Source organism: Marmota monax, unplaced genomic scaffold (genome assembly GCF_021218885.2).
Source record: "Marmota monax isolate L192 unplaced genomic scaffold, Marmota_monax_Labrador192_F-V1.1 WCK01_AAM20220418_F8-fsc00114, whole genome shotgun sequence".
NCBI classification, from domain to species: domain Eukaryota; kingdom Metazoa; phylum Chordata; class Mammalia; order Rodentia; family Sciuridae; genus Marmota; species Marmota monax.
The window spans coordinates 2,724,143-2,853,827 of record NW_026694943.1 but is presented as its reverse complement, the minus strand read 5'-3'; the positions used below and the strand labels follow the sequence as shown (position 1 = coordinate 2,853,827).

The 129,685-nt window shown below is 39.0% G+C and overlaps 3 protein-coding genes across 6 annotated transcripts; 2 read left to right on the top strand and 1 right to left on the bottom strand.

The window, feature by feature from the left end:
• The first annotated feature begins 19,167 nt into the window (after positions 1-19,167).
• LOC124081210 (UL16-binding protein 3-like) lies at positions 19,168-20,190 on the top strand. The gene is made up of 2 exons (XM_046427415.2): positions 19,168-19,472; positions 19,733-20,190. The coding sequence occupies exons 1-2, from the start codon at positions 19,400-19,402 to the stop codon at positions 20,104-20,106; spliced, it is 447 nt and encodes a 148-aa protein (XP_046283371.2). The 5' UTR covers positions 19,168-19,399; the 3' UTR covers positions 20,107-20,190.
• A 13,702-nt stretch (positions 20,191-33,892) lies between these two features.
• Positions 33,893-80,736, top strand: Lrp11 (LDL receptor related protein 11). Of its 2 annotated transcripts, XM_046427446.2 has the most exons (7): positions 33,895-34,871; positions 40,787-40,944; positions 48,102-48,243; positions 52,514-52,639; positions 54,078-54,290; positions 72,914-73,009; positions 78,829-80,736. In XM_046427446.2, exons 1-7 carry the CDS (start codon positions 34,232-34,234, stop codon positions 78,981-78,983), a joined length of 1,530 nt encoding a protein of 509 aa, XP_046283402.1. In that variant the 5' UTR covers positions 33,895-34,231; the 3' UTR covers positions 78,984-80,736. The 2 variants fall into 2 exon arrangements, with proteins under 2 accessions (XP_046283404.1, XP_046283402.1); XM_046427448.2 differs by lacking the exon at positions 52,514-52,639 and having other exon boundaries at positions 33,893-34,871.
• A 4,843-nt stretch (positions 80,737-85,579) lies between these two features.
• Pcmt1 (protein-L-isoaspartate (D-aspartate) O-methyltransferase) lies at positions 85,580-129,313 on the bottom strand. Of its 3 annotated transcripts, XR_006847983.1 has the most exons (9): positions 129,070-129,313; positions 114,077-114,181; positions 112,164-112,195; positions 101,121-101,225; positions 98,427-98,547; positions 97,349-97,434; positions 93,032-93,201; positions 86,924-87,004; positions 85,580-86,420 (listed from the first exon to the last, which is right to left on the bottom strand). XR_006847983.1 is itself a non-coding variant. In XM_046427426.1 (8 exons), exons 1-7 carry the CDS (start codon positions 129,296-129,298, stop codon positions 93,022-93,024), a joined length of 858 nt encoding a protein of 285 aa, XP_046283382.1. In that variant the 5' UTR covers positions 129,299-129,313; the 3' UTR covers positions 85,580-86,420; positions 92,985-93,021. The 3 variants fall into 3 exon arrangements, 2 of the variants coding, with proteins under 2 accessions (XP_046283382.1, XP_046283381.1); XM_046427426.1 differs by lacking the exon at positions 86,924-87,004 and having other exon boundaries at positions 92,985-93,201; XM_046427425.1 differs by lacking the exon at positions 86,924-87,004.
• Between the last annotated feature and the right edge of the window lie 372 nt (positions 129,314-129,685).

Here is a 129,685-nt window from a genome sequence, read left to right as displayed (position 1 = left end):
TCTTTGGTTCAAACCGAATTATACCCCTTGCTTTCCTGATTCTCCTGCCTGCAGACAAACACTAAAATTTCTTGGCTCCATAACCCATAAGCCAATTTCTACAATAAGTCTCTTGGTTCTGATTCCCTGCAGAACTCTGACCAAAAAAATCTTGGTAAAGAATGAATGATATTTTATACTTCCTTCATATTATAGAGTAAACAAAACAAAACAAAAACCAGTGATTCTGCTAAATTGGTTCATATAAGTAGAATGTAAGGATCACTCTTAACAGGTAGTCTAGATTGCAATCTCAAACATTTTGCTGGCTCAAAACAAATGTTCTTGTGCTTAAGGTATGAAATTTTACCCCAGTGAACTTCACCCTTGATAGTGATTTTTTTGTTGTTGTAACGGCAACAACCTCAACCTGACCTCACTATCAATTAGTAGTCCTGCTGCTTCCACCCACACCCAGAGGTCCATTGCCAAGTTGCCTGCAGGTTTGATTGCACACAGCCATCTCCATCTTGAGACACTGGCCAGTGCCTGGAGGATGGGGGGCAGGATGCTTGCAGGTTTGCTGCCACCACCACCTCGTAGTGCAGCCAACTCTGTCTGAGGACACCAGCCAAGACCTGGAGGTTCTGTGCCAGGGTGCCTAGGGTTTGGCTGCCCTAAGGTCCTCCTGCTGGGAGTGCTGGTGGCCACCATCTTGCCACTTCTTTGCAGGGTCCCTCCTTTGAGCACATCCCTCATGGTCTTTCTGCAAGGTGAAATGGTGTTCAGATCCTGGGACTGCAACATGGTTGAGCCTGGGGTATCTTACATCCTTATCTGTCAGATAGTGACTGGGTCTGCATGGGTCATTCATGTCCAGGCAATCCTGTGAAACTTCACAGACTAGGGGCATTTTGCCTGGGGGAAGCATTGGTTGGAGATGCTGGAGAGAGCCAAGTTTCCCAGAACTACTAGTCCTGAAGTGTCCGGGGACAGATGGAGCTGGTCAGAAGGTTGTAAGAGGGTGCGAGGGCATCTTGCTATCAACTTGCCCAGCCAACCAGTCTGGCACCCACCGGACTGGAGCTATCATCAAACCCTAGATAATCCCACCTATCACAACTCTAAATGATCTCAAGTCTAGCCTATTTTGCAGCCATTCTAACATGTAGTAAGGTGGGATGCAGACTCTTATTTCAGGTAAGGTGGGGATCCTGACAAATAACACAATACAACATTACATCTGAAACATAAATTAAACAAAGACCAAGAGAGATTTTAACTTTCTTTTTGTGAAAAAAGCAGCAAAATGCTTCCTTGTTTTACAATTTCACCTTTAAACAGATCAGGCTCTCATTATTAGCTTCCAAAAATGCATTTAAATTCCAATTCCAGTGTGAAGATTAACACCAAATTGAATATATAACTTATTCAACATGTTACTTGATCCAGCTATAAAACCTCAAATGACATGAATAAATACCAACCAAATTTGTTATTTTTATACAAATCAGAGATTTTGCTACACATAATTTTAGTTTGGAGAACACCAACTTGACAAAGCTTTGCATTCAACTAAGTTTAACTTTAAAGTGCAATTTAGAATCCAGAGTGTATGGTAACAGTAATCACAGGTCTGCATGGATTAACAAAATCAATAGCCTTAAATTTCTTATACATTTAGGAAACAGGGTTAATGATAAGAAATTGACTTACTCAAAGCAAACATATATAAGACAGGTCTTCAATTGAGAGCATGGTCCTTCAATGTCAGAAACAATGTATAAAAGAGAGCACTTAGTGGTTATCTTGCCAGTAAACTTGCATATACTTTCATTTTATAAACTTTTAAAAAAATATTTATTTTTCAGTTGTAGTTAGACACAATACCTTTATTTTGTTTGTTTATTTATTTGTTTGTTTGTTTGTTTTTATGTGGTGCTCAGGAAAGAACCCAGGGTCTCTGCTCTACTGCTAAGCTACAACCCCAGCCCCTCATTTTATAAATTTTTACATAATACTTAGACAAGGCTTAGATAGCCATAGTTCTCAGTATATGTGACTAGGTATAATGAATACATTATACCTAGTCACATATACTTAGGGTGACATCTATATTGGTAGGTTTAAGTAACAGTTGTTTGATTAACCAGTTACAAAGTAATTATTTCAGACTTTCAAACAGATACAAACCCTAATTACTTTAAGACTTTGTTTCCACAAGCCCAACAAATAGAATAAATTTATCTTGATAGATAAATTATAGCCAAATTAAACAAACACACAAAATTTTTGAGATTTACCTTCCCCCAACTTTCTTCAACTTACTTAGACATTCACAACTTTAAATCCTTAGTTTTGTCATCTTTAATCCTGGATGTTAGCATAAGAATATTACTTTACTGGACAAAATATTTTCTCATTCAGAAACATTTCTCTTACCTTCTAATTTTCCATACTAAAATATATTTCTATACCTGTAATTTTCTTTTATCTTTACTAGTTTGGGAACCTTTTTAAAATTCATATTCTGAAACAATCCTTATGAATGTTGTCTGTGCATTTAATTTACACAACAAATTTCATCCCAGGAGAGGGTTGGGCAATCCAACATATACAAAAATTATGATTTAATCTTTTTTCTCCTATGTTGCTTTCAATGACATTTTTGAGCCTGACCTGTCTCCATGAACACTATCACAATGCCATCAACTTTAAGTGAGTTCCCCACTGTCACTTGTACCCAGAGGTTATTTTGGGCCTTTTCTTATATTAGGCAGACTGATATGCAATGCAAGAAGCCCTTTCCATTTTTCTCTTTAGGAGTTCTTGAAGATCCCTTTGCAGAGGCTGCCTATGAAACACAGGTTGTCCTTAGTTTCTGTCTTTTTCTTTTCTGGGTGCAGTTATTTGTCCTGCCAGACTCCCCAGGCTTTTAGTTTATGGGATAGTGTTGTAGCAAGAACCACTTGTCCCAGTGATGAATATCTCCTGGCCAAATGGGGTGTCCTGTCAGATCTTAACAGTGGAGACTTCCTGTCCCCAGGTCATAAACTGACAGAGCTGGGACCTACTATCACATCCTTTGTAGCCAGCCACCTCCACCCCCCCACACACACCAGAACAAAAGGGGCAGAAAGGCAGGACAGAGGCCAGGCTCTCTTTGGCTATTGTTCTAGAGCCCAGGCAGTTTTCTGTGATTTTCCCCCAGGTTTAGGGCTGGTGTCCGTGACCCACAGTGAGATGACCTGCAGCTGACAGGGGCCAGGACGAGGAACAGTGCTAGGAGTGCCAGCTCTGGGTTTAAAGACTGAAATCTTTTGACCCTTTCCTCTGGTGTCTTGCTATCCTTGCACACCAGCAGCAACGCCTTTGGCACCTTCTGCTTACTTCCTGATGGTTGAGAATCCTGATCTTGCAACTTCCTAAGTGCCCGTCCATACAGGATCCTTCATATACTTAAGCCCTGGCAGGCCTACTTCAACTTCCGAATTGTATAATAATCCAGCAAAACCATTCAAAGGTAAGATTGTGTTACAGTAAACTGTCTTTCTCTTAGACAGGTTTATACCTATTCATGGTGAAAGGAAAGTAATCACTACACTCGGAGCAGTCAAGGGATCTTGATTGCAGAGGTGTCTGATTGACTCGGAGAAAAAGAGGAGAGAGAGAGAAGGCCCAGCAGGAGAAGGTTTTTAATAGCCCTTTACTGTGCTAGCTGCCTTGTTGGTGTACAGTGATTGGGTCACACTGTAGTTGCTAAAGGTGTCATCTTCTGCCTTCAAGCAGATTGGGCATGGGGTAGGTGTGGGTTTCAAATTAAAAAACAACAAGAGGAAGTAAAGGGAAAAGGTGCCAAATAATCATCCCAAAAGGAAGGGCTAATGAAGGGTGGGAACCAGACAGGTGAGGGTCCAGTGTTCAGCCTGCCCCGCAGCTAATATTTGTTCAGCCTGCTCCGCAACTAACAGTACTTCCTTATATGTGGAAGGCACTGGGTTTGACACTTAGCACCACATAATACCAAATAAGATAAAGGTATTGTGTCCATCTACAACTATAAAAACTTATTTTAAAAAATGTAAAACCACAGACTGGGGCTGTAATTTGGTGGCAGAGCACTTGCCTAGCATGTGCAAGGCACCGGTTTTCAGACTTAGCATCACATAAAAATAAAATAATTTTAAAAAAGTAAAACTATGAAAGTGGTATTACCTAATATTTTCCATAAGATTAGTCCACTATTCAAGTTCGTCTGAAACATGAATACTGTTCAGTCTTACTGTGTGCACATTCATCATAGTCCAGGAATGGAACTTACTTGAAGGGGAAATTAGAACTCACTGAGAACACTGAGGACTGTCTTTATCCTGGCTCTCTGCCCCCACCCAGCACTCCCATTTTCCTGTTACCAGGTCTATTCTCTTCCTCTAAGTCCAAGATTCACTCCACTTGGCTGAACTCTAGAATTCTTGTCTCTATTAAAGTTAGGCAGAGGGCTGGGGATGTGGCTCAAGCGGTAGCGCGCTCGCCTGGCACGCGTGCGGCCCGGGTTCGATCCTCAGCACCACATACAAACAAAGATGTTGTGTCCGCCGAGAACTAATAAATAAATATTAAAAAATTCTCTCTCTCTCTCTCTCTCTCTCTCTCCCCCCCACTCTCTCTTTAAAAAAAAAAATGTTTACTGTTTCTTCCAAATGTTAGTCACTGTGTCCTTACTCTTTAAAAAAATAAATAAATAAATAAATAAATAAAGTTAAGCAGAAAATCATTCAGTGCTTGAAGCTGCCAAACATGAATGGCAATACAAGAGTGGCACCCAGTCTGAAGCAAGGGATGGTGATCAGAAAAACATGGAAAGGACCAGACATTGAAGGGAGGTTTATAACCAATTATTGTAATTTCTAACTGTAAAATTGATTCATACTGATCACACACCATTTGAAAAGTAAGAATACATAAATAACAAAATTAACTTACATGTACATTAACAACCCAAAGATAATTAGTGTGAGTGACATCAGGAAGATAGCCAGGTAGGAGTGCTTCAGCTTCATCCTGCTCCTCCCATACAAATTCACCCCACAAATATCCACAGACAAGAGTGACCAGAGACAAACATTTAAATCCAGAAAAGCAGGGTTCAAGTGGTAAGAGAGACCATTTTTTTTCCCCATGTTCTCCCTTCCCCAGCTGGAATGAAACCACACACAGCCCATCCCCCTACACACAAGGGTTTCTACAGTGGAAAACGTGAGGTGGAGGTGGACATTCAGCTTCACCACCATTCTGGAGCCCTTCACAAGAGGCAGGCCCCTGTCTCTCCCCACTAAAAACATTGAGAAACCTTTCAAAATTGGATCAACTGTAGCAACTATAAACAAAGATAGAAGAGAGCTCACAGCAAAAGATGTGCAGATCTTGGTGGTTGCCCTATGCTCTGGCCCAGGGAACACTGTAAAATTCTGACCTGGACTGGGCAGTTGTGGCAATCCTGGTCATATAATGGTAACTAGTGATCCAACAGGTTCTGCAGAGAGACCAATCCAGATAGTCTGATGGGACTTTCTGAATAGGATGCCTCTTGGAAAACCTCACAGGACAAAGTTAACTAGGAAGGATGGAGTAAGTATACATACTTCAAGCTTTATAGTGTACATGACAAATATACAAAAGATTATCTGTCCATTTTTTAAAATAATAAAAATTGAAGTTTCAGCCAATTAAAAATAAAAGAGAGCTGGGTATGGCTCATGCCTGTAGCACTCAGGAGGCTGAGGCAGGAAGATTGCAAGTTCAAGGCCAGCCTCACCAATTTAGTGAGGCCCTAAGTAAGCAACTTAGTGAGACCCTGTCTCTAAATAAAATATAAAAAGAGCTGGGGATGTGGCTCACTAGTTAAGTGCCCTGGGTTCAATCCCTGCTAGCCCCTAATATATATATATATATATATATATATATATATATATATATTTTTTTTTTTTTTTTTTTTCACATTTTGCAATCAATTAAAATATAGCCTATAGGGGCTGGAGTTGTAGCTCAGTGGTAGAGCACTTGCCTTGCAAGTGTGAGGCACTGGGTTCAATCCTAGGACCACATAAAAACAAATAAAGGCATTGTATCCATATACAACTAAAAAATTTTTTAAATACATATTTTTTAGCTCTAGGTAGACACAATATCTTTATTTTATTTTTATGTGATGCTGAGGCTCGAACCCAGTGCCTCACACATGCCAGATGAGAGCCTACCACTTGAGCCACATCCCCAGCCCCCCAAAATTTTTTTAATAGAGTAAAATATAGCCTATAGCCTACATAAAGTTCTCTCCCATGCAAACCTGCATCCTCTGGCATTAGCCACACACTCAAGATAAAAAATTTTATGGGATTATTTGTTATCCTCCCAGGGAGTCTTAACTCAATTTCAACACATGGGAATCTATTCTCCACTGGAAATTTTGTTACTTTTAGGCGCACTATGAATACTGTCACATTCTTGTTGAGAAAAATTGGACCACTTTGCATTCCTACCATAGTAACAATTTCACTTCCCTTGTCAAAGCTGGGTCTTAACAATTACAAGTTTTTACAAAAAAGTTGCCCTCAATGAAATGATGCACTTTTAAGTTGGATCAATTTGCACAGCATCTTATTCTAGGAAGTTGTATACAGGTTTATACACGTATGGTTATTGCAATGTTCTCTTTTTGCTAAAGTAACTAATGGGAGACCATCTTCATCTTCATCAAAGAGCTGGCTGCATATAAATCTGATGGACAGTGGATAGATTGTCATGCAGAGGGAAAAAGAAAAGTACTTATAAAATGAGCTAGTCTGGGAGGATCTTTAAGATGCAATATTTTAGGATATAAACTGAGAACAGCTGAACGTATATGGGGCTCCATATTTGCTTTGAAAATAAGCATTAATACTAGACACAGCTCTCCTTTCCCTAACGAGAAGTGTTCCCAAACTCATCCAAGTTTTCCTGTCTGATGTCGAAAAATAAATGTATTTGAAAAGCCACTAGTATTAGTTATCAACTCCCCTGATTCTGCAGTGTCCGACAATCAACCTAGTTTATTGTCAAATTAGAACAAGAACATGGTCCCACCTCAGAAGCTTAAAGGTGTCGCTGGCTTTGGTAGCAAAGACAAGCAGAGTGTGATGGACATGACTAAGCTGGGCCCACTTCTCTGCCCTAGCTTCCCTGGGCCAGGTTCCAGGATCTGAGTGGGTGCCTGCTCCTCACCCACCTCCCCACCAAGTACAGCAACAGCTGCCTGACAGGACTTTACCACTAGACAAAAAACTGCTGTGCTTTTTTAAACACACGTGTAAGAAAAAGAAAAAACAGCACAACTGGATTGGGAAGAAAAGACTTGCAAAACATGTTTTTGATAAAACCATTTTTAAATTTTTTTAGTTTATTTTTATTTTGTTAGATGTGACAGCAGAATGCATTACAATTCATACTACACATATAGAGCACTTTTCATATCTCTGGTTGTATGCAAAGTGGAGTCACACCATTCGTGTCTTCATACATGTACTTAGGGTGATGATGAAGAACAGGAAGATGTATGAGGGCACGAATGGTGTGATTCTACTTTGATAAAACCATTTTTATGCAAAAGAAAAGGGCAGAGACTAGAAACGATGATGGAGAAATCAAGGGAAAGCGGCCCTAGTCCCTTCAGTGAAAAGTCTAAAATTTGCAAGTAAAGTACTGAAGCGGAGGCCTAGAAAGTCTCCAGGATGCACCCCCACCACCGTGCCCAGCCCAGCCCACACCCCCGCGCCTCCCCCGCACCCAGAAATTCCCAGCACCCCCTGCCCGCCCTTACCAGCATGCACAAATTCCCTGCTCCCGGCTCCCCACTCCGCCCCGCTCCCCACTCCGCCCAGAATCCCGCTATCCCCTGCTCCCCGCTCAGATCCCTGAGCCCCACTCCAGGCCCAAGCTCCGCCCCCTGCCCCCAGCTCCGCCCCTGCCCCAGCCCCGCCCCCTGCCCCAGCTCCACCCCCTGCTCCCAGCTCCACCCCCTGCCCCCAGCTCCTGGGGACCATGCAGCACCCCTCTTCCCGCTGCGCCCACAGAAAGTCTGTGCTACCGGCCACCCGCCTAGCATCCAGCTTCCCGCCTCGTCCTGCCTCCTGCCTCCTGCCTTGAAACCGGTCTTAGCCCTATGTATAGTCTCCACGCCCAGCTCCGCTCTCTGCCCCGCGCCCGCGGATCTTTTAAAAAGCGGCCGGCACCCCCTCGCGCTCCAGTGTAATCCACACATGGCTCTGGATACCCTCACCTGGCTGCTCTTTTCTGTCACCCTAGCTCTGCTTCTACTGCCCGACTGTTTCTGGGCGGCGCGGACCGGTGAGTTCAACTGAAGAGGACGTGGACCAGGTGGGACTGAGCCTGCGGGGGCGGTGGAGGGGCCTGAGGAGGGGACCGAGGCTCAGTCCTGCTATCAGGTGCACATATGTGACGCCTGTCACATGACTTTCCGCCACCCCTTAAGTTGTATCTTGTCTGGTTCTCATCCTCAGGCCATTGAGAGGAGCTGGAAAGAAAAAAGTAAGGGCGGGAGGTGGGAGGGGCAAGAGGAAAAGAGAACACTAGCTGGCAATCTCTGGTGATGTCTCCCAGCCCCACCGCTGTCTCCCCAAAGCAGTGCCAGAGCCACAGCCACCAGGACCAGGTGCACAGGGGCGTGACCCCACAGGGTTAGGACAACATATATCCCTAGGCCTGACTCTGCTCTGTAGACTCTCATCCCAAGGCTGTTGACCCTTGAACTTTCCACCACACTTTGCCTGGGGATCTCAGCACATGCGCCCACAGAGCCTCAACTGCCACCAGCCACAATCACTTTTCTGTGATTCAGTGAGCCACCACTCAGCTCACCTCCCTTCACTACTTTTCTTATCTAGCCACGCCCCCATCCAGGGCTCCCTACCTTCCCATCCACCTAGGGGACCCTAACCTCCTCCACCACCACCTGGCACCATATACCCATGCCTGAGGACATACCCTGCAAACATCCCCACCTCACCCACAGATCCTAAGGCAAGAGGAGGTGGCCCCATTTTTCCAAGTACGACCTTGGTAATGGTATAGAGCTGGGGTCATCTAAGAAACAGATAGTGCAAAGACCTCCTCTTCAAACCCCAGTTCTTTTGATCAAGTCCTAAAGATTTCAGACATTTTGCCAGAATAACAAAAATGAGTTTATTGAAGAGATACGAAAAGGGAAAGGCAACACTCTCAAGGGAGAGAGTGGGTCCTCTCTGAGAGGAAAGAGACAACCTGCCTCTCCTGTGCTCCAGTTGTATTGGGGATCCCAGGAAAGTTTCCAGAGAGTCCTGCCCAGGCTCATCTCTTGGCTTTTTTTTTTAATATTTATTTATTTATTTTTAGGTGTAGTTGGACACAATACCTTTATTTTATTTATTTTTATGTGGTGCTGAGAATCGAACCCAGGGCCCTGCACATGCTAGGCGAGCGCTCTACCTCTGAGCCACAACCCCAGCCCACCTCTTGGCTTTTGACTGACATCAGGGTGACATCAGGTTTCAAGTTAGCATTGCCATGACAACTGTCTCTCCTTGGCCCATGCTGCCTGGTTCTAAATGGAATTTTAATCATTTTTATAGGGGTTTTATGGTTAGGAGGAATTATCTTTATATTCCAAAATCTGTTCTGTGAAACACCCTTCACATAGCTCTCCCTTCAAAGTAACTTGGGTTCCTCTTATCAACATTATTTCCTGCCTACATTTCTTGCATATAACAGGTAGTTTGCTGAGGAATGTGACATATCCTGTCCAGTAGAGTTAGATAAATTGCTTTTTAGCAAAGAAAGCATATGGGGGTCAGCACAGTGGGACATTTTATAATTATTATTCAATTATTCTCTTGACATCATGTTCCCACCATCCTCAACTGTCTAACAGCAAATGTGCCATCTGTACGTTTCTGTTGTGGGGGCATCTATAGACTCCTGACCTTGATCCTAAGCCTATGTAGTCTATCTCTTGGGGAGCCAACATCTTATAGTGGTATAAAGTAGGCACAAATTGCAGACAGTAAGCACTTTCAACTCTGCAGGACACACTATACCTGTCTCTATATCAAGTACTCAATTCTGCTTTACTGTGAGAGGAACTAAAGACAACATGAAAATGAATGGGGCACTGGATTTGCCCACTGTCCTAGTCATCTGACCCTAGATTAGAGTGTCTCCAATGTTGGTGCCCATCCCCAGGTTGTCTTCTCCAAATAGTTCTTCAGATGCATATTTCATAGGGAGACGCAGGTCCTATGTTCCTGTGGCTTCAGGTTGGACTGGTTTTTAGGAGGGGTTCCTGTAGATTGGGGCTGACTATCCCCCAAAACACAGCATTTGCTACCCAGTGGATTCCTTGGTTCATTAGGCAGTAGGGTACCTTCCTGAAGTCACAGGTGTGAGCTGAGGGGGGAGGTGTTGCACTAAGTAGAGGACAAATGTTTGTCCTCCAGGATGAGATACTATTTAAACAAACTGCCTGGACAAGGCATTGTCAGAAGATTGTACTTGGCCTTCACTACTGGGGGAAGCCCTGACCTCACAAGTGACTCACTAAGCCCATGGATGATTCATTTCAGTTACAAATTGAAGGAATTTGAAATGACCATTGAGTGGGTCTGTGGTCCCAGACCTCTGTGAGCAGGACCTGAGACAGGTCCATTCATTCCTGGCCCCACATGCACCTACCTTGTCAGTACCAGGAGACCATGTGATACTTCAGATGCCTGGGCATGAGGTCAGCTCACACTGCCTCCAGGATGAATGTCTGACTGTTTTCTCTATCTCTATGCACACAGACCCAACTGAATGGGTGGATGGCCCTGTGGGACAGGCTGAAAGGGAACACTGACTGGCTCTGTGGTTGAAGGGTCCCTCCTGATAGGACCCTGGCCTCTCCTCCTAGGAATGAGTTCAGGCTCTGAGACATGGCTTAGGTCTGGAAAATGAGCCAACAGCCAGACTTTGGCGGGCGTCAGCCATCCTTGGGTTTTGCTTCACTTCTTGAACTCAGACAGAATCTGGGTTGCCTGCCCAGATGCTTTGCCATGAGGTACCCTGTGATCTCTCAGCCCAGGCTGGCTTTCTGCTTCTAAGAATGTGCAGACTCTTTCCTTCCACCTGTTCATCACGTCCATTTGGGTTCTGTGTTACCAGAATTTTTCTTCTCCATTACTTGCTCAGAGCCCAGTTCTGGAATTCTGTCACCCAGCAAGCACCTAGGCCCTTAGCAGTCATCATCAGTGACCTCCTAGACAATGTTGGTGCCCTTGTTGCCAGGTTTTTTATTTTGTTTTATTTTTAATTGCTACATATAAACATAAAATTATATATATTAAAGGAGGTGCCATGTGAAGTTTTAATACTGTTAAATGTATTAAATGTATCTTTTGCTACAAGCATTTATCATCTTTATGGTGAAAACTTTCAAAATCCTTTCTTTTAGCTACTTGAGATAGCTAAAAGTAGTTGTTGTCTATAGTCACCCCACTGTGTCATAGCACACCAGAACTTCTTACTCCTACATAACTGTAACTGTAACTTAGGACCCATCCGTCAACCCTTTCCCCAACCCTCCTTTTTCATTTACCATATACAGCCTCTGGTAAACACCATTCAATTCTCAACTTTTGGGATTAACTTTTTTGGATTCTATCTCCAAGTGAGATCATATGGTACTAGTCTTCCTGTGCCTGACTTACTTCTTTAACATGATGATCTCCATTTCCATTAATTGTGTTGAAGATGACAAGATTTTGTCCATTTTATGGATGAATAGTATTCCAGTGTGTGTTATGTATCACATGGTCATTATCTGTTCATCAGTAGATTGTTTGTTCTTTGGCCTTTGTGAATAGTGCTACAATAAACATGGGAGTGCAGGTGTCTTCGATAGACTATATTTATTTCCTTTGGCTAATACCCAGTAGAGGAATTCCTGGATCATATCCTGGTGTTATTTTTTTAATTTTTTGAGGACACTCCATACTGCTTTTCCTAGTGGCTCTATGAATTGACATTCCCACCAATAGTATATAAGGGTTCCAAGCCAGCACTTATTATCTTTTGTGTATTTAATAATGACCATTCTTAGTGGAGGGAAATGATATCTCATTGTAGTTATGATCTGCATTTCAAAGACAATTTGTGGTACTGAGTACTTTTGCATATGCCTGTTGGCTATTTGTGTGTCTCTTCTGAGAAATGTCTGTTCAGATTTTTCTCCATTTTTTATCAGGTTGTTGGGTTGTTATTTTTTTTTAGTTCCTTATGTAGTCTGGATATTAACCTCTCATCACATGTGACATTTACACACATCTTCTTCCATTCAGTATAGTGTCTCTTCACACTGAAAATTGTTTCCTTTGCTGTGCAGAAGCTTTTTATCCTGGTCTAAGTCCAGGCCTTCTGGAATGGTATAGTGAGGATGCCTAAAAATCTGTTCCTCATAGAACTATTGAGAAAAGGTACAAATGTTTTCAACAATCAGCTTTGTCAGGCCTCTGAAAATTAACCAAAACATACACCAACGTGAGGAGCATTTATTCAAGAAAAATGGCCAAATTTCAGAAAGAACAGTGAGATTTATGGCATGTTAACATGACCCATTCCCATTCCCCACACCCATCTTGGAAGTGGCCTGGAAATGGAGCAAGTGCACAATCTTCTAGGAAAACTAGCATCCCAGCCCAGAAGGTGCACTCTGGCCTTGGTGCACTCTGGAGTTGCCCCATTCAGAGGTCTCATCATTATTTGACTACACAGAACTCATTCTTGGCAAAAGTGGGCAAGGGAATCCCTACAGCAACTTTGTCTTTTTATATATATATATATATATATATATATATATATATATATATATGTATGTATATATATATATATATATATGTATATATATATATATATATATTTTTTTTTTACTTGTAGATGGATATAATAACTTTAATTTAATTATTTATTTTTATGTGGTGCTGAGGATCAAACCCAGTGCTTCACATGTGCAAGGCAAGCATTTTACCACTGAGCCACAACCCCAACCCCTACCTTCTCGTTTAAAAGCAAACTAATTTTATTCTTAAGGGACTCCATCTTCATGGCCTAATGCTGCGATCTGCACTGCAGTTAATTCAGGAAACCAGACAAGGGGCAATAGGGGATTAGAAAAGACAAAAAGATGGTAGAGTGCTTGCATTGCATGCACAGGTCCTGGATTTCATACTAGCACCATAAAAAAAAAAAAAAAAAGACACAGAAGGAGAGAAAAAGCTGGGACCTGGTAGATATAACACTCTGGTGGAGTGCAGTGACCATGAGTCAGCTCAGCACATTTATTATATGTTTTATCATTAAAAGGGTTTTGTGAGAAAGTTTCTTTAAAGCAAGCAGAATCAAGATCATAGCTATGAGCAGCCCAATTATGATAATTAGCTTGCACCCATAACTTTCTACCCCTGAGCAGCTGGCATCTGAACCTCAAGGTCAAGAACTGGATAACTCCGTGGCTAACAACCTCCTATTGAACAGGGTGTCACCACAGCAACTGGGCTATCTCACTAGCACCTTCTCCCTGAGAGTTCCCAAGAGAGGCATCACCTCTGTCACAGGACAGTTCAAGACCCATACTTCAGTCACCACTCCCAACAACCTAATCACCAACCAATAACTTTGTCACAGGAGAAGAAGTTTCTGGAGAAGGGGTCTGAGGATTCCCAGAAGGAGGCTGACTCAGCTCAAGACTAGCTGGGTCCTTGGCATATGCATCAGAGAAGAATTTCAGCATGAGCCAGGCAAAGACATAGACTGGGCTTTATTTAGGAAGGTAGATACACATTCAAGGGAGAACGCAGCTGACTTGAGTGAGGAGCAGACCTGACTTGGGCTGGGGGCCCAGTATTTAGAGAAGAGCTGTACTAGAGGCTGGAGTGGAGGTGGATCCAGGGTGGGGCTGCAAAATTTCTCCCCAGTTTTTCTGTGCTTATGTATTTCCCTCATTTTACAAGGGCATGGGCCAAGGTTTGCAACTGTGTCTTCTGCATCTCGGTGGCATGATTCTGCACTTCAGTGGCTTGAGGGTGTTTCCCTTAAGATTCCATATTTCTCTCTCTTTATCCTAAATCCCTAATACACATTGTTGATTAAGTTTCAACATATAAATTTGAGGGCAACTCAAATATTCAGGCTATAATAATCCTTCTGCTGAATTGTCTCACCAAAGAGATGAGGAAACTTGAATAAGGCACATAGCCCTTGTATTTGTCACTTGAATATGATCAGAGTAAAAACCAAAGGCCTAGGTATCTCTATAGTCTGGCCAGCCATTCCCTACTCTGTCCTCTGCTCACGCAGTCCCTACCCCAGTGTTTACTTGCTGGTCTTCAGCATATTGCAGAATTCTCCAGCCTCAGAGCCTTTGCACTGCCATCCCTTCAGACTGGACTGTTCTTCCCTGAGGAATCTACCTGTGTCATTCTCACATCTAGTTCTCAGGTGACACACCCTTCCATGCCTCCCCCTTTTGAATCCTTTATTCATTTATTCTTTATTTAATTTTTAAAATTGTCATATAATAGAGATATATTTTTCCCCCTTTAACCATTTTGATTGTAAAGGTACCATTTAAAATTGTAATACCTCGACCTGCTGGAACAGTCCTGAACCTTCTCAACCTGAGTTTTTTCCCCCTCATTCAGTGACCTATTTAAACACACTGTGCCAGTTTTTGATTGCTACTGTAATAAATTACATATATATATTCTTTCATCGTTCTAGAGATGTAAACACCAAACTCTCACAGGGTTATAATCAATAATCATTTCTTTGTAAGGCTGTATTCCTTCAGAAAACTCCAGAAAGAATATATTTCCTGACCTTTTCCTGATTCTAATCTTTAAGTCTATTGATGTGATGAATTCCAAAAACCTAAACAGAACACTGGACATCTTTTTATTGTTTTAAGTTTAGTTTTAATTTACACTTCTCTAATTGCTAGAGATGTTGGACATTTTTTCATATAGTTTTTGACCATTTGGATTTCTTCTTCTGTGAAGTGCCTGTTCATTTCCTTTGCCCATTTATCGATTTCGTTTTTTTAGTTTTTTGAGTTCTTTGTATACCCTGGAATATAATGCTCTATCTGAGGTACAAATGGAAAATATTTTCTCCCATTCTATAAGCTCTCTCTTCATGTTCTTAATTGTTGCCTTTACTTAGAAAAGGCTTTTTAGTTTAATGCCATCCCATTTATTGATTCTTGATTTTACTTCTTGTGCTTTAGGAGTCTTTTTGAGGAATTTGCTTCCTAAGCTGACATGATGAGAGTTGGGCCTACAATTTTTTCTACTAGGCACAGAGTCTCTGCTCTACTATCAAGGTCCTTGATGCACTTTGAGTTGCGTTTTGTGCAAAGTGAGAGATAGGGGGTCAATTTCATTCTGCTATGTATGGATTTCTAGTTTTCCCAGCACCATTTGTTGAAGAGGCTGTCTTTTCTCTAATTTATGTTCATGGTGCCTCTGTCTAGTATGAGATAACTGTATATATGTGGGTTTGTCTCTGTGTCTTCTATTCTGTTCTATATATTCCCTTCAAACTGGACTGTTCTTCATAAATGTTTTTATGCCAATACCATGCTGTTTTCATTACTACAGCTTTGTAGTACAATTCAAGGTCTGGTATTGTGATGCCTCCTGCTTCACTTTTCTCACTAAGGATTGCTTTAGCTATTCTGGGCCTCTTATTTTTCCAACTGAACTTTATGACTGCTTCTTCTATATCTATGAAAAATATCACTGGAATTTTAATAGGACTTGCATTAAATCTGTATAGGACTTTTGGTAGCATGGCTGTTTTGACAATATTAATTCTGCCTATCCAAGAACATGGAAGATTTTTTTCCATTTTCTAAGGTCTTCTTCAGTTTATTTCTTTAGTATTCTATGGTTTTCATGTTGGAGGACTTTTACCTCTTAGTTAGATTGATTCCCAAGTTTTTGTTTGTTCTTTTTTTTTTTTTAGGTTATTGTGAATGGGATAGTTTTCCTAATTTCTCTTTCAGCTGATTCATCATTGGTGTGTAGGAATGCAATTGATTTATGGGTGTTAATGTTAAACCCTCTTACTTTGCTGAATTCATTTATGACTTTTAGATACTTTTTGGTGGAGTTTTGGGGTCTTCTAAATGTAGAATCATGTCTTGGCAAATAGGAATAGTTTGAGCTCTTCTTTTCCTATTTATGTTCCTTTAATTTCTTTCTTTTCTCTAATTGCTTTGGCTAGGGTTTCAAGAACTATGTTGAATAGGAGTAGGAAAAAGAGGGCATCCCTGTATTGTTTCAGTTTTTAGAGTGAATGATTTCATTTTTTCCCCATTTAGAATGATGTTGGCCTTGGGTTTAGCATGGATAGTTTTTACAATGGTAAAGTATATTCCAATTATCCCTATTTTTCTACTGTTTTGAGCACAAATGGATGCTGATTTTTGTCAAATGCTTTTTCTGCATGTACTCACAGAATCATATGATTCTAGTCTTTAGGTCTATTGAATTACATTTATTGATTTCCACATGTTGAAACAACCTTGCATCACTAGAATGAACCCCATTTGATCATGATGCAATATCTTTTTAATATGTTTTGATATGCTACTTGCAATTATTTTATTAAGAATTTTTGCATGTATGTTCATCAGGTATATTGATCTGAAATTTTCTTCCCTTGAAGTGTCTTTGTCTGGTTTTGGTATCAAGATGATATTAGAGTCATAGAATGAGTTTGGAAGGTCCCTCTTCTTTCTTACTTCATGAAATAATTTGGTGTAAGTTCTTCTTTGAAGTTTTGGTAGATCTTGGCTAAGAGGCCCTCTGGTCCTAGGCTTTTCTTTGTTGATAGCATTTTGATGGTGTCTTCAATATCATTGTTTGAAATTGGTACATTCAAATTTTCTATGCCCTCCTGATTCAATTTAGTAGATCATATGTATCTAGAGATTTAAGACAGAAACTTTTGACAAACTGGTAAACTGTTTTCTTAAAAAAACTTCCTCCAATACCAGAGATCTTGAATAGCCTCCAGATCAATCATCCAGAAACATCTCTCCACATAATTGAAGAACTTGGCTTCCATTTTGGGAAGAGAAGGACCCTTTTGTACTTTCTTTCATTCTTGTTTTTATGCTTTGGCATAAGTGGGTCTTTGGTTTTTCAGGAGTTTTTCCCTGTGTTCTGGAGGATTCTTGACCTCTTGATCTTGGTGTCAGTGGTTTTTCATCTTCCCTGTTCTTATGTCATTGTTGTGCATTTTTAGCTGGAGAGTCACAAAGAGGTTTCCTCACGAGTGCTTTTATTTAGTTTCTTCATCAACAAAGTCATCATCTTTAGCAGCAACAAGTTTTACTGCTTTCTGTTGAACCTTGCTACTGCTTCTAGGGTCCAACTGCTTTCCAGATTCCTGAAGAACTTGACATCCTTCTGTGCTTCTGACCTGGGATCTTCCTCCACAGTGTGCACAGACCAGGAAGCACACTTCATATCAAGACCATACATGGTATAATTTTCAAGTCCCCAAGGGAAATTATTTACTGCACAGACATTTTTCAAAACTGCCACCATTGCCTTACTGGGACTGCCTTCATAATCCATTGCCTCTTCTTCAGCAAGGTGCAGTTCATCCTTTGCACCACCCATCAAAAGACCATTCTTAAAAATTACTTGTGTTCATTTTCATCATTATCCACCTGAAAGTGATCATCTTTGTCAGCCTCTATTTCTCAACCAAAGAGGTAATTCTGGGGCTCTAGGGCTTGTGTCTGTATTGACTGAATCTCTAATTGTGGGGTATTGAATGCAAATGGATCTCAGTCATTAAGAGGAAGGGTTTGAAAGGTTAGAGGTAATGGGACAGAGGAGAGTGAGGTTGGGAGAAAATACAGACTTGGGAAGAAAGCAGATAGCAAAAGAGGCAGGGAAAAGAGGAGAAGCAGTATGTAGAAGGAAGGAACTCATATAACCTCCAGCAAGCTCTGCTTCCCCTACAGAGACTGGGTATTCACAGTGAATTTTGTTTTTTAACATCTGCATTTCTAATTTTTAGAATTCTATTAATAAGTAATTCTGTTTTGCATTACCTGCTAACCATGCCTTTGACAACCTTTTTCTACATTGAATTTCAATAGACTGGTCCTTAGTCCTCCAATGGTAGGTTTGGGGCATGCCCACACCCAGGGGAAGAGGCATACCTGCACATGCCTGGCTAATTTTGCCTGTTTCTCTGATATTTATTCTCAATAGAATGTCTCCAGTATATTCCACTAGCTATCTTCTTTTGCTACTTCTGCTGCTAGTAGAAGCTTGGAAGACTGTGAGTCATGAGTGTTAGCAAGAACTGGTTAGGGGTTGGGTTTGTAGCTCAGTGGTAGAGCACTTGCCTTGCATGTGTGAGGTACTGGGTTTGATCCTCAGCACCAAATAAATAAATAAAATAAAGGTTTTGTGTCCATCTAAACTAAAAATAAAATAAAAAATAAAAAAAATAACTGGTTGGAAACAGGGAGAATAGATTGGGGCTCCATGCTGGGCACAGATAAGTGGATACGTCTTCTAAAGAATGGGGAAAGGGTGTGGTTTGGCTAGAGAGGTTCCCCGGAATCTGATAATCAGCTCATAGGGCTCCAGCCTAGGACACCAGACTAGGTTCTGTGCTCCTGTGTGGCAGCTCCCCTCTGCTGCCATGTTCCTGTATCTACTCCATGATGACCTCCTGAACACCAAGACCCATGATGAATTTGGCCTGTGATCTCTGATGCCTCCTTTTTCTCTCTATTGGAAATACTGACTGTTCAGCTAGGTTTTAAGTTTCAGGAGGACAGATACCATCTTGTATTTTTTGTACCCAGAACTTGGTAGAGGTCACTGAAAGTGCATTCAGATTTTCTCCTGGTACAACTGTGCCTGTGAGGGGTCCCTGATAGCATGAGAGCATCCTACAACCTCAGTTAAAGGTGACACCAAAATAAGGATCTAGAAGGTTGACGGGGTCTAGGATGAAGACTCTTCCCTCTGCCAGCTTGGCCCTTCAGAGGGAGTCTGGGAGTCACAGAAGGATGGGGAACTAATGGTCCTCTTCTCCCTGTCCTGAACCTCACTTCCATGTTTCTCTCACAGGTACCCACTCTCTTTGCCTCGACTTCACTGTCAAATCTCAGTCCAGACCTGGGGAGTCCTGGTGTGAAGTGCAGGGCTCAGTGGATAAGACCGCTTTCCTTCAGTATGACTGTGAGAGCAACAAGATCAAACCTTTGGGTCACCTGGGAAGGGAGGTAAATGCCACCAAAACATGGACACAATTGACCGAAATGCTGAGAGAACTGGGGCAAGATCTCAGGATGACCCTGCTTGACATGGACTTGGAAAAAAATAAGACCACGGGTAAGCATGGAATGGGGTGAAGAGATAGAGCAGGAGAGAGGAAGGGGTGGAGTGCGCATGTGGAGGAGGCTCTGGATGTGTTTGTGTAAAAGAGCTGGACATTGGCCCAGCCTTAGAGGGATGTGGGGCTTAATGGGCAAGAAAGGGCAAATCTGGGAGAAAAGAATACAGGCCTCTAAATGTGCAGAGAAACGCTCAACCTATTGGGAGGTGACGGATCTATCAAGAGTGGGAGATGATGCTTTTGTTGTGTATTGCAGGTCATCTCACCCTGCAGGCCACGATGTCTTGTCAGCTTGAAGGAAAAAATCACATTGGTTCATTCTGGAATTTCAGCATTGATGGACAGCCATCTCTCTGCTTAAATGTGATGCACATGGAGTGGACAGTGATTAATCCTAGAGCCCGGGGGATCAAGGAGAAGTGGGGGAATGACAAAGAACTGACAGAACGTTTAAGGAAGGTCTCCATGGGAGATTGCAATCACTGGCTCACGGGATTCTTAAAGTACCAGAAGGAAATGCCAGGTAGGGAGCTGAGTTATCATGATATAACTCAGCAGAGTGGGAAAGATGTGGAAGTTCTTTTTAAAAGTCTGATGACTTTCCTGTGGGGTGTGAGCATGTACATGTAATGGGAAATTTGTTGGGCTGAATGAATGACTGATTTCTTGATGGGCTTCCTGTCTGGATGGTGATAGCCATATGGATTTATGATCAGCCTCTTTTCCCATCTCACTTACCAAGTTTTCTTCATTATGTACAAGCCCCCACTGTCCATTAAACATTTATACAGTCATTAATGGTCTGATAACTAGTTCCCAGGTCTATATACATTTCTGTAAACTTCCAGGCCTTCTCTTCTTCCTGTGTTATAATTACCCTTCAACCAGCTCCAGTGTTAACTTCTTACGAAGCCTTCCCTACCTCCCCCAGACAAAATTAAGCATCACCAGTTGTTTCAACCTCCAAAATGTTATAAGTATGGTAAATATGCCAAATTGGATGGACATTTGCTGTCCCCTTCAGTAGTAATGTGAGCTCCATAAGGCCATGGCACAACGTCTGTAATCTCTGTATGCCCAGGACCTGGTAGAATTGTTGTCCCATAATGAGTCAATGAATATATAGTCCCATGGGCTGTATGGGATAACAGTGCCAAAGAATGGATATTTTTAAGTTTGACAAACATTTTTCTCTTGTTTTGTTTTAGCAACAACATCAACAGTCCCAGTTACCAGTGAGACTCCAAATAGCCCATCTACTTTAGTGACCAACGTAGTGGCCATGATTGGCCTAATCTTCATTGTCATTGTTGTCGTCATCACTGCTGTTGCAGTTGTTGTGGTCTTTGTAGTCACCATCGTTGTCATCATCAGCAAGATCTTCACATTCTGTAGCAAATAACAGACACCATGAAAAGTGAGGAATAGGCTGTCCTCTGGCCTTTGGGTGGCGCTGTCTCAGTCTGGTAGGGCCTTGGGACAGGCGTTCCACCAGTTTCACCCAAGCCCCTGGCCACTGATATCTCTCCACAGAAATGATGCCCTTCCTTAGCCTTGAGCACTGTGCACTCCACAGTAGTGCTGGAATGACTGCTGCTGAGTAGAGGAGGCCACTGTAGGTAGCACAGCAGTGCAGTGAGTGGAGGGACACACAGGAGTCTCCTCCTGAGTGGGACAGTGCCTGAGATCTGGAGAATCTGGGAGGGTGTTGGCTCCAGATCTTTGGTTGAGGAGTTATTTGCTCTCTAGGATAATATAACATAGGCTAATAATTTTCCTTAATGTTGTAGAAGCTGTTCCATCATCTACTATGTCTTCTGTGGACCATGGGAAGGCAACATCATCAGACCAACCTTTGGTGGCAAGAAGTGTCCTTAGATGACAGTCTCTACTCTGCCACTCTTTCCAACAAACTTTTCTCCATTTGAGTGAAACTGGAAAGGCTGTGGACATGTTCCTTATTTGTAGAGGAAGATGAATTAAAAGGATATTTATCTTGGTTTAATGAGGTTCATTTATGTATTCACACTTTTTTATATAATTAAGATACTGATGGACAGAAACCACAGGTAAACTGTGCTAACTCACTAGATATTATGACTCAAACGATTAAGGCCACAGAGTGAAGTGACATATGAATATCTTAACATGTCCTATGAAACCTGGAACAATAGAAAGGATAAAGTGTGACATGTTTGTAGCTGTAACAGTTATCTTGTAAAAAACATGGATGATTCCCATAGATTGGATCTATGACTATCTTAGATCCAATTTTCATAGATAGGAGGAACACACCAGACACAAAAGAATCAATACTTTATGATTCAATTTATCTACATTTTTAAAACAGACAAAACTAATCCTTAGTAATAAAAGTCAAAATATTGGGATAGGTGGTGGTCAAGATAGCAGTTTAGAGGAAGGCTGCATTCCTAGTGTCTCCATGGCTTGGGATTCAAGCAGCAGGAATACTGCTTCTCTGAGTGGTGGGTAAAAGATGGATTTCACTAAAACTCAATATTGGACACTCACAGTGTCTTAGAGACTCAGAAGTTTGAGTATGTAAAACAAAGAAGAAAGACTACATTGGAGCCAAGCTGATGTTGCAGCAACAGTATCGGTACCAGTTTAGGACAAAGGGAGTGATATCACAGAGAAACACAATGGACAGATATAGTACAGAAAAATCTGAGATCAGAAAATGACCTGATGCAGAGGCTGCACTGTGCAATGGTATTTGAAGTGTCCTCTTTCTCAGCTGGCCATAGAGAGCTGAGGTGGACCCATCTTGAAGCAGCCATGCTTCAGCCAGTTCTTTAGGAGCCACGAGATCTGATCAAGTACTGTCACACTGTCCCAGCAAGCACTTAACCCTACATTCTAGGATGTACATAGCAGAGCAGGGGTGAAATAGGCATAGAGAAGATTGTACCTAGGGGAATTCAAGTCAGAAAAAAGAAAAGAATTCTCCTTTGAGTCTGGTGGTTCACATGACCAGCTGAAGCAAGTCGGGAATTTGAACAGGCAGGTGTGAGTACACTCAGGGACCAAGGCCAGGAAGTCTGTATTCATGGGCAGCAGACTAGAGGACTGGCTCCCTTTTCCCACGAGTAGAATTCATGGGAGGCTCCTGAGATCCAGACTTCCAGCAGAGATGGACATCTTCCAGGCCCTAGGGGTATGTTGTTCTAAACCTTCCAGAGGAGATACCTAAGCTCCACCCACAAGATGTCCCCTCATAGAATTCTGTCTCAACTGCACCCTGGGGATGCATTGATCTGGTCTATGCAGACAAAATTCCAACTGACAGCAATTTCAATCCTATCCTACCTCATCTTGGGGAGAAGAGAGGCTGAGAATTATTTGACCCAGCTTCAGTTTTAGTTCACTCCAACTGGCAGCTTGGTGAGCCATACAACAAGAGGAATAGGTTAACAACCCCTACTTCTTGCTCTGGCACTCAAGAAGAAATGGAAAGAAGGACAGTAGGGCACAGACAGTGACTGTCCATTCTCGTCAACTGTTTTGACCACTTCAGTAGAAAAACTCCCTTCATTTTTCATTAAGAACCTTTTTTATATTTTTCTTTCTTTTTTTATGTGTGTGTGTGCATATTGCTGTGCTGACTGGTTCATGGACATATATGCATATATATTTGTTTCTTTTTTCCATTTTTAGTACTTTTTTAAATACTAGTAGTATTGAAAACTACTAGTATTTTTAATACTATTTTAATATATTTAAATATATTTAATATATATTTAAAATATATTTAATATATTTTGGGGTTTCTTGTTTGTTTGTTTTTGTTTTGCACTAGGGATTGAACTCAGGGGCACTTGACCACTGAGCCACATTCCAGCCCTAATTTGTATTTTATTTAGATATAGGGTCTCCCTGAGTTCCTCAGCACCTCACTTTTGCTTAATCTGGCTTTAAACTCGCCATCCTCCTGTCTCAGCCTCCCAGTCCACTGGGATTACAGGCGTGTACCACTGTGCCCGACTATATTTTGGTTTTGGTTTATATTGTTTTATTTTTCTCTTGTTTCTCTTTTGAAGTTTAGGACTTGGAGTTTATATATTCTTGTTTCTCTTTCCCTTTTATCATGCTCACAGCCAAATTCTATTTTTCTTTTTTTTTTCACTCTCCCTTTACTTTGTTACCTCTACTTTTTATCCCTTTTCCTTATAATCATCACCTGCTGCATCTCTTCTGCATTCTTTCTGTTAGCTTTTTGAAATTATTAACTCTTTTCTACCTTCCCATCACATTGACATTTCTTTTAATTAACTTTATTCTTACCATCTTTTACAACAAATTGGTTTATATAGCTCCTGCCCCCACCATGATACAATTATTACTACTGTGGATAACATTGTTGATACCTGTTGTTTAATTTTTTAATTTGTTCTAATTAGTTATACATGAGAGTAGAAAATGCACTTTGATACATTATTTATAGATGGAGTATAATTTCTCATTCTTCTGGTTGTACAGAATGTAGAATCCCACTGGTCATAGAGTTATATATGTGCATAGGATAATAATGTCTGATTCATTCTACTATACTTCCTACCCCAGTGTTGTTTACTTTAATGCTACATCTAGTCATGATTACTTATTGTATTTGCTATTGGCAATTGCTGATTCCAACATTTCTGGGGATGGATTACGGCAATTAACATTGTAGATGTCATAGTAGAAAACAGGTGTTTATTTTAATTCTGTATATTTTTTATATCGGTTGTTGAAATTATTTGTTTCACACTATTCTGTGAAGTGCTGGGAACTTACAAGGTTGAGCTGCAAGCTCAAACTCTGTTGTTGAAATACACTCATCCAAAATACAGTGTACCTTGCTCCACATACAAATTAATGACGATCTTCAATATATATTTATACAAACTATAGAAGAGACAAACTCAAACTAAAAACCAGGCCCCAAGTATAAATGACTAGAGTGAGCCGCCAGGTCCCACCTATGAACATCCACTGCTACAAAAAAAAAAAAAAAAAGAATTAACAAACACTGTGGATACCACACTTATTCAGGGGTTCTCAATCTAGATCACTCTAGGACACTTCAGCAAGTAAAGACTGTGCCCTAAAAGGGCCCACATATATGAGCAAATGAGAAATCCTTTTCAACCAATGCATAAAATCCAACACAGGGATACAAGAAAACAAACTAACATGACATCTAAAGTTGATAATTCACCAGCCACTGACCCCCAAAATATTGAACTTAATGAAATAGCAGATAAAAATTTCAAAAAATATAGAAAAATTATAAATGAATGAATGGATAAAGAAAATGTGATACACACACACACAGTGGAATATTATTCCGCATTAAAAGAGATTAAAATCATGGCATTTGCAAGTAAATGGATGGAATTGGAAAACATAATGCTAAGTAAGCCAATCTCAAAAAAACAAAGGCTGAATGTTTTCTCTGATATAAGGATGCAGATTCATAATGGGGCTGGAGGGGGAGCATGGAGGAATAGACAAAGTTTAGATAGGGCAGAGGGAAGGGAGGGCATATGAGGGTAGTAAAGATGGTGGAATGAGATGGACATCATTACTCTAAGTACATGTATGATGTGTATGGTGTGATGCTACTTTCTGTACTACCAGAGACATGAAAAATTGTGCTCTATTTGTGTGATATGAATCAAATTGCATCATTCTGTCATATATTTAAAAAATTAGAATAAATTAAAAAAAAAGAAAAATAATCAACGAATTCTAAGAGAACACAGAAATACAAATGAATGAAATAAGAAAGTCAGTACAGGATATGAATGAGAAGTTGAATAAGGAGATAGAAATATTGAAAAGGAACCAAACAGAAATCTTGGAGAAAGACACAAAAAATCAATATGTTCAACTGAAAGTCTCTCTGATAGAGTAGACCATGCTAAAGAAAGAAACTCAGAGCTGAAAGACATAGTAGCCAGGCAGTATTTAAAAAAAAATAAAGTAAAAAGAAGGTGGAATGAGATGGATATCATTACCCAAGGTACATGTATGGTTGCACAAATGGTGTGACCCTACTTCATGTACAACCAGAAAAGTGAAAAATTGTGCTAGATTTGTGTACAATGAATTGAAGAACTGATTAGAACTGATAATTTTTTAAAAAAATTAAAAAGTAAAGAAAAGGGCTGGGGTTGTGGCTCAGTGATAGAGCACTTGCCTGGCATGTGTGAGGCACCTGGTTTTGATCCTCAGCACCACGTAAAAATAAATAAAATACAGTCCATCAACAACTAAAAATAATTTTTTTAAAAAGTAAAGAAAAATGTTACTGCTACTCAAAAAAGAAAGAAAGTAAGTAACATGATCAGATAAGAACTCTGGAATGACATTAAGAGACCAAATTTAAGAATCATTGGAATTGGGCTGGGGTTGTAGCTCAATGGTAGACTGCTTGCCTCGCACATGTGAGGCCCTGGGTTCCATTCTCAGCACCGCATAAAAATAAATAAATAAAGATATTGTGTCCATATACAACTAAAAAAAATTTTTTTTAAGAATCATTGGAATTGAGGAAGATTGTGAGATATAGGGTAATGGAATAGATAAGCTCTTCAGGGAAATAATAACATAAAAATTTCCAAACCTTCAGAATGAGATGGACATCCAGATACAGTAAACACTCAGAAACCTGAATATACAAGATCAAAAAAGAAGCATTCTATGACACATTATAATTAAAATGCCTATTATACAGAACAAAGATAGGATTTTTAAAGCCTCAAGAGAAAAATATTAGGTCACATTTAGAGGCAAGCCAATCAGAATCACTTCTGATTTCTCAAAACAAACTCTAAAAGCCAGTAGAGCTTGGAATGATGTGTTCCAAGTCCTGAAAGAAAATAACTGTCAACCAAAACTGCCATATCCAGCAAAGCTATTCTTCAAAATTGAAGAAATAATAAAATCCTTCCAAGATAAGGAGAAACTAAAAAAATTCATGGCTAAATTTGGTCTCTTAAGCTGGCATTGCAGAACTTACTTAAAGAATACTCCATACCAAAGAAATAAAAGCCAACTCCAGAACTCACAAAAGAACAAATCTCATTTGAAGAGTAGCTAAGCAAATGAGAAACAGGACCAAATAAATAAAAATGGTAGTAATCAATAAACATCTCTCTATAATGACATTGCATGTAAATGGTTTCAACTCTCCAATTAAAACATATAAACTGCCAGAATGAATTTAAAAACAAGTAGAACAACAGGCTGAAAGTAGAAGAATGGAAATTGATATAATATGCAAAATGGATCCCCAAAACAAGCAGGAGTCCACTCATATCTGACAAAGGAGACTTCAAATCAAACTTAATCAGAAAAGATAAAGAAAGTCACTTCATATTGTAAAGTGAAAAAATTCAACAACAAGATATAATAATAATAAATATTTATGCCTCAAACATGGGTGCTGCTAACTACATAAAAGAGGCACTACTCAAATTGAAGCCTCAGCTAGACCTCAGTATAATAATAATGGGTGATTTCAACACACGTCTTCCACTATTAAGCAGTGCCAGCTTAAGAGACCAAATTTAGCCATGAATTCTTTTAGTTTCTCCTTATCTTGGAAGGATTTTATTATTTCTTCAATTTTGAAGAATAGCTTTGCTGAATTATATAGGTCATCCAGACATAAACTAACTAAAGATTCTTTGGACATGATCAATATTAAAAATCAAATTGACTTAACAGACATTTCTAGAATAGTTTATCCAATAAGAGCTCCAGCTATTGTTCAAGCTGGTGAAAGACCTTGGTGTCATCCACATAGTACTGGTTCCGTAGGAATGAAGGATACTGGAGTTAGGGGGTGATGGAGACTTCCACCAAGACTTCAAAAAAGGTCTGTGAGGCCAGGCAAATGCAGCAGGGTTGGCTATTGCCAGAAGTCAGCACCATAAGGTTGGGTTTTCTAGCCCCTAGAATTATGAGCCAAAAAACCTTCTATTGTTTATAAATTTCCCAGTCTGTGATATTCTGTTATAGCAACAGAAAATAAACTAAGACATATTTTGATGTAGATATAAGTAGGGTTCCTCAGTTGCCCCTGCCTTCTGTGTGCTGAATAAAAATCACAGAATACCTTGATAGCTCGGTGATTTAGCCATAGCAATATGCTTAACTAGATGATATGCCTCAACTTCTGGAGTGAAATAATTGAAATTCTGGGTAAAATATTTGCAATCTTTTGAAATAGATAAATGAGAAGATACAAAGTTAAAAGCTCTGTGGAATAACATAATTTCAAACTCAGCTTTAAAGAACTCCCACAGATTCCAGAATATACAACAAAACACTATTAATGAGAACTATTAGAATTAGGCCTGCAAAAGTTTCAGATATTGGTGTCATTAGACATAAAATATAAGTATGTTTACTATGTTTTACTTGGAAAAGAGAATATTGATAGATGAGCAAGGAATAAGAACTATGAAAGGTCACTCACAGTTTTGGAAAAAAATAAGCTAAAAGTTAAAAATGTTAAAATTTAACAGATATGGGAAAGAACCTTTTGTTTGGAGCATTTGCAGAAGTAGAAGGCAAACTGGAGAGGCCAGGTGGCTGATTCTCCAGCCCCATACCCTACCCTAGGCACACCCCACCCTAGGCACACCCCACCCTCAGGAGGAAAGGCACTGCACTGCCACAAAAGACAACTGTTTGAGGGGACAGATATATTTGCCCAGACTTGAACATTACACAGTGTATACATGCATCTAAACCTCACATGGTGCTCCATAAGTAGGTACAGGTTTTAATGTGTCAATAAAAATTAATTAAAATCATGCTCCAGTTGTGTACAGTGTGTCAAAATGCATTCTATTGTCATGTTTATAACTAATTAGAACAAATTCAAAAATTTTAAAAATGAATTAAAAAGAAGCTGCAAACTTACAAAATACGCAGAAATATTTGACTCCTATTGTAACATACGTAACATATGAATCTACTGGCACTCTGGAAATACACCTTGAACTGGAGAACTTAACACTTTTTGACAGAAGAGGAAACTTGCACTTCATCAGATTTCTAACCCAGAGGATTTTGTTTAATGGTAAGAGAGAAAAACTCACCATTCAACAGGACTTGATGTTTGAAAAAGATTTTCAACCAATTGGAAGCTTCTACATGCACCAACTGGATGAATTTTACTGCCTTGTAAAGGGCTCATGGTATATTGATTCTGTTCATTTGTCAGTGTGCAGCATGGGCAGTCAGATTTCAGCTAAAGCAAGAGGTCCCTTTCTGCTGATAGATGTCATCCAAGAGAATCTACAACCTTAGGCATTATTACTGCATTATTTGTCACTGGGAAACAAAAAATAAAAGTGACACTGACTTTAAATGTCAGAATAGTAAGTTCCTGGATGTTGCCATGTTAAAAGAGAGAGCTGGTTAATATGAAGGATTTCTAATTGAGAGAATTCCCCTTCTGTACATAGCCATCATGAAATTCCTAAACATAATAAAGTCTAATTATTGAGCTTCCATTCAAAAATATTTTCTATTTATTTTATGTAGCCAACATGGAAGTTACTGTATGCTCAAACACAAATCTTAAATGTCTGAGAAATGTTCAGCTTATGCAACTAAATGTTTATGAATATTTGTTGTAAGTCTGTTTTATGTGTGTTTTGGTTACCAGTGAAATGATAGTCACATAGTTTGTGTACACATTATTGAAATGGCAATCAAAGATGCTCATTTGTATAATTTTAGAAATATTAAGAAATGTTACTTTTAGTTATTATAACTTTTCAAACATATTCCCCTCAAAAAACATGTTTATATTATCTTTCCCCAGGAGAATAACTTTTCTCAAATATTATCATCAAATTGAAATACTACTATTAAGTTTTAGACTGAATTTTAAAATTAATCCTAGAAATACACATATTTATAGGCACTACACTTTTGGTATTTTATGGTTCAATCACTTCATGTTAAAATGTAATATTTTAAGTTGGAGGCATAATTACTTAATTGGGAGTCTCTCTAATGAGCTCCTGGGCCTTGTACACTGAAATATGCTTTGAGTGACTTAATAAGAGTTCTGTGCTCTGTCTTTACCACATTTATCTTAGGCCCAAACTTACTCATTTCTTTTTATTAAATCTGAACCATCAGAACTAAATATTTTATTCAATCATGAAAAATAACAAAAACATCACATTTATTCTAAATGGATTTTATGAAAATCTAAAAGATGGATTGTTGCAGAATTATAAAAGAATCTGTTTTATATAGTCTATTAATAAACACATTATTGTTCTACAATTTGTAAGTCCTTTTGCTTTGGAATTTATCTCTATTTTAAATTCAATTTTTACAATGTCATAACATTTTTCAGATTTTACATTGGCAGTAACATTTAGAAGTTCCAATAGTTTAGTGAAGTTGAAGTGTGTCATTTCCAGTTTAGAAAATAGATTATGGGGGGGGGGGATTTGCCTATGTAAATTACCAATAAATCTAGATATACTTCAAAGCCTAAAATTTGACAAAGTAAATATTACTACATTTTTACAGACCATAATTTTAATCAGTGGAGAGTAACTTTTAGTAGACTTTCAAGAGATGCTTGATAAAGACATTTCTCATGTAGCTTTCAGATTTTGTGCTGAAGTGTTTAAAATTTATTTTATCTAAAGACATAAACATATAAATAGTAAGAGTTGGTATTTAGGGGAGAAAGATATAAAGGTAACTTTTTAGAATTTGGACTATTTGGAACTTTGAATTTATGTCAGTCAGTAGCCATCTTAAAAATCTATAATGACTGTGTTTTTCACTTTAATGTTTCCATTGCATTGAGTAGGGTTTTTTTAATCCAAAATATTATTGGTGCAACTTATTTTAAAGGTTTCTGATATTGGTATGTGTACAGATATGAATCTTATTGAATGATACTAACAAGTTTTTAATTTTTTTTTTTTTTTTTTAGTTGTAGGTGGACACAATATCTTTGTTTTATTTTTATGTGGTGCTGAGGATCGAACCCAGGGCTTCACAAACGCTAGGCAAGCGCTCTACCTCTGAGTCACAATCCCAGCCCTAACCACAAGTTTTATACCTGTTGCAAACCAGGTATAGGTTTAGAGCAATCCTCAAGGAAAAAATGGAATGGTCAAAGTCTGTTAATTGATTCTATGTCACAGGAAAGCAGGGAGCTGAAACTCCAAGCCTTGCTCTTGTGTTCTAACAAAAGAAAATTTAAAGTCAGACACCAAGGTCCTAAAGAGAACTTTATTACAAGTGAAAGTGGGGTGAAAATAAAGCAAAAGAAAAGTGAAGCTTAAGCAAAAAGCACTCTCATGAAAGAGAGTGGGCCGTCTCCAAACAGAGAATGACAAAGGAGACAAGGCTGTCCCCCATTTTCATTACTGTTTGATGTTTACCAGGAAAAATGGGTTCCATTCTCTGTACTCTTTTTGCTAATCAGGGGTTCACATAGGGACAGTGAAGATTTTTACCTTAGTTGGTTCTCTTTGGAACTGTCATGGTGGCCATTCTCTTTAGGGGGGGCTTCATCTACAAGTCAATCCTATGTTAATGTGGACAGTGGGGTCAGTAGCTGGTCAGAAGTTACCTTAATGTGCCTGCATTACTAAAGGAATCTTCCTTCCCAGACAATTGGAGACACTTATAGCCATAATTCCTAACTTCACATCAACTTCAGTGACTCACTTAGTCCCACTCATCCTGTATTGATCTCTCTTTCACTGTCTCCCAAAGATGGGAATGAGGGTCATGTGTCCATTTCAAAATTTCTGTAAAAGCCACTTGAAATCACTTATATGAAAGTATTCGGCAAACTTTAAAATCATACACATTGGTAGTTAATAATATATCATGACCACATGTTTACATTTCACTTCAATAATTATTATTATAACAAGCCATTAGAAGGTTTGATGATACCCCTGGGGCCATTTTTATCATAAGTGAATGTTTCTCTTCATAAAAAGCCTGTTAAACTCTCCAAGGCCTATGGCAATAAAATAATCTTTTTTTAAAATTAAAAAAACATTGTTTTAGTTGTATATGGACTCAATGCCTTTGTATTTATGTGGTGCTAGGATTGAATCCAGTGCCTCACACTTGTGAGACAAGTGCTCTACCACTGAGCTACAATTCCAGTACAATAAAATAATCTTTATATTGTTTCAAGGTCATATTAAAGTGGCTATAGCTGTGTGGAATAAATACCTATAAGTCGAAGAACCTCTAGCACAAAGAGGCACTGTTACTTAGCCTACATCCAGAAACTCATCCCATTAAAAACAAAAAACAAAAAACAACAACAAAAAAAACCATTGTCCAAGAGAAGTGTGCTGGGAAGAAAGGAAGTTTTCATTCAATCACCAAGGAAAGAAGAAAATGGAGCTTGGCTCAGAAATTTGCTTCTTAACTCCAGTAGGCAGAAGAGTTACAGATATAGGATAGCAATAATGAGGTGGAGAGATAGCCTAATAAAAGGGATGAATATTCATGTCTTTTCTGGGAGTAAGTGTAGATCTTCCAGGATCCCAGGTGCCACTCCTTTCCTCATCTGCTGTTTCTGGTTATGGTGGCTAGTAGGTGTCTTTATCTTTTTATTTATTTTATTTTTATTTTTTTATTGGTTATTCAAAACATTACAAAGCTCTTGACATATCATATTTCATACATTAGATTCAAGTGGGTTATGAACTCCCATTTTTACCCCAAATACAGATTGCAGAATCACATCGTAGGTGTCTTTAGTCTTAAGAGACTAGACAACTCTAGGTCAAGTTAATCCTCTATTATAGTTTGGACAAAACATTTCTCAAATGAGCAACATGTCTACATGCAAATGCTTTAGATTTTGACCCATAGGTTAAGGCAACAAAGGAGACAGACACAATATGAAGTCAGAGAAACCAATCATTTCCATACTGTTCCAGTCAGCATCAGACTTTTGTGGGGCCAAGAGAAGAATCAGTGTTTTCAGAAAAAGGGGATTTCAGATCCCTGAAGAGTAATCTAGGGAAGTAACCATCATAACCCATCTCAGAGGTGTCATCTACAGCAAAACCAGTGGGAGACTAATATGCACTGCCCAGCTGTGTGACCTCCAAAATTAGTGATTTTTAAGTCAACTAAGAAAAGTGAAGCTACATGGTTTGTTTAGGTTTTTCCCCAGGAATAGCACGTTTTTTTCACCTCAAAGTCAGAAACATCTCTCTTAAAACTTTACAATGTCTCCTTTTCTTAGAATGGCAAGAAACATCAGGCTATTTTTTTCCCCTTTTCTTTCTCTATTTTTACCTTCTAATTTTGCCTCCTACTCTGTTCTGGGCCTGAAAAGCGATGTATTCCTAAATGTCAGCTCTGGAAATAAAAAATATAGCAGAAACTGCTATTTTCCTACCCAATAATCATTCTTCTCTTCTTTAAAAATACATTTAAGAATGTTCAACTCACAATGTCCAGCTTCCAGGCAAAAATGTTAACACATGCTAAAAAGCGAAAAATATGACCCGTAATGGGTGGGGGGATACAAATCGACAGAAACTCATTCAAAAATAAACAAGATATAAAAGTTGCTCACAGATGTGTCGAATTCTAACTTGTATGGCGCAGGGTTGGGCATTTTCTTATACCTTATGTAAAGCACCACACCCCTAGATTTGACATGATCTAACAGGCTGTAGAGATTGCTGGGTTCAGATTGATATATATATATATATATATATATATATATATATATATATATATATATATATATATACTTACCGACGATTGAACCCAGGGGCGCTTAACCACTGAGCTACAGCCCCAGTCCTTCGCTTAGGGCCTCCCTAAGTTGCTGAAGCTGACTTTGAACTCAGGATCCTCCTGCCTCAGCCTTCCCAGCTGCTGGAATCACAGGCGTGCGCCACCGGCTTGGGTTCAGATTTTTACCAATGTTTGTGGAAATTTGAGCGAATTAACTACTGCTTTTTATATTTTCAAACAGACAAAACAGCCTTCGGTACTACTCCCCTCCCCACCCCCACCTCTGTTATGCTGCCCAAGCACAGACTCGCCAGAGCCTAACGTGGATGGGAAGGACCGTAGAGTTGTCCCTAGCACGCCCCTTCTCTGTCCTTGAGTCACAAGGATTTGTGGAAAGACCCTCCCGTCTCCCACCGGCCTCGTGCTGGACCCCGGTAACCTGTCGCCCTGATCAGGTCAGCTCGGTTACTGAACCCCGCCGGCCCAGACTCCTACCTTGCCCTCCGGGGGAGGTCGGCGGAAGCTGCCAGTCCACACCTCCTCCGCCCGCGGGGCGGGGCGGGGCGGGCTCTCGCAGCCGGGGAGGAGCTGGCTCCGCGGAGCCGCGCGCGGAGGGCTGGGCTCACTGCGGCTCCACCCCCGCCGCGGCACTGTTCACCAACCTGGTGCTGATCCACGTCGAGCCCGGCTCGCCTCCACCCAGCACGCCGGGGTCTGGTCGGGGAAGCGCCTCGGCGGAGAGCGAGGAGCCGTGCCAGGCCCCGCCGGCTATGCCTCCTGCTGCAGCGGTTCCCGCCGGCGCCCGCGCGCCCGCGACCCCTGGGGAGCAGCCAGGCCCCGGGGACACCGGGCTTTGAGGCCGGGGCCTAGTGCCCGCCGCGGCCCCGCAGGAGGGGCCCAGGCCCGCCTCCCCGCTTCCCTAGTCACTTGGCCGACCTAGGCTCGCTCCCCTCCGCTGCCGCCTGCCATGGCCGTCGCCGCCCAGGAGGGCGCGGACTCGGGGCGTCGGCAGCCTCGGCGGCACCAGGCGCTGCGCGGGTTGCTGTTGCTCTGCCTGTGGCTGCCCAGCGGTCGTACGGCCGTGCCACCGGCGGCGCCGCTGTCCGAGCTGCACGCGCAGCTCTCTGGCGTGGAGCAGCTGCTGGAGGAGTTCCGCCGGCAGCTGCAGCAGGAACGACCGCAGGAGGAGCTGGAGCTGGAGCTGCGCGCCGGCATCGGCCCGCGGGAAGGCTGTCCAGGCCCCGGCGGCGACGGCTACAGCGCCATGCCCGACGCCATCATCCGAACCAAGGACTCCATCGCGGCAGGTGCCAGCTTCCTGAGAGCACCGGCGGCCGTGCGGGACTGGCGTCAGTGTGTGGCGGCCTGCTGCTCCGAGCCGCGCTGTTCGGTGGCGGTGGTGGAGCTGCCCAGGCTGCTTGTGTCCCCGGCGGTCGCGCTCGGCTGCTACCTCTTCAACTGCACTGTGCGCGGCCGCAGTGTCTGCAAGTTCGCGCCGCATCGCGGCTTCAGCAGCTACAGTCTCAGCCGCGCCCCAGACACCGGGCTAGGAGACTTGGAAGCTGGAGACCCCGCTCTGGCCACCGCCTGGTCCTCGCCCCGGCTGGGTAAGCGCGACTGAAGGGCCTGCTGTGGCCAATCTGCTTGGGTACCTCTGTCCTTTCACCTGGTGGGCGGCTGTGCTTTTCCAAACATCTGGGAGACCCTCATGGGGAGAAAGACTGGCCTCCCTTCGCCAACTCACTCCAAATTCCAAGTAATTTAAACTGCAGGTAACCGAAAGGATGGCGCTGATTTCTCAGTCTTATCGATGGTTCCTGAGAACCCTTGTAGATTGGAAGAAGCCGGAGTGGTGGGCTGCCATATGGAATTTTCTAGGTTTGGGTAACTGATCTAAGAGGATTGGCGGAAATTTGATTTTTAAAAAAATAGAAAAGCTCAGAGGGGAAAAAAGGTTTATTTTAGTCTCAGATTTTATAAGGCACAGTTTGTGTTAGCTAATTGCAAGAGCAAAATCTAATTACATGTGAACTTTCTCATAACACCCACCCTTTTTCTTGGTATGACTCTCAGGACTCAAGATTCTGCCTGTGCTTAATTGCTTCATCAGACAAAAGTGGGAAAGAAAACTACTGTTCACTTTAATACAGAGTAAAAAGAAGGGACTTGATTGTGGCTTAAAATCAGAATGTTTAAAGCATGTCTCTTTTTAAAAGAGCTAAAAATAGTGCCAGTTCCATGGCTTTACCTTCTGCAAGTTCTAAAAATGAGAGTCCAGACACACACAGGAGACACAAAAATTGTAGCTGTTGGAAAATTAACATCACTGAAGGATTAAGACCTTGATTGAGCCCCCCCCCCGCATCAGACTCAATGTTTCATCATATAAGTTGATGTTTGATTTATAATAACACAAATGACATCATTAGCAATATTGGGGAGCAGGGTAGTGTCAGCCTTTTTGGAAATCTGGCTTCTCCACGTGGTTTCAATGAGAAGGGCTGTAAATCTTTGTTTATGGTGCCCTGCCTCCCTCCCTCACATCCACTTAGATGAAACTTAGGACATTTGTCAAACGTCAAAAGACCATCCTGCTACTGCTCAACCTTGAGCTAGATGCTGGGAAGGACCTGGTGGTCTTTTCCAAATATGGAGCAAACAGCACCTGCACTTGGACCCCTACCATCCTCCTTGAGCCTTACCTCATGGCTGCTGTCCTTCCTCTCTACCCACAGAGGGAACAAAGTATCTGGGTTCTCACTACTGATCTGAGAGGAACTGACATAGTCAAAGGGAGCCTTCCTACAACCACGGGAAAGGAAACTAAATAGGAAGAGAGTAGGTCCAGGGAAGTTAACAATAAAAACTTTTAGTTGCTGAAAGTTTCCAAGTCATTTTTCTTCATTCTTCCTTCTTTACCCTTCCTTTCTCTAGGGAGAGTTTTTCTAGGAATTCCATTTTATAGATGTTTGGAGATAAGATGAGGTAACCACTGGATTAATCTTCATTTCTGAGAGAATGCTGGCATACTCAGACTTCAGTCCCCAGCAACAGGGAAAGTACAAGGTGCAGCCAGGCTCAGAGGCTACCTTGTCTCTCTGCATGGATGGTGATTGGTTTTTCCAGGGTCCTGGGTTTGGTTTCCCTACCCAGATGCTTTACGTGGAGTTCTTTGTGCTTCTGAGACTACCGAGTTTTTCCTTTTTAAATTCTTTCTCTTTTTTTCCGAATCTTATGAACACTTGGAATTGAAGTCTCAATGACATTCAAAATGGTTTAGAAGAGCTCTAGGAAAAGAAAAGTTGTTAAAGGATTATTTGAAGTCAGATAAAGGATTAGGAAGAAATAGTGAAGGATTAGGTGGAACGGGATAGCACAAATTTATAGCATCAACCTGTTTGTTGCCCACATTTATTGAATTTGGTGTTAGGAGATGTTCTAAACTCTTCACACACATGAACTCACAACAGCTTCAAGATCTAGGTTCCATTACAATCCATAGTGTAAAAGAAAGCTTTATGAAAGAAAGCCTCTTGCCTGAGGGTCACACAGCAAGTGGGTTTTGGAGCTGAGACATAGAGCAGCTATGTGCTTTCTCCAGCAGCTCCTGGGTTGGAACTTAGTGGCTATAGGGGATGATGCGAGATGCAGGAATAAGTGGAGGATGCTGGAGAGATCTCTTGAAGTGACCAAGCCTACCTGGTAGGGCATCCTAAGAGCAGAGCAGGTTTGAGATGGGGCTCCTCCACATATAAGTCCCTGCTAGTCCCCTTGGGACTGGTGTATGTACTTTTCTTCCAGCTCAGATTGTCATGAGGATCAAGGATAGACATACCTTGTGCATGATCAAAGTGGCACACATGTCCGTGATATCAATATAGGACCTTGGTTGGGTTGTGCAGTTGGCTGGTGGGGTAGGAGGACTGACCGTGAGGATAGGAGGGAAGGAGGGATAGGTGGGCACTGGAGCAGTTTGGTTCATGGAGAGGCTAAGACTGTAACCTCCCAGAACTCAGAGCCAGAACTTTAATGTTGTTCCACTGTATAGCTTGAAATCCAGTATCTCTGGGAAGAATTTGGGAAGTCATCCCCTTCTGTGTCAGGGAAACTCAAAGCAATAGGCAGAGTTCTGCTCTCCCCTTTGCCTATCACCTGCTGCTACCCCTAGCCTGTCTCTCAGCTGCTCCAAGAGCAGAGGAAGAAATTGGCCATCCTGTCAAGGTTAATCCCTCCCCAGCTGGTAGCCAATCTCCTCCAAGGACCTTACTTTCTCACATTTTCATCTCTCTTGTTATAAATAAATGTTTACATTTAATAAATAATATAACTAGTTAGCAGTGTTTGGGGAAATACATTTTAGACCTCAACCCTAACCACACATGAATTCTAGCTGGATTAAAGAATCTTTTTCTAAATTAAGCCATAGTTTATTCCATAGATAGGAAACTTAAAAATAAAACTACTGTTATATATCTGTAAGAAATATAACTTTCTAGTCAATTCAAGAGATGATAAAGGAAAAGGATACATTATGGACATATTTATAAAAACTATGTCAAGAAACAAAAGAAATTGCAAACAAGAATCTAGGAAAATATGAATTTAAAATATTTATTAATAGAGCATATGAATCAGTAAGAAAAACAAAAATAAGTGTGTGAAGGACATGACCAAACAGTTTCCAAAAGAGGAAGTATAGTTGATGAACATATAAAAAGATTCAGCCATTGAAGTAATCAAAACAAATATCAATAATGCCAGCTCGGGCTTATTAAATTTGCAAATATAAGTATAATCTTAACTTGGCATGAATGTGGAAAACTTAATGTACTCTTACATAGTCACTGAGATTGTAAATTGGTACCATCCCCTTGGAAACCAATTGGGAAATACTTAGCAGAAACTATTACGATATTCATTTATTTGATCCATGCTAAAAAAAAAGTTTAAGAAAAAAGTGTTTAGTATGGCATTATTTATAATGGTGGGGGAAATTGGGTAACAAAGTAAGTGTCCAATAGTAAGAATTAGGAAATTTAAATGGCAATTCTAAAATTTCTGTAATTACATGGGCAGTTCTATATGTGTAAATAAATATTAATAGGTGGAATAAATATATATCCATAAGCTAGTAGATTCAATTCTGAATGTGAAATTATATTTGTGGTAACTGGGATACACTTAGGGTACCTCAAAGTATAGTAGAAGGAGCCTTTGAGTTAGAAATATCTGGGCTGACATCTGAGCTGAAAAACTGAGCACTTGAATGTGTGATTTTCAGCAACCATAGCCTCTCTGAGCCTAGGTTCCTTATCAGTAGTATGCAGATCATAGTACCTACCTCAGAGTTTTAGTGAGGTTAGGCCTATGAAGCACTTAGTGTGGTTCCTGGTAGAAAGAAGTCAACCAATAAATGGCAACAATTATAATTACAGAACTATAATTATATATATCATATATATGATCATCAGCATGCTATGGAGAAAAATTAGAACAGTACAGACCAAAAATAACAATAATCATATTGGGATTGTGGGTAAGTTTTTTCTAAAGTGTGACATCTTAAAAATCCCATGATGGCTTTTACCACGTTTCCAAGCCTCTGTCCTTAGTCTGGCCCTGCCTCCATATCTCACTTCAGGGTCTTTCTAATTTCTCAGTTTAGTCTGTGTTCACACCCAAACACCTTCCTTGTCTTGAAGGTTCTGTTCACAGCAGTATGTTGTGAATGAGGCCAGCTAACTTATTCTTCTGTGGGTAAAATCCCAGTTTGATATGCTCAGTCTAAAATTGGTGCAAGTCTTATTTCACCTCTGTAGGTCTTACCAACTGTTTAGTTTTTAAAAACAATCAATGTTTCCATAGTATTTAACATAGGATTATTACATTTTTATGAGGAAAACTCAAAATTATATTTATCTTGTTCTTCATTAGCAGGTCAACCATTGTTAAGTGGTAGCACACACCTTTTCCTGTTGTCTTTTACTTACTTTAAGGGTTGTTTCTGGGTAGATAAGCTCTGGCTTATTTTAAAATACATTTTATGGTATCACTGGAACATTATCTCTGTTATTCCAAACATATCACAGGTCAATTTAATGGGTATAAGAATTTCACTATGGGGGCTGGGCTTGAGGCTCAGTGGTAGAGCACTTGCCTAGCACCTGCGAGGCCCTGGGTTTGATCTTCATCACCACATAAAATAAAATAAATGTATTGTATCCAGCTACAACTAAAAAATTTTTTTTTAAAAAGAGAATTTCATTATGTTCATATCTTAAATCATATCTTAAAACTGATGTAAGTGAAAGTAAATGACTAAAATGGTTTTCTTTCAGGAGAGGCAAGATTAATTGGTTTTATAATGTGAGATATTTCAAACTTACCTGATCATTCCATATTATATCTTTGATGTAAACTCTTTGGATGGTTTTAAAAATTACTAGAGTTTGTGGCTTTTTATATCATTTAGGCATATTGTAGTTTATTTACTTGAAAATAGTTTTTTGTTTTTGTTGTTTGTTTTTTTGGTACTGGGGATTGAACCCAGGGCCACTGAGCCACATCCCCAGCCCTTTTATATATATATATATTTTATTCAGAAACAGGGTCTCACTAGATTGCTTAGGACCTTGCTAAATTGCTGAGGCTGGCTTTGAACTTGCAATCCTCCTGCCTTGACCTCCTGAGCCACTGGGATTACAGGCATGAGCCACTATTCTGGGGAAAATAGCATTTTAAAGCAAATTTTAATGCAAATAGCTGCTAACTGTAATATCTAACTGCTGGATTATAAAATGTTTTTCAGAATTATACAGTGGAAACCTTTTGTGAAAACTATGAAACTTTTGTAACCAAAGGGAAGTCAACACTTCTAGAAAAGACCTATTGTATCACATCTGTCCTCGTGGCGAGATGCAGATTAAAGACATCAGTTGTTCAGTCTTTGCTCAGAGATAGAAAAGGGAGAAGAACAGGTTTTTCCTTAGGTAGGGAGGTGTTTACTTTAATATATTTAAATTTAATATATTTCCCATCCATTGAATACTTTATAATACTTGTACATTAAAAACTGGAAGACAAGAAAAAATAAAATCTGTACTAGAAGTAAATTTGGTTTCATTGAGGTTAGTTTCAGGAATTTTTTTTTAAATCAATTCATTTAGTAGACCTTTGAACTTAAATCACTTATAAATAAGTGAAAAATTCAGAGAATATAACGACTTCTCCAGATTTACAGGTTGGTGGACCCTGGCACATTTTCTTCCCTCTCTACTTTGTCCACAGCTACTGCTAGTAGCCAGCATGCCATACCTTACCTTCTGCATACATCATAGCCAAATTTCTATATTCATAATTTTTTCTTTATTATGTAAAGAGAACACAATGAAAATCAATAGGAAAATAAATTCAAGTTATTCATTCTCTCAGCAGTTCTTTGCTGGACCAAATCTAGTCAATACCAAACCACTCTTCAAAAATTAGAAAAAACAGACTTATGATTGTTTATTTTCTTTCATAGACAAGGATGAACCTCCACTTAGCAAGGCTGGGCAGGATGTGATTTTGCATCTGCCCACAGATGGGGTGATTCTGGATGGCCGTGAAAGCACAGATGACCATGCCATCATCCAGTATGAGTGGACACTGCTGCAGGGTGACCCATCAGTGGACATGAAGGTAACTCGTGTCATCCTTGGTAATGAAAACTGAGGTTTCTGGAAAAATGGTCTTCTGTAGTGTCCTTCTGCTCATGTTCCCCCAATGCCTGTGAGTTAGAAGAAGAGCTATAAAATGGAGAAAATGTAGGATTGATTGTAGAAAACATGGTTGCTTTTATACATTTACTTTCCTTGGTTTTTTTCAGTGATTTTTGAGCATTTATTTTGAAGCCTGCCTCATTCCTCTGCTTTTTCTTGACAAGAGTACTTCAAAGAAGAAAACATGTTTTGTTTCAATGAATCAGATTACTTTTTAAAGGTTTTTCTTTTTTCTTGCTTCAAGACTCAAGTAGAAAGTTTGAAAAACATCAAGGAATATTAAGAGAAAAATAGCAATAGAATGAACTAATTCTTTACAAGATCCAGAGAGAGAACATTGTATCTGGTGGTTTCACTGTTTGCAACCATTGTGAGGAGAGCAAGCATGGTGTCAGGCTTTCCTGCTCAGGTGCCCCGTGCTGTTCTCCATCAGGCTCGTCTGGGCACAGCTGGATTTGCTGCACTGACAGAGCTATCTGTCCAGGGGCTGCCTACACGCACTGGGTCTTGAGTCATGAGACAAGTCAGGACCCTTTCTAGATAGGAGCATGTCCTGGTTGAGGCACATAAACTTCATCCAGACCACTCCCTTGAGAGGAGCTGGAGGAAGAAGGTGAACAAAACACCAATTTGTGCTCTAGTGAAACAAAAACAAAAATGATAATAAGCCAGTCACATAACACTGGCATACACTGATTTTACTCATAGGCTTTGAATTGGACTGGATCTCTGCTCAGCATCTTACTGTGCCTGTCCCTCAAACAAGAACCCTTCTTACAGCATCCCTTCCAAGGGTCATCCACTATCTGCCTGACTCTTTCGGTAATGGAAGCTCACTGTTACACGTCATGTCTTATGACATTGCTAGTCAGCTTTAATTATTAGGCAGACAGGATGTCCCTCTCATTATCCGTATTGTTGGTGCGGGACCTTCCTTATGGAAAAACACTGAATATATTTTTTTTGTTCTGTGTAAAATCCCTTCAGCCCATTTTCACACTATCCAGCATCCAGCCTAGTCTGGATTTTCTTAGACTAGTCCACACCTTTCTTAAAGTCTGGTACCCCCAATTGAATTCGATATTCATGCTGTGGTTCTTCCTGATACCCTGTTACCTCCTGTTGTCTAGACATTGTCCCTACTGCTATTAGTGAAGTTTAATTTCCATTAACTATTTTAATAGCTACATCACACAACAGATTCTTGCTGAATCTTTTCCCATTATCTTTCCACATGACTGCTGTCATATGGTCCCCCCTTTTCTGTGTTTCTATAATTGATTTATTGAACCTGAGCATACAACCTTCTGTTTATCCTTCTTACATTTCAACTTTGGAGTTTTTTTCTACAACAGGAATAATTTTGAGTGTCCCATCATATTTATTGTTTTTTATGCTTGTGTCAACTGCAAGATTAATTTATCTTTTTATCAATTTTTTAATTTGTTCTAATTAGTTACACATGACAGTAGAATGCACTTTGACACATCATACATAAATGGAGTATAACTTCTCATTCTTCTGGTTGTACATGATGTAGAATCATACTGGTTGTGTAGTCATATGTGCACACAGGGTAATAACGTCCAATTCATTCTACTATTCTTCCTACCTGCATACCCCTTCCCCTCCCTTCACTCCCCTCTGCCTAATCCAAAGTAACTCTATTCTTTCCTAGTGCCCCCCTTATTAAGATTAATTTATCTTAATTGAAATTTTGAGAATTCAAGTTAATCAGGAAATATATATGGACAAGTCATCAATCATACCACTAGAAAATTTCCTCAGGATGAACACTGACTATGACTTGGCACTCTAGGGATACATCTGTTCAAGAAGCTGCTAATTATGCCTCCATCATCATCTAGCTTTTCATACTTGCTATTGAAAACTATTCTGTGAGAGATAAATTGCACCTATGAGTGATAAATAAAAATAATGCTAATGATTTGGTATTTAGTTTATTGAAGATATTTCTAAAGGAGTAATAAAATTAGATATTATGCATAACCATTTAAGACTGATTATTGTGTTATCAAGAGGAAACTGGACCAATTCCCCAGCCAGGTATATAACAACAGTGGCAGGCAGTTCTAACATTACCGAATCATCATCTAAGAGACAAAACCAACATTATGGGAGTCTTCTGATATCAAATTGTGTCTCTCTTACAATGGTGTACATTCATGAATGACCCCCAAAGTAAATACTGGTTGTCCTACTTCGACATCATCCTAACTGTAGCTACCAGGAGCCTGACTCAGTGCTAGGCAATTTAGATCTATCTGAATTCTCAGAACAACTTCCCATGTAGACTCATCCACACTGTGTGGATTAAGATTGTCAAGAAAATTATGAAAGACCTTGAAATGGCCAAAAGATTACTGAGCACCTTTCAATGGAACACTGGGAGTTGGTTCGAGGATCCTTCCATGGTTAGCATTTGAACGTTGTCATGCAAATGATTCTTGTTTGTAAAAATGAAAATACATTTTTTCATATATAGATGCAATTGATTTTTCACTCTGGAGACAAGAGGATTTCCACATGACATTTTAGTACTTGTAGTTACTAATTCATCTAGTAATAAATTTATTTCAGTACCTATTAATAAACTCATTTCTATTTTGTATCTATTAGCAACTTTGTATCTGCATTCATGACTATTATATATGTCTATTCTCTAGATTATCATCTTAATCAGTTTAACATATTATTAGTTTCTTTTTTAATTCATGAGTTAAATAAAATTTTGGACACATGTTCATATTACATTTGTGTAGGAGTCATGGTTTACCATTTTGAGAATTTTTCCCTAACAGTAAATAACCATCCTTAAGGGCTACCACTCTGATTCCTTTAGCTTATGCAGCCTGGTTTCACACTCCAAATTTTCTAACAGGAAAATTGGGACTCAGATAAAATCACCCTTTTTCTGAGAATGATACCCAGCTTGATAGGAATGTTAATGTACTCCTCTTCAAGCTGCAGAATGGGGCTAATGTGGGAGGTTTTGGGGAATGGGGGAAGGTGATTAGAGCATAATGACACTGGGTACCCTTGTTCTTAAGTCCCCTTACTCTCCCACCACCCCGGAGCACTCCTTCACCAGGCTTCCCTCCAGGGCCTTTCCTATGTGTGTGTGTGCATGGTGTATTTAGTTGTTAATAGACCTTTATTTTCTTTTTTTTTTTAATTTTCTAACTTATTCTTTTGTTTTTAATATTTGCTTTTTAGTTGTAGTTGAACACAATACCTTTATTTTTATTTATTTTTACGTGGTGCTGAGGATCAAACCCAGGGCCTTGCACATGCTAAGCAAGTGCTCTACCACTAAGCCACAACCCCAACCCAATTGACCTTTATTTTCTTTAATTTATATGTGGTGCTGAGAATCGAATCCAGATTCTCACACATGCTAGGCAAGTGCTCTACCACTGAGCCACAACCCCACCCCTTTCCTAACCCCTTCTTGACCACTCCCTGGTTCCCCTCCCATTTTGCCTCAGTGTGTACAGGCTCTATACTCCCTCTCCATCGCAGGGTAGTAGTCAGGCCTCCCTTTATCCTGAGACTTTTAGACCATGTTTAAGGACCTGTCTTTTCACATCCAAATAATTCAGTTGGGTGTTTAAAAAACAGTGACAAAAGCCAATAAGGGTGCTGGGGATATAGCTCAGTTAGTAGAATGCTTGCCTTGTATGCACAGGCCCTGGGTTCAATCCCCAGCACCACAAACAAAACAAAACAAAAACCAATGAGGTTCTTACCTTAAAGGAATTATACTACCAACTTCATTATGATAAAATTAGTAGCTAACCTTTTGTTAGCATCTAGTATGTGTCCAGTACTATAAAAAAATAATTTGCCTGAATTAAGCATATAGGAACACTCATATTCCTGACATTTTTACTTCATTTATGGTCAGAACAAAGAGCTGTCCAATAGACTAAAAAGTTACTTATTTTCTTCCCTTAAACATGATATTCTATGTCCACTTAATGAATATTGACCTATAATACATTATTAAATGCAAAAGACACATTAGATGACACTTGGTTTATTTATTATTAAACATCACATTTAAATCCGAAGTCAGAATGTAAAATATGACCTTTAGGAACACAACATCAGAGTATTTTCATTTAGGGACATGAACAATGTTGTTGAGGAAGATTCGGGATCAGAACTCAGTGAATTAATTAATATTAATCAAATGTTAATAATCAAGTAATCAAATCCACTTGGGATGCTCACAAAAAAACACCATAACTGGGTGGTTTATAAACAGAAATTTTATTTCTCACAGTCTTGGGTACTAGCAAGTCCAAAATCAAGATGCTATCAGATTCAATGTCTGGTGAGGATTGCTTTCTAGTTCACAGCATCTTTTTGCCATGTCCTCATATGGCAGAAGGGGCAAAAGAACTTTCTGGTATGAGGAGCCGAATGCCATTTATGAGAGTACCACCCTTAGGATCTAAACATTTCCTAAAGGTCCCACTTCCAAACACCATCACATTGAGGATTAGGTTTCAACATATGAATTTTGGAGGACACAGACATTCAGTTGATTGCAATTATAGAATGCCAGGTGTAATGGAAGCTTACTAATGGATGAATTCTGTTTACCTTAACAACTTTATCATTAAATCAAAACCAATTGCCTACTAGCTTACATGCTGGACATAATTTTTTAAAACAGGTCATAATTATTTTGTATTCTCCCAAACATGAATTTCTAGCCACTGAAATCTCAGTTAAGGAGATCAAGTTGTATCAGAAAGGCTCTGCTACTGCCAAATAGAGAATCTCACTTTTTTTTTTTGGCGGGGGTGAAGGGGTAGGTACTAGGGATTGAACCTGAATCATTTAACACTGAAATACATTCCCAGCTCTTCTGTATATTTTATTTAGAGACAGGATCTCACTAAATTACTTAGGGCCTCACTAAGTTACTGAGGCTGGCTTTGAACTCATGATCCTCCTGCCTTAGCCTCCTCGGTGGCTGGGATTACAGGCATGCACCACCATACTCAAGCAGATCTCACCTCTTGTTTTATTAAAGGTAAAGCATATCTCTCTTCAAGTTCCAAATTGGATATGTTGTGTGTACATGAGTATATGTTTATGTTTTTATCCTGAAATTTGGAGCATGTTTTTGAAATAGTTTGAATCTTCTTTCTAGTGTCACATTAATATGAGGAAATGTTTAGAAGAGTACTTGCTGCCTTGAGGGGAAAGTGTCCATCTAAATATCTGATTTCGAGGCAAGATAGCTTTTGTTATCTAAATGAATAGAAGAGCCAGGGAAGGGATATGTAATCTTAATAGATCTAAATTTTTTAGTGCACCCAGGACATTGAAGGTGATTGTTATGGTCTGAGTCTGAGTGTTTCCTGCACTGGGACGATGTGCCTGGGGGTATGCCAAGCCTAAATGGAGGGGTTGGTCCCTTGCACAGGGATATTCTGTCCTTCCAGTCCAGTGTGGGAAAAGAGGCTTCCAAGCACACCCCAGGCCTAGTCTCACGTTGGTACTCTGAGCTTTGATGCCCAACCAACTCCTGGCTTCATGGCATTCATTGTCTGTGCTTTGAACCATTTCACCAGTGTTTCATCCAGAGCAGTGGGCAGCCTGGGAGTGCTTGTTAAGTGTAGAATCTCAGATCTCATTCTCCAGACCCCATGACTCAGACTCTCCATGCCACAGAAGTCCATGCCTTAACAATAGCTCTGGGTAATTATTAAGCAACACTAGGTACAAAGGTCACTGTATCTCATTATATTGCCTCTAAATGATTATAAAGCATTCTGCTAGTTGGTATATATAGTACGGACAGACCCTCTAAACCAAAGTTATATTCAGTAATTCATTTTGTAGGGTTCCATACATAAAAATAATGTAATTTCAAGACTGTTAGTGCAACGGTATAGTAAACTGCATAAAGGTCAGTGTTCATTTCCACAGAATAATACCCAGATTAGTTCATTGGATCAGAAACGGATTTGGATGTTAAACAGTCTTCCTCTGAATGTCAGGAATGACAGAATCACAGCACAGACCTGGGCCTATTGCTTTTGCAGTGGTAAGGAAGCTGCCTGCAATGGTGAGAAGAGCAGGAAATGAAACTCTGGGGTAAGGGCATGAGCAGAAGTGAAGCTCAAGAAGGTGCTGCAGGCCTGGTTGGGAGAATTCAGGATAAAAACATGGATCAAAGAAGCAAGGGGTTCAAAAAGACAGGAGTGACCAACTTTTTTAGATAGAGTAATAGTCCCAGCTATTGGGGAGGCTGGGTGGAAGGATCACTTAAGCTCATGAGTCTGAGACCAGCCTGGGCCACAAAAAAGGATCTTGTCTAAAAGAGAGAGGGGGGGGGAGGAAGGAAAGAAGGAAATTTTAAACATAAATAACTATTGTTGATCTCGAGAACTAGATGATGGTTTCAGGGGAGTCTAGGGAGAGTGGCCACTTGGGTGGGTGAAGATGAAATGGAACATGAGCCTAGGGAAGCAGCAGGTGCAGTGCAGAAGCCTGTCGGGAATCCATAGTAATAGTAGAGCCATTTGAAAGAGAAATTAATTGGTGGGTCATTGTTCTGAAGGTCACAGAAGGAAAGTCAAGGACTAAAAAAGAAGAATTGAGCCCCAGCACAGGAGGGACAGTTCATCCTGTACAGGTGTCAGACAGGAGGTGGCAGTGGGTACAGGGACATGCCCAGGATGAGGTGGGTAGTGCAGCCAGTCATGGTTCTGATTTTCTCCCTGAAGTAGATGACATAACCTGCTGAGAGGGAAGGGATTCGATACTGAATACGGAGCTTGGTGGTTTGGAACAGCCGCTATTAAGGACAAACAATGGAGTGGTCAATCAAGGCTGTTGTCAGTTGGGATAACATTGGTGGCTACAAGATGGGGCCAAATAGCTTGGGACTTAGTATTCAGCAGCTGTGGACCTGGAGTAGAGGGGCAGGTCAGGGAACTGCTTCTAGGACGACACTGACGTCTAGCTCATGAGGATGATGGACTTCATGCTCAGACCTCCTCACTAAAATGAAGCATCCCATTTGTGCACCAGGTGCCTCAACCAGGAACCCTGAAGCTGACCCACCTACAGGAAGGAACATACACCTTCCAGCTGACCGTGACTGACACCGCTGGTCAGAGAAGCTCCGACAATGTGTCCGTGACAGTGCTTCCCAGGACCTACTCCACAAGAGGTAAGAATATTTTCCCTTGGTTTACCACAGCCAACTGGAAGGGTGGGGTCACATTGGCATTTTATATTCTGCCTGTGCGTTCCATGGGCTCTTCTGTTTTATTTTTGGTGGTTATTGAATGACAGAGTTTTTACTAAGAATATAATAAAAAACACAGGCTCCATTATATTTTGGGATAACTGTTTGGGATGGAGGAAATACTCCCAGGGGATGAGAATAGAAGGTATGAGCTCCTGGAACTCATAGATATTTCAGCTTTCCTCACTGGCCTTCATAAAAGACAATTCCTGGCTTTTCCAGGAGAAGGATTTGTTCAAAGATAGGAAGGTCTTTTGGATATGTATGTTCAAAGCTATATGTATGTATGCCGTTATGAATACAGTTAAAACAACTCATAAAAACAGAGACTAGAATGGTGGTTACTAGAGTCTGGGGTGATGTAGGCTGCATTGGTTAAAGTTTCATTTAGACAGAAATAATAAGTTTTAGTGATCTATTGTATAGCATGGTAGCTACAGTTAACAATAACGTATATTTCCAAATTGCTAAAAGAGTAGATTTTAAATGTTTTCACCACAAAAAAATGAGTAATTGAAGTGATAGATATGTTAATTAGTTGATTTTATCACTCCACACTTACATCAAATTACATCATATCACCAGAAATAAATAAAACATCATCTCATGGGGCTGGGGATGTGGCTCAAGTGGTAGCGCGCTCACCTGGCATGCGTGCGGCCCGGGTTCGATCCTCAGTACCACATACAAACAAAGATGTTGTGTCCGCCAAAAGCTAAAAAATAAATATTAAAAATTTAAGAAAAAATAAAACATCATCTCATAAATATGTAATATTATTATTTGTCAATCAAAAATAAAATATGGGGTGGGGAGGGCATGATACCACATGATAGAAGAAAGACTTAGCACTTGGGAACAATCAATTGCTAATAGAATAATTCATTTCAGAAACTTTAAGGAAGGAAAAAGAGAGTCTGGCTAGGGAGTACAGTTAAAACAACTTAATATATGCAAAGTACACAGGTCAGTTGAAAAGCATTACTTAAAAATTTTCATGCACACTTTACACCACAGTATAGATACATTAACAATACAATTTAAAATATATTTGATGGTTCTCATGTTCTGTTGAACAATATAATACTCATTTACTTCATTCATCTATGCTTCTTTTTGAAATATCTGCATTTCTAAGATTAGTTCATCAAGTTAAAATATATATTCACACACACACACACACACACATATATATATATTACATTATATTACATTACATTACATTACATGGAAATTTTTCAGTGCTGAAGATACAGTGGTATTGCAGAGGGAAGTCCTGCACAACTCACTTCTGGAGAAGTGCTGAGATACTGTACATTTGGGGATCCTCCCATTCACTCAGCAGACATTAGCGTCTACAGGAACTGTACTAAGCACTGGGAACAGAGCACTACATTCAGGTGATGTGGCCACCCTCCTCCTGAAGCATCTAGTCTCACAAAACTTGGCCTTCACTAGCTATAGGTCTAGCAAACTGCAGCAAGTCTCTGATGTGCTTAAATACAGTCTTCAACATTCAGCATCTGGATAGTCATTGAGCCAGCAGTTTGAAGAATAAGGGTACAAGAACTGGAATAAGACTGTGATTTACTTCTATATTGTGGATTTGGTTTTGCATTAAAAGCGTTAAGTGTACGTATTGGAAATGAAGTTTTATAGACAGCTAGAGATATTAGAATCTTAAGGATTTGGCAACCTTGATAATTTGCATAAGCAGCATTAAAATTTTGATTGGCATGTGAGCCTTTTCTGGCCAAGTTTAAGCTTACTGTGAGGAAGGAGGACTAGCTGTACACGGACAGGCCAGACACCAGACACTGTCCACACTGGCACCAGGAGGTCACAGGGGATAGTGAGTCCATCCAGTATAGTCCAGATTTGATCAAACTTGATGTATTGGGTCATAAAGGAGAGCCTGCCAGCTATGGAGGACATTGTTACCTTGGAGTTACCTTGGAGGCTAGGCATGCAGAAGACCCCTAGGAGCCCAGCACCAGGATGTTCATAACTCTCCAGTACAGGCCCAAGGCCAGGGGGGCTCACCTGGGTGGGGACTGAGGCTGGTTCTGATTCTGGGAGGAGAGTGCTCTTGGGAAGAAGATGCACATAGTGTGTCATTTGCACAGAAATCAGAAGAGGATTGCTTCTGCACATCCTGGGTGCCTACAAGGGAAGAAGGGCCTGGGCTGACATAGGCAGATGGTTGACACCTCCCCCCTGATTTATTTACTCAGTCCAGCTTTCCAGGTAAATGACCAGTTGTAAATTTCTGGTCCTTCTCCAAGATGATAATAAAATATATTTGAAGTGACAGAGAGTGATATGAATCATTTACAGAAAGGCCACTTTGGTATAGGTCTTGTGTATGTAACTTTATATAGGAAATTTTAAAATATCATTGTAGTGCTACTATTACCTGGAATCACTTACTGGTTATATTGAAAGAACATGCAATGAATTAAAGTTAAGGGAACATCTGGTATAAATAGTGAAAAGCAGAGGCAGTGGTGTTTCTGTTTTCTTTATTATATGTATTAATATTGGGATTAATGTCCCCATTGTTATGGTATCTAAGAATGGCACCTACTAGCATGAAAACAGACAAGCATATATACCCCTAATTATATGATAGTAACCAGGTTCAATTTTGAATATATCAGTATTTTTAATACCTTTTTCATGTCTGGGTAAAAAAAAATCTTCTATTCAAATAGCAAGCCAAAAAGCACTTCCAATATGATCTCGATCAGTGGTCTCCAGATTGGACCCCTCGGAGATGTTCAGAACATTTTAAGGGTAGGAAAGATACTGAAACTCTATGCATATTATTTATAAATAAATCTTAGATATGTGTTCAATAATATATTACTGATCATGATATATGATCAAAAAGGTTTGGAGATTGCTAGTCTAGAGACAAATTTTAAATATGGACCTAATTCTAAAACTACCTCAAAGTAAGTAAAACCTTTAGATAGCTAGGATTTTCATATCATGAATTAAAGAAACATGGTAAGTAACTGCATCCTACTTGGTCAAAGATCCCCTTTGCTTTTTGTCCTGATGCTCCCAGGGGCTGGAGGTGACACTCCTTGGCAGGCCCAAGTTTCTGTGATAGCTGCGGGCTCTTGGCTTCCTCTGCCTCCTGCAGAGCTCCTATCACCATTTCTTTTCTTTTCATTTTTTTCCTCCTATTCCAAGATGTCTGCAAGTTGCCTTGCTCCTAGATAAACATTTCCACCTCTTAGTTTAACTGCTTTTCAATAAAATATGTGTCTAAGATTTAACTTGGGGATGTAAACTCTGCTCAGCCACCATCCTTGGTGGAATATCATATAATTTGCCACTCTCCCTGTCCCTGAGAGAATTGTCTATTCCATTATTTCTTTCCTATAAAATTGTGGAATACCTTATGACCTAATTCTAGGTGGATACCTTTCACCTGTATTATTAATGCCAGACAGTCACCTGATTCTTGTGTAGGTAGGTCTAGTAAAGTTGGCTTAATCCAGGGTGAAGAGAAATGCCTCTCATGAAAATATTTGTAGCTCTTGTAGTTGCAATATAGATTAAATTCTCCTAAGAACTCCAAAGCAGAGAAAAATGTCGTAATTGTGAAAATAAATTTATAAAACCAGTAGCTAAAGATTCTGTTGTTCTCTGTAGCACCAAGGACATTATGTTGTCAATAAATGGGATTCAACAGTAGAAATATAATCTCAGTAAGAAGCATTATTTAAGAAACAAGAGTGTAAGACTCAGCATTTAAAAAAAAAGTGCAGCTACCAAAACAGCCAAGTGGTGGAACACTGTTGGTGACTGTTGGTCCTACAGAGGAAGAGGATTCAGTGATGGGTGAACAATGAATGCAGAGTGGGACAGCTGAAGGAGGATGGCTGGGTGGCCCAAGGAGCCAGAGCTGCTGCTCCTCAGTTCCCGCCTTCTCGGCCACATTGTCTTGAAGAACAGCCCTCAGGCGGAGAGCCATGGGGACTCCTGGGAATTCACTCAGGGGGTCAAGAGACCCTCTAACCTTTCCAGAACCCGTGGCCTGCGCTCTGTTGGGTTTTCCTCATTGGCCACTCTCTTAACCTGAATGCATTTCCCCTTTCCCTGGCATCTGTTCATCGGGACATGGTGGAAGTCTCAACTTTTCCTGCACCCCTGTGACTTGAGACTTGTTTACAAACAGGGTGCTTGAATGTTTGCTCACGCTACCACTTCTTCTGTGACAATGGCTGCTGCATTGATATCTCCCTGGCGTGTGATGGCAAGCCGCAATGTCCTGATGGGTCTGACGAGGCTTTCTGTCAAAACTGTGAGTCCACCAGGTTGCCTGGCCAGGCAGGGGGCTGAAGGGATGGAGTAGGGCTGTCTGTGTTCTCAGGATAAATGGAATGCAGTGTTCCTCCTCTGCCTGGTGTGCCATGTAACTATGTGAAGAAGCTTTTCCGTAAGCGGGGATTCACTGAGTCTCTAGCCTGAGTTGAAAATGCCAAGTTTTGGGTATTGCGTATGTTTTTTTAAATTTTCCAAAGATTTTTCCATCCTAAAAATACAGCATAACATATGACTTTAAAAAAAAACTGAAGTGAATTAACATTTTGTGTTGATCATTTTTAAAGAACATTCGTGATGCACTAGAGTATGTCTGAGTCTTACAGTGTCACATGCATGCAAGAAAAAAGAGCTGTAAAAGGTTTGATTCATTAGATCCCAAGTTTTTCGCTGTGAATAGTTAAAAAAAAATTGATACAGATGCATTAAAATAGGTGGGAAATAATAATAATAATAATAAGTACTATTATACTGGTTAATATTCATTAGCATTATATTATAATTGTTATAATATGATTATATATATTACATACTGTATTTAAGATTTTTTTTTTTCCTTTTTTTGGTACTGGGGTTGAACCTAGGAGTGCTTATCCACTAATCCACATCCCCAGCCCCTTTTATTTTTTATTTTGAAGCAGGGTCTCATTAAGCTGTTTAGGGCCCTGCTGAGTTTTTGAGGCTGGCCTCAGTCTTCCAAGCAGCTGGGATTATAGACAGACATACACTACAAAATGTGGCCCTGTATTTAAGTTTTTATAGGTGTCCTACATCTGGAATAATGGAACAAAATGGGTTAAGGAAGTACTGGTTTGAGGAAGAAGAGAGTCACAAAGAATAAAGTTTAAGTTTTGTCTGTGTCCATTTCTTATGTTTTTGATTTTTTCTTTTTTTATATATGATAGAATGCATTACAATTCTTATTACATATATAGAGCATAATTTTTCATATCTCTGGTTGTATACATATTGATTTTTTAATAATATTTGGAAAGCTAAATTACTGGAAGAAGAGAAAGCCAATTACCCATTGAAAGCTAAAAATAAGTTTTTGTGGGGTTTTTTACATGTTAGATGCGTGGATTATTAGTCCCAAATATCCATGATTTTAAATCACCTGAAAAGGTAGTGGTTTTTAAAGTTCAGAAAAGAAGCTGGGCTTGGTGGTGCATACCTGTAATCTAAGCAGCTCAGGAGGCTGAGGCAGGAAGATCAAAAGTTCAAAGCCGGTCTCAGAACCTTACTGAGGCCCTGAGCAACTCAACAAGACCCAGTCTGTAAATAAAATATATTTTTTTAAGTTGGCGTGGGGGCTGCTAGCATGTGACTTAGTGGTTAAGCAACCCTGGGTTCAATCCCTGGTACTAAAAACAAAAGTTCAGAAATCCAGAAACTAACTAATTTCTTGTATACTTCAGTGGGCCTTGACCACAAGATGGTGAGCCACACGCCAGCTAGTCCTGCCCAGCCAGACACAACGGGCCTGAGTGAACATGCAAGGGAGCACTCATTGTTGGAAAAGTCCCAGAAAGTCACTGCCCCCAACCTGCTGGTCACCTCATCAGTCTCAGAGAAGAGAATTCACTCCACCTCCTGGGGACCAGAGAGCCAAATCATTCCTGTGATGCCAGGTAAGGACACCTGGTGAGTTCTCTGTGAAAAGTCTTGTTTTTTATATATATATATATATATATATATATATATATATATATATATATATATATATATTTATTTATTTATTTGTTTATTTATTTGTTTATAGATGAACACAATGTCTTTATTTTATTTTATTTTTTTATGTGGTGCTGAGGATCAAACCCAGTGCCTCACATGTGTGAGGCAGGTGCTCTACCACTAAGCCTCAACCCCAGCCCCAAAAGTCTTGTTTTTTACAGTTAAATGTGGTTCAAAATTAAGTTATGTTTAAAGAATATTAAGGAAGTATCTCAAAAGAAAGAAAAGAATTAAAATGAAGAATTTGGCCAAAAAAAAGAAACAAACAAAAAAGACTTGACATTTATACTGATTTGTAATAAGGAACACCTACTAAATATAGTTGTCCCTTCATACCCATGTTCCAGGACCCCTGAAGTATCAAAATCCATTGATGCTCAAGTGTCTTATATAAAATGACATTCTATTTGAATATAACCTACAAAAATCCTCTGGTATACTTTAAATTATTTTCTAGATTACTTATAATATCTCTATACTATAAGTGTAAATAGTTGTTACACTAGACTGTTTGCAGACTAATGACAAGAGGAAAGGTCTGCACATGTTCAATACAGATACAATGTTTTATGCATTCTGGGGATTAAACCCAGGGCCTCCTGCATCTTATTAAACACTTGCTTTACCACCGAGTTGAATCTCCAGCTCCAGATGCAATTTTTGTTTTGTTTTTTAGTATTTTTAATCCAAGGATCCAAGGTTGGTTGAATCTGTGGATACAGAACCCTCAGACATATCAGGTTGACTATACATCCATATACATACATACATTTTTTTTTAACTTTATTTTATTTATTTATTTTTATGTGGTGCTGAGGATCAAATACAGGGCCCCACATGTGCTAGGCAAGTGCTCTACTGCCGAGCCACAATCTCAACCCCTCTCTGTGTCCTTTTTGATAATGGATTTGGTCTTAACTATAAAGATGGAAAAAGTGTTGTGTTATATAAATGCAGAGATTACATGTCCAGTCACTCTTTATAACATTTTGGAACTTTTTTCTAATTATTAATGCAACACAGGAAAATTGGAAAATATAGAAAAATATAAAGAGGAAAATTAAAATCATCTAGCAAAACTTACTATTAATTTTTGTTGTATTTTCTTCAGGTTACTTTTATTTATATACGTAAAAACTTGTATTTATGTATGGATTCACACTCTTATTCATTTTTAACAAAGTTGAGATAATATTTTATAGAACTTGTATTTTTCTCACTTATGAGCATTGTCACAATATTAAATAGTCATCAAAAACAAGATTTTTGAAAGGCCATAGGTGAATGAAGTGAGAAGAAAAGAACAGATTTTTGAAACTGAAAGAAGGAGCCTTCCCAGATTGGTTTCTGACTAGATAGCAGTTTTCTCCACCCTCCCCCTCTGCTATCCCTAAGACATCAAAACTTGTGTCCCTAGCCTCCAATCGCATGTGAGTTAAAGACCCAGCATATTAGAAACAAGTTGTGACATATGCCTGGTTTTCAAAGGATCATCAGCTAATATAATAAATATGGACAAGTTATCTGCTGTCTCCTTCCCCTGGGGTGTGTGGTAAGGCAAAGTAAGACATGGCTCATAGAAAGCATGTCAACAAGACCCTAAGATTCATACTAATAATGTAGTGAAGGAAGTGAGGAAATGGAATTTTCATTTATCAGTCATTGAAAATGGTGAAAATTATAATAATTAAGTTTCTAAAGGTGAAGGGAAACGAGTCTCATACACTTCCAGTGGGAATTACAGTCTTCTATGGGGGACCCACTTACTCCACTCTTGGAGACTTATCCCAAGCATGTTACCAGGGAAGAGCTGAAAGCACATACAAATGTTTGGTTACACTAGTGAATGCACACTCAGGACATTCTGATCTCTGGCAGGGAAGAACACAGAGCTCCACTATGGCCCCTCTTTGCTTAGTACCTGATGGTACAATGGGGGGATTGTTGTTAGATGTGGTTGCAGCTGTGAAGCCTGTTCTCTGTGTGGTCCAAGTCATTCATTAACTAGGCTGTCCTCTTATGTCTGATCAAGCAAGAGGAAAGAAATCTGGTTTCCAGTCCTGCAAAATGATGAAAGAATAGTGTCGTATCTACATTCACATGGGATCTGGTTTTGGGCAACTTGAGAATGTCTAGCCCTGCAGGTCAGCCAATTCCTTAAAGAGCTGGATTGAAGCTTGGACTAGGAGAATGCACGCTTCTGTATGGAGGTGTGGAGATCTTCGTGCATTTTCATGGGTTACATTGCCAAATATGCCAAAGCTTTATTGTTTAGCATATCTCTGGAGGTAACTAAAATGAGTGACTTCAATCTTTGTGTTATTATGGAAAGTATTTTATTTTTTGGTCAAGGTAAGAGGATAGAACATATTGCATTTGATAGTGTGTGGACTTCAATTTTAACCTTAAAAAATCTAAACACAGGACGCACGGGCCACTGTCCATACTCTCACCCCAGATGCTCTAAGTGTTGGGGTGGGCTTGGCTCCAGGCACAGGTGGCTGGGGGTTGAATCCAGGGCCTCATGCATGCTAAGCAAGCACTCTACCACTGAGATACACCCTGGCCCTCACTATTTTTTTTAAAGGGTTTTTCCACATGCTCTAGATTTTTCATGTTTCATCTTTTTATGGAGTTTGACAATCTCTTTTTATATGGAGGAACCATTTGGAAACTAAAAGATCATGATTCTAGAAAGGTAGTCTGAATTTGGTGAAGTATGTGATAGCACAGCTGTAAAGCTTGCTCACTACCAACATAGTGCCAGACATCAACCACATTCTCAAATGGTTGGAAGAACCGATGTAAGAAAATTTACTTATTATGAGCAAGGATATTCAAGTGGTTATTTCCATGAAATTATGTGAGGGAGTACGTCCTCTTTCACTGACTTACTTTTGTTTGCAAAATGTCACTTAACCGGCTATGATCTGCATATGCCTTCAAACACACTCTATTATTCTGAGGCACTTAGTGGTTTTGAAAAGGGTACCCTCTACCTTCTACAGGATTTCAGTCTGAAAATTTTGGGTACTGTAATAGGGTTACATATTTTTAAATTTTTTTAATTTGTTTTAATTAGTTACACATGACAGTACAATGATCTTGACATACCATACATTTGAATCAGATGGGATATAATTTCTCATTTTTCTGAGTGTTCAGGATGCATAATCACATTGGTCATGCAGTCACGTATATATCCACAGCAATAATAATGTCTATTTTATTCTGCTGTCCTTCCATTCCCCACTTCCCCTCCCCTCCCCTCCCATCACTTCTCTCTACCCAATCTAATGTGACCTACTTCTTTTTTTTTTCCCTCACATCGTCATACCTGTATTCTGTATAATGAAGGGGGTCTCCTTCCCTCTCCCATGCAATTCCCATTCTCCCTCCGTTTCCCTCCCACCTCTCTTCCCTATCTGGAGGTAATTTTCTTCTCATGCTCTTCCTCCCTACCCTATTTTGAGTCACCTCCCTTGTATCAGAGAAGACATTCGGTATTTGTTTTTTGGGGGATTGGCTAACTTCACTTGGCATAATCTGCTCTAATGCTATCCATTTCCCTGCAGATGCCATGATCTTGTTATTCTTTAGTGCTGAGTAATATTCCATTGTGAATAAATGCCACATTTTTTTATCCATTCATCCATTGAAGGGCATCTAGGTTGGCTCCACAGTTTAGCTACTGTGAATTGTGCTGCTATAACCATTGATGTGGCTGTGTCCCTGTAGTATGCCGTTTTTAGGTCTTTTGAGTATAGTCCGAGAAGAGGAATAGCTGGGTCAAATGGTGGTTCCATTCCCAGTTTTCCAAAGAATCTCCACACTGCTTTCCAAATTGGCTGCACCAATTTGCAGTCCCACCAGCAATGTATGAGTGTACCCCCCCCCCCCCCGCCCCGCATCCTTGCCAGCACTTGTTGTTTGACTTCATAATGGCTGCCATTCTTACTGGAGTGAGATGGTATCTTGCATTTCTCTTATTACTAGCAATGGTGAGCATTTTTTCGTGTATTTGTTGATTAATTGTATATCCTCTTCTGAGAAGTGTCTGTTCAGATCCTTGGCCCATTTGTTGATTGGGTTATTTGTTTTTTTGTTGTTTAACTTTTTGAGTTCTTTGTATATCCTAGAGATTAGAGCTCTATCTGATGTGTGAGGAGTAAAAATTTATTCCCAGGATGTAGGCTCCCTATTCACTTCACATATTATTTCTCTTGCTGAGAAAAAAACTTTTTAGTTTGAATTCGTCCCATTTGTTGATTCTTGGTTTTAATTCTTGTGCTGTCGGCATCTTATTAAGGAACTTGGGGCCTAACCTCACGTGATTGAGATTAGGGCCTACTTTTTTGTCTATTAGACGCAGAGTCTCTGGTTTGATTCCTAGATCCTTGATCCATTTTGAGTTAACTTTTGTGCATGGTGAGAGAAAGGGATTCAATTTCATTTTGTTGCATATGGATTTCCAGTTTTCCCAGAACCATTTGTTGAATATGCTATCCTTTTTCCATTGCATGCTTTTAGCACCTTTGTCTAATATAATATAATTGTAATTTTGTGGGTTAGTCTCTGTGTCCTCTATTCTGTGCCATTGGTCTACCAGCCTGTTTTGGTGCCAGTACCATTGCTGTTTTTGTTACTATTGCTCTGTAGTATAGTTTAAGATCTGGTATAGCTATACCACCTGTTTTACTCTTCCTGCTTAGAATTACTTTAGCTTTTCTGGGTCTCTTATCTTTCCAGATGAATTTCACAATTGCTTTTTCTATTTCTGTGAGGAATGCCATTAGGATTTTGATCGGAATCGTGTTGAATCTGTAGAGTGCTTTTGGTAATATGGCCATTTTAATAATATTAATTCCGCCTATTCATGAGCAAAGTATATCTTTTCATCTTCTAATAGGATTAAAACATTACCCTGTAGGCATATATAAATATATTCATAAAAGTGATATTTTTATTATCCTGCCTTTACCAATGGAGAAAAGATGATAATAAAATGAATAAACTTGGAATTATTTTTTTAACTGATTTTAGATGAATTGTAGAGGTCCTTTCAAAGCTTACTGGTAACTCAGTGTGAAAATAAGCAAAGAGAATGTCAATGAGGAGTATTCGGTTATAATGAGGCCTACATAACATTTCTAGTAAGAGCAGACACACAGACCCCGAGTTCCTGGCTGGCAGTGACTGAAGGGTTCCTGAAGAGAGCTCCCTCTGACTTTGCAGACATGCACTGAACAGCAAGAGAGGAGAATGCTACTGTCTTGGCTGGTTGGGCTGGTTTAGCAGGTGATCATAGGAAGCTGCAGAGCCTTCTGGAAGGAAGGCCCATATGGTAGCCACTTTCTCAGCTGGTGTTTCCAGCTTCCTCCAGAACATCCTTTCATGTTCTATGGAGACTTAAAACGAAGTTAAAGCAACTTCCATCCAGCTGCCAACTCCTTAGTGAACGTGCAGCTGTGCATGTTAGGCATAATACAATAAGTCATCCAGAAAAGAGAAGAAAAAATTTCCTTAGACAGTAACTCTTCTAGAAGGATCATCACAAACAGAATCATTTTCAAAGTAAGATGTCCCGACCGGCAGGACATCAACGAGGGCGTCGAACCTAGGTGGGAAGGAATGAAGGGACAAGAGACACGAGGGATGACAGCAAGACAGGAGTTCTGATCAAGCTGCAAATTTTTATTGTTCACACAGGGGTATTTATATGCTGGGGATAGGGAAGCTCTCCTATTGGCAGTTGCTGGGCATAGGTTGTGAAACTGCCAGAGGCGAGATAATCCGCAAGATGGCCGCAGGCTGTTTCTTGTAAAAGTCAGGCTATTCTTAGAAGGAGAACTTCCTTCTAGCCCCTGACAGTAAGAGAAGTAGTTGTTTGGGCCTGATTCCCCTCACTGCTTAGAGCCTGAGCTCAGATGTGTGGGAGTGAGGCATTCCTTGTGGTGGTCTAGATGGGAAGCCTAGGAACAGTGAATCACAGGTCTGGAAAATTACAGTGAATTTCTTCATGACATGTTTAAAACAGAAATGTACATTTCAAATACTAAGAAGGCAGGGCAAAGCCCCTGGGTAGTTCTAGCATACATGGCAGGTATGCCTCCTGAAGTCCCCTGAGCCTCTCCTCTCCCCAGGGAAGGAGTGCATTTAAGAAAATACTCTTTTATTTTGACAACTGAAAATTCAAGGTGAACTTGTACAGTTGTTTTTAACATCCCCTACTCCAGGGTTAGGTCCCCTTTCCAAGTACAGATAAACCATTTCTCTACTTCATCCTTAATAGAACACCATCCCAGGCCTTCCTAAGGTAATGTTTAACTTTGTGATTGTGCTTGGATGTGAATAAATAAACATGGTATCATATGTAATTTCTTGGAGTGGAAAGCCTATTTGGTCCCTGTGACTTTGAGAACAGTGTGCATAGGGTCACAGGAAAGAAGCTTTAGAGCAGTTCTAGGTTCAAATGTCAGCATCACCAATTATTGCCTATCAGGTAATTAATTCTCTGAACTGTATTTCCTCACTGGTGAGGGAAAAATAATATCTTCTCATACTGGAGCTATAATATTTGCATGAGATATGTAGATGATTTTTATCTCTCAGTAAATGCTCGCACCATATGAATTTTTGCTAGAACATAAAAATAAAGATACTGTGTTCAACTACAATTAAAATATAATATTAAAAAAAATAATACATAGAGGTCTCTGTAACAAACTTGGCAGTAAGGCATGGAGAGGAAGAAAGGATTGGAAAAGTGCTACTCAGTAGATTTTAATTTGATTTCCAAACTGTTGTCAGGGCTGCTAGTTTTATGTGCACAGTTACTGAGCAGAGCAAGTTTTTTTGTATGTCAGTGATTTTTACCTGACATACATAAATATTATGTTTCTTTTGGAGATTCATAAGCAAATAACATTTGCAAAAATTAGGCACAACCAACTCTAAAACACAGCAAAGTTTTCTATATTTTTGCCAAGCAAAAGTTCAAGAAACTTCACTACAGGTGAGAGTAAGAATAAAATAACCAAAACAAGGCTTATATTGAACCTGCAAGACATTATTGAAGGTACTCAGATTTCACTATATATACCAACATCACGAGATTTGCATCTTCAAATTAGTAACGAAATATGTACTCAGTAACACATCCTGAAAAAAGTTTCAAAATATTTAGTGATCAAAAAAATTGTGCTCTGGCCTGTTTGCTAGCAGAAAAAAGTAATAAAATAAGCTACAAGGTCATCATTATTTCTTTAAATTAAATAGTGCTCTTCTATCCCAACTGCTACTTACAATATTTATAGAATAGCTTCTTAGCCTAGAAACATATAGTAAGAGCTCACAGAACTCCCTTGCTTGGGATCAAGCATAAATAAGAAATTTTGTGTATCTTCAGAAAATCTTGATGACCAATGCCCTGGCTGAGTTCTGCAAATCTGGGTTTGATTTAAATATATTTTAATGAGTAAAATTGGAAGATGGCGGCGAGGGGAGTGCATTGCCCCCGTGTGCTGCTTCACTGTGTGGGAGTATGACAAGTCAGGACGGCTAAAGGATATCTTGTTAGGAATTTCCAGCAATAGTGGGGTGCTCCGGAACCTGGAGGAAGGATTTCCATCGCACGAGGATCGGCTACGGGGACTCAAACGCGAGAGGTTTGTCGCACGGAGGGTAACACTGCTTATTCAGCAAATCGCCCCGCGGCTAGAGTCTGCAACGCGCGCTGGGATAGAGACGCAGGGTTACAGCGCTGCAGTTTCTGCCAGCCGCGCAAGCACCGTACTCAGGGCTGAATTCTGGGTTCGAGACGGGGGAAGGAAGCGGTCCATCTCGGTTCTCCACACCGGTCAGACCACAGAGGAGGCCAGCAGCCACCATGTTGGAAAGCTGACGTCACCATCCCTGTTTTCGACTGACCGCAGCTCATTCAGCCATAGAACAGGTAATTTCAGGCTGCAATTTGCCTGCGGCTTGCAGACAGATTGCTAGGGTTCAGCGCCTGGGTGCTTCTTAGAATCTGATCTTATCGGAGCGAACACCGAGCGCGGGGCGGCCGAGTTCCGGCTCCCGGAACCGTCCCGGAACCGCCCTGGCTCAGGGCTGCGGAGCCTGCGGAGGCTGCTTCTTGGACCCTGCTACTATCAGAGCATACACCAAGCACTAAGCAGCCGAATTCCGGCTCCCGGAACTGAGCCCGCGGGGACTGCTTCTTGGAGCTTACACTTATAGGAGCTTACACCGAGCACGGAGCGGCCGAGTTCCGGCTCCCGGAACTTCCCTGGACCGGGGCTAGGAGCCCGCAGAAACTGCGTCTCGGTCCGGGTCCTGCTGAGGGCCGGTCAGGACTCACCCGTTGCTTTGGTTGCCCGGCAAGGGGAACGAAATGCTGCCATTCGCATAGGATACCAACATGGCAGAGATCTGATGTCAGCAGAAAGTGGCGGAGGAGAGAACTTCATCAATACCAGAGGTGACATAAGCAGTTGGTCTCCTGGTAGGGGGGGTGAGGCACAGTCACCCGAGTCTCCTCAATTTGTCCTCGAGCCAGAGGGGAGGAGCCGGGCCGCCGCCAGCGCCCAGAGCAGGCCCAGCGGCTCGCCAGCGTGGTGACCGCGTGACCCCAATTGGAGAGGGGGCCGAGCGGAGCCGCCACCCGCACCCGCAAGGTGGGCAGACCCGCGACCCAGTGGTACATGGGCGTGGTAGGAGGGGCAGGGCAGAGCCGCCCTTCGTGCTTGCAAGGTAAACAGACCTGTGACAGCCTGGCGGGTCAGGCCCAGTGGCCTGCCAGTGTGGTACACACGTCACACCAACTGGAGTAGGGGCAGAGCAGATCCTTCTCCCATGCCCGGATCAGGCCCTGCCGGTGTGGTGGTCACGTGACCCCAATTGGAGTGGGGGCGGAGCGGAACTGCCACCCGTGCCCGCAGGGTGAGCAGACCAGTGATCAACCTGCAGATCAGGCCCAGGGGTCCGCAGGCGTGGTAGGAGGGGCAGGGCAGATCCGCCGCCCGCGCCTCCAAGGTAGGCAGACCTACAACAGACCGGCGGATCAGGCCCAGGAGCCTGCCGGCGTGGCACAAACACCACCCTAATTGGAGTAGGGGCAGAGCAGAGTCGCCGCCCGTGCCAGGAACAGGCCCAGCGTCCTGCAGGCGGGGTAGTCACGACACCCCAATTGGAGTAGGGGCAGAGCAGAGCCTCCACCCGTGCCCAAAAGGTGGGCAGATCTGCCACCGACCAGCGGGACAGGCCCAGTGGCCTGCCGGTACGACAGACACGTCACCCCATTTGGAGTAGGGGCAGAGTAGAGCCGCCACCCGCGCCTGCAGGGTAGGCAAACCTGCAACCGACCGGCGGATCAGGCCCGGTGGCCTGCCGGCGTGGTACACTAATCACCCCAATTGGAGTAAGGGCAGAACAGAGTCGCTGCCAGCTCCCAGAACAGGCCCAGTGACCTGCCGGCGTGGTAGCCACGACACCCCAATTGGAATAAGGAGAGAGCAGAGCCGCCGCCCGCACCTGCAGGAAAGATACGCAAGCAGTATGAAAAGACAAGGAAAGAAAGGACCACAAGCAATGCAGGTCAACGCAACTTTAGAAGAGGTAACAGCTGCAGCAGATGGAATGTCAGATAAAGAATTCAGGATATACATGCTTCAGATGATCTGGAGTATCAAGGAAGACATTAAACAGCAAAATCAGACAATGAAAGATCACTTCGACAACGAATTACGCAAACAAATCCAGGAAGCAAAGGATCAACTATACAGGGAGATAGAGGTTATAAAAAACAAGCAATCAGAAATCCTAGAAATGCAGGAAGCAATAAACCAACTTAAAAACTCAATGGAGAATACTACCAGCAGAGTAGAACACTTAGAAGATAGAACATCAGACAATGAAGACAAAGTATTTCAACTGGAAAAGAACATAGACAGCTCAGCAAGACTGTTAAGAAACCATGAGCAGAACATCCAAGAAATATGGGATAACATTAAGAGACCAAACTTAAGAGTCATTGGGATACAGGAAGGTACAGAGCTCCAAACCAAAGGAATGAGCAGTCTACTCAATGAAATAATACAAGAAAACTTCCCAGACCTGAAGAATGAGACAGAATCCCAAATCCTAGAAGCCTACAGGATGCCGAATGTGCAAAATCATAAGAGATCCACACCTAGACACATTATAATTAAGATGCCCAACATACAGAATAAGGAGAGAATTTTAAAAGCTACAAGAGAAAGGAAGCAGATTACATTTAGGGGTAAGCCAATCAGGATAACAGCTGATCTTTCAACACAGACTCTGAAAGCTAGAAGATCCTGGAATAACATATTTCAAACACTGAAAGAAAATGGGTTCCAACCAAGAATTGTGTATCCAGCGAAATTAAGCTTCAGGATGGAGGATGAAATTAAAACCTTCCACGATAAACAAAAGTTTAAAGAATTCGCAGCTAGAAAACCATCTCTTCAAAACACCCTCGCCAAAGCATTACAGGAAGAGGAAATGGAAAATAACAATGAAAACCAACAGTGGGAGGTAGGACAGTAAAGGGGGGGGGGAAATAATCAAAGAGGAAAACAAACCATGTTTAGTAACAGAAATAAACAAATATGGCTGGAAGAACAACCCATATCTCAATAATAACCCTAAATGTTAATGGCTTAAACTCACCAATTAAGAGACACAGGCTAGTAGAATGGATCACAAAACAAGACCCAACAATATGCTGCCTACAGGAGACGCATTTGATAGGAAAAGACATACATAGGCTGAAGGTGAAAGGTTGGGAAAAATCATATCACTCATATGGACTTCGGAAACAAGCAGGAGTGTCCATACTCATATCAAATAAAATAGATTTCAAGCCAAAGTTAATCAAAAGAGATAAAGAGGGACACTACATACTGCTTAAGGGAACCATACACCAACAATACATAACAATCATAAATATTTATGCCCCAAACAATGGTGCAGCTATGTTCGTCAAACAAACTCTTCTCAAGTTCAAGAGTCTAATAGACCACCACACCATAATCATGGGAGACTTCAACACACCTCTCTCGCCACTGGACAGATCTTCCAAACAAAAGTTGAATAAGGAAACTATAGAACTCAATAACACTATTAATAACCTAGACCTAATTGACATATATAGAGTATACCACCCAACATCAAGCAGTTACACTTTTTTCTCAGCAGCACATGGATCCTTCTCAAAAATAGATCATATATTATGTCACAGGGCAACTCTTAGACAATATAAAGGAGTAGAGATAATACCATGCATCTTATCTGATCATAATGGAATGAAACTGAAAATCAACGATAAAAGAAGGAAGGAAAAAGCATACATCACTTGGAGAATGAACAATAGGTTACTGAATGATCAATGGGTTATAGAAGACATCAAGAAGGAAATTAAAAAATTCTTAGAGATAAATGAAAACACAGACACAACATATCGGAATCTATGGGACACATTGAAAGCAGTTCTAAGAGGAAAATTCATTGCTTGGAGTTCATTCCTTAAAAAAAGAAAAAAACCAACAAATAAATGATCTCATACTTCATCTCAAAATCCTTGAAAAAGAAGAGCAAAACAACAGCAAAAGAAGTAGAAGGCAAGAAATAATTAAAATCAGAGCTGAAATTAATGAAATCGAAACAAAAGAAACAATTGAAAAAATTGACAAAACTAAAAGTTGGTTCTTTGAAAAAATAAACAAAATCGACAAACCCTTAGCGATGCTAGCGAAGAGAAGAAGAGAGAGAACTCAAATTACTAGCATACGGGATGAAAAAGGCAATATCACAACAGACACTTCAGAAATACAGAAGATAATCAAAAACTATTTTGAATCCTTATACTCCAATAAATTAGAAGATAGTGAAGGCATAGATAAATTTCTTAAGTCATATGATCTGCCCAGATTGAGTCAGGAGGATATAGAAAACCTAAACAGACCAATATCAATTGAGGAAATAGAAGAAACCATAAAAAGACTACCAACTAAGGAAAGCCCAGGTCCGGATGGGTATACAGCAGGATTTTACAAAACCTTTAAAGAAGAACTAATACCAATACTTTTCAAGCTACTTCAGGAAATAGAAAAGGAGGGAGAACTTCCAAATTCATTCTACGAGGCCAACATCACCCTGATACCTAAACCAGACAAAGACACTTCAAAGAAAGAAAACTACAGACCAATATCTCTAATGAACCTAGATGCAAAAGTCCTCAATAAAATTCTGGCGAATCGGATACAAAAACATCAAAAAATTGTACACCATGATCAAGTAGGATTCATCCCTGGGATGCAAGGCTGGTTCAATATACGGAAATCAATAAATGTTATTCACCACATCAATAGACTTAAAAATAAGAACCATATGATCATCTTGATAGATGCGGAAAAAGCATTCGACAAAGTACAGCATCCCTTTATGTTCAAAACTCTAGAAAAACTAGGGATAACAGGAACATACCTCAATATTGTAAAAGCAATCTATGCTAAGCCTCAGGCTAGCATCATTCTGAATGGAGAAAAACTGAAGGCATTCCCTCTAAAATCTGGAACAAGACAGGGATGCCCTCTCTCTCCACTTCTCTTCAACATAGTTCTCGAAACACTGGCCAGAGCAATTAGACAGATGAAAGAAATTAAAGGCATCAATATAGGAAAAGAAGAACTTAAATTATCACTATTTGCAGACGATATGATTCTATACCTAGCAGACCCAAAAGGCTCTACAAAGAAACTATTAGAGCTAATAAATGAATTCAGCAAAGTGGCAGGATATAAAATCAACACGCATAAATCAAAGGCATTCCTATATATCAGCGACAAATCCTCTGAAATGGAAATGAGGACAACCACTCCATTCAAAATATCTTCAAAAAAAATAAAATACTTTGGAATCAACCTAACAAAAGAGGTGAAAGACTTATACAATGAAAACTACAGAACCCTAAAGAGAGAAATAGAAGAAGATCTTAGAAGATGGAAAAATATACCCTGTTCATGGATAGGCAGAACTAACATCATCAAAATGGCGATATTACCAAAAGTTCTCTATAGGTTTAATGCAATGCCAATCAAAATCCCAACGGCATTTCTTGTAGAAATAGAGAAAGCAATCATGAAATTCATATGGAAAAATAAAAGACCCAAAATAGCAAAAACAATGCTAAGCAAGAAGTGTGAATCAGGCGGTATAGCGATACCAGACTTCAAACTATACTACAGAGCAATAGTAACAAAAACAGCATGGTACTGGTACCAAAACAGGCGGGTGGACCAATGGTACAGAATAGAGGACACAGAAACCAATCCACAAAACTACAACTATCTTATATTTGATAAAGGGGCTAAAAGCATGCAATGGAGGAAGGATAGCATCTTCAACAAATGGTGCTGGGAAAACTGGAAATCCATATGCAACAAAATGAAACTGAATCCCTTTCTCTCGCCATGCACAAAAGTGAATTCAAAATGGATCAAGGAGCTTGATATCAAATCAGAGACGCGCCGTCTGATAGAAGAAAAAGTTGGCTACGATCTACATACGGTGGGGTCGGGCTCCAAATTCCTCAATAGGACACCCATAGCACAAAAGTTAATAACTAGAATCAACAAATGGGACTTACTCAAACTAAAAAGTTTTTTCTCAGCAAAAGAAACAATAAGAGAGGTAAATAGGGAGCCTACACCCTGGGAACAAACCTTTACTCCTCACACTTCAGATAGAGCCCTAATATCCAGAGTATACAAAGAACTCAAAAAATTAGACAATAAGAGAACAAACAACCCAACCAACAAATGGACCAAGGACCTGAACAGACACTTCTCAGAGGAGGACATACAGTCAATCAACAAGTACATGAAAAAATGCTCACCATCTCTAGCAGTCAGAGAAATGCAAATCAAAACCACCCTAAGATACCATCTCACTCCAGTTAGATTGGCAGCCATTATGAAGTCAAACAACAACAAGTGCTGGCGAGGATGTGGGGAAAAGGGTACACTTGTACATTGCTGGTGGGACTGCAGATTGGTGCAGCCAATTTGGAAAGCAGTATGGAGATTTCTTGGAAAGCTGGGAATGGAGCCACCATTTGACCCAGCTATTCCCCTTCTTGGTCTATTCCCTAAAGACCTAAAAAGAGCATGCTACAGGGACACTGCTACGTTGATGTTCATAGCAGCACAGTTCACAATAGCAAGACTGTGGAACCAACCTAGATGCCCTTCAATAGACGAATGGATAAAAAAAATGTGGCATTTATACACAATGGAGTATTACTCTGCATTATAAAATGACAAAATCATAGAATTTACAGGGAAATGGATGGCATTAGAGCAGATTATGCTAAGTGAAGCTAGCCAATCCCTAAAAAGCAAATGCCAAATGTCTTCTTTGATATAAGGAGAGTAACTAAGAACAGAGTAGGGACGAAGAGCAGGAGAAGAAGATTAACATTTAACAGGGATGAGAGGTGGGAGGGAAAGGGAGAGAGAAGGGAAATTGCATGGTAATGGAAGGAGACCCTCAGGGTTATACAGTGGAGGAGGTAGAGAGAGAGGAGGGGAGGGGAGGGGAGAGGTGGGGAGGGGGGAGGGTGGAGGATGGGAAAGGCAGCGGAGCACAACAGACACTAGTATGGCAATTTGTAAATCAATGGATGTGTAACTGATGTGATTCTGCAATCTGTGTATGGGGTGAAGGTGGGAGTTCATAACCCACTTGAATCAAAATGTGGAATATGATATGTCAAGAAATTTGTAATGTTTTGAACAACCCACAATAAAAAATTAAAAAAATAAATAAATAAATATATTTTAATTAAAATAGTAATAGTGTTCATGCATTGACTATCACTCTGTACTCCTTCGGTCTTTATAACAAACCTATGCTGTGTAGAACACATTGTCCCCATTTTATAGATGAGGAACAGAGAAGTTAAAAACTTTAGGCAAGGGCTGGGGTTGTGGCTTAGTGGTATAGCACTTGCCTAGCATGGGTACGCCCTGGGTTTGATTCTCAGCACCATATATAAACAAAATAAAGGTTCACTGACAATTAAAATACACACACACACACACACACACACACACACACATATATATATATATACTTTAGGCAAGGTCACACAGTAAATGGTGAAGCTAGGATGTACCTGAGCACAATGGTGGTTGTGCAACAAGCCTCATTGTGTGTTCAAAGACCATCTGTCTTAGTTGCAGAGATAGGAAACAGCTATAGCTCCCCTAAGATCCTGACCATGAGGGCCTTAGAGGTTCAGAAAGGAGAGGTATACAAGCACTGGAGTGGACAGTCTGTAGGTCAGATCCATTATGGCTTTCACAGGCCACAGGCACCTTTGCCTCATGGGCCCCTCCTCCATAAAAACACAACTAAAAAACTTAAATGTATATTTTATGACTATATTGGTATGAAGACAAGTGTGATCTGCACTAAATTTGTTATTATATATTTTTGTTATCATCCTCTTCCTCCTCCTCATCTTCATTTTGATTAGTTTTTTTGTGATTTTAAAATAACTTGAACTAAACTATTTTTGTGGGCCCCTGTGAGTTCTATGGACACCGGACTGTGTGTCCACTGTGCCTGGTGGATGAGTCAGCCCTGGGGGGGTGGGGCATGGAAACTCAGTGGTACTCTGAAGAATTGGTAGAGAGGGTTCGAATAAGAAAAAAAAAAGAAGGATTTTAATTAACTTCATGGGAAAATGGAATTGGAAATGAAAATTATCTAACCAGGACTCCCCCACTGCTGAAAGTGAAGGGTGCTTGTTGGGAACAGAGGATGATAAGGAAAGCCTTGAAAATCCAGGATCTTAGTTCAGAAAGGGGAGTGGCAGAATTGGACCCAACACCAGTTGAAGAAGGGTCAGTTCTCATCCTTGATAAAACTTTCACCCAGTCATGGCTAAATGAAGAAAACAAGGACAGTAAGTATTTTACATGATTAATTTAAAGACCTGTCATTTTTTTTACATAATTAGGTCCTTCATAATTAGGGGGTTTAGATACCTCCTTAATTTATAATGAAGCATAGGTGGTAGTTTTAGTAGATGGTTATTTCTTTTAATGTCTTTTCCTGACAAAACAAAAAAACCAACAACCTCAAAAATTATTTTGAATTTTTATGGGTCCACAAAATGGAGAAATGTTGAAGTCACTGTATTGGGAAATCTCTTGCCTTGTGGAGAAGAGCCCAGGCTCTTCATTTAGGTTAGTCACTGTCCTACTAGTACACAGGTCCCATGGTGGAGGTGACAGTCTCTTTCCTCCCATAGCTGCTACCTGGTTGACTCCTTTCCTCCATTCCACAGTGGATACTACCTTCTTTTCCCAGGGTCCTCTTGGCTGCTCTTGCTTTCCTCCATTACTGTTCTGGAGTGGGAGTGGGGCTTCCGCCACTGCAGCAAAGTGGATGAACAGAAACAGAAATCCTTTCAGAAGGTCTACTTCTCCAGCCTACCAGAAACTGCTTTTGCTTCACTCATCCTCATCCTGTCTGAGCTTAGGGTTTACGGAAGAAACCCTCAAATCATTAGCTTTATATAGAACGGCATGCCTGGGTCCTGTTAGAGTAGCAAGTGGAGGCACAGTAGAACATGGTGGCCTACAGTGGCCTTGCAAGAGCATCAAAATGCCAACCTCACAGTGTCACTCTGCTGGGTGAGTGTGGCTGAGCCACACTTGCAGAGACACTCCAAGAGGAGTGTCTGAAAGCAGAAATGTTGGAGGAGTGGCCTGGAGTGCTCCAGCCAAAGGTGTTAAAGACCAAGGACAGAGAAGGGCCACAGTCAGGGGTGTCATAGGTGAGAAGGAAATGTCTGCAGGGTGTGGTGACTGACAGGGTGAAGGGAGTGTTAAGGGTGCCTTAAAGAAATAAGTGATTATTGTCCCTTCTGTTTAACAGCATCAACGTGGGATGCAATGATCATTTTTAACTCACTGCTTTTAGGCTCTAGTAGATATCTTCACTGACCTACAATTTTGCATTATCCAATTGATTTCACGATAATTGATAGATTCGCAAAGATTGCTCAGGACAAGTTATTAAAGAATTTTATATACTACCTTTAAATTGCCTCAATAATAATTCAAGGAGTTATGACCATTTCTGTTGATTCCATGTAATCATAAAGCTTTAAAATTATTATTTCTCAATAAAATTCCACAAGTAGGAAGAACATTTCTAATTTATTGCCATTAAGCATAGCACTTGCTGGGCACAGTGGTGTGTGCCTGTAATGCCTGTGATTTGGGAGGCCAACGCAGGAAGATTGCAAGTTCAAGGCCAGCCACAGCAGCTTGGCAAGGTTCTGAGCAACTAATGAAGCCCCATTTCAAAATAAAAAAATAAAAAGGGGTAGGAGCAGGGATGGAGATCAGTGGAATAGCTCCCCTGGGTTCAACCCCAGCAGCGAATAAAATAAAACAAAACAAAAGCATAATAAAAAATAATCTCACTTGAAATCACACACAGCATGAGAATGTCTCATCAACTTGTTAAGTATTAAACTGTCAATATAATAAAACACAAATGCTACCAATTATTAGATGGGGAATGAGAAAATAACACAGCCTGGTTCTATCAGAACCTATGGTAAAAATCCTGAGATTTGTCCTTCCTTGATATTTTCCCTCAATAACTAAATAGTAAAGTTAAATAATACATCATTAAACCAGAAGTTCTGGTGTTCACCAACAAGCAGCTAGATACCAGTGAGCTTGACTGTCTGCCCTATGCCCCATTCACTACTTGTGCGACGAACCTTGACAGGAAACTAAGCCTGAGCCTAAGAGAAAAAAAAAAAAGTTATTATTACCTGCCCAGCAGGATCACAGTGAAATAGTGCCATAGCATGGCCAAATACCTACGTGTGCTCCCTCCAATCCCCAGTACTGGGTATAGAACCCAGGAGTAGAGTGTTCTGCCTCTAAAATAAGGGTCAGCCCTTTTTTTATTTTTACATTTTGAGACAGGATCTGGCTAATTTGCTGAGTCTGGCCTCAAACTTTCAAACCTCCTGTCTCAGCTTCCTAAGTAGCAGGGATTAGAGATGTGCCTGATAGTGCCCAGTGGCTTATTCTTAATTTTTACAAGAAAACCTTTCTTTGACTGTTTCCACTTCCCAGGTATGATGTCCAGAGACTGTCCTGGACTTTTCCAGGTGAGATCTTTTCATCCGTCAGAGGTGATGATGGAGGTTCTGGTCCAGTTTTCTGGTCCAGTGTGTTTCTACCTCTTTGACTGACCGTGTCTTTAACTAGTCACACACTCTACTTCATTAAACTGGTCACATTAGATATCCAGTGTTTTAGTATCAAACATAGGCCTGTGATTATTAGTGAAATAAATCCTGCAATTCCTTTATCTAATTCCTTCTTTAAAAATAAATAAGGCTGTTTCCTGAAGTTTCTGATATACCCTCGAAATATGTTCTATTGATTTTCTGCAGGTAGTCATTCCTCAAGCAACAACAGAAAAGAGGAAAATTATATTTTTGAATCCAAGAGTGAACAAGGCAGAAGAGAACACCCAGCCCCAGAAACAGGTAAGTGGGTGCCTTTGAAAATGCACTGCAGAGTCGAGACACCTGTAGAACTCCATGAGCCCAAATGGAGACTGTGAGATGAAGCCGAGAGAGTTCATGGCAGGAACACTGATCCGTGGACCAGAAGTGCCTCCTCATCTTCTGTGTCACAATGCATCTTGGTGCTCTTGAAGCAGCTCACTGTCTCTGGACTTCAGCTTTCTCTTTCATAGATTCTTCTAGGGTGACAGTCTGTAGAAATGGTCATACTTGTGGCATAGTAGCCAAGAACTTGGACTCTCTGCTTGTATGCCACTGTTCAAATTCTGGCTTCACCACTGAACTTGGTGACCTTGGGCAGGTTCTTATCTCTCTGGATCACAATTTCCTCATTGGTGAGATGAGGACAGTAGCTATGCCTGCCTCACAGGGTATTAGGAGAATTAATGGGACAATTAATATAGGGCATTTAGCATACTACTTGGCTCAGGTGATGAGCCAAATATAAAATCATGGCTATTATTGAGTTATTTGTAATATAAAAAGAATGAAGAGACCTAATGCTCTCTCCCAGTGCTCCAGCAACAAAGACAGAAGACTTCAGAAACAGGAAAGTATATATAGGAGGTGGAAGGAAAATGAATTAAGTGAAAAATACCATAATTCCATACTTTTGATTGTTTTTAACTAGAAAAAAGACACTTTGGACAGAGTCCTGTAGAAAGGCAGGTTTTAGTCCTAATTTCTATAAACTAGTAGGAAGAGATTCAGGAGAATAAAGTAAACAAATATATATATATATATATATATAATTTTTAAGCAATATCTGCCTGAGAATAATCCAGATGTGAAGTGCCTGGATGCAACTTCAGTCAGGTCTACTGGCCTACTGAACTTAGCCTATCCCAAGAAATTTGCATGAAAGAGTCTCATCAACATTTAGAAGGATACCAGCTTTCTTCTTGTTCCACAGCCAGATGTATCCAGAGGCTTAGTTGTAACTGATTGGTGTCCATTCTATGGGTTAGATATTTCAAATCCTGTTCCCATTCATATGAGCAGAGTACGTAATTCAAGTACATAATTCATCACCTTAGCTGGCTACCAAGAATTCTATCATTGTATGTTTTAGAAAAGATTGGAAAATTTTAAATCTCAAATTGCCCAAACTAACAGTATTGAAGAAACTATGCCAAATAATTATTTTAAAGTGGAGAACACCTGAGTGCTATGGTGCACACTTGTGAGTTCAACTAAGAATCAAATGATCAAAAGTAAAAACAAGTAGCACATATCTGTGATCCCAGCAACTTAGAAAACGGACACAGGAGGACCACAAGTTCTAGACCAATCTGGGGGGGGTGGGGGGGGAGGAGGAGGAGGAGGAGGAGGAGGAGGAGGAGGAGGAGAAGGAGAAGAAGAAGAAGAAGAAGAAGAAGAAGAAGAAGCAGAAGCAGCAGCAAAAGAAGCAGCAGAAGCAGAAGAAGCAGAAGAAACAGAAGCAGAATAAGCAGAAGCAGAAGCAGAAGAAACGGAAGCGGAAGAAGAAGAAGAAGAAGAAGAGGAAGAGGAAGAGGAAGAAGAGGAGGAAGAAGAGGAGGAAGAGGAAGAGACTGGAGATGTAGCTCAGTGAAACAGTACTTCTGGGTTCAATCCCCAAGGCCAAAACCAAACCAAACCAAACACCCCCCCTCCCCCCCAAAAAAACCCCCACACATTGAGATTTACTTTCAATATTCTAGGAAGTACCACCTTGTGGGGGATTTAATTTTCCTTGTCATCAAAGTGTTAAATACGGATCGGATTTGACAGTTCAGCAACCTCCTGTCTGACTTGGTGAATAGGACGTTTTCCTTGACTGTATGTCTGTGTTTTACTGTGGCAGTTAACTTGGCACCCCAAGGTTGGGGTGGGACCTTCACCTTCAGCTCACTTATGTTTTAGCCTAAGCATTCATGCTCAGTTTTTAACAAGTCTGACACATCTTGATGTCAGGAAGCCTCTTTGTTTTTCTGCCCATAAAATGCAGAACTGAGACTGGGTGTTGTTCTAGCTTATAGAAAACGGTTTGTGACTCTTGAGATTTCTGTGGGCATTGACTATAGTCTCTTTTTTTCCCTGTTCCTTTTTGTAATATAACCAAATTAGTGTAGCATGTACAGGAAGATGGAGTAGGGGGAGAACCGACACATCACTCAACTCTTGCAAAACTACTTCCATAAAAGTGGCCATTAGGAGATTGACTTAATTTGCTTTTGACTGCTCTGACCAAAATATCTGACAAGAACCACTTAAAGGAAGAGAAAGTTTATTTTGGCACATGGTCTCAGAGGTTTAGTCCATGGTGGGATGCCTCCATTAATATGGACCCAAGAGAGCACACCATGACAGAAGTGCATGTCAGAGGAAGGTACTCGGGACATGTTGACCAAGAAGCAGAGAGAAGGGAAAGGGCCACAGGGAAAAACAGCCCTTAGAAGGCCCACACCACCAGTGACACAACTTCTCTACTCACGCCCCACCTCCCTAGTTACCACCCAGCCAGTCCATTCAAACTCAGATGGACTGATTAGATCACAACTCTCACCATCCAGTCCTTTTATCTCTGAATATTCCTGCATTAACACAGAAGCTTTGGGGGAACACTTATCATGGAGGAATGAGACAGATTCTTGACACCCGCAGATGCCTCCTCTAATCATATTCCTGTGGGTTTAACACAGTTTTTTATTGTTGTTTGTTGTTCTGTTTTGTTTTGCTGTTCTGGGGTTGGAACCCAGAGCCTTGGGCATGCTAGGCGAGTGCTTCACCACTGAGCTGTACCCTAACCCTACCACAGATGGGTTCACCCCCCACCATTCTCTGGGTGAACACTGGCCAAAACTTTGGTAATTAACAGTTACTAAAGCAACTTGCACATCCTCTCCTCCTGCAGCCAGACACAGACTGCTCTTGAGAATCGTGTTCAGGTTTTCTCAGGATTCTGCAACTACCTTACAGGTTGAAAACCCCTTATTAGCATGCACCAGTTCTAAGTTCCTGACTTCAGGAGGAGGCTGGCTATACCTGGGGCTAGTTTTAGGCCCAGAAAAATCAAGGCTATTGAAGTGAGCTCCCTCAGCCACCAACCCCTAAATACAGCAACTCGTATGATGGCATCCCCCTCCTTCCTTTTCCTCCAGCACTGAAGGAAGAGGTGTCCCTCCCTTCCAAGGCCAGTCTCTCCCCCTTTCTTAATGTATCCCCTCTTTCCTCAGGTGTGTTTCTCCATCATCTAGTAATTCTTGGTACTTTTAATATGTTTCTCCAAACAAGTCTGAAAACACATTCAGAGTCTCTCCATTTATTAGGAAAAAAAAAAAAAATAGCATCCCTCAGACTACAGACTCCTGGAGTGAATTACAAGCTGCTAATCCAGCGGATTCTCTGGGCTTCGCCTCACTTGACCTCTCTTAGCATTTGACCCAACTGAGCCCTTCTTTGTGGACTCGTCTTTTCCCTCAGCTCCCAATACCCTTCCCTCTCAGTTGTCCTGCTACTTCTCCAACCCGTCCTTTAGTAATCCTTCGTGTTGTTCTTCTTCTGTCTTCCCCCAAGATGTGGGAGTTTCCCGAGACCTTGCTGCTGGCCTTCCTTTCTTCCTTGCTCACTGGCAATCTCATCCAGTTTCATGGCTGAGGTTTCCATCTTCATGTCAAAGGTTTTCACATATTTAGACCCAGATCAGCCAAGAGCCAGGAGAAAATTCCATCTGGATCACCTATAGGCATGTCAATCTGAGAATTTGATTGGAGGGTCTAGCAGGGGAGCACAGCTACTCATATACCCTTGACTGAAGGAGAGTCCTCCTCTATTGGGGAAGGTTGTCCTCTTAGACTGAGCCTGAAGCTTTGGAAGCAATGAGGGAGGAAGAGGACAGCCACCTAGCCAGCCAGATCAGCTGAATCAATCCAGGCAATTAATGGGGTGACAGATGTTTTAGCCAGGTCTCCTCATATGTAGGCATGTCAACCTGAAAATGTCAAAAACCAAAATTTCCTCCCTTACCCACCCCAGACAAGCTCCATCATTATGTCCAAGTCACTACAGCAAAAATCTTACCAACCAGACAGATGGATTAATCCTTTTTATATCAATACTTCATGTGTAATTTTGTCATGGTAACTTTAATATTTTATTATGGATTTCTTTTTTTCATTTATGTATCTGTCTATAAAGACTTAATATAATTCAGAAACAGTTTTATTTCCCTTTTGGAGAAGTGGGTACCACAGTGGTGAAAACTGTAGGCTCTAGAGTTATCCTCTCTGGGGTGGTATTCTAGCTCCCCACTGTAATAAGCAATATTAGACAAGTCATTTAATTCTTGATGCCTTAGTTCCCTCATTTATAAAATGGATAAAATAACAGTACCAGCACATGTGGTAATTGTAAGAATTCAATGATTTGAGCTACAAATCTGGCATTCTTAGATTAGCTTATCTTTGGGAGATAGTTTTATTTATTTTTAGTTACCAAAAATTGCTAGGTGGGCATGGGGAGGGGACTCCTGTGATCCCAGTGACTTAGGATAGCAAGTTTGAACCCCCAGTACCAAAAAGAAAAAAAATGCTTTTCTTTTATTTTCAGCACTTAATTTCGTGTCTGGCACATGGAGAGCTATCAATTAATGCAGAATGAATGAATAAATGATGAAAAAAATGTTACAGAATCAGCTTACACCATGAAGATGTTTGTTTCTCTAGTTCCACCTGTTGCAAGACAGTGCAGCTAAAAATAGTTCTCCCATGTCATCTCCAACCCTGGCTTGACTGCAGAGCACAGCAGACTAGGAATAGAGCATACTGGGCTTGAACAGAAGCCTGATCTGGGGCATACTGTGCCCCTTCCAGCCTCTGCAGGCCTTTAAAACCTGCTTATAGTGTGGTGTCTTACTCCAGTTACATGGGGAAAACTAAAGAGATGTTTTCCTTACTTACTCATAACCAAAGTTACATTAGCATTTTTTAAAGAATTTTTTTTACCTTTATTTTCTTTCTTTTTATGTGACGCTGGGGATTGAATCCAGTGCTTCACACGCACTAGGGAAACGCTCTACCACTTTGCTACAACACCAGCCCCTACATTAGCATATTTTGAAGTTAGTTTTCAACAAGGTTCTACTGGTTTAACTGGGCACAGAGGCACATACCAATAATCCCAGAGATTTGAAAGGTTAAGGCAGGAGGATCGCAAATCCGAAGCCAACCTCAGCAATTTAGCAAGACCCTGTCTCAAAATAAAGATTGAAAAAGGACTTAGGATTTAGCTCAGTGGTAGAGAATCCCTATGTTCAATCCCCAGTACCAAGAAAAAAAAAAAAAACAGTTCTACCTGGCTGAGGGTAGGTTCCCTTGACTCAGGAAAGCCCTAACCAGAACCAGAAAGCAGAAGTTAATCCATGCTGAAGAGGGAATGATCATGTGTGAAATGTATATGAATCCATCACTGTGGTCCATAACTACAATGAAAACATTTTCTATAATTGGAATGTCTCTCACAGGGGGATTTGAGGTGACCTTACTGCAATGTCTGTAACCAATGATACAGATTTAGTAGTAACCTGGTAGATGTAGTTAAAAAGTCTGGATTTGAGACTTAGATTGATAGATCCTCAGCATACAAGTCAAACACTCTTAGGAAAAATTACTTAACCTCTGTGCGCCTTATTTAATGTGCAGAATGATGGCAATACTAACTTGAGCTGTTCAGATTAACTAGTGCATGCAAAGTGCTCACTGTGCTGTCAACAGTAGCTATCACTGTTGCTCATCGCCCTGTTTGTTTCTAACCCTCCACAGGTGCAGTGCTACCCCTGGCATTGGGTTTGGCCATCACTGCTCTGCTGCTTCTCATGGTTGCTTGCCGGCTGCGACTGGTGAAACAGAAACTGAAGAAAGCTCGTCCCATTACATCTGAGGAATCTGATTACCTCATAAATGGGATGTATCTGTAGCAAATGTAAACACTTAGGGGAAGAATGTGTTTCATGTACAATTTATTCTTTTATTAGGTTCTAGTATTTATAGCCTCTTTTGTTTTTAAATGGCAAATCACAAACCTTTATTTACTATAGAAAGATTGTCCTTAAGTACATGAAATATTTCAATAGAGAGAAATTCATGTGATTAAAGACTTTTACAGATCTAATTCTGATTTACTAAATAGTCCCTAGAAATAGAAATTTGTAGTCAGCTGAGGCAGTTTTGTCAGTATCCCCAAAGATGGCCTCAGAGTGGTGGCATTCACCCTTAGCTTTTGAGATGTGGCCCACTGGGCCCTGATAGTACTGGGTCACTTTAGGTATAGCTTCCTGTGGCCCTAGTCTTCTTTAATCTCCAGTGCCCCGTTTTTCTTTTACTCTGAAAAACATGTTCCTTAGGATGGATTTCAAGGAAGTTTATACTCTCAATGAAATGTTACCTATGGCAGATATATATACAATTTACAAATCTTTAGAACAGATGAAGCCTGAGGAGAGAGGAAGGTGGGTTCTTCCCAATGCCTTTGACATCATGTCATGTAGTTGGGGGCCTCCTTAGGCTGATCTTCAGAGGGGAAAAAAAAAGCTAGACTTTGGATTAAAAACACCTCTAAGATGGTTACGAAGTGAGATAGGAAATCAAGGTGGAAGTAATTCTGGTGGCCAAAAAAATTAACAGAAACTTACCTGAGGACAACTCTAAACATTGTGTACAAAGTATTTTTATCAACAGGTGGATAATTAATACTTTGTGATTTCTGCTCACCACTGTTCCATGGTCCAGCGCAGCAGCCCATTCATACAGTCACCAGTTTTCAAGATGAGTATTTTTTGATGAAAGAAAAACAGCAGGATGTTAAATGGATTTTGGGGTACAGCTTTTATAAAAATGTCACCATGTTTAAGTGACAGCAGGTTATTTGATCTAATGGAACAAGCCAGGTTTTTTTCTTCCATTTTGAAAATGCTATCCAATATTATTATGACATCAATCAGCTAGGGCCAAGCTCATGTGTTCCAGAGTAGAAAGCAGTGTTGCACAAATTCATCCTTAGAGAAAACTGGCATTCTATCTTTCCTTTCTAAATCTGTAGGTATTTAAAGACAAATTATTTCATACACATTTAATGCCAGGATTAGATACACTCTAGAATAATTATCCCACTGAGAGGAATGTGTGATGCAGTGCCTGTCTATGCTTACATGATGTTCCTATTTATATATATATATTTTTTACCATAAAAGACAAATCTTTTAAAACACTTGAAAAATACTCTAGAGTCTAGTAGTTTATTTTTAGACTATCTAAAGTAGGTGGTTCCTTTAGCAAAGGACTTAATTTGGGTGGGAAATATATCAAAACACATTAGCAAGTGGAAAGATCTAGAAAAACCAATAATCATTTTTTGTTTCCTGAGAAACTCATGTTTTTGTGGAATGTTTAGAGTTGAGCAATGATTTAAATTTCAGTGGCAGTTTAAGAGAAATGGACTGTGTGAATGAATTTAATATGTGTGTACTCCCTGTGATGCTGTGCAGTGTCTTTATACAGAAGGATGTCACCTATAGCCATACCCAATGAAACTGATAACGCATGCATCTATCACCAAACCTTTTATACATGTAGAAATTAATAATAATTTAGGATCGCTATAGTACTGATTTACTTAAGATGTCCCATATTACATAAACAATATTCCTTTAATAAATTGTATTTTATTCTTTAGCCTTTTGAAAATCATTTATTATAGTCTGTAAGTTGCTATAGTGTTTGGGTTTAATCATTCCAACCCCATTTTACAAAAAGGGAAATTGAGGGTTGGAGAAAAGTGACTTGCTTAAAGTTGTATAAAATATTTGGGGTTGGGGAAAAGGAAAGTGTACAAAGTATTTTTATCAACAGATGGACTGAATAGGACTTTTTAAAGTCACCTTACCTGTGATTATCTGATTGAAGGAGTTCTGCATTTAAGATAATTCAAAAATAATTTTAAAGGGAAAGAAGATGTCTACAATTTACTTCTCACATCATGTCCCTATATTTCACATCTTGTTTCCTAAGACCCACTGAAACCATCTTCCTAAAAAACTTGAAATTTACTTTATCTTCATGCTCAGTACAAGTAGACAACAGCTACTTCTCCAGCCTTCCAAAAGCATTTATGTGTTTAATGTCACCTGAGTACCAAATATGGTCTTTTCCATAGAAAGACAAGAGAATTTCTTCATCTTTCTCTGAGTGACTCTGAAAACTGGGATTTGGCCCCACCATTCCCCCATCATGTGTATCAACACCCTCTTTCAGTCACTGATGGCTGTTTTGTTTAGTATATTTTCCATCAACCCAGAGATGCACATTTCCATCTGTCCCTCGGTTTGGCTGTTCAGACCTTGTTGATGACTTTAACTCAGTCTCTCCAATGGAAACTCACCCACCACACAGAAGCATGTGCCTAGAATACAGGCAGCCCTACCTTCAGATCCTCCCTAAACATCATGTCAGTTACATTCCTTAATATGATGTGTTCCTTAAAACAAGAATCTGAGCCTGAGCTGCTGTAATTTGGGGTCACTGTTAAATTATATCATCCCCAATTTCACATTTTGTTTTGGGGATTATACCACTTTCTTCCTAGTAGAACTACTCTAATAATTTGTTTTCTACAGCTTTTTTTTTTTTTTTTTATTAAAGTTGAATGAGAATTTCTGACAAAGAACGGCTCAAGCCAAATAAAGAGGAAAAGCTTAGTATGCCATTCATAGATATCCTCATCTCACTGGCTTTTTAAACATGTTGTGAACTTCTTGGCTCCTGGCCCCATTTTCCTAGCTCTTTTGCCCTAGTGAAATGTACATTCTTCAGATAAAGAGAATATTTTAAGTTATAGCTACTTCAGTGGCTAAATATGAAACCACCAATTATTGAAAATAAGGTTAGATGTCTTCATGAATGGATTGAATGGTTAGAATCGAGCCTTCTATATTTATTTAGGTATCAGCGTGTTTTCGTTCCTACTTATTTTAATTCTTGAATCATATCAGTTTTTTATTCTTGTATGTCATAAATGCAAAGACACATGAAAGAGATAAACATTTCACTTAAGCATCTTCTTATAAAGTTATATTAAATGTAGGAAATGTCTCAAAATAATTTAATGGAAAGGTAACATTTACCAAAAAAAAAAAAAAAAAAAATAGAAAGTTTGAATATAAAGGCCTTTTAAAAAAGTGTTTTCTTTGGGGCTGGGGTGTAGCAGAGTATAGCATGTGTACATACACATGACTAAAGATCCAATGATTCAAATAAATCAAAAAGTGTTGTTCTTAACATTTAAAGAACAGTTCCACAGGTGAAACTAGGGACTCAGAAAACTATCTGTCTCTAAATGTATTTATTATTCAGAGGTTTGTGTACTGAAGAATAAAGAAATCAGAACTATGGACTATCCAGTCTGAGGGCACTTTTTTTTTTTTTTGGCTAGTATCAGTAGATGACCCAGCAAGTCTGACCTTTGCTCAAATCCCCACCTGTGCCTTCCTGGCTTGCTTTATCCAACTCTGTCCCACCTCCTAATTGCTCACAGGGGCCAAGGTCCTAAAGAAATGAGAGCTCTTTTCCCCAGAAAATATCTTTTTTCAAAACCAATTTCAAGCTGACATAAGTGTTCACATGTGCAGTCTCTTTGATTTAAAATGTAATTTCTAGGCAAAATCCTGATCAGAGAGTTACAATGGGGAGAAAAATCCTACATAAACAAATAGTGGCAGCAAATCATTTTATGTGATGTGATCCACAAAGTATTCAGGGTATGGAAATTCAAACCCAAAGGTCCCCATGTACCCCACCCCCCTGGACTGCTGCCCTCTCACACAATGTCTTCAGCACTGCCATTAACTGACCTTTGGACAAAAAGTGGTTTCCTGTGATCCCCATCCTACTGGGATACCACCAAAGTGAGAATGAATCCTTCAAATGAAGCAGTCCTTGAGTGTCCTCTCATGTTGAAAGAGAAGGAAGGGAGGGAACAAGGGAAGGAGAGAAGACATCGCAGACTCCCAAGGATTCACTAGCCCAGCACAGCACCATGAATGCAGTGATAATTTTCTCTCCCACCAAGCAAGGGGACACTTCATAAAAAGTCCTGGCCCAAACACAAAGTCAGTTAAAAAAAATGAAGCCCAAGGGGGGAAACCAACAACTACCGTTGTAGTAATGAGAGTATAAGAATAATAAGAAAATTATTGGACTTGATTTCTTTTTATTTTATTACAATATACAAACACAAACTTTCTTGAGCCAGTTTTCTTCAAGAGGGATTCTTTCACTGGCACTCTATTTGAGCCACCCTTTAATGTATAGCAGGGACAAAACACTGTTATCTTTCTGAAAAATGCTCTAAGAAATCCAGAGACAAGTGAAATTCAATCAGAACTCACTTGTTTTACTGAATATAGTTCAAGGACAGAATGAGCTGCAGAATAATAATGAATTATATGCCTCAAGAATTTTAGCATTTACCTAAAATAAGTTATTGGTCCACTGAACCACACTTAGAACTTTATTTTTAAAACTTCTCATGTTTATTATTCATTTTTAATATTAGTTACCATATTCACATGAGTTCGTTGAGTGGCATGCCAAACTACTGGAAAATTTGTTAACATTTAATTGAAAACCAAAAAATGCTTACCTTTCTAATAAACAAAAAAGGAGTTATTTCCTGGCTAATAATCACATACCAATAGCTTTGAAGAATTCATGACAATTCATTTATTACAAAAGAAAATCCTATTTTAGAATCATTGCATTTTTAAGATGCTTTAGTATAGGTACATTGTAGCCAATTAAAAAAGTTTCATTGCCTTTTTAAATTTTAAACAATGACATTTTCTAGAATTAGGGCAATGGAATTTTGAATATTTGCATGAACAATAGTAATAAATTATTTTCCTCCACATGTCATTTTCTTCTGGGAAACTCAAGAAACTCATGCTTTTTATTACTTTTTTTTTTTGTACTGAGGATTGAACTCAGGAGTGCTTTACCGCTGAGCCACATCCCAGTCCCTTTTCTATTTCTTACTTACAGACAGCATCTCACTAAGTTGGGTAGAGCCTCGCTAAGTTGCCGAGGCTGACATTAAACTTGGACCCTCCTGCCTAAGCCAACCAAGTCACTAGGATTGCAAGTGTGTGCCACTGCACCCAGTTAATTATTACATAAGTTTTGGCAGCGAATTTTGTCTTTAATAAGGTTAGAAAAACAGACAAAATTTTGTTTCAACATATCTCATTAGACTGGAACTTTTTGAAATATTTTCATTGTTGCCCTCCACAATATATCATTTCTATTAAGGAAAAATAAAATGCCAAATTATGACTAAAGATTATCGAGACATTTCTTATATGTTGACTACATACATATATAATTCAGCTCTCTTAAAGAAAAAAGTTCTAAGACCTAGTTAAAATCTACTATTCCCATGGCTACCTATTTAGTAATACTCCCTCAAAATTCATCCTATTTATTCAACACTGTGAAATTTTAATTCTTAAAAGTGCAAAGTCCAAGATGCTTGAACAATGCTTGAATGCACTGGTCTGTACCATCTGGGTAGCAGTTTTGTCTTATCATACTTATAAACTGTCTCTGCAATTAGACTGCAGACTTCTTGATAGTAAGGGTCTTTTTCTATCCGCAAAACCTAACATAGAAATTTATATAGAATAAAATGTAGGTATAATGGATATGATATAGAATAGCAAACACCTCACGTTAACACTGAGTCCTGGACGTGAAGGTTTCCATAGCCAAGGGCTTAGAAGTGACAGACAACAGTAAACTGAAGACAATGGTAAAATTACATTTTGGGGCATCAAATAATGCTAGATTCCTTGTCCAAAGCCTTAGCCAAGAGGAGACACTTGTGAAAAGATGTATGAATAATTTTTAAAAGCCACTTTTAAAGCAGTAATAAACATTTTAAGAGTAGGGAAGGTTGAGTCACATGCTCACTCAGGATCTCCTTGGCAAAAGTATGCACACTTTACACACAGGAGGGCACTGCTGGACATTCTGGTTCTGCTCATTCTAGAGCTTGTAATAGTTTCTCAAGTTCTAGAACACTAAGAAAACCAAGATCTTATAAAATCTATAAAACTACAACATGTAAACAAGATCCCCAAAAGCCGGCACTTTCTTAGAAACACATTTCATAGGCACTATATTAATAAATCTATATATGAGAGGTGGGTTTTAGTACGTTTATCCTCCACTGTATTCTTCCCTGACAATTAAGTCAATTCATTCACCCAATCACTGATTTGGCATTTATTTTCTAAATACTGCAAGATGAGCCCTGGGTTAGACCATCAGAGAGAAATGGTGAATGCAATGTGGTTCTTGCCCTAAAGAAATGTAGTCACACTCCACAATGTACAGAAGAATTGGTGCTATTTACCTATTCAGATTTCACAAATCAGAGAAGAAATTTTTCCTTCATGGTCTCAATCAACATTCTGGATCTTGTAGACCTAATGTTCTCCCTTCTAGAGTCAAACACCACCAATGCCTCTTTTGCTTTTAACTTTATTTGGCAAAGCAGCACTGCATAAGCTGTGCAGAATCCAGCACACAGCTTACACAGCATGTTAGATTCATATACATTATCAGCAGCAAACTAGAAACAGAAAAAACAATACTGAACTACAAGTCTCCTATTGGTTTTAGAGAGAGAGAGAGAGGGAGATGGGGAGAGGGAGAGAAAGGGTGGGGGGAACTATGTCAGTTATGTCCAATCTGAACAACTGAGTGTTGATAGGACATTACCTGCCATCTTCTTAAGTTTCAGTATTTACAATGCCTAGTTTTAAGGTAACAAAGCAGCTGATTGTATCTACAACATGCTATTCTATGATACCACATCAAAAGCTTTAAAAAGAAAGCTCATCTCTATTTTCTTAGTAGTCTCTAATAGACATCCAAATACCAAGAATCTTAACTTGTGAATGGTGGTGTTATCTGATGCACAAAAGAAATCTCATAAATTAATATCAGAATAGAATTAAGTGTCCAAGAAAAGAAAATTCACTCCTCAAAATCAATTCACAAACTAACTGTTTCATTTTGCAGAAACCCTTCTTTTAATATTTTAAAGTAAAACGTGGGCATGTTAAAGTAATAACACACAGATTTATACTTTGTATCCTTCCTCTACCATTTGGCTCTGTGCCTCTTCGAAGAATTAGAAGACCCTACAAAACCACAAATTTCATGCTGAAAATAACAGTGTAACAAAGTCCAAAACAAGCTGTGATGCTATTGGTTTTCAAAAAGCTTTAAGGACTGAGATGAGCGATCCACTGCAATATTATAGACTGGTCAAGCTGATGTTGCTTTACAGCTCATCCCTAGGGGGAGAAAAGAGAACAAAAATGGTTAAGTACAAGTCACATACTATAAAATTTGGCTTTCTAATAGTTTAGATACAACACTCAAGTCAGCAAAAATGCACCGATCCCCAAGCAATGTAGTAAAAGAAATAAAAGCACAAACATGCCCATGTCAAAGCAAAAATGGAAGTCAGTCATTTCAAACATCTTTCATGCTACTCCAAAATGAGTACAAAGCCTAAAGAGCCTGAGTTCTTTATCTTTACTTCTAAAGATAGATTTCTTCCTTCAAGATAAAAAATTCAGAAAAATTATGACTTCTAGATCTAGGATCATTTTGCAAATGCTATTTGTCATAAAATAACAATTTTTTGATTATTCAGAATTTTTTTATTGTTACATTCACAAAAGTGGACAAAAGTGTGGTCTTTTGCTTAGAATGTCTGTTAGCGATTCCAGAGTGGGTCAATATCAACCCAAACTCTCTGGGAGAAAGTGCATCATCTGTAGGTATAGTATACCTGTCAGCTGACTTCATAAGGCAGCTTTATCAGCTCCAAAAGAAGCCATTCACTCAGCCAGGTGGAGCACTGTGCCAGCAACTGCCAGTGAGAGGAAGGAAGGAATAAAAATGCAGTCTAAAATAAATTGAATGGTATATAAATTCTACCTCAATAAAATTATTCAAAGTAAAAAAATAAAACATCAAGAAAAGCCTGAAACCCTCATATCTGAGGGTAATCTGAGTGACAAAAACAATGTTAAACACTCAAGTACTTTAGGGGTAAAGAAACATTCTCTTTGCAATTACATCTCAAATGATTCAGGGAAAAAAACCCTTACATATACATGTATAACAAATGAAGAGGGATCAGAAGGCACAAGTGGAAAAATGGAAATAAATGGTCAGTGACTCTGGACATTCAGACGTTTAGTTTTGAAAAAGTTGCTAAAATGAATTTGAAGGGAAGTTGAACAGTTTATATTTCATAGGTTAAATGGTCTATTTGGTTTTTAAACTAAATTTTATAAATAGTACAAGAAAATATCTTAAAAATAACTACTCCCATAAGCTGCCTTTATTTTTCTTATTTATTTAGGGCGGGGGTGGGGACTGAACCCAAGGGCGCTTAACCTCTGAACCACATCAGAGCCCTTTTTATTTTTGAGACAGGGTCTTGCTAATTTGCTGTGATTGACCTCAACTTTTAAGAATTTCTTCTTGTCTCAGCCACCCAAGTTGCTAGGATTGCAGGCATGTGCCACGGGGCCTGACCAGTATTGGATTATCTTTTAAATGATATATTAATTCTGTCTCTCTTATAACATGTCCTAATAACAGCTTATAATTCTCATAAAACAGCTTTTACTTAAGATTCATACTAACATTAAAATAGTTAGTCTACAAAAAGTTCACTTGCAAACTGTTCTGTTAACCAATTAAAATAAATTAACTGTGCTTTATAAAATATGATTTTTTTTTTCAGTGCTGGGTATTGAACCCAAGCCACATACATGCTAGACAAGTGCTCTACCACTGACTACACTCCCATTCAACAACATACTATATGTTTTTTGGGGTTTTTTTTAGTTGAAGTTGGACACAAAAACCTTTATTTTATTTATTTATTTATTTATTTTATATGGTGCTGAGGATCAAACCCAGGGCCTCGCACGTGCTAGGCAAGCACTCTACTGCTGAGCCCCAACCCTAGCCCCAGCATACTATATTTTAAAAAATAATTTGTATTTTATTTACCTGTTACAGACATTAAAGATAATATAAATAAATTCTAAGGTCCCAGCAATAACTTAGTATGTTTCCAAATAATTTTCTTTATTTAAAAAAATTCTTTAATAAAGGAAAGGAAATTAGATTTATAGAACCAAATTTTAAAATTTAGGGTACCAGGAAAAGCCAAAAAATTTGTTGCCAGAGCATGTACAACCTTGTCATATCCCAATACTCCAAAATCCATGCAATGTTAAGCTATTAAATTTTTCCTAATGGGCTGGGGATATAGCTCAGCTGGTAGAGAACTTGCCTTGCATGCACAAGGCCCTGGATTCGATCCCCAGCACCAAACAAACAAACAAACAAACAAAAAAACAGCTCAAGGTTCAAAATTCTGCATAGCCATAAATTTCTTTATGGAAATTTGACTTATATGCATGGGTCATTTACAGTAAAAAAAAAAAAGTACTGAGCTGTGTGTGGCAGTATATGCCTATATTACCAACTGTCAAGAGGCTGAGCAGGATGATCACTGAAAGCCTGGAGTACATTACCAGCCTACCAGCCTTGTCAACAGTGTGACTACCATCTCAAAAAAAAAAAAAAGAAAGAAAAGAAAAAAAGAGTTAACCAAATATGTGCTAAATATATTAATAACTGTATAAATTTATTACATTAGGTTTAAATTACTTCACCCTAAACATCTAGTCATATTCTTTTAAAAAAAATTTTTTTTGAGGGGATACTGGGGATTGAAATCAGGGACACTCAACCACCGAGCCACATCCCCAGCCCTATATTGTATTTTATTTAGAGATAGAGTCTCACTAAGCTGCTCAGTGCTTTGCTATTGCTGAGGCTAGCTTTGAACCCATGATCTTCCTGTCTCAGCCTTCCAAGCCAATGGGATTACAGGCATGCGCCACTATGCCAGGCTAGTCTTATTCTTTTTTTTTTTTTATAAAGAATTTCAATATTTATTATTTTTAGTTTTCAGCGGACACAACATCTTTGTTTGTATGTGGTGCTGAGGATCGAACCCGGGCCGCACACATGCCAGGCGAGCGCGCTACCGCTTGAGCCACATCCCCAGCCCTAGTCTTATTCTTTATTAAGAACAAATAAAAAGGTGTACTATCAGGAAATAACAATCAAAATCTAGGAATGTTTCCTAATAATTTAATGAATTTTCTAAGGTAATATAAACTTTGTATGAAATTATTATGAGAAACATTTTTTAAATGTCATAATGCTATAGGATATGTGGAGAAATAAAAAAGGACTATATATATTCTAGGACTTATACTCTCGATCTTAAGAAATGTGCAGTTCAGGGATGGGGCTGCAGCTCAGTGACAGTGTGCTTGCCTAGCATGCGTAAGGTCCTGGTTTCCGTTCCCAGCACCAAACAAAACAAAAAAGCACAATTCATCACAACATCTTTTTCATATATGTGTGGCACTTTAAGAAGACATCAATAAATAAAATGAGTACAGAAGGATAACTTTGACACATTCCTCAGTTTCATAAATCAGAGATGGACTTATTGCATTGACTCTGGGACTATTAAAAACAAAAATTAAATAAAACATTTACCAGGAGAGGAACAAAATATTGATTCCTACATACTTGCTAAGTTGCTTAGGCCCTTGCTAAGTTGCTGAGGCTGGCTTTGAACTTGTGATCCTTCTGCCTCAGCCTCTCAAGCCACCGGATTACAGGTGTACAATTTATTTTTAAAATACAGTTTGTCATATTTCCTTGGCAAAAATTGGGTCTCACTATCATCCAAGCACTGCAACTAGCCCTGGAAAGCTAGAAAAAGGAGGAGGACACGCCGGTGATGTGTCAGAAAGACACTATGATGAATTATTAATTAAACCTGAGCAAACAACAGAAATCATATAGCCTGGCAAGAAGCTGACCAAAAAAACTTTGTAACAATTTTCAAATGTGAGATGGGCATTTAGAAAATAGTGTTGATATTGTAGCTATCAATTCACTTCTTTTTATCCTTACTACCATTACCTTGATTCAGGCCATCTCATTTCACCCCTGAATTGCTATGAACATCTGTTTCCGACTAGTTTTGTCCCTTTCCAATTTACTTTCTACGTAACAGCCAGACTTGTTTTTCTGGAATATAACTCAGATAATTTCACTGCCTGGTTTAAACACTTCAGTTACTCCCTGCTGAGTCTTCCTACCATACACTGTTAACTGCCTGTTGGTCATGGTCTTGGTTTGGATTATATGACTATAAGCTCTATAAGCTTCAATGTTAGAATGAAAGAGTCCTGGAACTCAGTGCCTTCCATAGTGGGAAGCATGAATGAATAACATTCATGAATGTTATTCAGAATGTCCTTAGCACTGACATATAAAAATCTGCCATTGAAATACATATATGTTACCTGGGGGGAAAAAAAAGAAGTCAGTCCTTAGTCAAGTACAGTGGCATACATCTGTAATCCCAGTTATTTGGGAGGGTGAGGCAGAAGGAAACTGAATTTGAGGCAAGACTGGACAACACAGGGAGACTACATAAGGGAAAAGGAGGGGAGTGGGTGGGGAAGGGAGGGGAGGGAAACCTCTTTATGAAGAAAAAAGAAAACAGTGTATACATAGGGGCTGGGGCTGTAGCTCAGCGGCTGAGCACTTGCCTAGCATATGAGGCACTGGATTCAATTCTCAGCAGCATCATTTAAAAATAAATCAAGAGTGACTGTTTGAGATGGGATGTCTGAGCTCTTGAAACTGCCCCTTCATTGTCATGAGTGCCAGTAACTACTGCCTACCATTCCTCAGTTGAAAGAGCATCTCAGGAGGTACTGGACAAAGTGATTCTGCAGATCCTGAACTTCTGCCACAAGTGTGACTGATGGGAATGAACTTGCTAGCACCTGTTCTGGGTTGCTTGTGAACACTTTCTCATTTCCCAAATTAAAACATGCAGTTTTTTAAAATAAATAAATAAATAAATGTATTAAAAAAAATACATATATAGAATTAGGGCCAGGGCCAGGAAGGACCTTAACAAGCGAGGGCCCAGGAGCTTCAACTACATTAGCTTCATGGTAAATCAACCTCTGGTTATAAAAATAAAATGCCTTTTTATAATTCATTCCTCATTATATTTTAGGTCAGATGTGTTCAATACTTTATAAATTGAAACATTTTAAATTTATAAATCTGAGCTTTTACTTGATATCAAATTTCAGTTATTTCAGTAAAATAGTTGTCCCTTTTATAAACAATGGTGATGTTTATACAATTATATAATTTTTTAAGCATACTAGAAGCAAAGTGAAGGCACGTTGTTATTAGCTGTTAATAACTATATCCGATGCTAACCAAAAAGACTGGTAGTTTTTAAAATGATTTTTCTAAGAAATAGCAATACTCCAGGACAGAATTCAAAGGAAGCAGCTAAGCTATAAAAGGAGAGGATAAAATATAATTTTTAGTGAGATATCTAGGAAAAGGCCAAGTTGAATTTAGTTAAAACACTATTTTAACAACTGAGTTAGATTCATTATCATTTTTACAATTAACACACATATTTTTTACAAAAAAATGGCTTTCTTTATAGAAAACAAATCAAGGTCTACCAAGCTTAAATTATCATTTACTTACTAAGAAAACAGTTATCTTAAAAACAGAATATTTTTGTCAACTGAAAATAGATTCTAAGACAAGGAAAATGTAAAGCCTTCCTTATAAGCTGGAGTTCAACTTCAAGCATTCAGTTAATGGCACTCCCATGTACTAGTCACATTCCCTCTCACCAAAGGGAGGAGGGAGGGAAGAAAGGCGAAGAGAAGGAAAAGTTTTGGCCTCAAACAGAATATTCAGATTTTGCTGTAACATAAATTAAAAGCAGGGCCAGCTACTGTGGGGGCATGTCTGTAGCCCAGCTACAAAGTTCAAGGCCAGCCAGGCAACTCAGTAAATCCTGTCTCAAAAATAAAATTTAAAAGGGACTGGCAGTATGGATCAGTGGTAGAGTGTTTGCCTAGCATGCAAGAGGTCCTGGGTTTAATCCCCAATAATGCCAAAACCAAACAAAACCAAAAAACACCACTGAACAAAAGCAGGCATTATCTTCACAATGAACTTCACACATGCCATGAAGACTGTTACCCTGTATGGGGCTGGCCTCTGGGTGGGTTTGTGAGACTTGGGCATTTACTGAACAGCTTCTATAGAATCCTTCCCCTCCCCAGGAATATAGCCAGAATAGCTTAAAAATTGGCTGGTCTAGTATACAGAACAGTGAAAACTTCACTCAATGGTGAATCTGAAATGATGGCTGGATGTGAAACAGACACAGGCTCTCATACATCTATGAATTGAATGAAAGAAGGAAATCAAGCCAAAACTTAGAATGTCCTCTCTGGAATTCTGACACTTTCAAAAACTGAGATAACTGTATTTTTCTCCTTCTTGCTTTTTGCAACAATGCAACAGAGTGAATGAGACTGGAAATGATGGTCCTCTTTTTCCAGACCAAAGCCTCTGTTTCCATGCCCACGCAGCAGCTATAAAAATGATCTACACATATAGAAACAGAGTGGCATATAATGAATAAAATAGCCTTAGAAAGTACTGAGCTGGGGTTGAACATCTCTTAAAAAAATAAAAAGAAAGAAGAAACACCATGTGCCAATCAAGTCTTACCCATCGCTTCCCAAAGATATGAGGTAAACCAAAAGAAGGGCAGACCATGCAAACTTTTTCACATGTTTAATGTAATGATTTTTTGATGTTTTAATGGAGTAGCATGAAGGTGGCAATCACAAAAACTGCTTCTGTACTCTAATGTCTTAAAATCCACACCCTTTCACCTTGCATGTGTGGAAGAAGTAAGAGCAGAAGAGAAAATCACTTCCACCTGGACCACTGCTTCTCTTTATCTGTTAAAGGCACATATATCACTCCCATAAGAGGTTTCATTTTGACACTGCCATCTTGTAGCTTGTCGTACTGCTCCAACATTTGATTTCCACCTGCAGGACCAACTGGCAATATCAATCTTCCACCAGGCTTTAACTGGTCTATTAGCTAAAAGAAAAAAAAAAAAAAACATAAGCACTTGAGTTTATGTTAACAATAATTTGACATCACTATAAGCAATGTTCAGTGTGCAGAAAGCAGAAGTGGGCTTTGTTTAGCATGCATTCTTCGGGATTAGTTTCAGAACATCTCAAACCACATTACTCAAGCCCCTTATATAAAATGGCACAGTATTTGCATATAACCGATGCACAACCTCTCTTATATTTTATCTCACTTTTAAAATATTTTCTTTGAGACATGGTTTTGTTGCCCACGCTGGCCTGACTTAGCCTCTCAAGTAGCTGCGACTGCAGGTGTGTGCCACCATGCTCAGCTTCTCCCATATACATTAAATCATCTCTAAATTACTTATAATACCTAACCCAAGGCCCACATACCACTTCATTTGCTTGGATTCAGAATAGTACTTGGGATACAGCAAACTCAAGTTTTGATTTTTAGCAGTTTACATTATTTTCCCCAAATATTTTCTCTTTTCTCCATGGTTGGCTGAATCTGAGAATGCAGAACTGGCAGATACAGAGGGGATAATTATACATACTTGGAGTGTTTTACCACGACTCAACTCACTCATTTACCTCTCAGCCTCCCCTACTAAACTACAAGTTCCTTGAGGATAGGGACTGTGCCTCTGGCCCAGCACCTAACAGCACCTGGTACAACTGCAGTGCTCAACATGTCTGAACTGAACCACCTAATAGAGCTAGCCTCTTGAGAAGGCCAAGGACAAAGCCGAAAATTCTGACTGTATGCCTGTTTCAGATCTTTGTGAGTTGGAAAGGGGTGTTAAGTGTAGAAAAATCAGCAAGAAATCCTGTCCTATTATTGTAGAATCTAGGGCATCATTGCAGCAAAGATAAGGAAACTGCAGTGACACGACTGAATTTAGGATTACTGGCACCATTATGAGGGAAGGTAGAGCTAGAATGCATTAGAATGAGGACATCTCTATCAAGGAAGAACTGAAAAGCCCCTCTAGGCGGAAAATATTTAAATCATATGTTGCCATTTGACTATAGCCTTACATACCACCATTATTCAAAAACAATAAAGAAGACTGACTTTAGATAGAATTACCCCAGGGAAGGGTGCCCTCAATTAAACTTTGGTTGACAAAAGTCTATTTTAATTTTTTCATTTTAAGTTTATCAAAGAAATACTAAATTTTAAAACTTACAGTAAAAACAGCAGATGGCTTCTCGCCAGACCCAGTCTTATTCCCTAAATCCAGTCATTTTAAATCCTTTTAGTCTGGTCTTCTGGTATTTACCTTTATATTTCAAAATACATGCTAGATAAGGATTGAGATTTAATATACAGTCTACTTCCTTCCTCCAATTTAACCAATCATAATTTTCTTTAAAGCCATTTTGAGTTATGTGTACATACAGTTTCTTCCTGAGCCATGAGGTACCCAGTGATTGCTTCCTTTCTTATATAATAGTTTTATTTTCCCTCTAACTAAAATTGAAGTCTTTTCTTTTTCATTTACTTAATTTGTAACTGTCTCTAAATCTTTCTATTCTTCAACAGCTTCTTGATGAAAATTTCACTTCTAAGAGGTGCCTTTTTTGGTCTTGTCTGTAGAAAGGTCTAGATCTATTGGGACTTGCCTGTACAATAATCCTGGGAACTCCTATTACCTCTGACCAAGATACTCTACTTCCCAGATCCTATGGCTTTCTCTCTTTGGTTTTCCCTACTGTCTCTCTCTTCTATCATTTCCCATCTTTTGATGAAATTATTAAAGCACTTCCTCCAGAAGCATTTTGTGAAATAGTGCATAAAATGTGAGACAGATTGAGCTTTCCAAGTCTAAAGCCATTTTTTATTCTATTCATTTGGTGATAATGGGTTCAAAGAGAAGTCACGGTTGGAAATCACTTTTAGCTCCAAATATGATGGTTTGCTTCTCTGACATGTTGATTCTAACACTGTTATTTTGCAGTCTGAAGTCTTTCTTCTTGCCAATCCTTAATAGGTATCTGGTTTTGTTTTTCTGGAAACTTTTAGAATCTTCTTTTTATCCTGAAAATTCTGAAATCTGTGATGATATTGTAGTTCTTCTTTCTTATTTTAAAAATTCATTAGCGAGGCATTCAGTAGATCTTTTCAGATTATAGAATTATGTTTTTTCTGTTTTGGTGAAATTTCTTACTTAGGGCTGGGAGCTGTTTCTCAAGAGTTTTCAGCAGCAAACCTTCTTTTTTTTAATATTTATTTTTTAGTTGTAGTTGGACACAATACCTTCATTTTATTTATTTTTATGTGGTGCTAAGGATCGAACCCAGGGCCTCATACGCAACAGGCGAGTACTATACCGCTGAGCCACAACCCCAGCCCTGCAAACCTTCGTTTCAGACTTACGCTTCCTCTGATATCCAACGTCCCAATGGCTCCAATTCCTAAACCTTTTTAGTACTGTGCAGAGCAAACTGCTTCTGCATTGATAGTCTTCTCTGTAATCTGCTTGGTTTCTGCTTTCTCTACCTTTCTGAGTCAGCTATAACTCCATCTATCACAGACAGTAAGGAGTCCACATTGCAGGTATGATCTTCTGTTCAAAAGAGTATGGAATTTGTGCTTCTGTTTGTTTTCCTAGTTTTTTTAGGTGGTATTTCAGGGGAAGCATAAACATTTTACTCTGCTCACTTAAAACTGGAAAGCCCCTTTAGCACATCTCTTAAGTTTAATCAGATGTCTACAGATTCCTATACTACTGCAAGTGCTACAACAATTAAATTCACATTGAGCTAAATCTAGAACTGTCCTTCAAGATCATTTCAGGGTCTTAATGTGAAAGATGAGTATTATACCCATCCTGTTCATTTACACATAATTCTATTTGAGATTTTAACTCTTCACTGGAGGCTGCCAATATATTAAAAGAATAGTTAAAAACTTTTCATGTGTTCATGTTAAAATTCTTGCACTGTTCATTTATAACGTATAATTTCTATATATATTAATAGTTCAATTAAAATGTGTTAAAATCACTGGTTTAGTAATTTTTTTAAACAGATAATACCCAGAAAGATTAAGTGATTTTCCTAAAGTCATTCAGTCAGTAAGCAGTAAATCAATGACCAGAATAAATCCCCCAGTGTTCACCATTTTTTTTGGGGGGGTGGGGTGGGGTATGGAACCAGAGCACAGGCTATGCAAGGACTCTACTATACTAAGCTACATCCCTGGCCCCAATTTTCATCTTCTAACTAATCTAAACATGAGACAAGTGCAGTGGCATATGCCTGTAAATCTCACTGACTCAGGAGGCTGAAGCACATGGATGGTAAGTTTGAAGCCAGCTTTATTGAAACCCTGTATTAAAAGAAAAAAGGGGTTGGGAATATAGCTGTTCGTAGAGCGCTTGCTAAACATGTATAAGACCCTGGGTTCAATCCCCAGCACCACACCAAGAAAAAGAAAGAAAAAAAGGGCTGGATGTGGCTCAGTGGTAAAGTTCTCCTAGATTCAATAAAATAAATACACATGAAAAAACAAAACAACCCTTTCTAGATTGAGAGTGGATAAAACTTTTCGACCCTGGTTATCCAACCAAGAATTACATAAAACTTATGTGTAATAGAAACCTGGTATTTCAGTAAATCTAACCCAAGATTCTTCTTTTCTATCATGTATATGTGTCTGTATATACATATTATGTACATACATATATATATGCTATGCTATCATAGGATTCACTTCTCTATTAAATATATTTCTAGAATGTTTTTTGAGGATATAATGTATGACGAGTATCTTCTGGTATCTCCTCTGTGCCAAACATAATCTTGCTAGTCTGGTATTTAAGAAAACACCAAACTGATTATCATGTCATGAATCCTGAGGGATTCTCCCAGTCTACTTTTGTCCTAGTTTTTTCCTTGATTAAACACTGCTTCAAATAAGATATCCATATGCTATAGTTTAGTAATTTTCATGTCATGTATACCACTATTTACACATGAAGAGGAAAATAAAAAGAATTTCAGCTAATTGTAAACAAAATGCACAAAATGAAAGTTTCGGCATATTTTGAGCATCATCTAGAAGCCATTTCTATATAAAACTTTTAGAGTTCTAGTTGAATAAAACATACAAATAGGAAAAAACAAAAATCCCAACTCACTGCCTGTGGCACAACTGGGGCTGCAGCTCCAACATGAATTGCATCGTAAGGGGCTTCTGCAGCATATCCCATTCTTCCATCTCCCACTGAAAGAGAAACAAGTTGTGCATCAAAAATCTGTTTACATCAAACCTGGCATAAAGAATTACAGTATAGGAGGTTTAAATGGGGGAATCATAAATTTTTGAATAAATGAAACTGCAATAGTTGATATGAAAAAATAATACAATTGGATCCCTACCCTCACAAATACACAAAAATCAATGTCAGGAAGATCAAAGACCCAAACAGGAAGAGCTAAAATAATAAATAATAATAGAAGGATTTATCTTCATGATTTCAGATAGCCTTAAGGACAGAAAGCACCGGAAAAACTGGTGAATCTTACTACCTTCATCTTCTTGGTCCTCTTTTAATAAATAAAAATTAAGAATTTTTATTTATTAAAAGGGGACCAATAAGATGAAAAGGCACATCATGATGGGGGGGGGGAATTATGATATGCATAAACCAACAAAGGGCTAGTCTTTAGAAAACTTGTAAATCAGGCTGGGTGCGGCAGCACACACCTGTAATCCCAGCGGCTAGGTAGGCTGAGGCAGGAGGACCTCAATTTCAAAGCCAGTCTCAGCAACTTAGGGAGGTCCTAAGCAACTTAGCAAGACCTTGTCTCTAAATAAAATACAAAATAGGGCTGTGGATGTAGCTTAGTGGTCAAGTGCCCCTGAGTTCAATCCCCGGTTTCCCGCCCCTCTCTCCCAAACAAGGGCTGGGGACATGGTTCAGGAGCTAAGTGCCTCTGGGTTCAATCCCTGGTTTAAAAAAAAATTTTAAAAGGAAAAAGACTTATAAATAAAAATCTCCAAAAAGTAATTGTTTTCTTAGTTTAAGAAAAGTGAATATATTGGGTTGGGGTTGTGGCTTGGTGGTAGAGCAGTTGCCTAGCACGTGTGAGTCACTGGATTTGATATTCAGCACCACCTAAAATAAATAAATACATTGTGTCCATGTACAACTAAAAAAAGTATTTTTAAAAAAATCCTCTGGAAAAGAAATTAAAAACTTTTCTGATACCCACCAACCAGTTGTACTCTCCCTGAAGTCAAAAGTGTTGGATCATCTTTTCTGACATTATTTATTGATTCATCTACTAGCTCTTTAATGTGATCAATTCCTATGACTTTTCCATTACATCCAACCTAGAAAAGAGAAAATAATTCAATAGCTCATTGGGTAACATTTGTATTTCTAAAGTATCACTGAAATGTTTCCTTAAAGTCATAACCTGCAATGAGAAATAAAAAATGAACTAATCCTCCAATTAGATTATTCACCATTCAGTTTATTATAAATTATTCGTCACATCAACTTTCTCAACTATAAGCCTCACTGAGAAATTATATTTAATCAATAAAGAAGCTGGAATAAATTACAAAAGCTGATAATACTGGAAAATTTAAATTTTTCTTTTTTTCTTCTTTTTGGTACCAGGGATTAAACCAGGGGCTCTTAACCACTGAGCCACATCCCCACACCTTTTTTATGTTTTATTAGAGTCAGGGTCTCACTAAGTTGCTTAGGGCCTCGATAAGTTGCTGAGGCTGGCTTTGAAAGTAATCTTCCTGCCTCAGCCTCCCAAGCTGCTGGGATTACAGGCGTGTGCCACTGTGCCTGGCTGGATTTCTAATTTTTAAATCCAGAATTTTGAAGTAAGATTTAACTACCAATATTTAATGGTACTATAATAATTTTTACTTAAATTAACCTAAAAGTATAACTTTAAATATTAAAATTTATATAGAAATTTTGTGAGAAGGGATTCCTGCACCTGATTCTACTGCTCTTAGTGGAAAGTATAAAACACATAAAAATATGAAAAGGACTTGAGTATCAATGTTACCTGTAAAAACATTTAACTGAATAAAGCCTGTGAAGTCAGATAGGAACCTGGGTTCCTGTCTACATTTCACCACTTAAAACTACATAACTTTAGCAAATAAACCTCTCATTCTATGAATCAGGTTCCTTGACTATGAGAAAGAAAGGGGTATCTATCCTATAAAGGATATGAGGATTAGAAAAATAATACAGGAAAAGCACTTAAAATACTATTTAGCATGTGTAAAAAACATTGATATCATTTTAAAAGAAGGTATTCAAATTTAAACTTTTAAAATGAATATTCCTGGGACTGGGTTATGGCTCAGTGGTACAGCGTTCACCTTGAATGTGTAAGACCCTGGGTTGGATTCTTAGCACTTCATAAAAATAAATACTTGAAATACAGGTATTGTGTCCAACTACAACTAAAAAATAAATATTTAAAAAAATTAATATTTCTGGGGCTGGGTTTGTAGCTCAGTGATAGAGCACTTGCCTAGCATGTGTGAGGCACTGGGTTCAATTCTTAGCATCACATGTAAATTTTTAGCTCCATTAACAAGTAATAAAAATATTTAAAAAAACGAATATTCCTTTAAAACCATTAACATGACAAGTATAGATAACACGTCACTAATTAAGTGCTATTTCTAACCTTTTGAACAAAAATCTCTAATATCTCATAGCAAGAACACGACTCCACAAAACAACATCTGAAAAATATACAAGATCTCATTATGTGCCAAGTACTATTCTAGATGCTTAGGATACACCAATGAAAAAAAAATTCAGACAAAATTCCCATCTCCCTGGAGCTCAAATTCTAGTGGATCTGATGATTATAAACTTATGGCAAGTTACACGGAATCTAGGAATCTAGTTCAAGACAGATCCATAAATCCTCATTTCAACAAGACCCAAATCTTCTACCTAGTCACTGGCCACAAGATTTCATATAACCAATCTGATTTGATTATCTAAGCACTGATGAATCTTTATGGTGCTTTAAAGGAACCACAACTTACACTGTGTACAGGCATTTACCAGAAAAAAATATGGTAATAAAAGCTGAAGTACAACATTAAATTAGGTAGAGGGAAGTGATGGAAGAGAAGAGGAGGGGATATAGGGATAGGAAAGACAGAATGAAACAGACATTATTACTTTATGTGAATATGTGACTGCATGACCAATATGATTCTGCATATCATAGTCATGATATGATTCTGCATATCATGACCAATATGATTCACTCAGAAAAATGAAAAATTATATCCCATCTATGTATATCAAAGTGCATAAATGCATTCTACTGTCATGTATAACTAATTAAAACAAAACAAAACAAAAAAACACTTAAAGCTGAAGTACCATAAACAAGGCACTTTTTTCCTATTGTAAAAGAAGCTCTACCTTCATTTCTAATAAACCTGTAGGAGTATCTGAAAACTGAATTGACTTTACTCCTTTCTGCCAGATGTGCACTTGGAAAAATGTAGTTTGGGAGCTCCCAGCTGCCGTTTTGGGGTCACTAGGGGTACTATCTGATAATGAAGCTAACATATGGAGGAAACAAAGGCAAAGCAAGAACCAGAGAGAAACACATTGTCAGTTACATCTGGTCTTCTTTTAAATCTACCCACACAAGAAGCCAGATATACCCCTCAACTTTTCCATTATATAACCAAAGTAAATTTCCTTTCAGTTCTGCCAGTTTGGTTAAATGTTCTGTTACTTATAAGAACAACAACAAAAACAAAAATCCTAAGAGATACATATTCCAGATGCTATGTTAATGGAACAAAAGGCAAAGAAATCAATCCACTGGTGAAAAAAATATAATCAGATAATATACTTCTGTTAGGATCAGAATGAAAAATAAAGTTCTTACCATACGTGCAAAACATGCAGTAAGGATTCCACTTCCAGATCCTACATCAAGAGCTTTAGCTCCTTCATGTAATTGATCAAATAGAAGTTCTAGTGCATATGCATGCTGCCAAGAAAAAACAAACCAAATAATGTTTTCAAGACTCTTATATACCATGGTATATAAAGTTGCCATTTTTTAAAATCAGTCTTTCTACCATTATCTTAAATTAACATAATGAAAACATACTTATATATACTTATTTCTACATAAGAAATTTCTATATAAGAAAACTCGGATTAGAATTATTACATTTCAGTAATTTTAGATACTCATTGTATGAATTTTTAAAATTTAATAATTTAATTAAAATACAAAGTCAAAAGATAAAAAAAGGAATTACAAGGGAAAAAAAAATCCCCATCCCATTCCCAAGTAACATTTTACTCCCTAAAGGCAGCCAATGTTATCAGTTTCTTGTGATTCCTTTGAAAACTAGTCACTCTATGAATATACAGACAAATACATATTCATTTTCATTCATTACCTTTTTTAAAAAAAATTTTTGGTAGTTGTAGATGAAACAGCGTGCCTTTATTTTAAGTGTTTCATTTTCTTGTGTGTCGTGCTAAGGATCAAACCCAGTGCCTTACACATGCTAGGCAAGTGCTCTGCCACTGAGCTACAGCCTCAGCCCCTCATTCTGTACATTTTGAAAGGCCATTCACATCAATACTTAAACAGCTGTTTAAGTATTATAACAACACTCACGAAGAAAAATATATGTTAGTTCCAATCTATTTTCAGATGAGATAAATTTTTCTAGGTATAAGAAAACAATATAATAATTTTTATAAAACTCTTACAAAGTATATCTATCTATATGTTAAATTCCTAGAAGTAAAATAGAAGGGTTGGAAGATATATTTATGTTTTACACACACACACACACACACACTACACACACACACACACACACACACTAAACCAAATGATATTGGTTATTCCTTGGACCAAACCAAGAAATAAAGACTTCCCTACCCTACTGTCTTTATACACTTACATTTTAGAACTTTTCCAGAATAAAATTGAAAATAATGATATTTCAAAATCCAACCTTAAATGCCTGGTGTCTTCACAGTTTAAAATGATTAAATCCAGTTGGAACAAATATCTTGACTACCAAACTTGTTTGATAAAAATATACATCCACATATATATTCATAGTCCTTAGTAATACATAAATGCATACTTGTATGTATGTGTGTGTGTGTATAAATAAGGACCAGGAGAAACTATTTCCAAGTAACAAATACAGAATAAATGATGAACTTAGAAAACAAGTCTTTGGGCAACCATCTCAGTAGTAACTGATCTAAGCAAAAAATTGTAAATGGATGCTAAAACTAGTGAATTAGCATAAGACAGTCTCAAAGTGTTCACCTATAAATTATAAAAGGAAAAAAAAGTAGCTTGACAATTGGGTTCAGAAAAAAAAGTTTGTTTTTATTTTCTCCCCCCCCCCTTTTTCCCCCCATTTTTACAAGACTGGGGATCTAAACCACAGCCTTGTACATGCTAGGCAAGTTCTCTGTCACTGAGTTAGATCCCGTCCAGCCTGAAAAAAAACTTTCAGTGGAGGAACCTGGTTGACACTAAATCAGAGTTAACATCACCAGAAAAAGGACATATTGACATCTCATGGCTCTGCTAAGATATATCACTACCAGGATATGCCAAGAGAAAATGCATAACTCATCCATATTGAATTATGAGAAAACACAGAAACCCAAGTTGAGGGATACAATAGTAAAATAACTGGCATGTATTCATAAAAATTTTCAAAGCCATAAAAACAAGATGGATGAACTGTTCCTCAGTGTTGTTTTAAAGAAAATTAAAAAGACCAAACAATCGAATTAAACTCATAATCTGCAATTTTCTTTTCCTTTAAGGTATATTATCTGAATAATAGATAAAATCTAAATAAAGTCTGTAAATTGGCTAACAGTATCACATCAATGTTAAAATCCAGATTTTGATAAATGTACTGTGAATATATAAAGAACATCCTTATTTTTAAAGGTAAGTAGCATTATGCTTATTATTTACTCTCAGAGAATTCAGAAAAAGGGGAAATGTGTATACACACATGTATATACATATGTATACATACATATATAAATATGGAGGGCACATAGAAAAAAAACAAATGATAAAGCAAATGAAGTAAAGTAACATTTGAAACAGATGAAAGATGTTCAGTAACATGCTAGTCCCATATTTCTAAGTCTAAAATATAGTCAAATTCTTAAAAAAAAAATTATCAAAAAATAGGCAATGTCGAAATAAAGGATAGAATAGAATTCACCATTCTACACAACTATTTTAGATGATAAAAGCCAGAATACTGGTTACTTTGGGGTTGAGTGCTGACTAGAAAGGGACACAGGGAACTTTCTGAGGCACTACTGTCCTATATCTTGAACTGGGTGGTATACACATGTCAGCATTCATCAAGATGTGCTTAAGATTTGTACACTTCAAACAACAATACAAAAAAATTTAAAGACTACTTATTCCAATCATTAAAAGTAGATGATCGGAGCCGGGCACAGTGGCACACACCTGTAATCCCAGTGCTCGGCAGGCTGAGGCAGGAGGATCACAAGTTCAAAGCCAGCCTCAGCAACTTAGCAAGGTCCTAAACAACCTAGCAAGATCCTGTCTCTAAATTAAATTAAAAAGGGGTGGGATATAAGTGCCCCTGGGTTCAATTTCCATTACAAAAAAAAAACAATGGATGATCAGATATTATGGACCTCTTGATGGGATGCAACAGAAAAGACCATTTAAGAAGTGAATTTAAAAAAAAAAAATGTTTTTTAAAGTAACTAAACACCATAAACACCACAAGGAAACAACAGGGTTCATAGTATGGGAAATTCTATAGGATAGAAAAACTAGCTTTGTTAATAAATAAATGGTATTTAAAATAAAAAGGGGTCTATTAAAATTTAAAAAGACTAGAGGCTGTCGCTATGGCTCAGGGGCGGACTGCTTGACTGGTGCGTGTGAGGCACTAGGTTCAATCCTTAGCACCACTTAAAAATAAACAAGATAAAGGTATGGGGTCCATCTACAACTACAAAAAAATTTTTTTTTAAATATTAGAAGAGACTAAAAAGACCAAAACAAGACCAAAAATATGCAATGTATAGATTCTGTTTAGATGCTGATTTGAGCAAATTAATTGTAAAAAAAAAAAAATTTAATATATTTATTTTATTTTTATGTGATTCTTAGGATTGAACCCAGGGCCTCACACATGCTAGGCGAGTGCTCTACCTCTGAGCCACAACCCTAACCCGCCCCCCCCAACCCAAAAATTTTTAAACACATGGCAACGTATAAACCTGGACTGGGTATAATAATAAGAAACATTACTAGGTAAAATAGCATTGTGGAGTGTGTTATTAAAATCCTTGATATTTATACTAAAGTATTTAGGATGGAAGTAATGTTATTTCAGTGCCCCTGAAAGCTTAAACAATTTCTATTTAATAAGATAGTAAGTACTGTATAAGAAAATACAATAAATCAAAAACCAAAATAACTCCTATAAACTAGCTTTCTTGAATCTAGAAATCAAAGAAACAGAAGAGACTTAAGGTACAAGATTCTATAGGCAGTACTGACCCACTAAAACTTCAAAAGAAACTCTGGAATTTTTTCCTCTTCTTTTTTTCAGTACTATGCTTGTGCAGGATTTTGTTTATATATATAATTTACATATATATTATATACATATATATTATATATAAATTACATATATATGTGTATATGTATATATATTTTAGTTGTTGACCTATCTTTATTTTATTTATTTATATGCAGTGCTAAGAATCAAACCAGTGCCTCACACATGCCAGGCAAGTGCTCTACCAATGAGCCACAGCCCCACCCTTGTTTCTTTTTAACAGGGAGTGTGCTAAATTACTATTACAAGTTCCATTCAAATTTAAAATGCCAAGGCCTTGATCATGCTCTTGCCTATAATCCCAGAGACTTGGGATGCTAAGGCAGGAGGATCATGAGTTTGAGGCTAGCCTCAGCAACTTAGAGAGACCCTATCTCGAAAAATAATAATAAAAAGTGCCGGGGATGTAAATCACTGGTAAAGTGCCCCTGGTTTCAATCCCCAGTACCAAAAGCGAAACAGTATTATCCAACATACTCACCACAAAAATTTTCTTAATCATCTCTCACATGTTCTTTAGACATCTTTCCCCAATCTATTGAAGGTTCATACACTGAATTGGTCAATGCAGAACACTCTCCCCTCAACTCTCCACCACCTGCCACCACTTCACTAATTCTTCAAAACATTCACTCCTTAAAGGAGTCCTGTTCAGTTGTCCCTTCATATAACACCCCACATTGGAGATGGGTCTATTTCCTGAGTGTTAGATTCAGATCAAAGACTTCTAACATCACCATTACATAGCTCTCGTGTGAGCCTCCCACTGTAACACACGAGAAAGAGCATGATGTTGGGCCATCTCACTACTAGACATGTAAGGCTCAACCACTGAGTAAATGTGACTTACGGATCACATTATTTTCACAGAATATTTTTCTCTTTGTAATTAATAAATATGTGGAGTAGTAATTTGATAATACTTGAATATTTTTGTTCCCAACAGTCTTCCTCTTAATGATTTCAGATTCTTTGATGATCTCTGCCTAATTCAATTATTACACTGATGATTACAAAATAATCATTTGTAAAATTCCCTTATTCCTTCCACATATATTAACTGGCATTTATCTGTAAAAACAGCTTTTGGTTTTTTCTTTGTCTTGCATTTTTCACTGTTATTATGCCTGTTATCTTCAATATTCTTTTTGATTCTCAAATGGTTTTAAATTTGGTCTCTTGGAGGCTCTCCTGCTTCTATGCCTTTTAACATCAATGTATTACCATTTGAGTACATCCTCACTCACTGGTGTCAGTCACTTCTCCAAGCAGCTCTAGTCTTTTACTGAGCAATGGTATTTAGGGCCCCAAATTTGATGCTCAGTGAACTTACTGCTACCAGGATGCTGTTTTAACATCTTAACATGTTGCTTTCAGTATCCTGCCTATCATGCACATCACTTTTTTTTTTTTAACTAGGACTTTGGAAAGTATCACAGGGACTACAGTTACTTCCAAGCCTGTGACTTTAAGGTTCATTATATGCAGATTCATTTCTCTTTGATTCCTCACTTTCTGCTTTTAATAACTCTAAGACTTATGGAATAAATAATACAAAATCACAACAGTATATAGCCAGAGGTGAAGCTCCTAGCAGAGCATATGCCTAGCATGTACAGGCCCTCAGCTTGATCCCCAGCACTAGTTTAAAAAAAAGAAAAAGAAAGATCACTACTGCTTGTCTATACAATACAATTAATACTATCATATCCTACTACCATTCTGGTTTAGCAAACACCAAAGGACACTGTTTGCTTACTATTTGCATATGAACATATACAGACATAAATTCAGATGCAGTATGTGACTGTATACACACATAAATACGTTTTGCTTATTAAAAGTCACAGGTTATTCAAACTGTGCATGATTACAAATGTATCCTTTTTAGGAAGATATTATGACCCAGCTATGACATGGACGGACCTTAAAGATATTATACAAGTGAAATAAGCCAGTCATAAAAAGATGAGGGGCTGGGGCTGGGGCTCAGTGGCAGAGCACTTGCCTAGCAAGTGTGAGGCACTGGGTTCGATTCTCAGCACTGCATACCAATAAATAAAATAAAGATACATTGACAAATAAAAAAATATTTTAAAAAGACGGGTACTGTATGATTTCACTTATATAAGCAATTATGTGAGTACCAAGAGTAATCAAATTCATTAAGACAAAAAATAGAATGGTGGTTGCCAGAGTCTGGGGGACGAAGAAAATAGGGAGAATGGTAAAATGAGGAATCGTTTTTGAGTGGGCACAGAGTTTTCATTTTGCAAGATAACAAATATTCTGGATATCAGTTGCACAACAACATCAATGTACTTAATACCACCTTAACACTTAAAAAATGGTAAAGATCAATTTCATGTTACATATATTCTACCAATATTTTAAAAAATCTTACTTGTATCTTTTAAAAACCAAAGACAACAAATTTAAAAAATGGGTAAGAGAACAGCACACTACAGGGACACAGCCACACCAATGTTTATAGCAGCACAATTCATAATAGCTAAACTGTGGAACCAACCTAGATGCCCTTCAGTAGATAAATGGATAAAGAAAATGTGATACACACACACACACACACACACACAGGAATATTATTCAGCATTAAAAGAGAATAAAATCATGGCATTTGCAGGTAAATGGATAGACTGGAGAATAAAATACTAAGTGAAGTCAGCCAATCCCCAAAAAACCAAATGCCGAATGCTTTCTCTGATTTAAGGATGCTGATTCATAATGTGGTGGTGGGGTGGCGGGCAATGGAGGATTAGATGAACTCTAGATAGGGCAAAGGGGGAAAAGGGAGGAGACATGGGGGTTAGGAAAGACGATGGAATGAGATGGACATCATTACCCTAAGTACATGTATGAAGACACAAATGGTGTGACTCTATTTTGTGTAGAGAGATATGAAAAATTATGCTCTATAGGTGAATTATGAATTGTAATATATTCTGCTGTTATATATAACAAGTTAAAATTTTTAAAAATGAAAAAAATGGGTAAGAGATTTGAATAGACTTTTCTCCTAAGATGAGACAAACAGTCAATAATCAAATGAAAAGATGGTCAACACCAATCATTAGGGAAATACAAATCAAAATCACAAGATACTGTATCATAGTCAGTAGGATGGACAAAAGAAACAATATAGAAAATAACAATGTGGACAAGGAAGAAAAAATTTGGAACTCTCATACATTGCTGGTGGGATTGCAAAAATGGTATAGCCACTTTGGGAAACAGATGAGTAGTCCCTCAAAATGTTAAAACACAGTTAACATATGACTTAGCAATTTCATTACTAGGTATGCAACCAAGAGAAATGAAAATATACAATTAGATAAAAACTTGTACATGAATGTCCACAGCAGCATTATTCAGAATAATCAAAACGTAGAAACAATCCATCAATGGATAAACAAAATGTGGTATACCTACACAATGGAATATTATTCAGCCGTAAAAAGAACAAAGTAATGATATATATTACAACATGGATAAATTTGAAAACATTAAGCTACATACAAAAAGTCAGTCACAAAAGGCCACATATTGTATTATTTCATCTTTATCAAGTGTCCAGAATTGGAAAATCTTCAGAAACAGAAACTACATTAGTGGTTGCCAGGACATGTACAGAGCAGGGGATGAGAAATGACTTCTAATAGGATAGAATTTCTTTATTTTTTTTTTTAGGTGTAGTTGGACATAATGCCTTTATTTTATTTATTTATTTTTATGTGGTGCTGAGGATCGAACTCAGGGCCTCGCACATGCTAGGTGAGTGCTCTACCGCTGAGCAACAATCCCAGCCCCAGGATAGGATTTCTTTTGGAAGGGATGCAAATGTTTTGAAATTAGATAGTAGTGATGTTTGTACAACCTTGAGTAGACTAAAACTCACAAAATTATATCATTTAAAGTGATGAATTCTCTAGGGCTGGGAATATAGCTCAGTTGGTAGAGGGCTTGCTTTGCATACACAAGGCCCTGGGTTCAATCCCCAGCACCACCAAAAAAAAAAAAAAAAAGAAAAGAAAGAAAGAAAGAAAAAAAAAAGGAGATGAATTCTCTAGTATGTGAATTGTAAGTAATAAAGCTTTTTTTTTTTAATTTAAAAATGCATCCTTTGCCATGAAATAACTGCCATGTTTATTTGGCAGTGAACTGGATATCCAGGACCAAACTTTGAGGTGAGGGGAATTCACCTTAATACTTGAAAACATACCCCTCTGAACATATTGGATACCAGTTCTCCAAAGTAACAGCAATACAGACATTGCATAAAGAAGTCAATTCTATTCCATGATTTAAAAAAGAAATAAGAATAGAGAAATAAATTGGCAACAGATCAAGGATCAAGAGTAAAAAGCTGACCTGATTTCTACGCCTATACCCCCAAATATCTACTTCTGTACTTTAGAAGAAATCATTTTTAGCTTCCATTCCCATAGGATAACATATGGAAAATATGTATAGCACATACTGGTAAAACTTCCTCATTTAACAGCTTCTGAGTATTCCACCACATGGATGTAGATAATTTGTTAATGATCCTCTATTAGTGGACTATTAAAAGTTATTATTTTTCTGGTGCAATTGTGAGGCTGAGGCAGGAGGATCGCAAGTTCAAAGACAGCCTTAGCAAAAGCAAGGCATTAAGCAACTCAGTGAGACCCTGTCTCTAAATAAAATGCAAAATAGGGCTGGGGATGTGGCTCAGTAGTCCAATATCCCTAAGTTCAATCCCTGGTACTGCCCCCAAAAAATAAAAACTAAAAATAGAATAAACAAACAATGTAGATAAGCTGTTTTTTTTACTTGTGCAAATGTACCATGGGATTAATATCTTAAAACTGGGAAGTCTAAGATATATTTATTTCACATTTTGATAGATATTGCCAACTTGCCTTCCCAAAATATTCAATTAAATGACTACGAGTTTTCCTTTTCCAATAGAAAGCATCAAACTTTTTGATTTCTGAAAATCTGATAGATGACAAATGGTTCTTCACTATAGTGCTAATTAGCAATTTACTAAATTTAAGTGATGACATATTTTAGTTAACTGTTGATGTCACTTATATTTTTTTCAAATGAATCGTCATATCATGTTTTTACCCATTTTATGTTGGATTTACTAGTCTTATTAATTGAATAACTACACATATACATGTGTGTGTGTGTGTGTGTGTATATATATATATATATATATATATATATAAATTTGCCCTGTGCTCTCATATGTATTACAAATATTTCTTTCAGTTTTTCTTTTAATTTAATCTATACTATTTTTTTTCTCTGCAAAAATTCTAAAAAAATATATATATATATTTTTTGTTTTTGAGGTAATAGAGATTAAACCCAGGGGTGCCTCTACCACTGAGCTTCATCTGCAGCCCCCCTTTTTTAAAAATTTTTTAATTTGTTTTAATTAGTTACACATGATAGTACAATGATCTTGACAAATCATACATTTGAATCAGATCCCCTTTTTTAAATATTTAGTTTTTAGGTGTAATTAGACACAATGCCTTTATTTTATTTATTTAATTTTATGTGGTGCTGAGGATCGAACCCAGGGCCTCGCATGTGCTAGGTGAGAGATCTACTGCTGAGCTACAACCCCAGCCCCATCTGCAGCCCTTTTTATTTCTTATTTTGAGACAAGGTCTTGCTAAGATACTGAGGCTCACCTTGAACTTGCAATCCTCCTGTCTCTGCCTTCTGAGTTGCTGAGGCTATAGATAGGAGTAACTGCACTCAGCAAAAATCCTAAATTTTTGTGTTGCAAAAATACACTAATTTTGGGCTGAGGCTCTACTCAGTGGTAGAGCGCTTGCCTAGCATGTGTGAGACACTGGATTCAATTCTCAGCACCACATATAAATAAATGAATAAAATAAAGGTCCATGCATCTAAAAAAAAAAAATACACTAATTTTTTTAATGGCTTCTGTGTTTTTGTCATGTTTTAAAAAGTCATCTCTATACAATTTTTAGAAATAAATATAAAGTATTATTATCAGTTCATAAGTGTATATGTAAAATTTATTTAGGATAAAATTTAAGAGCTTCTCCAAGGATGGGGGTGTATCTCAGTGGTAGAGAGTCTATTCAGCAAGCACCAGGTCCTGGGTTTGATCCCTAGCACTGCAAAAATTTAAAAAAAAAAAAAAAAAAAAAGCTTCTCCAACCCAAATAATTGAAGAGAATCAGAAAAGCTATTGTTTTCTCCACCAAAATCCAACAGAGTACTCATTCAAACAACTGACATTTAAAACCCAAGAAAATTCCCAATAGATTGGGCTGGGGATGTGGCTCAAGCGGTAGCGCGCTCGCCTGTCATGCGTGCGGCCCGGGTTCGATCCTCAGCACCACATACAAACAAAGATGTTGTGTCCACCGAGAACTAAAAAAATAAATAAATATTAAAAAAAAAAAAAAATTCCCAATAGATTAAAAGAGCCAGATCACTAAAACAGTTCCTTCTCAAGATTACACGGCTTCATAGTTGCTATACTTAACCATTCCTTAGTGATTTTTTCCAAATAAAATGTGAAATACTCAACTTGAGATTTCTAGAACATGCCCACTGTACTATTCAATTACTCTCTCCCTTAATGAACTCATCAATAAATAACCAGTTAAGGGCTGGGGATGTGGCTCAAGCCGTAGCGCGCTCGCCTGGCATGCGTGCGGCCCGGGGTCGATCCTCAGCACCACATACAAACAAAGATGTTGTGTCCGCCGAGAACTAAAATAAATAAATATTAAAATTCTCTCCCCTCCCTCCCCCTCCCCCTCCCTCTCTCTCTCACATCTCTCTCTTTAAAAAAAAAAAAAATAACCAGTTAAGTTAGTGTGAATGTCATAGATACTAATGAGAGATGCAAAAAACTTAATATGAGAGATTCTACCAAGAAGAGCTCCTTTTAGATATCATGAATAAAATAATATAATAATTACAATAATACAATAATACATAATTCACAGAACACAAAGTAAATTTAAACATTTTTTTAAAACTTTTTAAAGTGCTGGGGATGTGGCTCAAGTGGTAGCACGCTCGCCTGGCATGCGTGCAGCCCAGGTTTGATCCTCAGCACCACATACACACAAAGATGTTGTGTCCGCCGAAAACTAAAAAATAAATATTAAAAAAATTCTCTCTCTCTCCCTCACTCTTTAAAAAAAAAAAAAGAAGATTTTTAAAGCTTTTTCCCCTAAGAAAATAATGGCAGAGAAAAATGTGATCCATTTGTAACTAAATGAACAAAGTCAACTTACCATGTGTGGAGCACTGATTGTTGCTTGGAAACCTGCAAAACAAGAAGAGAACCACTGATACATTCAGTTGTGAAAACATAACCAAATATTTCGTGTAGTTCCTTTTCTAACATCCATACGTTGCTTTTCACAAAAATTCTTTTTTATTTTTAGAATAAGCAAAACAAAACCCAACATTTGTACTGATACATAGCAGTTAAAATCAGAAAATATTATCATGAGAAAAGGCTCATCTAGCAAAAGAGATCACACTATTTCTAAAAGTATTTCTTTTTTAAAAAAAAATTTTTTTTAGATGAGTAGACCTTTATTTTATTCATTTACTTATACATGGTGCTGATAATCGAACCCAGTGCCTCACACATACTAGGCAAGCACTCTACCACTGAGCCACAGCCACAGCCCCTCTAAAAGTTATTTCTAAAAATTATTTCTTTTGTAGGTTTTTTTTTTTGGGGGGGTTGTTGTTTGTTTGTTGTTTCTTTTCTTTTTGGTACAGGGGATTGAACCCAGTCACATCCCCAGCCCTTTTTATTTTGAGACAGGGTCTTGCTTAGTTGCTTAGGGCCTCAGTAAGTTGCTGAGACTGTCCTTGAATTTGAGATCCTCCTACCTCAGATTCCTGGGCCACTGGGATTACAAGTATGCACCACAGTGCCCAGCTTCTTGTATTGTTTTTTCAGTAAGCTGAGAATTGATAGATTTTATACTTAATTTTTCCTTTAGATTTACTTTTTTGGTGTGGGGGGTACTGGAGATTGAACTCAGGGGCTCTCGGCTACTGAGCCACAGCCTTATTTTATACTTTATTTAGAGACAGGGTCTCACTGAGTTGTTTAGTGCCTTGCTTTTGCTGAGGCTGGCTTTGAACTTGCGATCCTCCTGCCTCAACTCACAAGAACCTGGGATTATAGGCATGTTCCACTGTGCCCCCAGCTAAATTTACCCTTTTTTAAAAAAGGACTTCTATATATAATACATATGCAAAAAAAAATTGAAAAACTAAATTATTTCAAATTTAAAACAACTTAAAAATAACTAGGCTAGGGATAAAGCGTAGTGGTAAAGCTCCTGCCTAGTAGGCACAAGGCTCTGGGTCTGATCCCCAGCACTGCAAACAAACAAACAAAAAAACCCTAGATAATCAAAGTAGCTTAAGAGACTAATAAACCATTCCAATTTACTTTCTGTATTATCACCTAATGTTAATTCATATTCATTTTTGGCTCTTAGTTTCTTTTCTTCCAGTGTTACTTTCTCAAAACTTATTTACCTGCTCTGCCTCTGAAGCAATTTTCACTGAGCGGTGGTAGCAGGTGCCTTCGGGGTTCAGAAGCTCCCCAGGATCTTCTTGCTGACTGTCACAGTGCTTCAAAAGAAGACAGAATGGCAGCTGGCCGAGAGAATCCTGAGGCACTTCTAAGCCTCAAAGGCGCCCACTGCCAAGGCTCAGCAGTTCAGCAAAACCTGCTTCAGGAGAAGGAGTTAAATATGGAACTTTCTAAAAACAAACACAAGCCAAAATATCCGGGAAAGTAAAGCAGAAAAGTCACTAATAAATTAATTACACTTATTTTCTTAATTATTGATTTTAAAAATTAAGGCTAACATGAAAGAAAACTCAACATTAATGCCCCTGGAGAAAACAGTACTCAGCTACAACTAAATTTTCATTAAAAGTTTTCTTTTTCATTAAAAAATTCTAAATATTTTTTCATTCTTTATTACCAATATACATTGGGGGAAAAACCAGAAAAAGATATATCATTTCATTAAAATGGATTTGAGATTATGAGAGTTACCGAGTCATAAAACTCAAATTGGCAATATGATTATAAATACATGTGTCCCAGTCTTACAAAAATTAGAGTAAAAGAAGGAAAATGTGACATTTTCGGGAATCTAAAGCTTACCTATTGATTGTGGAGAATCCATATATGGGTTACATTTTGCATAGTGCGAGCGGTCTGTAGCCAGCATTACTTCAAATACTTTATCTGTCTTGATGATTCCATTTTCTGAAATGAATAGGGCAAATATTTTAAGCAAAGAGTGACATCATATATATTTCAGATTTATTACTCTGGCTGTACTGTAGGACTGGACTGGACTAGAGTAACCTGGTCTTTAATAACACTAGTCAGGATGGGGAAAAGTAGAAGGTGGTGGTGAGAGTAGGGATAATGGTAGAGATAAAGTCATCCAATGATTTAAGAAACTCTGAAGAAGGATCAGAGATGAGGAGAAAAAGGAAAAGATAGGAAAATAATTCAGTTAGGGGCTAAGGTTATACAAAGTGAAAGTATTCAGCAACGGGCTGGGCACATGGATCTGGAGCTCAGAAAAGAGATCTAGGATAGAGGTATAAGTTTCTGTTTAGATAGATGGCAACTGAAGTAATGAAAGTGAAGTTAAAGTAGCCAGGGAAGAATACATACAGAAGAAAAATGAAAGCCAACATTTGAGATATGAAAGCAAATGGAAAGGAACCACAACAGAGGTAGGATAAAAACCTGGCTGATATTGCTGTAGAGTCCAAAAGCAGTGAAATTTTCAAGAATATTTTATATATATATCTCATCTGGCTTCCCCAACATTTAGTTCTTTGAGATTTAATAAATGTTAAACTTCAATAATCCTCATGGTACCATGCAAATAACTAATGCTCTCATTGACTTTTTCAATATGCTAGCTGACAATGACATATCAGACACAACACAACATGCTTATAGTATGATTATAATAAATAAGATAGCCTACTTCCTGTCATCACAGATTTAAAATCTGTTAAGAATAAACAAAAATGGGCTGGGGATGTGGCTCAAGTGGTAGCACGCTTGTCTGGCATGCGTGCGGCCCGGGTTCAATCCTCAGCACCACATACCAACAAAGATGTTGTGTCTGCCAATAATTAAAAAAATAAATAAATAAATAAATATGTTTAAAAAAAAAAAAATAAATAAATAAAAAAAAAAAGAATAAACAAATGAACATGACTTTAACAATTCAAAAATGAATGAAAAAGTCAATCAAAACATGCTTTGATTAGTTTTGACTACAATATGAATGACCATTTTATATGAGACTACTTCAGAAAAGTATCATGGAAAGTCTAAAATGCTATACAAACTAACACAACTTATTCATCAATTACGGCACTTTCAATCTCGAAGGTAATAGCAGCCACCAGAATCTGAACTTCTCCACAGAGTTGCTCAAAATACCGAAACATAGATTAAGAAGGGGCTCAAACAAAACCACACAGGATCTACACCATCACATTACTAAGAGACAGAATATCCAGACTTTAAATTATCTATAAATAGAAAAAAAAAAGTGCTCTTGCTACAGTTGAACACCTGTGATCACAGAAAGCAAAAATGGGGATTCAAGTTTAAGTTTCTAAGAGCCTGTTACAGAGACACACTCCTACAACTCTAGCTACTCTGGAGGCTGAGATAGAAGGATCACAAATGTGAAGCCAGGCTTGGTAACTCAGTGAGTCTCAGGATGGGGATGTACTCAGTGAAGCATCCCTAGGTTCAGGTGCAATCACCAGTAATGGGATGGGGGGAAGTGGATCAGGAGCTAGGGTTGTGGTTCAGTGGCAAAGCATTTGCCTAGAGTATGTGAGGCACTAGGTTTGATTCTCAGCATTGCATATAAATAGAATACAGGTTAATAAATAAATAAATTTTTAAAGAAGATTATTGTGTTAAAAAAGTCAGTGGGTCAACAAAGGGTGTCAAAACTCAATAATAAATAATCTTTTTCAACAAATAGTGCTGGGACAAACGAAGAGCCACATGCAAAAAAATGATGTTCAACTTTTTCCTCATACCATATACAAAAATTAATTAAAAATTTATTGAAGACCTAAATATAAGACCTAAACCCATAACACTCATAGAAGAAAATACTGGAGTAAATCTTCACAAACTTAGATTTGGCAATGAATTTTTACATATGGCAACAAAAGCATCAAAATTAAAAATTTGTACTTCAACAGATACCACTCAAGAAAGCAAAAGATCTGCATGCCTGTTATCTCAGCAACTCAGGAGGCTAAGGCAGGAGGTTGCAGGTTCGAGGTCAACATCAGCAACTTAGCAAGGCCCTAAGCACTTAGGAACACACTGTCTCAAAATTAAAAAGAATATAATAAAAACAAAGGACTGGAGATGTATCTCAGTGGTAAAGCACCCCTGGATTCAAACCCCAGTACCAAAAAATTAAAAACAAAGAAAGCAAGCAAGTGAAAAGATCACTCATATAGTGGGAAAAAATATTTGTGACTCATATATTTAAGAGGGTGCTTACAGCTAGAACATGTAAGAAACTCTTACAATACAATATTAAAAGACAAATAACCCAAATTAAGAAATATGCAAAGGATCTAACCAGATATTTCTCTGAAGAAGAAATGCAAAAAGCCAATATGCACATGAAAGCTAGACATCATTAGTGAAAAGAAAATGCAAGTTAAAACCACAATGAGATATCATTTCATATTTGCTAGGATAGCTATAATAAACAGTCAGATAATACACCAGAAGTGGTGGTAGGAACCTATAGTCCTAGGACTACTTTAGCCCAGGAGTTCAAGGCCAATCTGGACAATATAAGAAGACCCTGTCTCTTAAATAAAATAAAATGTGTTGGCAAGAATGTGAAGAAACTGGAACCCTCATGCACTTCTAGTAGGAATATAAAATGGAGCAGTAACTTTGGAAAAACAGCTTCTCAAATTGCTAAAGACAGTCACCATATGACTCAATAGTTCCACTCCTAGACATACAGAGAAGTGAAAACATATGACCACATGTAAATTTGTACATGAATGGTCCCGGCAACATTATGTAGAAAAAACAAAGCAAGAGGTGAACTGGGGATGTACCTTACTGTAAAGTGCTGGCCTAGCATGCATGAGCGCATGAGTTCAATCCTCAGAACCACAAAAAAGAGAATAAGCAGAAGGTGGAAATATTCATCAAAAGATGAATGGCCTCTGGTAAAGGTTGCATAAACTAAGTTCTAAGGATTATAAATTCAAAGCCAGACTGGGCAACTTAGAGAGGCCTTATCACAAAATAAAAAGGGCTGGAGATATAGCTAAGTAGTAGAGTGCCCCAGGCTCAATCCCAACTACTTAAAAAAAAAGGTTAATTTATGCTACAACATGGTAAACTTTGAAAAAGATTACGCTAAGTGAAATAAGTCAGTTATAAAAGAACATATATGATTCCATTTAATGAAATGTCTACAATCAGCAAATTCATAGAGATCAAAAACATCTGTACATGGTGGTTCATACCTATAATACCAGCTACTCAAGAGGCTAAGGCAAGAGGATCATAAGTACCAGGCCAGTCTGAGCAATTCAGTGAGACCCTGTCTTGATTTTTTATGAGGGTGTAGCTCAGTGGAAAAATGCTTGCCTACTATGTGCAAGGCCCTGGGTTTAATCCCCAGTACTAAGGAAAGGAAAAAAAAAAAGTAACTATTAAGTTTCTTAAGAGCAATGAGCATTTTCAAGCAATTTCAGGAAATAAAGCACAAGTCAACAATTAAAAAAAAAAAAGCCAGATGCAGTGGCACATGCCTGTATTCCCAGATGCTTGGGAGGCTGAAGTAGGAGGATCCCAAGTTCAAAACTAGCCTCAGCAATTCAGTGAGGCCCTAAGCAACACAGTGAGACCCTGTCTCTAAATAAATACAAAAATGGGATGGGCATGTGATTCATTGATTGTCTCTGGGTTCAATCCCCAGTATCAAAAAATAAAATAAAAATTGATAAAATTCAGTCTGATTAAATCTTTTTTTTTTTTTTTTGGTACTGGGGATGATGATGATGATTGATGATAATGATGGAGGAGGAGGAGCTTTATTGGGCCATCACTGTGTGTTTTCCAAAATTTCATCACAAGGTTGTTTTTATATATTTTTTAACCCATGACCCCATGTTTTGAAAGATGCCTAAATCAAAGAAGATTACATTTACTAAGTTTTTAAATCATTTTCCTGTTTTGGGTCATCTATGATATATATAACTATTATTCCCTCAAATGTTTCTATCAAACAATAAAGTAATTTGATGTTTTACTTTGCATGTATAGCCAAATTAGAGGTAAATGTGCAATATCATTAGGCTTTCAGAAACAGTGACAGCTTGAGAACCACCCATTTGCAATCTGCTTGCAGCCCTAGGTTCTGAGGACCCTAATTAAATTGTTATAGTAATGGATAATGGTCCAAATATACAACTGATATAAATGAGTAGTAGGATTTTAAAAGGCACATATAACAGAATCCAAACCATAAACCAAATAATTAAATGTCTGAAAAAAAACAGTGTGTTTCTAAGGTTTCTCTATCCAACTTGAGAGGCAGTTGGACTTGGTGGTGCATGCCTGTTATCTCAGTGGATAAGCCAAATTTCAGGGGGAAAAAATTAGAAAACTAAAACATGGCAGGGTCTCAAGCAACTGATAAAGTGTTTTAAAAAAAGGAAAAGCTTTTGACTTTCCTCTTCAATAGCAGAGATATATGTGACATGAGACACAAAGAATGTGGGCTCCACTAGATTTCCTGTGTAAAGGATTATGCTATCTGCAAATAGAAGGGCAGTTTACTTCAACCTGTAAGATTACAAGCTCAGCAGTGTTAACAGTCATAAATATTAACAATGGTTACTGCTTCTCAACTTTTTAAAATTAACAAAGTGCAGAATATTTATTTACTGCTCAGAATAAAATATAAATACTATCAACTTTTGTAAAAGAATTGCTAGTGAACTGGAAAATGAGAGAGGGAGTTCCCTACTACCCTTAAAAAGTAGAAGGGTTAAGATTAAGAGTTAATGCCTGTTCATACATTATGGAACAAGAAACAAAAGTATATAACTCAAGAGTTACACAAGTAGGGCTTAGGATGCTCAGTGGTAGAGTACTTGCAAGCATGCCTAAGACCCTGGGATCAATTTCCAGAAGAAAAAACAAATTCCAAACATAGACACAAGCTGGGTGCAGTGGCACATGCCTGTAATCCCAGTGGCTCAAGAGACTGAGGCAGGAGAATCACGAGTTCTAAGCCAGTCTCAGTCTTAGCAAGGCCCTAGGTAACTTGGCAACACCCCGTCTCAAAATAAAAAATAAAGAGAGTTGGGGATGTGGCTCAATGGTTAAGTGTCCCTGAGTTCAATCCATGGTACCAAAAAAATAAAAAAGAACTGGCAATAAATATAGCAGAGCCCCTGGGTTCAATCCCACTGCCATTAAAAAAAAAAAAAAATAGCAGCCACAAATGAGGAAGCAAAAAATTATGATGTAACAATGTGGGGGAAGAGGGGTTTGTACTGTGTAATACTTATCCATCTTGGCAGGAGGGTCAGCAGATGATGTCTAAAGTTGACAGAACAAGAAATAGTAAGCTTGGCTCAGTGTTGTGTGCCTACAATCCCAGCACTGTGGAGGCTGAGGTGGGATGATCACTTGAGCCCAGGAGTTGGATGAAGACATTTGGGCAACATAGCAAGTCTTCAGGTTAAAAAAAAAAAAAAAATCACCTAAAGAATCAAAAACAGTTACAAGTGGCTCACTCTAGGCAATGAATTTGAGGTAGGGAGGAACAGGATAAACAACTATTGCTTTTTATTATCTTTTAACTATGCACATACATAACTGAAATTTTATCTTTTCAATGCTCCTAACATCTCCTAAAACCTGCAGAGAGACAGAGGTCCCTATCATAGAGTATGTATGAACACCCATGTGCAAAAACACACACACACCCTCTATACTTAGCAATATGAAGCAAGGACTCCGTTTCCTTCCAGTGACAGAATTTTAACTGGAGGCATTTCTCTAGCCTCCCTGTAATTACGTGTAAGCTTACAATTAAGTTCTTCTCAATGGAACACAGGCAGAAATTACGCATGCAACTTCCAGATCATGCCCTTAAAACAAGTGGGTGTTCTGCTCTTTCTTCTGTTTTCCTCCCTACGGGCTGGACTGTGGAAATGGTGGAGATAAACTATCTTCAACTTTGCAGATGTGGGAAAGAAAAACGCAACAAAAGAGAAGAAGCCAGATCAACACCATGAAAATACTGTATAAGCCCTGAAATGCTTACAGTGTGGGTTGTTATTGGAAAGAAATATTTATTTTGTTTAAGTCACTGTTTTGGGGTCTTTGTTACAGCAGTTGGACATGTACCCTAGTGCACAATACATATAAGAAGGAATATGAGAATAGAGTGGAGATAGAACACGGGTGTAGGTCATTTAAGACACTAAAGAGGTCTGAAAACTAAGCCTGAGGTTTACACTTGATACAGAAAGCACCTGGAAACCTGAGCAGAAAACTAATGTGACAGAAAGCAGTATGCTAGGAAAATTAGTAAAAGGGGCAGAGTGAACCTAAGTGAGGTAAGTTAAAAACTATGACAACCAGACAGCAGCTGCATCACTCTAAGCATGAACTAGGAACCTAGACTGGGATGGTACTACAGTTTGGATCTGGCCTGTCCCCCCAAAAGGCTCATATGTCCCCAGCCTGTAGCAGTACTGGAAGTGATGCAAACTTTTAGGATGCGAGGCCTAGTGACTCAGGTCACCGGGGGCATGCTCTTGAAGAACATCATGGGACCCTGGTCTCTTCCTTCCTCCCCATCCAGCTTTTCCACTTCTTGGTCATGAGCTGGGCAGCTTGTTCTGCCATAGACTTCTGCCATGATGTGCTGCCTCACCACAGGCCCAAAGCAGCAAGGCCAATCGATCATGAAATGAAAACTCCAAAACTATGAATCAAAATAAACCTTTCCTAAGTGTATTATCTCAGGAGTTTAATGACAAAAGGCTGATTAGCACAGAACATTGGTACTGCAAAGTGGGGCTACTGACTCTAGCTATACCTGAGACAATATGTAGAGAAGCCTTTCGGAATTGACTCCCAGAAACAATCTGGACGTTTGGAGAAATAACCTAGAGAAAGCCTAAAATGCTGTAAGCAGAGTCTAATAGATGACTCATGGAGATTCAGAACACCTGAATGCTCACAGGAATACAGACAGTAAAGGCTATGCTGATGAGGCTTCAGATGGAAACAAGCATTCTATTGGGAATCAGTCATCCTTAGGATACTGTGTCAAGGAATTTACCTGATTTCATCTATGCCCTGAGACTTTATGGGAGGCTGAGCTTAAAGGTGACAGACTAGTTTATCTGACAGAGGAAATTTCAAGGCATCAAAGCATTCAGGCTATGGCATGAATACTACTATCTGCTTTTAGTCAAAGTTACTGTGAGAACTGGGAAGAAAAATAAGAGCACAATGATTAGATGGTGGGGTAGACATGAATCTTTGGGAGCCAGGGACAGAAGGCTATAATTTGGGTCTGGAATGCCCCCAAAAGACCCATGTGTTAAAAGGCTCGGTCCGCAGCTTGGTACTAGTGGAAGTGGTAGAAACTTTAAGAGGTGGGTCCTAGTAAGAGGTCTTCAAGTCATTGGTATGTTCCTGAAAGAGACTATGGGATCCCAGTTTCTTCCTCTTTCACTTCTCGACCATGAGGAGAGCACCTATGCTTCAAGAAGCTCTTTTGCTATGATGTGTAGCCTCGCTAGATATATAAAGCAGCAGGACCAACTGATCATGGAATGAAACCTCTAAAATTGTGAGCCAAAACAAACCTCTTATCTTTATAAGCTGATCATCTGAAGCATTTGTTACAGTGATGTAAACTGACTAACACAGATGATATCAATGAAAATAAGTGAATGGACATGAAAGACATTTGTAAGAACTACTGAGTTAGTTTAATTACCGAAAGAATCAATAATTATTCCAAGACTTTTGATCTAGGAGAGTAGAATGGAAGGAACACCGGCAGAAATGAATAGGAGAGGGCCAGTGCTGGAATGAAGCAGATGATTTTCAAAACACACAGAAACTTTTTTTTAAACTTGTTACAACATTATAACTCAATAGAAGTATACCTTATTATATTAATTTAAAAGACTTAATAGTTATTAATCATTTATCCTATATTTCTTCTCAACTATCCATAATGAGAAGTTAACATTCAACTTTTACTACACATCTAGAATGAGTAGGCACCATGGTAAAGCTCCAGACACATCAAGCAAAAAAAGTATAAAGGGCTGAGATTTAAGTTCATAGTACAATCAAAGAAGAATTTTATGTGATTAAAAAAAAAAACCATATCATACATCTTCTATTCTTTAATCACCTTTAATTGATAGATACAAGTAAAGTTTGTTTTGATGCTGCCTCTCAAAGGAGAAGGATATGTTCCATGGATTCCTTTTCATCTTATCCAAAACTCTAAAATGTAGGTAACATTAGAAGTTAGAGTCAAGTGCCAGGCACAGTAGTGCACGCCTATATTCCCAGTGGCCAAGGAGGCAGGAGGCAGGAGGCAGGAGGCTGAGGCTGAGGCAAGTTCAAGGCCAGCCTCAGAAATTTAGTGAGGCCCTAAGCAACTTAGTGAGACCCTGTCTCAAAATAAAAAATAAAAGGGCTAGGGATGTAGCTTAGTGGTAAATTGTCCCTGGGTTAAATCATCAGTACCAAAAAAAAAAAAAAAAAAAGGGAAGTTATCGGCAAACTATTAACTTCTGTGGCTTGATCCTAAAACATAATACCCTATAAGCAGTCAGTATGCAATCCATAATATTACTGCTTTAAAAAACCACAGAATCTGATTTGAAATCATCCTTGAAGACTTAGTGTATATTCAAATCTGATAAAAAAAAAATCCCATCTACAATATCCCTTACAGTGAAATGTTCAACCATTCTTTGCTTCAATGTATTCAATGACAGAAAACACTATGTTCAAAGGCAACTCTTTGATTGTTAGGATAGCTTTGTGAATTCTTCCTTATAATGAGCCAAAATCCGCCTCACATTTGTCCTGGTTTGACCCTTTTCTACACAACATTTCTTTAAATATTTAAACACCACTGTTTACTAAAACCTCTCTGCTAAATCAAACAGCTTCAATCCTGCTAAAGCATCATATAAAATGCTGATTCTCTTTTTATCTTCATCATCTTGTGTAATAATCTTTGTTTTTTTGATTGTTACCCTTTAAGCATGTCAGCGAGAGCAAAAAACAACACAAATAAAAATATGTATAATAGTACAATGGAGCCTTTTCCCTCATACAGCCAAAGATCACATTAAATGAAATGCAACACAACCAAGTATCTAGACCTAGTGAAATCCTAAAGAAGTTTCTGTGATAGGGATATATTCTATATCTGTACTGTCCAGTAGGGTATCTACTACCTTCTTGGGCCTTCTGAGCTCTTGAAATGTGGCTGGTATTTCTGAAGAATGGAATCTTTTATTTCATTTAGTTTTAGTTAAGTTAAATTTAAGTAGCACATTTTCTAGATTCTCAATGAGATTTCATGACTTCATGGGACTGGGGTTATAGCTCAGAAGTGAATGAAGCACTTGCCTAGTATGTCTGAGACCCTAGGTCAAATCTCAGCACCACTAAACAAACAAAGCAAGCTCCAATTTCTTAGGATTTTACTAGCTGGTTATATTTATCCCAGGTGCACACAAAAGTGTCATATTCTTGTCTCCAATTCCCCAGATAAAAGTCTAGCACGTGCTATGTCTTCTGTATGGAAAGCTTGTCTCTCAGCTCTACCTGCATGCCTTGTCCCTTTCCCTCCACCAAATCTTTGCTCAAATGACACTTTAATGAGAATTCTCTCCCCTACAACTATAAACCCACTATCCCATAATCTCCATCCTTCCCTATGTTGCCAATTATGATGCATTATATGACATACTATACATTTTACTTGGCTGCTCCTACTGTAAGTAGATACAAAAGCAAGTGAATGTTTGTTTGCTCACTGCTATATCCCCACAGTGCCTAGAATATAAAAGGTACTTAGCTGGGTGTGGTGGGGAGTACCTGATTCTCAGGAGGCTGAGACAAGAGGATAGCTTAAACCCAGGGGTCAGAGGCAAGCCTGGAAACATAGTGAGACCCCAATTTTTAAAAAAAGAAAGAGGGCACTCAAATAGTACTTGACTGATACGCAAAACGACACAATCAAGGATGCACAAGAAACAAGTAGAAACAATTGATGCATTAGGGTAGTAGATATTTTTTTACAAATATCAACAGGTAAAAAATTAGCATTTAGTGCCAGGTATGCTGGTGCACACCTGTAATCCCAGCTGCTCAGGAGGTTGAGACAGGAGAATCACGAGTTCAAAGCCAGCCTCAGCAATGGCGAGGCACTAAGCAACGCAGTAAGACCCTGTCTCTAAATAAAATACAAAAATAGGGCTGGGGACGTGGCTCAGTGGCCGAGTACCCCTGAGTTCAATCCCTAGTACAAAAAAAAAAAAAAAAAAAAAAAAAAGCATTTGAAACAATTGTTTGCATTGCTTTACAGTGCTCAGTATAGTATTTAAAATCTATTAGTTCAGCCAGGTATGGTGGCTTATATCTATAATACAACTCTGTAATCCTAGCAACTTGGGAGGCTGAGGCAGGAGGATTGCAAATTCAAGACCAGCCTCAGTAATTTAGAGAGACCTTGTCTCAAAAAGAAAAAAAAATCTATTAGTTAAGAGTTAATTTTCTATAAAACCTCTGATTTAGATGTCCACCTCATGTACTCTTGAAGTTACCTCAATAAAAGTAGGAAAAAAAACCTCTAATATAAGTATTCAACAGTCACCTTTCCTGGGTTAAGCAGGCTCACAGTTGTTATAAATTAAGCTAATTTGTTTCATGAGCACATTATTAATCTACAATCATAAAAAAACTGAACTGTTATAGACCTGAACTGTCCAACATGATAACTACTGGCTACACATAGTTACTGCAGTTAATTAAATAAGATATAAGTCCATTTGTCAGTTGTTCTAACCACATTTCAAATGCTTAGGGCCATGAGTAGCTAGAAGTTTGTTAGAGTCTGTAAACAAGTCAGGATGGCACCTGGCATTTTGCCAGATAAATGTTAGGGTCTGTAAACAAGATGGCGCCTGGCAAAATGCCAGAGGGAGTGGTTTGTGAAGTAATGCCAGGAGCCATTAAGTGTGGAGATTTCTTATTGGTTGACTGCTGTATCTAGTTTATGCTAATTAAGATAAGCTGAGTGGAATGTATAAATATCCCTCTGTTGTCCTACAATAAAAGGCTCCCACTCCTGCTGTATCCATCTACACAAGTTATTCATCACCCCCCGCCCCGCCCCCCTTATTCTGCTGCAGCGGGACTACGGCAGAAGTTACCATCCTGGACCTCATAAATACAGAACACCACAGAGAATTCTATAGGGTAGAGCTGTTATAAAATTTTTCTAAAACTTCACTTTAATGCATAAAACTGATTTAGCTGAGATATTGGCAGAACACAACCTTGTAATTTCCAGTTCTATAGTCTATATCTATGGTTCTCAAAACACGATCCCAGTACCAACCCCACTTAGGAATTTTTTAGAAATATCAACTCTCAAGCCCTAGCAATCTATTTTACCAAGCTCTACAGGTGATCCTGGAGAATTCTAAATCATGTTCAAGTTTTAGAGTCATTGTTCTAACAGAAAATAAGCCATTGGATGACAAGAAATCTACTACTATAGACTATAAATGATCGATCAACTATGAAATCATATACAATCATATCCCTATGAGGTCTTCTTTTTGGGGGGAGGAGTGCCAGAGACTGAATTCAGGGGCACTAGACCATTGAGCCACATCCCCAGCCCTATTTTGCATTTTAATTAGAGTCAGGGTCTCACTGAGTTGCTTAGTGCTTGCTTTTGCTAAGACTGGCTTTGCATTAGCGATCCTCCTGCCTCAGCCTTTGGAGTTGCTGGGGTTACAGACATGCACCACTGCACCCAGCTATTATGATGTCTTCTAATACAAAAACAAACAAACAAAAAAAAACTCAGTATACACTTCAATAAGTTATAATATTACATTTGAATAAATTGTGAACTTGATATCTTTAAAAAAAATTAAAACTTTAAACCACGGCATAATCACATTTCCATCTTTTCCTAAGGTTACAATTAAATGCTTTTAATTTAGAGAATGAGAGCCTAGCTCAGTGACAGAACACTTGCCTAACATGCACAAGGCCCCAACTTCAATCCTCTGCATGGAAGGGGGAAAAAAAAGCACTTTAATTTAGGAAAAATACACATAGGGGAAACATGAAGAAGGAAATATTTTCAAATTGTGCCCTAACTATAATTTTCACATGGGCAAATATTACTTTTGTAATAAACTAATAAATAAAAATCGATTAACAAGAATTACCTCAGCAAGAAGTTAAAACTAGGGGCTGGGGGGGATAAAGCTCAGTTGGTAGAATGCTTGCCTAGCATGCACAGGCCCTGGGTCCAATCCCTGGCACCACCAAAACCAAACAAACAAAAAAGAAGTTAAAACTAAAGTTGCATAATTGTTACAAAAGAAACTAAACAATTTGAATACTCCTAATTTCCTCTTACCAGTCATAGATTTAGCAGAAAACTATTATTTGCAATATCGACATCCAAGTATGTTAAATATTCCTTATTCAATTTTCTGACAGAAAAACATCCTTAGAAGTTTCAGCTAAGAACAGTGTGTAATACATTAAAATAAAATCACTGGGAAAAGATCTCATCTTGGTTTACCACAAATTTGTCTCAAAAAGGAGAGACTTTAAGTGCCCAGTAGATGACAAATTTCTGCTACAGCCAAGTGTTTACTTTGATACCGTAGTGGTGGAAAACTACTTAGTCATGCACAGAATTTTGTGTAGTTTAAAAGCAACAGAAATGTTTATAACATTGAAAATATTTACAACATATTGAACTTAAGTGTAATCCATCAGAAGCTAAATCATACTTCATACTATTGCCTGGGTACATAAACATCAACTTCCAAACATCCTTCCATAAAGTGAATGGTGTCAATGGTTAACAAAAATTTGACATCTATTTAAAAAATGTTTGTGGTACTGGGAATCAAACTCAGGGGAGCTCTACTACAGCCAGTCCTTTAAAATATAAACATACACACACACACACACACACACACACACATATATATATATATATATATATATATATATATATATTTTTTTTTTTTTTTTAATTTTGAAATAGTATCTTGCTAAGTTGCTGAGGCTGTAGTGATCACTGCCTAAATCTCCCCAGTCCCTGGGATTACAGGTGAGTGCCACTGCACCCATCTAAATTTTGACATCTAAACACTCTTATTACTCTAATACTAAGGACACAATTTCAACATTCTAAGTATTGTTTTTTAAAAGTCAAATAATTAATATATTAAGTACCAACCAGTCTTATTTCTGTCATTCACTTCTGCATGCCTAGTATAGATTGAGGCTTACAGCGTCACTTGGGATTGGGGGGGGGGGGGGAGGAATGAATACTTTCTTTGGAGATACAATTTTTTTCCCCTAATGATTTCAGCCCTCAAGGGGATTACAAATGGAATTGAGAGACAAGACAAACTCTTGAAAAGATGAAAAACAGGACAATTAAAACTGTCACCTGGCAAGATATGTTTATTTGCAAAGTTAGTGGCAGAGAGAGCTGTAAATTCTGACCATAATGAGATTAGTATGGACTGCAGTCCTTCCGGTCACCCTTCCAGAATATGAAAGTGAGCTGGGCGCCGCTGAGGCTGCACGCCTGTAATCCTAGAGACCAGGAAGGCTGAGGCAGGAGGAACTCCAGTGCAAAGCCAGTCTCAGCAACTTAGAGGAGGACCCGGTCTTAAAATAAAAAATAAAAAAGGACTGGGGATGTGGCTCAGTGATGAACCGTCCCGGATTCAATTCCTAGTGTAACAAAAATGAAAAAAAAAAAAAAAAAAAAAACTATAGAGTATCCGGGTGCAATGGCCCCTGCCCCACCACCAGCCGGCCCCTGCTTGGTCTCTCCAGTGACTTGAGAGACTGCAGCAGGAGAATCGCGAGTTCCAGGCTAGCCTCTGAAACTTATTAAGGCCCTAAACTACTTAGTGAGATGGAGAAAAATATTAAAAATAAAGAATGTGACACAGCACTCACCCCGCCCTAAAATTATCATCAGGTAAAGAATGAAAGACAGAAGGAAACTTTCATACAAGGTTTTTTAAACCTATGGTAGAAAAAAAAAAAAAAAAACCACCACATTCCACAGGCACAACCGTTTCCTGGATTCAGGACTTATAAAGGTGCCAGAAATACAAGTCTCTTAGGAACAGTGTCCCCTCATCCTCTCTTCTTTCGCCCCTCACGGAGCTTTCCAGTGGACAGCCGCCCGAGAAATTTCTCCGAGTATCCGCAATGGCCATACTCTCATCTTCCTCTCCCTCCCCTCGCCGGTATCAGACAGTGGCATCTCCCTCCAAAGGAAAAAGCCGAGGGCGGGGGAGTCAGAATAAGAGAGAAAGCTTGCAGTGAGGACGATCAAGGAGGAGGAAGGTGAGAAAAAGCGGGGGGCGAGGGTGCAGAATCCTCGGTCCCAGCCCAGCCCATCCCCTAGGAACGCAGGCCCACACCTCCCCACCCCCAAGTCACGCCCCTCGCCTACCAGACAGCGGGCTATCACAGGACAGCTGCGCCGCACCCTGGCCCCGCTGGGAGACGACTGCCCCTGCCCCACCACCAGCCAGCCCCTGTTTGATCTCTCCCCTTCCCGTCCACGTCGCCGACGAGTGACAGGTCCCGGGGGAGGCGATCGCAAGCGCACGCCGTTCCGGAATACCGGTGCAACCAAGCACCGAAGCCCTCCAACAGGCGCGGGGGTGAAGACAGAACGTTCCGGACGGCTCGGGGGACCCAGTCCAGGCCCAGGCTGCCCAAGCTGGCCCACACCGGGCGGGGGTGGCACTTACTGCGGAGATTGTGGATAAGCTCCGAGTGGCTGGCGCCGCCGGATTTCCAGGCCATCGCTAAGCACACCCGGAGCAGGTACAGAACCACCTTCAGCGCGGCGACGGTGCCCAGCAGCTTTCCCAAGAGTGAGACCACCTCCCACACGGTCACCGCCCCGCTCCCGTCCCCGGTATTGCCGCCGATATTACTGCCGTCGGCGTCGCTGCCGCCACTGCGCGCTCCCGGCATCCCCCGCGGCACGCATGCGCTCTGTGACGCCGCGCGCCCTTGGGTGCGGCCGGGTGGGGCCGGAGGCGGGGGAGGCCCGTTGCCCTGCGGCGGTTGCGGGTGGCTGCTGCGGCTGCTGGGGGACCCCGGGGAGGTTGTGCTGAGTCAGCACCACCGCCGCCGCGTGCCCTTGCTGACTTCGCCCTGCGGCCGGGCCGATGGTCCCCAGAGCTGTGGGTCGCGTTCCTGCCTGTGGCTCCTGTCACCGTGTGCGGCGGCGGGCTAGCAGGGCCGATCTGTACCGCGACTGCAGGTGGCTCCGCCGTCGCCGCCGGGTCAGCTGTTGCAAGCGGCCAGTCTGCTCCTATAGCTGTCCAGATTGTTAGACGGTGGGCTTCCTCCGTCCTG

Bases quoted from the DNA above. Each gene is read 5' to 3' on its own strand.
- LOC124081210 (XM_046427415.2), top strand. From the start codon at position 19,400: ATGCTGAGAGAACTGGGGCAAGATCTCAGGATGACCCTGCTTGACATG. The intron at 19,473-19,732 runs GTAAGCATGGAA...TGTGTATTGCAG, and splicing joins GGAAAAAAATAAGACCACGG to GTCATCTCACCCTGCAGGCC.
- Lrp11 (XM_046427446.2), top strand. From the start codon at position 34,232: ATGGCCGTCGCCGCCCAGGAGGGCGCGGACTCGGGGCGTCGGCAGCCT. The intron at 40,945-48,101 runs GTAACTCGTGTC...TTTGTGCACCAG, and splicing joins ACCCATCAGTGGACATGAAG to GTGCCTCAACCAGGAACCCT. The intron at 73,010-78,828 runs GTAAGTGGGTGC...AACCCTCCACAG, and splicing joins ACACCCAGCCCCAGAAACAG to GTGCAGTGCTACCCCTGGCA.
- Pcmt1 (XM_046427425.1), bottom strand. From the start codon at position 129,298: ATGCCGGGAGCGCGCAGTGGCGGCAGCGACGCCGACGGCAGTAATATC. The intron at 98,548-101,120 runs GTAAGAACTTTA...TCTCTTTTCTAG, and splicing joins CTGCATGTTTTGCACGTATG to GTTGGATGTAATGGAAAAGT. The intron at 97,435-98,426 runs GTGGGTATCAGA...TTTCTCTTTCAG, and splicing joins AGGGAGAGTACAACTGGTTG to TGGGAGATGGAAGAATGGGA.